Below are 137,839 nucleotides of genomic sequence, written 5' to 3'. Positions count from 1 at the left end.
ATGTAAGTTTTGCTTTGAGGGGTACAATAACCACGCCTCCCATAATTGTCCGTCATATTGTAAAATTTGTGAATCCACGCAGTGTTATGAGAAAAATAACCCTGTATTCTGCAGCGAATGTAACAAGGAGTGTCGCTCTCCCACCTGTTACAGCCTGCATAAACAGCCGAAGTATCGTCCTTCCGCCGGTAAGTTCGTTAATGTGTGTGATAACAGAAAAAAATGCTCTCGATGTAAACGTGAGTATTACATAGCGTTTTCTAAAAACAGCGCTCCGCACGTGTGTAAGCAGAAGAGGTGTCATATATGCGGCGAGGCTCTCCAGGAGCCGAGCGAGGGTCACCTCTGCTATATGACCCCGCTCAAAGCTGAAGAGACGCATTCAGAGAAATATGTTTTTTATGATTTTGAAACGTATGTCGATAATAACGGGGAACACGTACCGTTTTACGTCAGCGCTGTAACAAAGACGGGTGATTTTTGGAGCGCATGGGGGACAGACTGCGTAGCCCGCTTCTTTAAACATTTTAGAACGAGAAAATTCAAAGAATACGTGTTCATCGCTCACAACTCAAAAGGTTTTGACGGCTATTTGCTTCTAAAGTATTTAGTCCAGCAGGGCGTAACCCCCGCTGTGATTATGACCGGGAGTAAACTATTACTCATGACAGACGCCGCCTTTAAACAGAAATATATAGATTCGTTATCTTTCCTTACAATGCGCTTATCTCAGATGCCTAAAGCCCTGGGGATCCGGCTGAAAGACGAAATCATCCGCAAAGGTTACTTTCCGCACCTGTTCAGTTCAGAAAAAAATCTGAACTATGTCGGTCCGTACCCTGACTCAGCGGCTTACGGGGTCGCAAATATGTCAGAGGGAGAAAGAGAGGAATTTAACGCGTGGTACGTGCGGAAAAAAAACGCAATTTTCGATTTTAAAGCCGAGGCCGTTATGTATTGTGATAACGACACAAAAATCTTGGCTGCAGCCTGCTCCAAATTTATGTCTGAATTCATCGCTGAAACACTCGTGGATCCTTTTACCTGCGTTACAATCGCCTCGGCGTGTATGAAAGTCTTCCAAACTAACTTTCTTGCTCCAAAAACGCTGGCGATCCCCTCCGCCGACAATTATAGAACGAGGCATAAAAAATATTCGGACGTGGCCGTGCAATGGTTAGAATGGGTTGCTGAGACGCAAAACATTATCATCGATCATGCTCTAAACAGGGGCGAGAAAAAAATAGGAGGTTATTATGTTGATGGGTATGCTCAGATTGACGGCCGGATAAAAGTGTGGGAGTTTCTCGGATGTTTTTACCACGGGTGTGCAAGGTGTTTTACACAGCATGAAATAAACCCTCTCACAAACACCTCATTTGGAGAGCTCCACGCAGCGTGTCAGAAAAAAATAGCCTTTCTGCGGGCTATGCCGGGCGTCACCCTCAACGTAATTTGGGAGCATCAATGGCTTGAAATGAGGCTGAGGGATGAGAGCGTTCGGTGTTTCCTCGCCCGCAGGGGGTTACCGCCGCCCCTCGAACCTCGCGACGCTTTATACGGCGGTCGGACTTGCGCGGCCCGTCTGAGGTACACGGCTGAGCAAGATGAGACGGTCTATTACGTCGACGTGACCTCGCTGTATCCTTACGTTAACGTAAATTTCACATATCCCACGGGGCATCCGGAAATTATAGAGAGAAATTTCAGAGACCCCAGGACTTATTTCGGGCTCATCAAAGCCATCGTGTACCCGCCCCAGGGGCTAAAATTCCCCGTCCTCCCACACAGAACTCCTCACGGTAAACTGGTGTTTACTCTGTGTCGCACCTGCGCTGATGAAAATAATCAAGCTGCAGCGTGCACACACAGTCAGCAGCAGAGAGCTCTGTCTGGGACTTGGACGACCCCGGAATTCCACAAAGCTCTGGATACAGGCTATGCTGTAGCTAAGATTTTTGAAGTCTGGCATTTTGAGGAAAAAAGTGATAAAATCTTTGAGGGGTACATAAACACCTTCTTAAAACACAAGCAGGAAGCCTCTGGTTTCCCTCCCGAATTTGATAAAGACTCCGAGAGCAGAGAAAAATACATCACGGACTACTGGCTGAATCAGAAGATTCGTTTAGACCCAGAAAAAATCAGTCACAATCCGGCAAAACGTCAGATGGCTAAGATCTGCCTCAACTCCTTCTGGGGGAAATTCGCCCAGAGGGCAAATCTGACGCAGACCGCGCTCGTTAAAAATGCTGACGATCTGTTCAGGTATCTGTTTTCTGAAGAGTACGAGGTCACATATCTAACATTCCTCAGCAGTCAGGCGGCTATGGTTCAATGGAGGTACGGCCCGCGGCACGTCAGCCGACCGGGTAAAACCGTCAATATTTTCATCGCGGCGTTTACAACGGCGTACGCGCGTTTGACCTTGTACGGTTTTATGGAGGCTGTGGCAAATCCTGACAGGATTCTGTATTATGATACCGATAGCCTGATTTACGTTTGTAGGCGGGGTGAAACCCCGCTGCCTACCGGTAATTATCTGGGGCAGCTCACCGACGAGTTGAACGGCGACGTCATCACAGAGTTTGCAGCGGCGGGACCTAAAAGTTACGCATATAAAACCGCACGAGGTAAAACGGTCATGCGTGTGAAGGGGATCACTCAAACCCACGAAAGCTGTCAGAAAATAAACTTTGACAGCGTCAAAGATCTGGTCGAGGGTTATATAAAAGATCCCGCCCTCGCTGCATCTATCATAACGCCGCAGCAGGGAATTAAACGTCATAAAAGCAGTTTCAGTTTGACAAACGTGTCATTTCAAAAATCCTTCAGGGTGGTGTATGACAAGCGGCGTCTTTTAAAGGACGGGGAAACCGAACCGTTCGGATTTTGAAACATGTCTCACTCTGGAAATACGGTGGAGATTGACCCCAGACTTCAGCTCCCATTCTCCTGTCTCATCGTTGGACCGAGTGGTTCGGGAAAGACTGTGTTTGTGAAAACATTGCTGGAAAATTGTAGCCACGCTATGAGACATGTGCCTGACAACATTGTATGGCTGTATACGTCTGAACAACCTCTGTATTCTGAACTGAAGAATAAAAATATTAAATTTGTAAGAGGACTCCCTGACTCATTTCTGGACGACAGCCTTTTCCCTGAAGGTCAGAGCCATCTGGTTATTTTGGACGATCTCATCTTTCAAGCAACGGATCATCCTGAAGTTGTAAGAATTTTCACCCAGTACAGACATCACCGGAATATGAGCGTCATCATGATCACACAGAACGTGTTTCATAAAGGGAAATACAGTCGAACCATCAGTTTGAATTGTAATTATATGGTGCTGTTTAAAAATCCCAGAGACAAGTTACAGATGAACATTCTGGCTCAGCAAATGTTTCCCGGCAGAAAACAATTTTTTTTGGAGGCACTTGATGATGCTACGAGCGTACCTTACGGGTATTTATTACTGGATTGCACGCAGGAGTGTCCAGATCAGTTCAGACTGAGATCGGGATTACTCCCGCACGAGTGGCCCACAGTTTATTTACAGAAAGATAAACGGATATGAGCTCTCTTTTAAAAAGGAACGCCCCCGCTCTTAAAGCGCTAATCAGAGCCGGGGCGAGGGAGCGTCACCACAGCCTGAAGACCTGCAGGGCGGAGCTTCTGAAAACTTTATCCGAGATCGCTTTGAATATATTAAAGGGGAATATCGCCTTGAGCGACTCTCAATTCCGGGCCTTGAAAAAACGAAAAAGAGTTTTACGTCTTCTGGCCGACAGAAAAACCAGTTATAAAAAGAAGCGGGGAGCGCTGATTCAGACGGGCGGCTTTCTCCTGCCTCTGCTCGCCGCGGCCCTGCCCGTTATAACGAGTCTAATAGTACCCAGAGGATAATGGCGTTCAAAGCGGCGCAAAAGATGTTTTTACTCACTCCACAGCAGATGCTTCAACTCAGTCATTCCGTTCCGCCGAGCGGAAATAACATCAGACAAACGGCGGAAAATGATTTAGACTCGCGAATGCGAGGTATACTGGAAGAACGTACTCACTCTCCTTATGAAAAAATTAAAAAGTATGAGGCTCTGCTGCAGCGCTATTTAACCCTGATCAAGCAGGGGGAACTCGAATCACGCGTTTCACCCCCGCAAGAGACTCGCGTCGCTAAGCAACCTGAGGAGGAGGGGGTGGAGGAGGAGGAGGAGGAGGATGAGACTGTCACAGAGGTCCTGAAGAATATCCCCTCCAGAGAGCGTAGAAACGCTGAATATATTATGAGGAAATTATCGAAGGGTGATACGCGCTGGAGTCCGTCGGGGGAATTTATTTACAAGGGGAAAGTCGTGAGGGGGTCTCACGCCATAGATCTTATGAAACATCTCGGATCCTCGTTCAAGAAATCGAGCCCTCCTACAGGCTGTGGTGACGCTCCCTCGCCCCGGCTCTGATTAGCGCTTTAAGAGCGGGGGCGTTCCTTTTTAAAAGAGAGCTCATATCCGTTTATCTTTCTGTAAATAAACTGTGGGCCACTCGTGCGGGAGTAATCCCGATCTCAGTCTGAACTGATCTGGACACTCCTGCGTGCAATCCAGTAATAAATACCCGTAAGGTACGCTCGTAGCATCATCAAGTGCCTCCAAAAAAAATTGTTTTCTGCCGGGAAACATTTGCTGAGCCAGAATGTTCATCTGTAACTTGTCTCTGGGATTTTTAAACAGCACCATATAATTACAATTCAAACTGATGGTTCGACTGTATTTCCCTTTATGAAACACGTTCTGTGTGATCATGATGACGCTCATATTCCGGTGATGTCTGTACTGGGTGAAAATTCTTACAACTTCAGGATGATCCGTTGCTTGAAAGATGAGATCGTCCAAAATAACCAGATGGCTCTGACCTTCAGGGAAAAGGCTGTCGTCCAGAAATGAGTCAGGGAGTCCTCTTACAAATTTAATATTTTTATTCTTCAGTTCAGAATACAGAGGTTGTTCAGACGTATACAGCCATACAATGTTGTCAGGCACATGTCTCATAGCGTGGCTACAATTTTCCAGCAATGTTTTCACAAACACAGTCTTTCCCGAACCACTCGGTCCAACGATGAGACAGGAGAATGGGAGCTGAAGTCTGGGGTCAATCTCCACCGTATTTCCAGAGTGAGACATGTTTCAAAATCCGAACGGTTCGGTTTCCCCGTCCTTTAAAAGACGCCGCTTGTCATACACCACCCTGAAGGATTTTTGAAATGACACGTTTGTCAAACTGAAACTGCTTTTATGACGTTTAATTCCCTGCTGCGGCGTTATGATAGATGCAGCGAGGGCGGGATCTTTTATATAACCCTCGACCAGATCTTTGACGCTGTCAAAGTTTATTTTCTGACAGCTTTCGTGGGTTTGAGTGATCCCCTTCACACGCATGACCGTTTTACCTCGTGCGGTTTTATATGCGTAACTTTTAGGTCCCGCCGCTGCAAACTCTGTGATGACGTCGCCGTTCAACTCGTCGGTGAGCTGCCCCAGATAATTACCGGTAGGCAGCGGGGTTTCACCCCGCCTACAAACGTAAATCAGGCTATCGGTATCATAATACAGAATCCTGTCAGGATTTGCCACAGCCTCCATAAAACCGTACAAGGTCAAACGCGCGTACGCCGTTGTAAACGCCGCGATGAAAATATTGACGGTTTTACCCGGTCGGCTGACGTGCCGCGGGCCGTACCTCCATTGAACCATAGCCGCCTGACTGCTGAGGAATGTTAGATATGTGACCTCGTACTCTTCAGAAAACAGATACCTGAACAGATCGTCAGCATTTTTAACGAGCGCGGTCTGCGTCAGATTTGCCCTCTGGGCGAATTTCCCCCAGAAGGAGTTGAGGCAGATCTTAGCCATCTGACGTTTTGCCGGATTGTGACTGATTTTTTCTGGGTCTAAACGAATCTTCTGATTCAGCCAGTAGTCCGTGATGTATTTTTCTCTGCTCTCGGAGTCTTTATCAAATTCGGGAGGGAAACCAGAGGCTTCCTGCTTGTGTTTTAAGAAGGTGTTTATGTACCCCTCAAAGATTTTATCACTTTTTTCCTCAAAATGCCAGACTTCAAAAATCTTAGCTACAGCATAGCCTGTATCCAGAGCTTTGTGGAATTCCGGGGTCGTCCAAGTCCCAGACAGAGCTCTCTGCTGCTGACTGTGTGTGCACGCTGCAGCTTGATTATTTTCATCAGCGCAGGTGCGACACAGAGTAAACACCAGTTTACCGTGAGGAGTTCTGTGTGGGAGGACGGGGAATTTTAGCCCCTGGGGCGGGTACACGATGGCTTTGATGAGCCCGAAATAAGTCCTGGGGTCTCTGAAATTTCTCTCTATAATTTCCGGATGCCCCGTGGGATATGTGAAATTTACGTTAACGTAAGGATACAGCGAGGTCACGTCGACGTAATAGACCGTCTCATCTTGCTCAGCCGTGTACCTCAGACGGGCCGCGCAAGTCCGACCGCCGTATAAAGCGTCGCGAGGTTCGAGGGGCGGCGGTAACCCCCTGCGGGCGAGGAAACACCGAACGCTCTCATCCCTCAGCCTCATTTCAAGCCATTGATGCTCCCAAATTACGTTGAGGGTGACGCCCGGCATAGCCCGCAGAAAGGCTATTTTTTTCTGACACGCTGCGTGGAGCTCTCCAAATGAGGTGTTTGTGAGAGGGTTTATTTCATGCTGTGTAAAACACCTTGCACACCCGTGGTAAAAACATCCGAGAAACTCCCACACTTTTATCCGGCCGTCAATCTGAGCATACCCATCAACATAATAACCTCCTATTTTTTTCTCGCCCCTGTTTAGAGCATGATCGATGATAATGTTTTGCGTCTCAGCAACCCATTCTAACCATTGCACGGCCACGTCCGAATATTTTTTATGCCTCGTTCTATAATTGTCGGCGGAGGGGATCGCCAGCGTTTTTGGAGCAAGAAAGTTAGTTTGGAAGACTTTCATACACGCCGAGGCGATTGTAACGCAGGTAAAAGGATCCACGAGTGTTTCAGCGATGAATTCAGACATAAATTTGGAGCAGGCTGCAGCCAAGATTTTTGTGTCGTTATCACAATACATAACGGCCTCGGCTTTAAAATCGAAAATTGCGTTTTTTTTCCGCACGTACCACGCGTTAAATTCCTCTCTTTCTCCCTCTGACATATTTGCGACCCCGTAAGCCGCTGAGTCAGGGTACGGACCGACATAGTTCAGATTTTTTTCTGAACTGAACAGGTGCGGAAAGTAACCTTTGCGGATGATTTCGTCTTTCAGCCGGATCCCCAGGGCTTTAGGCATCTGAGATAAGCGCATTGTAAGGAAAGATAACGAATCTATATATTTCTGTTTAAAGGCGGCGTCTGTCATGAGTAATAGTTTACTCCCGGTCATAATCACAGCGGGGGTTACGCCCTGCTGGACTAAATACTTTAGAAGCAAATAGCCGTCAAAACCTTTTGAGTTGTGAGCGATGAACACGTATTCTTTGAATTTTCTCGTTCTAAAATGTTTAAAGAAGCGGGCTACGCAGTCTGTCCCCCATGCGCTCCAAAAATCACCCGTCTTTGTTACAGCGCTGACGTAAAACGGTACGTGTTCCCCGTTATTATCGACATACGTTTCAAAATCATAAAAAACATATTTCTCTGAATGCGTCTCTTCAGCTTTGAGCGGGGTCATATAGCAGAGGTGACCCTCGCTCGGCTCCTGGAGAGCCTCGCCGCATATATGACACCTCTTCTGCTTACACACGTGCGGAGCGCTGTTTTTAGAAAACGCTATGTAATACTCACGTTTACATCGAGAGCATTTTTTTCTGTTATCACACACATTAACGAACTTACCGGCGGAAGGACGATACTTCGGCTGTTTATGCAGGCTGTAACAGGTGGGAGAGCGACACTCCTTGTTACATTCGCTGCAGAATACAGGGTTATTTTTCTCATAACACTGCGTGGATTCACAAATTTTACAATATGACGGACAATTATGGGAGGCGTGGTTATTGTACCCCTCAAAGCAAAACTTACATACATATTTCACTCCCAAAAATCTCTTTAAATCGATGATTCCGTAAAAATGATTATTAAACAGAAAAACGAAAAGAGTTTTCTGCTGCGCCGGTATTCCTGTCTGGAATTTTGTCAGCTTTCTCTCCCCTTCGGCTCTGAAAAACACCACAATTTTACAACCCAGAGCGTTTTCAAATTTTCCCACCTGCTCTAAAGATACCGGCGTAGCAGCCGTTAATCCGACGCTATTTTGTAACGCCAGTCCGCGCTGCTCCGCCTCGTGCGTACTCAGATGAGGATTCAATAACTGAACGAGGTTTATCGCGAAACATAAACTGTTGTCAGGATTATACACGATATTAAGGCATTTGGATTTTTTCCTCAGAACCTCGTGATGGAGGAGGTCATCTATTCTGCGCTTCCCCGCGCCGTTCTGGTTGCGGATGACTTGAACCACTAATTCCAGAGACTCGTCGGCTAAAACGTTGGAATTTGATTGTATCAATCGTTCTAACAGATTTTGGAAGCCCGTCACATCGCCAGCGTCGTTATATGAGCTGATCAAAGCGGCCTCGTTGTAGACTGAGTCCCCACGAATCTCCATTTGGATAAAGTCCCCGGCCCTGGCGTGTGTTAAAGCCTTTTCGACCGAGTTATGAAGAGCCCCAACGACGTTACGGTAAAATTCCGCGTAGTCGGGAATTTCGTCGGCGCGCTGGAAATTGAGAGGCAGCCTGATTTCGATATTGTTAAAAGCAGGTCTCCTGATGACGTTAGCAGCCCCACCGCCCGTCATGGGAGAGTGTCGGCTGGGTCCCGGTCGTGCATCATCTCCGTCTTCCATCAAAACAGAGATCGCCGCGTTTATCGGGGTTAAACGAGCTCTGTTTAAAATCTCTTCTCCGCGCGCATTGCGCGGGGAGGGACTTCTTAAAGGTGAAAAAGCGCGAGCGTCGTTAGGCGTTTGATTTAATTCATCCACCGCGGATTGGACGTGAGGATTAACTTCACACGCGAGGAGGTTTACGGCGTTATTTAACGGAGTCAGACGTACCTGGTTCAACGCCGCGGGACCGGACTCGTCTGGAGGTGAGGTGTGCGGGGGGTCAGGGGGCTCTTCAGTATCAGACTGGACCGTCGAATTTATAGCGTTAATCGCAGAAATGATGTAGGGGTTAATTTCTTCCGATTCTCGTTCAGCCGCTAAATTGTTAAGAGCCTCATTTAACGGTGTTAAACGAACACGGCTTAAAAGTCTCTCTCCGGACTCGATGTTATTTTGAGGCGGCGAATTTAACGCCTCGGGTAATGGACCATCTGCTCCAGGAGCGCTCCCCGCTGAGTCGATTATTGAAGCGTTTAAATCCAATACACGTCCGAAGTTATTTTCCCGATGTGAATTCTCTCCTTCCATCTTTTAAAATCTGTAGCAGGAAGAATCTACCTCAAGAAATTCAGTTAATATACCTCTTCAAAATGAATTCTCCCGTTCCATCGGAATAAGAGAAAAAATAAAAAAATAAAAACAGACTACACATTTTCAAGAAAGTTGCGTGATGAGGTTAATCCCAGCTCAGAATATCTTCGAGCCTTGCGTCTCTGTGGAAAATAGACGGTCTCCCTCCACCGCGTGCTGAAAAAAGAGAAAATCGTTAGTTATTAAATATTTAAAATAAATAAATACATAAACTCCGACTCCTTACCGTGTACATCCGCGGATCGTTTTACGGGTCTCTCCCACTGACCCGCTTCTCCATGGGCTGTGACAGAAAAAATCGGGTTATTCCAGAGTTTTAATCGTGATTTAATCTCGATCGCTGTACTTACATCTGCGTGGTGAAGTCGGGGCTTCCAGCCTTCGAACTTCTTCAGGGGGCTCTGACTTGATTTCTAGAATTAACATAAATAAATGAATACAAAGCATCACCCTCGCAAGCGGATATTCTGTACTATTTCAAATATATTACCGAGGACGGGTCCGAACGCGCTCTGGACCGTCTGCGTGGTTTTGTCTAAAAAAAAATAAAAAAAACAGTTTCAGACGGCGTGCATCATTTAAAAACACTCATTTCTATCAAAACAGATTACTTAAATCACTTACCCTGAAAGCTGATGCGGTTTTCGCACTCTGCTCGAAGACAAGAAAACTTAATTAAACAACATGGTTTTCCAGGATTTTTTCCGCAAATTTATTCTATTTTATACCCATAGCTGGGGGTCCAGGCATCTTCACTCTTCACCGGTTGTAGTGGAAATGCTCGCTGACTCGTTCCCAGGGACGTAAGTGATAAGGAGCATTGTTTATTGTTCGGGCTCGGGGCAGCATCTCCGCTCAGCGGGTGTCCCGCGCCCCATGATCGATCGGCTAATATCTTAAAAGAAAACATCATCTGGCGTGAGTGATAAGGAGCATTGTTTATTGTTCTTCGGGTTCATCACCTCGGGGCAGCATCTCCGCTCAGCGGGTGTCCCGCCACACACACACACACACACACACACACACACACACACGCACACACACACACACACACACACACACACACACGCACACACACACGCACTCACACAGACACAGCTCTGCAACAGGTTTTACAGCCGTGGGGTCATGTTTCCGCGAGCAGCTCTATGCGTGGGTATTTGACCGTCTTGCTGCAAAGACTTACAGCCGAGAGACGGCTATTTGTACCCCCTTCTTTAATTTACGAATTAAAAAACAGAAAAGGAAACGTAATAATTTAAGAATTAAAAATATTAAAGGGGCATTAAATAATAGACACTGATTTATGTTTAATTATTTCAGAATTAGTTAATTCTTTAATACATTAAAAAGATCTAGGTATTTTTAATCGTTCTTTAATTCATGAAATAAAGTGACATTAAAATATTAGACCCTGGGTGGGAGGGGAGGTATGGCTTGGAGGCGGTGCTTGGCCGGGGTTAGGGGAGGAGCTTGGGGGTGGGGCTAGGGGAGGAGCCAGGGGCGGAACTAGGGGAGGAGCCGGGGGCGGGGGCTTAGGGGCGGGACATACTGACGTCATCGACTCTGATTGGATGTGACGTCATAAGGGGCGGGGGCTAGGAGGTGGGACTAGGGGCGGGGCTTAGGGGCGGGGCATAATGATGTCATCGATTATGATTGGCTGTTACGTCATAAGGGGCGGGGCTTGGAGGCGGGACTAGGGGAGGGGCTTAGGGGCGGGACATAGTGACGTCATTAATTCTGATTGGCTATGACGTCATAGAGGGGGCGGGGCTTAGTGACGTGGCCGATTTTGATTGGCAGCTGTCACTTTTTTGACGAAAGGTGGGTCAGTTTTCTCTCTGACAGTTTGTGAGACGACCCCCAAACTCTGAATTCAAGCCACAGTTCACAGTGAAGACAGTGAAGCATGGTGGTGCAAGCATCATACTATGGGCATGTTTCTCCTACTATGGTGTTGGGCCTATTTATCACATACCAGGTATCATGGATCAGTTTGGATATGTCATAATACTTGAGGAGGTCATGTTGCCTTATGCTGAAGAGGGCATGCCCTTCAAATGGTTGTTTCAACAAGACGATGACCCCAAGCACACTACAGTAGTAAACAAGCAAAATCTTGGTTCCAAACCAAGACTACTATTATTCTGAACACTACTGTAGGTAGCATTGCCAGAATGTTTGGATGAAATATGCACTTTGACAAGTTATATAATATTACCAAAATCTTCTGGGAAAGCTTGAATGAAACACTGTTTGGAAGACCTGTTTCATAATGACTATGCTTGCTTTGTCTATGATGAAACACAAATGCTTTAATAGGTCACGTCTATAGTCAAGGGAAATTTGACAGATCATTTAACAAGAATACGTGAAAAAGTGAAATTTGTATATTTATATTCATTCATTACACACAGACTGATATATTTCAAGTGTTTATTTCTTTTAATTTTGATTATTATAACTGACAGCTAATGAAAATTCTAAATTCAGTATCTCAGAAAATTAGAATATTACTTAAGACCAATACAAAAAAAATGCTTTTTAAAAATGTTGGCCAACTGAAAAGTATGAGCATGTACAGCACTCAATATGTCATTGAGGCTCCTTTTGCCTGAATTACTGCAGTAATACCGCGTGGAATGGAGTCGATCAGTTTGTGGCACTGCTCAGGTGTTTTCAGAGCCCAGGTTGCTCTGATAGAGGCCTTCATCTCTTCTGCATTGTTGGGTCTGGCGTGCCGCATCTTCCTCTTCACAACACCCCATAGATTTTCTGTGGGGTTAAGGTCAGGCAAGTTTGCTGGCCAATTAAGAACAGGGATATCATGGTGCTTACACAAGGTACTGGAAGCTTTGGCACTGTGTGCAGGTGCCAAGTCCTGTTGGAAAATGAAATCTGCATCTCCATAAAGTTGGTCAGCAGCAGGAAGCATGAAGTGCTCTACAACGTCCTGGTAGACGGCTGCTTGGACCTCAGAAAACACAGTGGACCAACACCAGTAGATGACATGGCACCCCAAACTATCAATGACTGTAGAAACTTTACACTGGACCTCAAGTAACATGGATTCTGTGCCTCTCCTCTCTTCCTCCAGACTCTGGGACCTTGATTTCCAAAGGAAATGCAAAATGTACTTTCATCAGAGAACATAACTTTGGACCACTCAGCAGCAGTCCAGTCCTTTTTGTCTTTAGCCCAGGCAAGACGTCAAGTCAGGAGTCTTCTCCATGAATGTTTAGCCTACAGAACTAGACTGAGAGATCAGTTAAAGGCCTTTGCATGTGTTTTGTGTTAATTAGCTGATTAGAGTGTGACACCCGATGTCTTCAATATTGAACCTTTTCACAATATTCTAATTTTCTGAGATGCTGAATTTGGGGTTTTCATTAGTTGGCAGTTATAATAATCAAAATTAAACACTTGAAATATATTAGTGTGTGTGGAATGAATCTATACATTATACAAGTTTCACTTTTTGAATGGAATTACTGAAATAAATCAACTTTTTCATGATATTCTAATTATATGACCAGCACCTGTATGTATGAGGAATTTATTGGCTGCATGGTAGTGAATTATTTATTATTATTATATTATGTATTATTTATCAAGCAATGATTCTAGTCCTTGGATAGCTGATAAATTGAACCAGTTCAATATGCCTGTTTGAAAGAAAAATATGAACGTTAAATTTGGGTTCTGAGACTGTGCCAGGGACCTTATCTTTGTATAATGTTCTGGGGAGGTTTTTAAGACTAGTGCAGTAGAAATGTTTAAATTATTATTATAATCATTTCTTTGTGATTTTAAAGTTATAGCATATGTAGGAAGATGTCACTGAATAATAAGTTAAATTTATTATTTGATTATTTTAGATGATAATATAATTCTATTTTATATATACAGAAATAAGCAGTGGTGGTGACCAAGTGGTTAGTGTGCTTGGCCTTAGTGCGGAAGGTTCCCAGTTCAAACCCCACCCCTGCCACATTTCTCCTTGTAATATGGAGTTGCGTCAGGAAGAGCATCTGGTGTAAAATCTGGGCCAAATTAGCATGCAGACCCACCTTGGCTCAGCTGTGGTGAAGAGAATGGAGCAGCTGAAGGGACTACTTCACTTTTATATAGTCCAAGCACAAACCTCATTGTCAAAAGCTCTGGGAACCAAAAAACTTCTGGTCCTGGTCAATCCGAACTTCTTCTATTTATGGATGATGGAGGCCACTGTGCTCATTGAGACCTTCAAAGTGGCAAATTTGTGACATGCACTGTCAACTGTGGGACCTTATATGTAGACAGGTGTGTGCCTTTCCAAATCATGTTCAATCAACTGAATTTACCCCCAAAACCTTTTCGCATTGTCATTATGGGGTACTGTGTATAGAATTTTGATGAAAAAATTGATTTCATTCATTTTGGAATAAGGCTGTAGTATAATGATATATAGTATATCTTGGGGTAATTTTTGATCATACATTGTCTTTTGACCTCCACATTAGAGACATTATGAGGACTGCTTTCTTCCATTTGTGAAATATAGCAAGGATTCGTACCATCTTGTCTATGGCTGACTTTGATACATGGAAAAAAACTTAAAGACATTTGTCCAAGTGCTGAATTCTTTTCACTTGTGTCCAAACTAGATCCACAGGAGACAGACAGACAGACAGACGACCTCTGAGAGTGAGGATGAGACAAATCTGCCAGAACCAATAACTGCATTGTGCTTCTGACTTTTCGACATATGCTTCTTGTTCTCTTCTTCAATGAACTTCCCAGTGCCTGTTCCCCGTCGTAGCCCATCCTCAGGTGAGGAACATAGTCTGGGTCGGTTGGATCATCACTTGATACCACTATGAAAAACTGGCTTTGTTTGCTGAGTTGATCGACGATAAATCCAAAAAACTGTTATAACCTGAACAAATAATAATATTACCTAGAGATTTTTAACTTCGCATTCACATATTTGATTCTTTTTCACTTTTAAATAGGTTCTTAAAAAATGAATTGTGCCATCATTTTGCATTTGTTTACAGATGAATATGTGTGCATGGATCAGGTTGCTTGAAGTTTAAACACCGTTTTTACACTGTTCAGTTCCACGTACCTCAGTAAATGTGTGCTGCACTCAAATGCTGGTGTAAAACTGGGATATCTGGGCTTTTGATGAGTTCATGTGTAATTTTGAAGTTGGACAGAAACTGAATTAATTAATGTCTAAACAGACAGATGAGCTCATCATCCCCTTGAACAGACCACATACATTTTACAACAATGGATGCAAATATATGGTGTAAATATATTACTGCTCGGTGGAAAGTGAGGAACTTTATTGAATTAGCGTGCCAAACTAAAATAGAAATTATTCCTTTGACATTTTAGTGGAGCAGATAAGTATGACTTTTGGCCAGAATTGTTCACATGGTTATGCAAGCATCAGATTTGGCGTGAATGTTGTACATAAATTAGTGTTTGGGAAAAAAGTGCTGGCCACTTGAAAATCCAATATGACGGCCAGGTAGGGGTCAAAATTTAAAAATGCTCCATTTATATTAAAAGCTATACCATATTATGTGTCTGATCACAAAGATTCCAAAAAGGTATAGTTTGGGCTATCTATGACTGAATGTTATAGAGTTATGGGGTAAAAACAGCAAGAATGGTAAGAAAGGTCAATTTCAGTTTGTACAGGGGTCAAAAGTTAAAGTTCCTCCAATTTTTGTAAAATGTGATGCAAATTATTGGTTGAGTTAGTAGGATTTTAAAAAGGAATAGTTTGCACCATGTGTCATGCTTAGTTGTCACGCTACAGGGTAACATGCGTCACATGTCATAGAATCCAATGTACGTCAACATTGTTTGACATTTACTCTGCAAACCAAGCATTCAACACAATCAAAACTATTCCATTTATTAATCTTATTATTTCAACCAATAATTTGCACCACTTTTTACCAAAATTGGTGCAACTTTGACTTTTGACTCCCGTGCAAACTGAAACTGACCTTTCTTACCATTCTTGCTGTTTATACCCCATAACTCCATAACATTCAGTCATAGATAGCCCAAACTATACCTTTTTGGAATCTTTGTGATCAGACACATGATGTGGTATAGTTTTCAATATGATTGGAGCATTTTTAAATTTTGACCCCGGTGTAATTCTTCATTGACCCGTACCTGGCTGTCATATTGGATTTTCAACTGGTCAGCACTTTTTTCTCAAACACTGATTTATGAAGAACATTCATGCCAAATCTGATGCTTGCATAACCATGTGAAAGATTGTTTCAGTTATCTGCTGCACTATTTCTGGTGATTTAAATGTACTGGCAACATACCAGACAGGAAGTAGATCCCAGAAACACAGGAGTGAGCCGCCATTTGTAATCCATGAATTATGAATTTCAATAAACACGCCCTTACATGCTAAATGTCTGTCATTAGACATTTTAGTAATCTGTCTTTCAGGGAGGAACAATTAGCTCTTTTATTAAGGTGCATATTTCTCTCAACATTTAGCTAAATATTTAGCTTGATGTTTGTACATGTGTAAATACTTAGCAGGAACTAATTTGCATAAGTATAATTTATGACAAAAATTTGATAATGTACTGTTTGTCCTTTTTTCTCCCTAATTTTTGGTCTTCATCTGTGGGTCAAAAGAAAATCTAAATGAAATGTTACTAGCATTCCCATGCCAATCAAATCAAATGTGATTCTTTTTCTCCATCAAATAAACCAGTTAATGATGAGCCTCATTTTAAATTTCATTCTTCTTCTTCTTCTTCTTCTTCTTCTTCTTCTTCTTCTTCTTCTTCTTCTTCTTCTTCTTCTTCTTCTTCTTCTTCTTCTTCTTCTTCTTCTTCTTATTATTATTATTATTATTATTATTATTATTATTATTATCATTATTATTATTTTGTCAATGTACATGACAACAAAAAGAGAGTTTCCAGCTGCTGGAAAATTATTGTAAAAATTGGATAACACATACTCTTGCAGGTCACATTCAAGTCAGATAGAAATGTGAACGGAGCACCTGTCTTCTCTGGTGAGATTCCACCTTGTCTGTCTACTTTCAAACACTCTTTATTTCAGAAACTAGCTGCCTGCCTCGTTCACTGGAGTTCTGGTTCTGCTAGAGAAGAGACCCTGTGGAGCCCAGGGAGGCCCAGGGAGGAGCACGCCTGTCCCTGGTTACGCAGGAGACAATTGCCGAACTTCTGTCACTGCTTCAGCTCTGTGCGCATCAGCACGCAGGGGCACCTGCCTGCAACTGCAGGGCATCAATTTGCCAGTTCCTCACACAGTGATATTATAACTGCTTTGCGACTCAGAATGACTTTTTTTAAGTGCTTGTTGTGCCGCCCCATATGTGTAATGAAAAAATGCGGCCCGGGCGACTGCCTGGCTCGCCCATACCAAAAACTGCATCTGGCCGACAGCACCCATTTCAACAAGCACAAAACGGCAATATTTGCATATAATGATGCTGGAAAAAAAGGTGAAAAAGTCATCATAGACTACTAGAACAAATTTCTTAACACACTTTCATTGTAAAGATAACTATAAAAGTGTGAAATTTCCCATTTTTTCTGTTTTTCATACAATATGATCAAAGGACATAAGTGCCCGTAGTCTAAGAATCACCCATATATTACATATAGCAATAATGTCTCTTAAAAATTCATTTTGAAGATGCATTTTCAACATTAGTAACGTTGTCTCACTGTGAACGTGATCAACTCCTACTGGAGCTCGGAATAACGGAATTTTCGAGTGTTTTGAATGCACCATACGATTAAAGCCATTGAGCGATGTTCGGCACACGTCTCGAAGCTTCGATTCAAGTGTCACAAGACGGGCGAACATGGCGGATGTTTTGAGTGTGCTTCGGACCTACAACATCCATAAAAAGGAGATCATCGCTAAAGGCGATGAAGTTATATTTGGAGAATTCTCTTGGCCTAAAAATGTCAGGACCAACTACATAATTTGGGGGTAAGTCAGTGCTGATTCCATGTTTAAATGTCTTCGGCCCATCAGCTTACTGTCAGGCTTGTTGCCTGCTAGATGTTAACTTTTTATGTTTTTTTTAGGTTACTTCTGGTTCAGTTAGTTTTCGGTTGAGTCCGTGATATACTTGTATATGAATTTTTTGATAGTCTTGACCGTTCTTTCCTTTTCTTGTTACTTTTTTCCTTTTGTTTTATGTCCTCTTTAAATAAGAATAAAACATTAGCGCGCTGTTTGGCACATGTTTCGATCCAAGTGTTACAAGAGGGGCGAAGATGGCGGATGTGTTGAGTGTGCTTCGTACCTACAACATCCATAAAAAAGAGATTATCGCTAAAGGCGATGAAGTTATATTTGGAGAATTCTCTTGGCCTAAAAATGTCAGGACCAACTATATAATTTGGGGGTAAGTCGGTGCTGACTCGACGTTTCAATGATTTCGGCCTGTAAGCTCAGTCAGGCTTTTTTTTTTTTTTTTTTTTAGCTGCTAGATGCTACAATGCTAACTCCTTATGATCGCTAACCTTTTAGGTTACTTCTGGTTTAGTTAGTTTTAGATTTAGTTCGTGTTACGGTAGCAGTTGCTGGTTCGGTATTTAATCTATGTATGAAGAGTCTATTAAATGTCACCTTGACTATAAATGTTACTGTGCATTGTGGTTAATAACGTCACCACTGCAGAAGGTCCCGTGTTTTGTTCCAACAATGCCCTGTTGTTTCTTTGTGGACTGACTTTACAAGGGTTCCCTGCCTATAGTGTGCAATAACTATTTAAATTAAATTGGGCAGGTGCATAAATTTGGGCACCCTTGTCATTTTATTGATTTGAATAAATTTAACACTAATTATTGGAACACAAAATTGGTTTGGTAAGCTCATTGACCCTTGACCTCCTTACAGAGGTGAATCCAATCATGAGAAAGGGTATTTAAGGTGGCCATTTGCAAATGCTTCCCCTCTTTGCATCTCTTCCAATGAGTGGCAATATGGGAGCCTCTAAACAACTCTCAAATGACCTGAAAACAGATTGTTCAACATCATGGTTTAGGGGAAGGATAAAAAAGCTATGAGATTTCAGCTGTCAGTTTCCACTGTGAGGAACATAGCGAGGAAATGGAAGACTGCAGGCACAGTACTAGTTAAGGCCCGAAGTGGCAGGCCAAGAAAAATCTCAGATAAGCTGAAGTGAGGGATGGTGAGAACAGTCATAATCAACCCACAGACCTGCTCCAAAGACCTACAACATGATCTTGCCGCAGATAGTGTCTCTGTGCATTGTTCAACTATAGAGCGCATTTTGCACAAGGAGGAGTCACTTGAGGTATGCTAAAGCACATTTGGACAAGCCAGCTTCATTTTGGAATCAGGTGCTGTGGACTGGTGAAACTCAAATTGAGTTATTTGGACATAACAAGGGGCAGTAAGCATGGCTGAAAAAGAACACAGCATTCCAAGAAAAACACTTGCTAACTACAGTCAAATTTGGAGGTGGTTCCATCATGCTGTGTGGCCAGTGCAGGTACTGGGAATCTTGTTAAAGTTGAGAGTCACATGGATTCCAGTCAATATCAACAGATTCTTGAGAATAATGTTCAACTATCTGTGACAAAGTTGAAGTTGTGCCAGAGCTGGATCTTTCAACAAGACAATGACCCTAAACCCTGGTCAAAATCTACTAAGGCATTCATGCAGAGGAACAAGTACAATGTTCTGGAATGGCCATCTCAGTCCCCAGACCTGACTATTATTGAAAATCTGCGGTGTGATTTTAAGCAGGCTGTCCATGCTTGGAAACCTTCAAACCTGACTGAACTGGAGATGTTTTGTAAAGAATAGCCCAAAACACCTTCAACCAGAATCCAGACTCTCATTGGAAGCTATAGGAAGTGTTTAGAGGCTGTTATTTCTGCAAAAGGAGGATCTACTAAATATTGATAGGTTTTTTTTTTGGGGGGGGGGGGGGGGGGGTTGCCCAAATTTATGCACCTGCCTAACTTTGTTTAAAGAATCATTCCACACTTTCTGTAAATGCTATAAACTTCATTTCACTTCTCAGATATCACTGTTTATTTACTATATGATGTATTTAACTGAAATTGCTGATCCAAACAACCAATGATTTATAAAGGAAAATCATGGAAATCATCAGGGGTGCCCAAACTTTTGCATACATGTGTGTGTGTGTGTGTGTGTGTGTGTGTGTGTGTGTGTGTGTGTGTGTGTGTGTGTGTCAAAGTAGAGTCTGCGATTTGGTAGAATTGGAGATTCTACCAGTAGAGATGGTGATCGCAGTCTCTACTGGTAGAGTTTCTAATGTGAGAATCTACTGACAGAGTCCCAGTAGAGACTCCCATTGGAAACTCTACTAGTAGAGACTCCGTAGTAGAGTTTCAGTTGATTACAAGTTCTTACTTTCTAACTGTGATCACTTCAGCATGGTGTGGCTCTAATGTGAAGTTGATATGACAGATATCTTTCTAATTTCCACGGTAAGGTATTGCTGTCATTCTTTGTCTAGATATCATCTTGTCATGATAATGAATGGCTTGGTAGAATCTGAGTCTCTACTGGTAGAGTCTCCGATTCTGCCCGTAGAGTCTCTGATTGGAGACTCTAGTAGTACAATTTCCAATCGTAGATTCTGCTTGTAGACTCTCCAATTCTACCAGATCATAGAATTTTGACATATATATTTACCTTTTGTCGTCAGTGTGTTAGTCTGGGACCATGCAGATGAAGCATCTTGTCTAAGGACCCTGACAGGTTGTGTGATAGAAGTCGAATCCAGGCCTACATATTAGGGCTGCCACAACTAGTCGACTAGTCACAACTAGGGCTGCAGCTATCGATTATTTTAGTAATCAAGTATTCTAGCGATTAATCGAGTAATCGGATAAAAAAAGTATTTATGCATTTTTAAACAACATCAATAGTCCAGGGTTCTCCCTAAGCATCAACCTTTTATAAAGGTTGATGGACTGGGTCCCTGCGTGATTTTTTTTTTTTTTTTTTATATCCCTCTTTCTCTGCAATTCAGCAGATGCATTTCAGCTGGAGATTGAACATGCAGCCTCGCAGTCAGTTTTATTATTATTATTATATTTAAGTTACCGTGTTTGTGAAGTGTTGTGTGTTGCCCAAAAAAGCTTAAATGTAAAAGTCAAACACTCAGTGTGAGTCTGAGGGTAACACAGAAGAAAGAGTGGACTTCAGTTGTTTGTCAGTGTAGCCGGGGACAGAGCTGTGACTCGCCCGGTCCGAGAGCCCCTCACACTGGGCAGAGAGAGACAGCAGCCGGCCGCCGGGTCAGTAGTCCCTTTTTAAAAATAGAGACAAACACACTAAGATGATCAGCATGGACCATCTTTCTCTTAAAAGCCTTTATTTTACTCTGTGTGTCACCTTGGAAAGCGGTAGCTATCGTTGTTAGTTTGATTAGCTGTTATGCTCCAGTCTTCTTCTGTTTTTTTTTCCCTGCGGATGTTGTAGCGCCACACAGGCCTGGCATATGTACTACAACGTTAAACAAAGCTTCGAGGCACAGAATTTGCCTCGAACATTTTTTGTAATCGAATTATTCGAGTTACTCGATCAATCGTTTCAGCCCTAGTCACGACTACGTCGGCTATTGAAACCGTTGACAACTAATTTAGTAGTCGACGAGTCGTGTATTTTATTTAAGTCTTTGTTTTTCTCTCAGTTCATAGTTTTAGGCAGCGAGCCGTCCTGCCGTCATTTGGATGTTCAAATTTGGATAAGACGGTCGATTAAAACAGTGGCCATCTTGTTCAAAGCCGTCTAAATTGCGCAGTTTACCGAAGGAGCTGCGTGCGTGCGTGCGTGCGTGCGTGCGTGCGTGCGTGCGTGCGGAGTCAAGTCATTGCAGACTGCGAGGGAGGGAAATTCCTGAATGGAGGCACGGGACGTTACATTCTGCTGAGAACCATCAGTGCACGTGAGACAGCGAGCGCGGAGCAGAGAGAGGATTTTAACCAGAATGAACATGTTAAAAAAATAAAAAATACACAACAAACCCAAACCGTGGAGCTGCGTTTACTTCTTTCTGCACTTTCTCTACTCATGCGGTTCTGATGGCACCATCCTGTTCACACCATGTGTGCATAGTGTACTGAATTTATGAGATCATGAGATGAAATAAACAGTTAAATATCCTTAAAAATGAGAATAAATAAATGAACAGAGCAAAAATTACACAATACACAGGTTAAAAAAAACCCTGCTGTGGAGAAGCTGTGCAGAGACACAGATCACAAAAAGCAGGTGAGAACTCTCAACTTTAACAGCTGTTATTTTAAAAGGTATTTATTTATTCAGTCTTAAGCTTAATGTGTGTTCAAGCACAAAATGTGACTGAGGAGAAAAAAATGACTTTTAAAAATGACTTCACACTAAAATGACCTGAAGTCAGAATAAAAATACAAGCTGCTGATTTTTATTTTTCAAAGTTATTATAAGCTCCAGCTATGTTTTATTCATTTCATAGTGAGTTACCTCTTATTTTATTCTTATTTATACAAAAAATATGGGGAGTCAAATCAGCCTGCATTGTTCTGTTCAGTTTATATCAAAGTTTACCTGCACATGTCTGTGTATTTTTTTCCTTCTTTCTAAGAGTTTGGTGTTTGTATTTGCTCCACAAAGTTTTAAAACACAATAAAATGTTCACACTTTTCTTTAAAGCAGCTCTGTAATTTTAGAAATGCAACAGAAACAACCACAAATCAGAAAAAGTTGGGACTATATGTAAAATGAAGATAAAATAAAAATGTTGCACTATTCCCAGTTTCTCCACTCACAGAAGTCAAAAGTTCTTCCAGAGTTGTGTGTTGATGGCTTCCCTCACTTGTCTCCTTCCAGAATGGACATTTAGTTTTTGAGAACTGCCAACCTGACACAGATTTACTATAAAGTACCACACTGTTTGTATTTCTGAATGATTGATGTAAATGAAGTCTAAGAAATAGTCATTGATTTGGAGGTGTTCATGTTTTCATCCCCTGACGTTTCTCTGAAAATGCTGCAGGCCTTAAATTTAGGAAATTACATATGATCCGACTAGTCGACCAATCGTAAAAATAATCGTTGACTATCAAAATAGTCGTTTGTGGCAGCCCTACTACATATTAGTAATACAGCTCTTACCACACATAAACATGAGTAGTATTTTATACAGTTTATTATGGGAAAATAACCCAACACATCACAAATCTTGGCTATAAATGTAAATACTTATGCCTTTAAAAAAAAAATGAGTGCATTTGTCATATCTTGAATGTCCTACTGAAATTGACACTCATTAGCATGCTTCAGGGGTGATGCACAATAAGGGGGGAGTTAGGGGATTGCTTCTGGCAAAGACTGAAGTGTTTCTCAAATTTAATTTCAACTGTTAGTATCTTTGAAGTAATTCACCTGATTTCAAACCCTTAACTACTTTAGCCATCTTAATGAACATGTAAAGCCTTCCTGATATGAGCACGACTTTGATTCACGCACTAGTACGACCTGTGTCGTGCTGGAGAGTAAACTCGTCTTTAGCTGGTGCAGACAGGACGTGAGAGGGGCGCTGGTGCATGCTGTTGTGCACAGAGAATTTTGAAATGCTCAAAAAATCTCTCACGCATAAATGTGGTGCGATCTAATCGCCAACACGACGTGCATCTTGTCAAGTGGAGTAAAGAAGTGAACAGTGCGAGTGGTGATGTCAGAGGATCGCATCAGAGCGCAGCTCGTCTGAACGATTATAACAAGAAGTTAAATCTGTTACAAACATACTTTAACGGCTCCACACAAGAAGGAAAGAACACACAACTGTTTTACCAAGCCATGACAATGTAAACATGACAAATAATTACCTTTTTAGACAGCTCCAAATGCTTTCTGCAGCTTGTTAGGCATGAACGGCTGAAGCTGGAGTGCTACTCTGTGGTTCAGGAAGTGATTAGAGCTGTTTTCAATGGCCAGTTTGCAGAGAAAATGATTAATCCGGCATGAAATAATTATTTTATATACACAGCGTCCAGCGCAGAGCCCATGGCAGCCGGTAGAACAAAAACCGGCGTCCAGCTGGGAACACAGCGGGTGGGATCATCACAATGACGGGCATGCAAGTGCGTGAATCAGACATGCTTGTGTCAGGGGGCCTTAACTTGCAGCCAATGTGTGTGCTTTCCAAGACTGAGTCTGTTCGCTTCTTTGTGTTTCTACCTACAGAACTGGCAAAGAAGGACAACCCAAAGAGTACTATACTTTGGATTCTATCTTGTTCTTGCTCAACAATGTGCACCTTTCTCATCCATCCTATGTGCGAAGAGCTGCTGTAAGTGCTCTGGAATTAAAATTTCACTGTATTACCAAGGGTGCAAATAATGCTGTTGGTGCTTTTGTATGCGATTGTAATGTAGTCTGCATTAAATTAATCTTATGTTTTGTTTATAGTCATTAAACTTACTAGATTGAATATTAGTGTGTGTATCTATATATCTACAACACCATTTCCAATGAAGTTGGCACGTTGTGTAAAAAGTAAATAAAAACAGTACAATGACTTGCAAATCCTCTTCAACCTATATTCAATTGCATACACCACAAAGACAAGATATTTAATGTTTAAACTGAAACTTTATTGTTTTTGTGCAAATATTTGCATTTTGAAATGGATGCCTGCAACATGTTTCAAAAAAGCTAGGACAGTGGTAACAAAAGACTGGGAAAGTTGATGAATGCTCAAAGAACACCTGTTTGGAACATTCCACAGGTGAACAGGTTAATTGGAAACAGGTGAGTGTCATGATTGGGTATAAAAGGAGCATCCCCAAAAGTCTCAGCCATTCACAAGCAAAGATGGGGTGAGGGTCACCACTTTGTCAACACCTGTGTGAAAAAATAGTCCAACAGTTTAAGACCAATGTTTTTCAACATTCAACTGCAAGGAATTTAGGGATTCCATCATCTACAGTCCATAATATAATCAGAAGATTCAGAGAATCTGAAGAACTTTCTACACGTAAGCAGCAAAGCCGAAAACCAACATTGAATGCCCGTGACCTTCGAAACCCTCAGGCGGCACTGCATTAAAAACCGACATCATTGTGTAAAGGATCTTACCATGTGGGCTCAGGAACACTTCAGAAAACCATTATCAGTTAACACAGTTTGTCGCTACATGTACAAGTGCAAGTTAAAACTCTACTATTCAAAGCAAAAGCCATACATCAACAACATCCAGAAACGCCGCCTCCTTCTCTGGGCCCAAGCTCATTTGAAATGGACAGACGCAAAGTGGAAAAGTGTGCTGTGGTCTGATGAGTCTGTATTTCAATTTTTTTTTTTTTTTTTTTTTTTTTTTTTTTTTTTTTTAACTGTGGGTCTTGTGTCCTCTGGACAAAAGAGGAAAAAGACCATCCAGATTGTTACCTGCGCAAAATTCAAAAGCCATCATCTGTGATGGTATGGGGGTGTGTTAGTGCCCATGGCATGGGCAACTTGCACATCTGTGATGGCACCATCAATGCTGAAAGGTACATCCAAGTTTTGGAGCAACACATGCTGCCATCCAAGCAACGTCTTTTTCAAGGACGTCCCTGCTTATTTCAGCAAGACAATGCCAAGCCACATTCTGCACGTGTTAACAACAGTGTGGCTTCATAGTAAAAGAGTGCCTGCCTGCCTGCAGTCCAAACCTGTCGCCCATTGAAAATGTGTGGTGCATTATGAAGCACAAAATACAACAATGGAGACCCAGCCTGTTGTACAACTGAAGTCGTACATCAAACAAGAATGGGAAAGAATTCCACCTACAAATCTTCAACAATTAGTGTCCTCGGTTCACAAATGCTTATTGAGTGTTGTTAGAAGGAAAGGTGATGTAACACAGTGGTAAACATACAACTGTCCCAGCTTTTTTGAAACATGTTGGAGGCATCTATTTCAAAATGAGAAAATATTTGCACAAAAACAATAAAGTTTATCAGTTTGAACATTAAATATCTTGTCTTTGTGGTGTATTCAATTGAATATAGGTTGACAAGGTTTTGCAGATCATTATATTCTGTTTTTACTCACATTTTACACAACATCCCAACTTCATTGGAATTGGGGTTATAGGACAGATGGGTGGATGCCCCCCACCCCCTTTTCAGGTGGAATGAATTTTTGGTTTGTGTATGTTGTTTACAGACTGAGAACATCCCGGTTGTCAGGAGACCTGATCGAAAGGGCCTGCTGTTATATCTCAATGGTGAAAGTGGTAAGTAATATAGTAGTGGCAGCTTTATGTTGTTTTACTGTGTCTACAGGGTGATGGGGAATTAGTTTCCTCATTCCTGGTAAAGTTAAAAATATGTACCTTCTTTGTGCTTGTTGATACTTGAAGTTTGTCGCTTGTCAGCATTGACTTCATTTGTTTGTTGTAATATTATGTGGGTGGGGAAGACTTACAAATCAAGTTACTACTTTTGTCTGTTTTACAGCTACATCGACAAGTATCGATAGAAGTGCACCCATAGAAATTGGTTTGCAAAGGCCAACACAAGGTGAGTTTTACACAGTAACTGTTCACTGACAATGGGATTGGCAGCTATGTCTTAATATTATTTTATATTGTTAGTGTGGATCATTGATGTTGCCAAGAATGACAGCGAAGTAGCTTATAAAGTGTCGCTTCAGCTTTTAATTGGAAAGGCACTTAATATATATATTTTTCATTTTTCCTCCTCAGTTAAAAGGGCAGCTGATGAGGTATCTTCTGAAGCCAAAAAACCAAGAATTGAGGTAATCTTTTGCACAAAACCTATTTAAGGGACAGAAAACTGACAAATGTATAGCTTGAAAGTATACAAGTAAATTTTCTGTCAAAGCCCCCCTCCCCCCCTTATTGTAGATGACCAATTCATCCTTTAGGCCATAATTTGACTTAAAAAAAAATATCGTCTTTGTCACAAGGTGGTAAAATTCTGGCAGGCAGCAGTGGTCTGCAAAACACTGGCTTGTGCCTTTTTAAAAAACTAGTTGCTTTCATACCTGAAACAAACTACACAAAATCTAATATTTCACCCACATCCTCTGTTACAACATAACTCTACTCCTTTTTGTGAACTAATGATTTCCCTGGATTTAATGCTGTGGTGATTTGAATATTCCTCCATTGACCAAATGACTTAAATATTTGTGGCACCAAAATGATTAATTTTCTGCTCCATTTTAGGTAAAAACATGAGTAAAATATATATATTTTTAAATTTTGCCTTTTATGTACTTTAAAACTATGTTGTGAGTAAATCTATACATCAGTATCATCATAGCATATTCAATTGTCAGATGATTGTATGTAAAAATGTAATATGTAATGTAAAAATGTATTTATTAACACATTCTTTGGTCTATATAAACATTCATTAAGCTCACATTATCCAAATACAGCTAACTCCGTGTTGTTTGGAATTTACATGTATGAGAACTCCTGAATTGGTTTGCTTTTTTTTTTTTTTTTTTTTTTTTTTTTTTATCTAAAGGATGAGGAGCGAGTTCGTCTGGACAAGGAGCGCTTGGCTGCTCGTCTTGAAAGCCACAAAGAAGGCATTGTACAGACTGACCAGATCAGGTATGATGGATGCTTTCAGTGTCTTTGTATGTAAAATAAATTATCCCACCACTTACTGAATTGGGATTTAATTCATATCGGTTTCAATACGGGCTGATCAATATTAAACAATTTTTTCACCGTTTATTGATGCATAGAAATTCCTTTTAGCAATGTGCTAATGAAATGACCCCCAAAAATTCTTCTTCAGATCACTCTCTGAGGCCATGTCTGTTGAGAAAATTGCAGCCATTAAAGCAAAGATTATGGCCAAGAAACGTTCCACCATCAAAACAGACCTGGATGATGACATAACCCTGAAGCAGAGAAGCTTTGTAGACGCAGAGGTTGATGTGACCAGAGATATTGTCAGCAGAGAGAGGGTCTGGAGAACTCGGACAACCATACTCCAAAGCACTGGAAAGGTTATACATTTCACAAACTGTCAAACTGTTGCATGATTTGCTTTGGACATTATTTTTTATTTTTAAATTTTATTGTAAAGGGGTGTTGGGCGGGGGAGGAATCGATTATGTCAGAATTGCAGTTCTTATCCTTAAAGATTGAGAGCTGTCAAAAAATTCTATATATATATTCAATTCAATTTCAATTCAATTTTATTTATATAGCGCCAAATCACAACAAACAGTTGCCCCAAGGCGCTTTATATTGTAAGGCAAGGCCATACAATAATTACATAAAAACCCCAAAGGTCAAAACGACCCCCTGTGAGCAAGCACTTGGCGACAGTGGGAAGGAAAAACTCCCTTTTAACAGGAAGAAACCTCCAGCAGAACCAGGCTCAGGGAGGGGCAGTCTTCTGCTGGGACTGGTTGGGGCTGAGGGAGAGAACCAGGAAAAAGACATGCTGTGGATGGGAGCAGAGATCAATCACTAATGATTAAATGCAGAGTGGTGCATACAGAGCAAAAAGAGAAAGAAACACTCAGTGCATCATGGGAACTCCCCAGCAGTCTAAGTCTATAGCAGCATAACTAAGGGATGGTTCAGGGTCACCTGATCCAGCCCTAACTATAAGCTTTAGCAAAAAGGAAAGTTTTAAGCCTAATCTTAAAAGTAGAGAGGGTGTCTGTCTCCCTGATCCGAATTGGGAGCTGGTTCCACAGGAGAGGAGCCTGAAAACTGAAGGCTCTGCCTCCCATTCTACTCTTACAAAACCTAGGAACTACAAGTAAGCCTGCAGTCTGAGAGCGAAGCGCTCTATTGGGGTGATATGGTACTATGAGGTCCCTAAGATAAGAAGGGATCTGATTATTCAAAACCTTATAAGTAAGAAGAAGAATTTTAAATTCTATTCTAGAATTAACAGGAAGCCAATGAAGAGAGGCCAATATGGGTGAGATATGCTCTCTCCTTCTAGTCCCCGTCAGTACTCTAGCTGCAGCATTTTGAATTAACTGAAGGCTTTTCAGGGAACTTTTAGGACAACCTGATAATAATGAATTACAATAGTCCAGTCTAGAGGAAATAAATGCATGAATTAGTTTTTCAGCATCACTCTGAGACAAGACCTTTCTAATTTTAGAGATATTGCGTAAATGCAAAAAAGCAGTCTTACATATTTGTTTAATATGCGCTTTGAATGACATATCCTGATCAAAAATGACTCCAAGATTTCTCACAGTATTACTAGAGGTCAGGGTAATGCCATCCAGAGTATGGATCTGGTTAGACACCATGTTTCTAAGATTTGTGGGGCCAAGTACAATAACTTCAGTTTTATCTGAGTTTAAAAGCAGGAAATTAGAGGTCATCCATGTCCTTATGTCTGTAAGACAATCCTGCAGTTTAGCTAATTGGTGTGTGTCCTCTGGCTTCATGGATAGATAAAGCTGGGTATCATCTGCGTAACAATGAAAATTTAAGCAATGCCGTCTAATAATACTGCCTAAGGGAAGCATGTATAAAGTGAATAAAATTGGTCCTAGCACAGAACCTTGTGGAACTCCATAATTAACCTTAGTCTGTGAAGAAGATTCCCCATTTACATGAACAAATTGTAATCTATTAGATAAATATGATTCAAACCACCGCAGCGCAGTGCCTTTAATACCTATGGCATGCTCTAATCTCTGTAATAAAATTTTATGGTCAACAGTATCAAAAGCAGCACTGAGGTCTAACAGAATAAGCACAGAGATGAGTCCACTGTCTGAGGCCATAAGAAGATCATTTGTAACCTTCACTAATGCTGTTTCTGTACTATGATGAATTCTAAAACCTGACAAACTCTTCAAATAGACCATTCCTCTGCAGATGATCAGTTAGCTGTTTTACAACTACCCTTTCAAGAATTTTTGAGAGAAAAGGAAGGTTGGAGATTGGCCTATAATTAGCTAAGATAGCTGGGTCAAGTGATGGCTTTTTAAGTAATGGTTTAATTACTGCCACTTAAAAGCCTGTGGTACATAGCCAACTAATAAAGATAGATTGATCATATTTAAGATCGAAGCATTAAATATTGGTAGGACTTCCTTGAGCAGCCTGGTAGGAATGGGGTCCAATAGACATGTTGATGGTTTGGATGAAGTAACTAATGAAAATAACTCAGACAGAACAATCTGAGAGAAAGAGTCTAACCAAATACCGGCATCACTGAAAGCAGCCAAAGATAACGATACGTCTTTGGGATGGTTATGAGTAATTTTTTCTCTAATAGTTAAAATTTTATTAGCAAAGAAAGTCATGAATTCATTACTAGTTAAAGGAATACTCGGCTCAATAGAGCTCTGACTCTTTGTCAGCCTGGCTACAGTGCTGAAAAGAAACCTGGGGTTGTTCTTATTTTCTTCAATTAGTGATGAGTAGTAAGATGTCCTAGCTTTACGGAGGGCTTTTTTATAGAGCAACAGACTCTTTTTCCAGGCTAAGTGAAGATCTTCTAAATTAGTGAGACGCCATTTCCTCTCCAACGTACGGGTTATCTGCTTTAAGCTGCGAGTTTGTGAGTTATATCACGGAGTCAGGCACTTCTGATTTAAAGCTCTCTTTTTCAGAGGAGCTACAGCATCCAAAGTTGTCTTCAATGAGGATGTAAAACTATTGACGAGATACTCTATCTCACTTACAGAGTTTAGGTAGCTACTCTGCACTGTGTTGGTATATGGCATTAGGGAACATAAAGAAGGAAACATATCCTTAAACCTAGTTACAGTGCTTTCTGAAAGACTTCTAGTGTAATGAAACTTATTCCCCACTGCTGGGTAGTCCATCAGAGTAAATGTAAATGTTATTAAGAAATGATCAGACAGAAGGGAGTTTTCAGGGAATACTGTTAAGTCTTCAATTTCCATACCATAAGTCAGAACAAGATCTAAGATATGATTAAAGTGGTGGGTGGACTCATTTACATTTTGAGCAAAGCCAATTGAGTCTAATAATAGATTAAATGCAGTGTTGAGGCTGTCATTCTCAGCATCTGTGTGGATGTTAAAATCGCCCACTATAATTATCTTATCTGAGCTAAGCACTAAGTCAGGCAAAAGTTCTGAAAATTCACAGAGAAACTCACAGTAACGACCAGGAGGACGATAGATAACAACAAATAAAACTGGTTTTTGGGACTTCCAATTTGGATGGACAAGACTAAGAGTCAAGCTTTCAAATGAATTAAAGCTCTGTCTGTGTTTTTGATTAATTAAGCTGGAATGGAAGATTGCTGCTAATCCTCCGCCTCGGCCAGTGCTACGAACATTCTGGCAGTTAGTGTGACTCGGGGGTGTTGACTGATTTAAACTAACGTATTCATCCTGCTGTAACCAGGTTTCTGTAAGGCAGAATAAATCAATATGTTGATCAATTATTATATCATTTACTAACAGGGACTTAGAAGAGAGAGACCTAATGTTTAATAGACCACATTTAACTGTTTTAGTCTGTGGTGCAGTTGAAGGTGCTATATTATTTTTTCTTTTTGAACTTTTATGCTTAAATAGATTTTTGCTGGTTATTGGTTGTCTGGGAGCAGGCACCGTCTCTACGGGGATGGTGTAATGAGGGGATGGCAGGGGGAGAGAAGCTGCAGAGAGGTGTGTAAGACTACAACTCTGCTTCCTGGTCCCAACCCTGGATAGTCACAGTTTGGAGGATTTAAGAAAATTGGCCAGATTTCTAGAAATGAGAGCTGCTCCATCCAAAGTGGGATGGATGCCGTCTCTCCTAAGAAGACCAGGTTTTCCCCAGAAGCTTTGCCAATTATCTGTGAAACCCACCTCATTTTTTGGACACCACTCAGACAGCCAGCAATTCAAGGAGAACATGCGGCTAAACATGTCACTCCCGGTCCGATTGGGGAGGGGCCCAGAGAAAACTACAGAGTCCGACATTGTTTTTGCAAAGTTACACACCGATTCAATGTTAATTTTAGTGACCTCCGATTGGCGTAACCGGGTGTCATTACTGCCGATGTGAATTACAATCTTACCAAATTTACGCTTAGCCTTAGCCAGCAGTTTCAAATTTCCTTCAGTGTCGCCTGCTCTGGCCCCCGGAAGACAATTGGCTATGGTTGCTGGTGTCGCTAACTTCACATTTCTCAAAACAGAGTCGCCAATAACCAGAGTTTGTTCCTCGGCGGGTGTGTCGCCGAGTGGGGAAAAACGGTTAGAAATGTGAACGGGTTGGCGGTGTACATGGGGCTTCTGTTTAGGGCTACGCTTCCTTCTCACAGTCACCCAGTCGGGCTGCTCGGGATCTGCCAGAGGGAAACTAACGGCGGCTAAGCTACCTTGGTCCGCACCGACTACAAGGGCCTGGCTAGCTGTAGAATTTTCCACGGTGCGGAGCCGAGTCTCCAATTCGCCCAGCCTGGCCTCCAAAGCTACGAATAAGCTGCACTTATTACAAGTACCATTACTACTAAAGGAGGCCGAGGAATAACTAAACATTTCACACCGAGCAGAAAAGTGCGGAAGAGACAGGAGAAGCCGCCATGCTAAACCGGCTAAGAGCTAGTAGCTGCGCTAAGCTAGCGGATTCCTAAAACCACGCAAAGTGAATAACGTGTAAACAATTTAGAGGTGATTCAGCAGAGGGAGTGCTTTAGTTAAGGCACGTGAAGATAACACTGTGAAACAAATCGTTATCTAGGTAACTAGATCAATCTAACTGCGCAGATTAAACAGCTAACAGTTACAGCAAAACACCGCTGTGCTCTGGAACAGGAAGTGATACAATACCGCAGTGAGAGCCAACCACCAGTAGAGGCTCTCATATATATATATATATATATATATATATATATATGAGAGATCCACATTTTATGCCATAATCTTATACCAAAATGGAATAACTCACAACACCCCGTGAAAAGTTTGTTTTTTGTTTGTTTTTTGCAAATTTGTAAAAAATAATAATAACCATGTACATAAGTATTCACATCCTTTGCTCAATACTTTGTTGATGCACCTTTGGCAGCAGTTTCAGCCTCAAGTCTTCTTGAATATGATGCCACAAGTTTGGTGCAATTTTGCTCATTTCTCTTTGTAGCACCTCTCAAGCTCCATCAGGTTGGATGGGGAGCATCAGTGCACAGACATTTTCAGATCTTTCCAGAGGTGTTCAATTAGATTCAGGTCTGGGTTCTGGCTGGATCACTCAAGGACATTCACAGAGTTGTCCTGAAGCCACTTCTTTGATAATCTTGGCTGTGTGCTTAGGGTCATTGTCCTGTTTTCATCCAGGATGTCTCTGTATATTGCTGCATCCATCTGATTGGTGGGTTGCTACAGAGATAGTTGTCCTTCTGGAAGGTTCTCCTTTCTCCACAAAGAAATGCTGGAGCTGTGACAGAGTGACCATTGGGTTCGTGGTCACCTCCTTGACTAAGGCCCTTCTCCCCTGATTGCTCAGTTTAGATGAGCGGCCAGTTCTAGGAAGAGTCCTGGTGGATCTGAACTTCTTCCATTTACAGATGATGGAGGCCTCTGTGCTCATTGGGACCTTCAAAGCAGCAGAAATGTTTCTGTACCTTCCCCTGATTAGTGCCTCAAGACAATCCTGTCTCAGGTCTACAGACAATTCATTTGACTTCATGCTTGATATACCTGAGCCCAGTTTTGAGCTTCATGGCAAAGGCTGTGAATACTTACGTACATGTGATTTATTTATTTTTAATAAATTAGCAAAAATCTTAAAAAAAAAAAAAACGCACACACACAATCCCAAAACTTTAGTTCACATTGTCATTATGGGGTATGTGTAGAATGTTGAAGGGGGGGAAAATGAATTTAATCTTTTTTTGAAATAAGGCTATAAAATGTGGGAAAAAAAAAGTGAAGCACTGTGAATACTTTCTGGATGCAGTGGGTGTGGGCAGAGTTGCTGTCATGCTTCCCCTGCTTCCATACAGCAGTTTACTTTAGCAAGTTAGCCCCACTCATTGGCATGGAGCAGCAACAAATTCAACCCGCTCAGGCAGTGTAAAAGCAAGTGTTTGGGTGAACGTTGGATTCTGTGATATACTGAGTAAGAGAACAAGCTTCATATGACAAATTCTCCCTACTGCATGAAGTCACATCCAGTTCACCGTACGGGGTGTATTATTATTACTTGTATTATTTTGAAAAGATTTACAGTCAGTCGTCCTTCCAGTTGCGCTCTAACTGGGACACCCAGTGTTTAAAAATGCACCCAGTAGATGTAAACAAGACTGAATAAATGAAGTAAAATGCTGAAACTCACCCAGAATCAGGCAGTACTTCTCCTCCTTCAGTTTGTGATAGGTCAGAATTATAACTTAAGTACTGTTCATAATTCTTCTCAGAATTTTGAATTTTAGTCGTGTGTGTGTGTGTGTGAAAACGCTGAAATTCACCACAAATCAGACATGTTCCTAAATTGCATGGTTAGTGCTCAGAAAATATGCACATCATCATAAAGATTTTGGAAGAGTCATAAATTTTGTGTGCTTCTTCATCTGAAGATGCTATCCTTCAGAAACCATTGAAGTATTTACCATAAAATATCTTCTGAAGAAGTCAGTCCATTGTGACCCCAAAGCCAAGAGTCTTTCTTCCCAATTTTCCAATCTAAGATCTCCCTTTTCCTGAAAGTCCTTTGTAATGTTTTGTTGTTGTTTGTTTTGTCTGGAAATTGTTAAAATAATTGTTGTTACCTTTTGCAGAATTTCTCCAAGAACATCTTTGCTATTCTGCAGTCAGTGAAAGCCAGAGAAGAAGGACGAGCACCTGAGCAAAGACCAGCACAGAACACTGCTCAAGTGGTAAGAACATTCTTCTGTGTATGTGCTTAGACATTCTTCACTTTTGTATTTTTATTTTTTGAAGACTTAAACTAATTTGTGTATTATTCCTAAGTTAGAAAATGGTACCTGAACCATATTTTATCATCAAAAAAATGTCAACTGGAAGTGCAGCATTCCAATAGTCCCACAGGTTTTGATTTAAAACTGTTCCTCTGTACAAAAAATACTATGAATATAAAATTGTGTAGGTTTTATACACAAATAGAATAAACAACATCTAAAATATGCTGATATGGGTTCTGTTTTGAGCATTTGTCATTGAAAGAGCACCATGTGAAGCTTTCCTTAATTGCAGGAGTTTGGGTGCTTTCTTTATTTTTCCTTTTGTCCCTGACTGCAGGGACAGTGTTCGAGTCAGCGCAAGTGACAAACATGACAAAACTGAGAACAGCATTCTGAGAATGGGACCATCGTAACTTCAGCAAAACTCTTTATCAAACAAAATGTTATTTTGTGGTTGTTTCACAGCGTTTCAGCTGTAAAGCATATGGACACACACACACACACACACACACACACACAGCTACAAAAGAGTCTTCCTTCTGTCTTTCTGTGACTGACTGTGCAAGTCAAGTGCATGTGTCGTAGAACCTGATCTATATAGATTTTTTGTTGTTGTCGGGAAATAGATTAGTGGGGAGTTAAAAAAAAAAAAAAAAAAACTATGATGAAGAAGATGGATTTTAAATAAAATGTCTGACTGTAGCAACTTCCCTTTAAATTTTCATGCATTAAACAAAAAAATGTTTGCAGTAAAACACACACCTAAAAGCATTACAACCTTTTAGAAAAACTGCCACATCATCATAAAATACAAAGACATTGTAGCAGCTTATGACAAAATTAGAGTGGAAAAATTATTATTGATCTGTGCATATCATGCAGGAAAGGCAAATGGGTTGTATTTGCAATTAAACATCAAAATTGATTGAGTGGGGACTCCTACGTATATATATTATACTCAAAGCAAACACAGTCCACAATTTCCTTGAGGGAGTCTTCCCAGTGGTTTAATAAAGTTCTCTCTAATCTAAACATTTTAATTAAATAAATTTACAAACTATTTACAAATTCATTAATACATTACTGGCTCTCCACTATACTGGTGTCAGGTTCAGGATGTACACTGCCTCTTGCCCAATGACCGCTAGATTGGCTCCATTGTAGCTTTTCTAAAAAGTTGCAGTGTAAGTTGTAGTTTTTGTTTTTGCTGTGAAAATGATTGCGAATTACATCACACCATGATCACATCACCTTCTCTCTATTTAGCTGTTTTTCACCAGTAAGCAAAAGATCCAACTTTCTTGCGACCCTGTTGACTGTTTGTGACAAAACCTTGTTCCGTGACCATCCCTTAATAGCATAATTATTTTAAGAGTACTGCATCCCTCTGAAAGGCATTTTGCAATTTGACTCTTCATTGTCTAGGAATTTAATTATTGCCCATTTTGCCTGACGTTAAGGCACTGCCTCATAATTATGTACGTGTTTATTTATTCATTTTTGTAATTGAGTCTAAGTTTCGAAATCCTTGGGTGGGACAATTTTAAGGTTTTGCGTGTCATATCTTTACACCTTCTTTTTTTTATCACATGTTATTTTCAGGACCCTTCTCTGAGGACCAAGCAGCCTGTTCCAGCTGCCTACAACAGATATGATCAGGAGAGGTTCAAAGGAAAAGAGGGTGAGATTATTTGCAACACAAAGTTGTTGTGACTATAAAGAAATATGTGAGCTTTAGAAATCCTATTATTGGTCAGTTTGTTCATCACAAGACTGTCCGTTATAGGACAGAGCAGTCTCATTTGAACCCTGCGGGATTTGACCACTTATGGGGTTTATTTTCGGCTGCAATCACCAAAGCAGTTGCGAAAAGTGCTTTTTTTTTTTTTTTTTTTTTTCTTTTCGGTTCCCAGTGGAGAAGGGAAGATGAGACCGCAACACGTCCACTTTCCATCGCATTATCACCTTTTCTTTGCATTTTCACTTTGTTTGCTTGTAATTTGCCGGAAGTAGAGAAATTGCGTCATATTTGAACCCTTTAGCACCCACACTCAAACGAGACTGTGCTGCCCAATTGCCTCAAATGAATGAGCACGGTGAGCGCGGCCCACATATTTGCTTGTGCGGGGACTCTGTGACTCTAACGGTGATTCATTGTTTGCAGCAGTATTTTGCCAAGACTGCGCGTGTGTGTGTGTGGAGGCATGATGCCGATCAGGTTGTTGTTTTAGACATTGATTCTGTCATGTTTCACGTGACTCCATCAGCTTTGCATACCCCTATTGTTCCAGTTTATGCTTGTTGGCCTTTCTTGTAGTCAAACAGCTTGTTGTTCCCATGATGAAGAAGATACAGTGCCCAGAGTTATTAAAAAAAATTAAAAAAAAGGCGGGAGCTGCATTTATACAACATTTTTCCATGTGAATTGTAAGCTCAAAACACTTTACAGTGATGCGTCACATTTACCCATTTTCTCTCACTCATACACACTGATGATAGGGTGCTGCCATGTAAGGCACCCACAACACAAAGCCACTGAGTAAAGCAAAACTGCACATTTCAGAGTGGCCTTTTATTGTGGCCAGCCTAAGGCACACCTGTGAGATAAGATGGATTATCTTGGCAAAGGAGAAGTGCTCACTAACACAGATTTGTGAACAATATTTGAGCAAAATGGGTCTGGTCTTTTGTGTATATAGAAAAGGTTTTAGCTCTTTGAGTTCAGCTCATGAAAAATAGGAGCAAAAACAAAAGCATTGTTTATATTTTTGTTCAGTATATGTGCAGTATCCAATCAGATAGTGCCTGAATAACTTTATCAAGTAAAGGTATGGTGGGATAATCCTAGAGAATGTACAACTTCAGGTTTATTTTTGAACACCCACCCTCAATTTTTATTTTTTTTTATTAAAGTGATTAAACACTCACCCTAAATTAAATTAATTTTGTGACCTCATAACATTGTAAACAGCAAAAAGTACTTTTTTCAAGCCTATCCCGGCAGCTAGAGAAGCCTAACAGTGATGTCACACCTGGGCAGTACTTTGATGTGATCATTAGCCATGAATCAGATTGGGCAACACCATGAAAAGTCAGGCCACCAAAAACCCCTCCAAGACCAGAAATTTGTGTGTATGTAAGTGTCTGTAATTTCTGAAAATAATACCCCCCCCCCTTTTTTTTTTTATTATTATTTAGAAACTGAGGGTTTCAAGATCGATACCATGGGTACCTATCACGGCATGACACTGAAGTCTGTGACAGTAAGTTCAAAACTTTCTGATGTTTTCTTGTGAGAGAATTTTTTGGGGGACTCTCAAGTGTTGCTATATTTGTTTCTCCATTTAAAAATTCTAAAATTACATAATAATTGCAGAAACTAAAGTTATTTATTAAACTGATATTTATTTTTACTGATCAGGAACTGCCTTTTCTTGGGCCCCATCCACACTGTGACGAGTTCAGGCATATCCACAAAAGTTTTGTATCCTACCGATGTCTTGCCTGCACGAAACCGATGTTTTCAAAGGCTGAAAATTCTAGTTTTTGAAAATGGGCCCCCGAGTGGACAAATCTGAAAACACCACCTTTGTGGTTTTGTGTGTGTATAAGCAATACACAACTTTTATGAAACTGTCATAGCCAAACCTGTCAGCTGGCTGCAAGATGTCACGTAACAAGAAAGAACGAATGTTTTCCATGAACTTTCTACCAGTGTGCTAGCATCTATTTCTCATAATGGACAGCATGTTGTTGTGGTTGCGAGTCATGTCACAACCACAAGCACATCCTCTCATTGCGTTATCAACCCACAACCACAATGCATCATGAATTGCCTTCTCTTTATTTAGCTGTTTTTAACTGATTAGCAAAGCATGCATAACTGGCACAACATTCCTGTTCTGAATTGGTATGACTGTTTAAAAAAAATAAAAATAAAATAATATATATATATATATATATAAACCAAACGTAAAGTTCAAAGGGGTATATACTTATTATCCCCCCTTCCACTTGTAGACATGTTTTGTTTTAACCTTTCAAAGTTAAATGTTCGTATGACTAGTCTTGCTAGAACATTATAGTTTTCTAGTGTCTGGCTATATGGAAAAGAAACCGAACAATGTCATCCAATTGATTTTGTACACATTTGGGGTCACACTTTGTCTGCAACACAAATGCACAGATATCCACATCTTTGGACAATATTCTAACTTACTGAGATCCAAACAGTTGCCACAACACATTGAGTGCTAACCTGTCCTTGAAATCTGTGTTTTTCAGGAAGGTGCTTCTGCTCGGAAGGCCCAGACACCAGCTCTACAACCAGTCCCTCGTCCAGGTTTGTAACATGTGCACAATTTTACCAAGTGTTGTCTCATACTATCATTGTGGGACCAGATTTCGTTTACTTTATATACATACTAGCGCTTTGTCCGTGGGGATCCACAGGCTCTAGATTGGGTAGTGTTCATAAAATAGGTAGCTGACATTTTTCAAAAGTGGTAATAAATTGTGCAGACTTTCTATAATGAGTTGGAATAGTGTGTGATTCCAGAATGTTTTTAGAACCTAAGACCTGAACAGTTTTTTTTTTTTTTTTTGAAGAACTCGACCCTTTTAATTACGTAATATTTTTAAATGTTAATTTACTGTCTTAATGTATTTGTAAATTTAGGTTCTTGTTATCATATACACACTATTATTGTTACTACTACTACTATCAGTACTATATTATTAATAGTAGTATAATTATTTTTACTTCTATGTTGTCATTTGATTTTTTTTTTTTTTTTTTTTATGGACTAGTCCAGAATTTAAATATCAATGTCCATTGTTCAGTGTTGTTAGCTAATGTATGTAGCTTCCCTAAAAATATTAGTCCTCTCAACGTTCGGCTTTGGCACTGTTCATCCTTGTCGCAAATTACTGATGTATACCAAACGGCAAATGTCAGCTCTCCACAGTTTGTCCATGATCAAAATTGCATGCACACACAGCTGTTTGTCTTTTCAGCATTCTGCTGCAAGCAGATGCTTTAAATTTGACAGACAGTTGCGAAAGACATAAAAAAAAAACACATTTCACACATGGTATCAACATAACACTTAACTAAACTGACTAAACCAGTTGAACTACAAAAACACAATAAATCAATAACACTAACAACACTGTTCAGCTAACATGAACCAAAATAACATTTAAAACCCCAAACATCCATTGTTTATTGGTTTGACAAAATTGCTAATTTCCCTACAAATATTTGTCCTATCAACTTTCGGTTTTTGCAGTATTTATCTTTGACCCAAAATACATAAGCATGCCAAACAGGAAATGTCAGCTCTCCCTGATTTTTGCGTGATCAAAGCCATACACACACATGCCAACAGAGGCTAGTTGGCTATTACAATATAGATGATTTACCGCCCCCTGCTGGTATAGTGTGTGAGTCCATAATGTAGTTAGCAACATCCATTGTTCAATGTTGTTAGGTAATACCTGTAGTTTCTCCAAAAATATTTGTCCTATCATTCCATTTTGGCAGGGTTTATCCTTTACTCAAAATACATAAACATACCAAACGGCAAATGTCAGCTTCCACAGTTTCTCTGTGATCTAAGTTGCACATGTCTGTATATAATAATTGCATTTTTCTTTTCAGTATCACAAGCAAGGCCACCACCAAACCAGAAGAAAGGTAGATTTCCTTCATCCACTAAGAACATATGTGTGCAGCAGTGTTGGTCCTTTGTTGTTTATAAAGTACTTTCAAGACAAAAACCAAGTTAAACATGCTATCCAATGTAAATGAAGATAAATTATTTACTTACATTTGAACAATTGTGAATACAAACCACATCATATACATCGTATGTAACAACTTCAGTTTAATTAAAATCATACACTGATTATAAATGCAGATTATGAACTGCTATTACTTAGCACTGCCCCCAACACACACACACACACACACACACACATATATCCAAGATGCCTAATCTGTTTACATGTTTGTTTGTTCTTGATTTATTTACTTTTTTACTCAACAGGTTCCCGGACACCCATCATCATCATCCCAGCTGCCACCACCTCACTCATCACAATGCTTAATGCTAAAGATCTTCTGCAGGATCTCAAGTAAGTGTTTTTGTATTGTACTTGCTTCTTTCTTCTGTTAATTTGCTCATGTTTTATGGAGCCAACCATTGGAGACACAGAATTTCCAGAACTCTCTCTCTTCTGTGTTAAACTTGAAAGAATGCCGTTCAAGTCAGTTTCCTTCATACTCTGATTACGTTTATACTGAGGATGTAGCACGCACACACAAGGTGTTGTTTGGACATAATTCAGCAACTCAGACCACTAGCAGTGGCCCGCTCCAGGTTAAACCTCTTTGCACGTAAATGTCAGTCACTCAAGGTTACACTGTGCTCCCCACCTGACATGTTAATGAGCCAAGGCACACATCTATTTCCCCCCTGCCAGACGATGGTCTATTGATTTATTTATAAGATGTCTCCGTAATGTGTATACGGACTCTGATCACTCACTGTATTGTGCCAAGCACAGGCAACCTGCCAATCAATCTGCCATCCGCATTTGTTTCACTGTCAAGACACCTCCGCACACACACACACACACACACATATATATATGTGTATATGTATATATGTGTGTATATGTGTATGTATATACACTCAACAAAAATATAAACGCAACACTTTTGGTTTTGCTCCCATTTTGTATGAGATGAACTCAAAGATCTAAAACTTTTTCCACATACACAATATTATTGTGGGCAGTCTAAGGCACACCTGTGCACTAATAATGGTGTCTAATCAGCATCTTGATATGGCACACCTGTGAGGTGGGATGGATTATCTCAGCAAAGAAGTGCTCACTATCACAGATTTAGACTGGTTTGTGAACAATATTTGAGGGAAATGGTGATATTGTGTATCTGGAAAAAGTTTTAGATCTTTGAGTTCATCTCATACGAAATGGGAGCAAAACCAAAGGTGTTGCATTTATATTTTTGTTGAGTGTATGTATGTGTACATTATATATATGTATGTGTGTGTGTGTGTGTATATGTGTGTTTAGTAGCCAAGTTGCCTTTGTGTGCATGTATATGGCTTAGATCTTGCAGAAACTGGGGAGAGTTGACATTTGCCGTTTGGTATGCTTATGTATTTTGGTCAAGGATGAACGCTGAAAAAAACAGAACGTTCATAGGACTAATATTTTTGGAGAAATTAGCAATTTTAGATAACTGGTAAACAATGGATGTTGTGCTGCAATGCACCATGGGAGTTTTGGGGTTTTAAATATTATATTTCATGTTAGTTTAACAGTGCTGTTAGTGTTACGAATTATTCTGTTTTTGTAGTTCAGTTGATTTAGTCAGTTAAGTCTCATGTTGCCGTTACCATGAGTGAGTTAAGTTTCATGTTGCTGGTACCATAACTGAGAAGTGTTTTGCGTTTGTCTTTTGTCTGTCTAAAAAAAATGGAAGCACCTGCTTGTGGCAGAATGCAGAAAAGACAAAAAGCTCTCCCTGTGTGCTTGCAACGTAGATCACAGAGAAGCTGGGGAGAGCTGACATTTGCCATTTGGAAACACTACCCAATCTAGAGCCCGTGGCTCCCCATGGGCAACGTGCTAGTATGTGTCTGTATGTATATGTGTGTATAAATATTTTTTATATAATTAATTTTTTCCCCCTCAGGAAAAAGTGACTTTTTTGATTTGTGATCTTGTCAACTTGTAGGTTTTCAGCTATGTCTGATTCAATTTTTCATGTTCCAACACCAATACAACACTCTTTAGTGGCATAAATTGTCATTTGACCATGGTGACAGCAGGTATTAAAACTAATTTGTTTTGGGGGGTGGGAGGCTTTGTGGCATGTCGTCTGTTTATTGCGATATCTCAAAAACTAACTTTTTTTTTTTTTTTTTAGTAAGGTTGTAATGTGGGTCATTCACATTGACCTCGTCTAAAAATCATATTCATAGATTTGTTCGTTTGGAAATGGTTGCCGTTTTATGCCAAAAACAGCCAGTTTGGGTATTTGGACCCTGTTTTCTCCAAAATTGTTCGATAACTTTTCTTTTAATTTAACAAGGGCACAATATTGGTTATTGACATGGTTCCCTTCCCAAAAATATTTGTGTGGAGATGGCGGCCATTTTTAGGCCGAAAATGGCCATTTTTCCTTGGGCTTTAATTGAGGAACCTGCAACGCCTGTGACACTCTAGTTTAATAGGCCTGCATGCAGTAGTTTCAAGAAGTGAGCACTTGCAAAACATGTGCTGGATCTCATCTGAACGACAGTGAAAATGATGCTGCAGCTTTGCTTATTGAGGTCTGTCTATGACCACCAAGTCGTTTTTTTTTCTTCTCCGAATTTAGTGATAGAAAGTTAAACAACTTCCAAATGTTCACAGCAATGAGACAAGCCTCCTCATATGTGTGTTTATCATCCTTAATGGGCTAATTAAATGAGAAAAGTTGAACATTTTATTTTAACATTCCAGGTTTGTCACATCTGATGACAAAAAGAAACAAGGCATCCCACGTGACAATGAGGTTCTGCTTCATCGACGCAAAGATCAGGTCCAGCCTGGGGGCACAACGCTTGCTGTTACTGTGCCTTACCGTGTCATTGACCAGCCACTCAAACTGGCCCCACAGGATTGGTGAGCATTTTTTTGATATGGCGTTTGATTACCGCACCAACGGGAAACTTTTAACTGGTTGCGTCAGTAATGTGGTAACAAATGCTCACTTAATATAATTGTAAGATAAATGTATGAAATGGAACTTGGTGGATAATTTCAGAATTTTATTTCTAAGGCAGTTTAGACTAATTTTAGAACTTGTTAAAATTCTAAAATTACAGCACCAACAATTGATCAGTCTAATAGAGCAAAATGTCAGGTTTAATTTATTTTTTTTCTCTCACCATGGGTGAACTGCTGTTCTGTTTTTCGTTGCGATCGGTTCTGCATTAACACAACCAGAGGATGTGTGCAGACTTTGATTTAAAATTAAAGTGTAAATATTTTATTAAAACTCACCACAGGTGTGCTGTTCTTGTTTGTTGCATCTCAACTGCACTGTGAGTCAAGAATAACAGTTTGAAAGTGCTCAGGGCTGCTGCACAAACGGGCAGAAGAACTGCTCACCACATCCAGCTCTAATATACTGAAAATAGGAAGATGGGAATACTGGTATGTAAGGCTGGGCGATATGACTTAAAATTCATATCACGATATAAATTGAATCCCTTCACAGTAACAGTATATATCACGATATAAACGTAAGTGTACACATTATAATGGAAGTGTTTCTGAATCGGTCACATAGTCCCTTTGCAAAACTAAATTGATTCAAATAAACAAATAAACATAAACAGATATAATTAATTTTGAGTGCCCGATTCTCTAACTTGTTAGACATGTATTTTTATGTATTGGAATAATCTCACTTCGCCATTCCTGCTTCTGTTCACCAGAAGGCAGTGTTAATTTGTCTACTTTTGGTGGTGTTTTCTCCAGAAAGACACTGCCACATGGTTTGATGTTCCTGATTGGCTCATATCATGGGTTCCACCACTGATAAGCAAGTGGGTTTTTTTTTTTTTTTTTTTTTTCTCCCTCTGCTCTCCTGCCCCAAGATGGAACTCAGCTCAGTTGAGGATATGTGAGACTGTTTACTGCGGCTTTCTGCAAATACGCGAACCAAATATGACCATAAAAATTCACAAAAAAACCCATTGCGGAAATCAGGTTATAGTAGGCCTATTAACATAATTTAAAAACTTGTATAAAGCTTGAAGCATATACTTTTAAAACACATTGAAACAGAGACTGAGATGGTGAATTTAATGGGACAATTGCTTAATTTGGTCATGTGACTTTTACATGAGCAAATTGTCAGTGACTCCAGAGGGTTAAAATAACTGATAATTTTACACTCTTACAAGGAGAAGTTTTATTCTGCTGAGGTGAAGCTGGAGCCTGTGACCAAAACACTGACTGCAGCCTTTTCCAGTCGTTCAGTCATTGAGGAAGATATTGTGATGTCATCAACAAGCATTACCGTGATTGGTTAGTGGAGTCTGAAGCTCTATGGTTGGACAGATTTATACCCTGAACCAAGTATATCGTTTATATCACCCACCCCTACCGTTATGCGTACTAAATATCTTATACAGGTGTGTCGATAATAACATAACCCAACCCCCAAACCATTATATTTATAGTTTTTGGTAATTTTTATGTTTTCCTGTTAATCCATCTGTGATGTTCACACAGTTTCCCATAAACTTTGATTTCAGGGACCGTGTGGTGGCCGTGTTTGTGCAGGGACCTGCTTGGCAGTTTAAGGGCTGGCCCTGGCTGTTGCCTGATGGATCACCTGTAGACATTTTCGCCAAAAGTAAGTGATACTGTCGATAATTAAGTTTGTGGCAGTGGTTCTACAGTTCCCTCCAGTGGTGCCAGAGAACACCCTGTCAACGAGTGTGTATTATGAAGTTCAGACAAGAGCATTCTGGGTGTCTTTTGAGTTGTCTCAGGCCCAGTCCACATTACCTTGTTTTCGTTCCAAGCGCCGGTGTCCCAGACCAATCGGTTCCCCCATAAAAATCAGTCCGCCTGCCTTCACTGCACATGCGTCATTTCGGAGCTCAGCAGCTCATCTGAGACAGTCTTCACCCAAAGCAGTCAATTGGATTAATGTGATTATTAACCATCACATGACAAGCTAAAACCTCTTAAATCATTCTAAAGTCAGTTTTAAGCAGAAACGAGGCTGCTTTAAGCAGAAATGAGGCGATACTCGCTGACGTTTTGAAATGACCGATGCGCAGTGAACCCATCAGCTAGTAGCTCGTGTAGCTGTGGCGCTCTGATCGCTTCCTCTATCTTTTATGATGAAATGATGCTGAATTTATGTGGAAATGATTGTTGTACAAAAGCTTCAGATATCTGTCGCTGAGATAGAAATAGATCATGACTGGAGTGCAGTTTTAAGCAGAAACGACGTGATAATCAGTGAACCGCAGTTAATGACGCATGTGGACTGATTTTTAGGGGGACTGTTCGCCCGGCAACACTGGCTTTAAACCAGATGTCTCAAAATGGTTCCAGAAAGGGCCGAGAGGATGCAGGTTTTCTGTGCAGCCGTCCGCTTCAGCAGGTGATTTCATTGATGAACTGGTTCCACCTGCTCAAAGTGATGTTAATCAGTGAAATCACCTGCTGAAGCGGACGGCTGCACAGAAAACCTGCATCCTCTCGGCCCTTTCTGGAACCATTTTGAGACCTCTGCTTTAAACAAATACGGCACAAGGCCATATCTGAACCTGTCTCCATCCACATTTCTCAGAGCTCTCAAGTCTCACATGCTTTAAAGCAGTCCTGTCACGTCTCTCACATTTGATGTGAGACTCAACATGTTGTCATGCTAATGCATGACATTCTCCAGCATTTCACCGCTTATGACCTGCAAGACAAGATTTGGCAGAAAATAAGTCCCTGCGCGTATCTCAACTTGAGAGCCCTGATTTCTTCTTCAGCATTTGGAGCACTCAGAGCTGTTAAAGTAGTGTTCAGTAGTGCCAGCAGACTTTATTGTTTAATTGTGCTGGTTTGGATAACTTAGGATTCATTTGTTCAAGTATATTGTATTTAGACTTATAAACATTCTTAATAATAATAATAAATTTTATTTATAACGCACTGTACATTTACAAGAAAATCTCAGTGCTACAGCATAAAAATGAACAGAAACAAATTAAAATTACACCTTAAAAGCTTTTCTAAATAAAAGTTTTAAGCTGCTTTTTTGAAAGACGCCACAGACTGTGATGCTCTCAGGTGTTGGGGCAGGGCATTCCAGAGTCGTGGGGCAGCTGCCTGAAAAGATCTGTCCCCCATGGTGTGGAGCTTGGTCCGAGGTTGGCAGAGGCAATTTGAGTCAGTGGACCGGAGGCATCGGGTGGTGGTTTGTGGAGTGAGAAGCTCTGTCAGGAAGTCCAAGGCGCGGCCATGGAGGCACTGGGAGGTCAGCAGACAGATCTTGTAATCAATCCTCTGCTGGACCAGGAGCCAATGGAGGGACTGAAGTATGGGGGTGATGTGGTCATATTTGCGTCTCCCGATGAGGAGGGGGCAAATTATATGGCTGCAACGCTACACTCGCTCTGATTGGCTGATTTTTTTTTTTTTTTTTTTTTTTTTTTTTTTTTTTTTTTTTTTTTTACGTTTTATTGAAATTTTAACATATTAAAGACAGAACCACACAAAACACACACAAACAACACCGAAAAGCAAATCAGAACTAAAAACACTGAGCAGTCTGAGTTACGCATGGATAAGTCGGGGGGGGGGGGGGAATGTAGTCAATTAACCTACATACAGACCTATTCAATTAGAAAAGCCTAAGGTTCTCCACTTCAACATACCTGTGCCCCTCTGCAAGATATCCCTAAGATCACCGGGCAAGTATTCCAATAGAGGGCGCCATAAGTCCAGATATTTATCGTTACCCCTTAACTTTGCACTTTCCATCGGTAATGCTCTAAAAATTTCATTATACCATTGAGTTACTGTTGGTGGCTTCTCCTTAATCCAGTTAAACAAAATACATTTTCATGCTAAGAATAAAAGCTTTCTCAATAATTTTGATTCATTTTTGTTCGTCAATTTAATGGGAGATGGCAGCTCTAATAGAAACTGGCCCGGATCCTTACAAATTCTCATCTTCAGTATAGCACTGATTTCCTTAGTTACACAAGACCAATATTTAACTGTTTTTGGACAACTCCATAAACAATGCAAATATGTCCCATTAGCTAATCAGTATTTTTCTTCAAAATGTTCCTAATACTTGGTGAGATGTAAATACCTAGATATGTGAATCCAGAGTCAGACAAAGTAAATGGGAAATCATCAATTATACTACAATTTCCTAATGGCATGGCATTTGTTTTGTCAAAATTAACCTTATAACCTGACAAGGAACCAAATGTTTTTATAACAGATAAAACAGCAGGAATTGAGTTCTCAGGTTTAGACATAAACAGCAAAACATCATCTGCATATAGTGAAATTCTATGTTCGAGCCCTCCCATTTTATATCCAGAAATACAGTTCGAGTTCGAATAGCTTCTGCCAGTGGCTCAATTGCCAAAGCAGAAATTTGTGTGGACATTGGATCGCCTTGACGTGTCGATCTTCCAAGCCTAAACTCCGCCAATCTCATACCGTTCGCCATTACACTTGCTTAAGTGTGTGTGTGTGTGTGTATGTATATATATGTGTGTATGTGTATATATGTGTGTGTGTGTGTGTGTATGTGTATATATATGTGTGTGTGTGTGTATGAGGTCTGTGAGAAAAGAAACGGACCTTTTTATTTTTTTCAAAAACTATATGGATTTGAATCACGTACGATTACGTCAGCCAAGCTTGAACCCTCGTGCGCATGCGTGAGTTTTTTCACGCCTGTCGGTTGCGTCATTCGCCTGTGGGCAGGCTTTGAGTGAGCACTGGTCCACCCCTCCCGTCGGAATTCCTTTGTCTGACTACTTGCTGAGAGACTGGCGCTTTGCTTTATCAAAATTTTTTTCAGAAACTGAGGCAGATCCAAGTGGACACCATTTGAGAAATTCAGACGGTTTTCGGTGAAAATTTTAAAGGCTGATGAGAGATTATGGAGTGTTACTGTCGCTTTAAGGACTGCCCACGGAGCCGGACGGCGCGCCGCACCCAGAGCCGCCGTCGTCAGCCTGTTTCAAGCTGAAAACTTCCAAATTTAAGCTTCTGTTGACCCAGGACGTCGTGAGAGAACAGAGAAGTTTCAGAAGAGGTCGGGATCAGCAGTTTATCCGGACATTCCACTGTTAGAGATTTTGTAATGAAAGACGTGCGGATGGATTCGCGTGTCGGGACGTAGCCGCTCATCGCGCGGCGCCACATGAAAACGCCTCCATGTTGATAACCATTCGTAAGATTTAGGCGGCTTTCGATGGCTTTCAGTCGAGTGAGTATCCGAGAAATTGTTTAACAGCTGGGCATGTTCAAACTTGTCCTGTAAGGCTTCCAACGGAGGTGTTTTGCTGTGGCGCCGCGCGATGAGCGGCTGGGTGCCGACGTGCGAATCAGTCCGCACGTCTTTCATTACAAAATCTCCTTTAACAGTGGAATGTCCGGATAAACTGCTGATCCCGACCTCTTCTGAAACTTCTCTGTTCTCTCACGACGTCCTGGGTCAACAGAGGCTTAAATTTGGAAGTTTTCAGCTCGAAACAGGCTGACGACGGCGGCTCTGGGCGCGGCGCGCCATCTGGCTCCGTGGGCAGTCCTTAAAGCGACAGTAACACTCCATAATCTCTCATCAGCCCTTAAAATTTTCACCGAAAACTGTCTGAATTTCTCGAATGGTGTCCACTCGGATCTGCCTCACAGTTTCTGAAAAAATTTTGATAAAGCAAAGCACCAGTCTCTCAGCAAGTTGTCAGACAAAGGAATTCCGAGGGGAGGGGTGGACCAGTGCTCACTCAAAGCCTGCCCACAGGCAAATGACGCAACCGACAGGCATGAAAAAACTCACGTATGCGCACGAGGGTTCAAGCTTGTCTGATGTAATCGCACGTGATTCAAATCCATATAGTTTTAGAAAAAAATAAAAAGGTCCGTTTCTTTTCTCACAGACCTCGTGTGTGTGTGTATACCATACTTCTCCATAACCGCAAACAAATATGTCCATTCCACACGGTCAAATGCTTTTTCAGCATAAAGTGATATGACAAAGCCCTATGATTTAGTAAAATTGCAGTGTTAAGTAATATTCAACAGCTTCAGCATGTTATTAAAGTCTGTTCTTAATGAAACCTGTTTGATCTTGTCTAACTAAAGTTAGTAAATAATTTTCTAATCTTTTTGCTAATATTTTTGAAAAAATCTTGCTGTCTACATTTATCAAACTAATTGGGTGATAAAAGCTCCACTGGTCCGCTGGTTTCCCTTTCTTTAATATTAAGGAAATGTTGGCTGAATATAATGTTGTTGGGAGAGTGCCCGTTTCTGCCTAATGTCGGTACATATTTAAAAGTGGTCTAACTAATTGATCTTGAAAAATTTTGTAAAACTCCGGACCATATCCATCAGGCCCACCCACCTTTCCACTTTGAAGAGATTTAATTGCAGTTAGCACCTCTTCTTTCATTATTGCCGCACCCAGGGTGGTCTCATCTTCCTCTGACAAGGATGATAAGTCCAATTTTTCCAGGAAATTAAAAACATCCTCTGATAATAAATTTTATGATGATAATTTTCGATTATACGAGGTATCTTGTAAAACTAACCGGCAGTTTTATAAAAAAAAAAAAAACAAAAAAAAACTATATGGATTTGAATGACATGCGATTACACCAATCATGCTTGAACCCTCGTGCGCATGCGTGAGTTTTTTCACGCGTGTCGGTGACGTCATTTCCCTGTGGGCAGGCCTTGAGTGAGATGTGGTCCCGCCCTCTCGGCTGAATTCCTTTGTTTCACACGCTGCTCGAGACAGCGCCCGTTGCTTTATCAAACTTTTATCTGGACCTGTGAGGAATATCCGAGTGGACACTATTCGAGAAATTCAGCTGGTTTTCGGTGAAAAGTTTAACGGCTGATGAGAGATTATGGGGTGTTTCTGTCGCTGTAAGGACTTCCCACGGAGCGGGATGTCATGCAGCGCTTCCAGGCGCCGTCGTCGGCCTGTTTCGACCTAAAAACATCCTAATTTAAGGCTCTGTTGACCCAGGATGTTGTGAGAGAACAGAGAAGATTCAGAAGAGGCCGGCATGAGGACTTTATGCGGACATTCCACTGTTTAAGGACATTTTTTAATGAAAGACGTGTGCGCAAATTCGCCGAGTCGTTTCCGTGACGACTCGGTGAATCTGTGTGCGCCGCGACAGGAAAAACACCTCCGTGTTGAAAACCATTTGTAAAATTCAGGCGGCTTTTGATGGCTTTCAACAAGTAACTGAAAAATTGTTTAACAGCTTGGGCATGTTCCAACTTGCCCATTAAGGTTTACAACGGAGGTGTTTTTCCTGTCGCGACCCCCCGCGGTCGGGTCCGGCCCGACATGCGACTCTGCCCGCACGTTCTTTCATTACAAAATGTCCGTTAACAATGGAATGTCCGAATAAACTCCTCATGCCAACTTCTTCTGAAAGTTCTCTGTTCTCTGACGACTTACTGGGCCAACAGAGCCTGAAATGTGGAAGTTTTCAACTTGAAAGGGCGAGACGCTGCCGCCTCAAAGCGCAGATCGCCATCAGGTGCCGTGGGCCGTCCTTAAAGCGACACTACCAGACCAAGATCTCTCATCAGCTGTTAAAATTTTTACCGAAAACCAGCTGAATTTATCGACTGGTGTCCACTCAGTTGTGCCTTACAGTTTTGAAAAAATTTTGATCAAACAAAGCAGCAGTCTTTGAGCCATTCCTAAACAATGAAAAAAGCGACGAGAGGGTGGGCCACTCCTCACTCAAAGACTGCCCACAGGCGAATGACGTAACCGACAGGCGTGAAAAAACTCTCGCATGCCCACGAGGGTTCAAGCATGTCTGATGTAATCACACGTGATTCAAATCCATATGGTTTTTGAAAAAAAGAAGTCGGATACTTTTCTAATAGACCTCGTATTTACCAGCTCTCTGCTTTCGTAATGGTTTTGGCCCTCGTCATGTTTTAGTGAGGATATAGCGTGAGTATCTTGTCGACCAGCTGCTAGCCATGCCAGCAGTCGCCCTGGTTTGTCTCCCATTTCAAACAGTTGCTAGCTGTGCCAGCAGTCGGCCTGGTTTGTCTCCCATTCCAAACAGTCTATGTCCAGCATGGAAAAGGCTAGCCTCCGCTTTCTTGGTTAGCAATTGATTTAGAGCTGATTGGGTGGTTTCCACCTTTCGATGCAAAGCTGGTGTATAGCCACTCTTAAGTTGCATTTCCAAATTATGTAACCCACATTCCAGCTCTAATTGTTGTTTACTTGCCTCCCTTTTCCTAGCTGTACTATACGATATTATAGACCCCCTTAAAAAGGCTTTTAGTGCCTCCCAAAGAATAGATGGATTTGTATTTTCATTATCATTAGTTAACATATAAAGCTCAGTTTGATCTTTGATAAAAGTGACAAAGGGCTGTTTAAAAGTGATGGATTAAATCGCCAATTGGGTGCAAATTGTTGTGGCATCACCTGCATATGTACATCTGCATGGTCAGACAGTACCCGTGTGCCAGTGCAACATGTTTGTACCCTATCCAGCACAGATCTAGAAGCAAAAAAGTAATCAATTTGTGAAAAACGATGCGGATTTGAATAAAATGTGTAATCTTTCTCAAGCGGATGGATAACTCTCCATATATCAAACAATTGTAGATCAGAATATAATTTCTTAGTTGCCTCTCTCAGAAGCTAAGTTTTTAGCTGCAGGTTGTTGGTCCATCTCAGGATCCATAGTACAACTAAAATCACCTGCCAGAATACTAAATTTGGTCATGTTAGAAGAGACTTCAGCAAAAAGTGTAGAGTAAAAGTCTTTTAAATAAACATTCGGAGCATAATACAACCAATAAGAATACTTTCCCCATACAAATAGCCTCTAATAAGAACATATCTACAGTAGTGTTCAGAATAATAGTAGTCCTATGTGACTAAAAACATTAATCCAGGTTTTGAGTAAATTTCTTATTGTTACATGGGAAACAAGGTACCAGTAGATTCTCACAAATCCAACAAGACCAAGCATTCATGATATGCACACTCTTAAGGCTATGAAATTGGGCTATTAGTAAAAAAACATAGAAAAGGGGGTGTTCACAATAATAGTAGTGTGGCATTCAGTCAGTGAGTTTGTCAATTTTGTGGAACAAACAGCTGTGAATCAGGTGTCCCCTATTTAAGGATGAAGCCAGCACCTGTTGAACATGCTTTTCTCTTTGAAAGACAGGAAAATGGGACGTTCAAGACATTGTTCAGAAGAACAGCATAGTTTGATTAAAAAGTTGATTGGAGAGGGGAAAACGCAGGGTTATACACAGGTGCAAAAATTTATAGACTGTTCATTTACAATGATCTCCAATGCTTTAAAATGGACAAAAAAAAACAGAGACGTGGAAGAAAATGGAAAACAACCATCAAAATGGATAGAAGAATAACCAGAATGGCAAAGGCTCACCCATTGATCAGCTCCAGGATGATCAAAGACAGTCTGAAGTTACCTGTAATTGCTGCAACAGTTAGACGCCTGTGTGAAGCTAATTTATTTGCAAGAATCCCCCGCAATGTCCCTCTCTTAAATAAGACGTGCAGAAGCAGTGGCGGTCCTAGAGTGATTTACTCCCCGGGCGGCTCCCCCATGCACACTAACGTGGCCACCACCTCTTCCCCACCACCCATGAAAACACTAACTTCGTCCAGAACACCCACAATCCCACAAATTAACTCACAACAGCTGTTTTCAAGAACAAATTTCCAGTTTTAATGACTACTGCAATAATAAACATAAAGATAAACAATAATTACTTCAATAAAGTTTTTGAACATAAAAAACAAATGACTCGGTGACTTCACATTACAACTATGTACAGTACAGGTATTTAAGAAAGCACAACTGCACTACAGCACCACCCGATGGTCAAAATATTGCACGTTATTTAGTTTTACCAACACAGTGCACTTTGCATTATCATAGAGTACCATTCACCATAATGAACAAGACCTAAACCTCCATTAAAGTCACACCATATAAATAACAAAAGAAGTTAAACAATCTGTATATTACAGAATACCATGAAGTGACAAAAAATGTACAAAAAACCCTATACATTAAAGTGGCAAAAATGGTAAAGCGCAATCATGTATCATAAATAAATGAACTAACGACAGAGGTAAATTCTATACCCATTACTGTACACATAAGAAGAAATAACAAACACTATTGTGTATCATAAGTAACAGGAAGCAACAAGTGAAGAAGTTAACACTCTTTAAAGGCAAAAATGGCAAACGACAATTTGTCATAAATAAGAAGTGCAAAAGAAGTAAGAGGAAAACAGTCTATATACAAAAGTTTGCAGGAGGGCATCATAATTGTTTGCCACAGTGCTCACTAGCCGTGATGTGAAATTCCATCGAGTAGGAGCATTTCTGGGCAACCTTGAGCAGCCTGCAGACTCAAAAGACATCCTCTTTGTGGATTTTAAGAAAAATGTGGCAAACCCAGAGAGTGATGCAAAAAATATTCTGCACTCAGATAAGCATTTAGCCCCCTGAGACAGAACCAGATTCAGTCTGCGTGCATAGCAATGCACAAACATTGCACTAGGGCTATTGCTTTAACTTTGGCCTGCAAACTGTTGAGAGCTGAAGCCATGAGAGCAGCCATGGCTTCTTCGTAAGGAAGACTATCAAATGGCTTCGCCAAAATCTGTTCCACAACATTCAGATTGTCTGCCATTATGTGCAGCTTACTACCTAGCTAGCTCACTAGCTGGAACTGGCGCGAGGCTAGTGTGAAGTGTGTCCGCCTGTGAGTGCTTTGTGACGATGGAGGGGCTCAGCAGCACCCGCTGCTCGGTAGGGACAGAAACTGCGATAGAAGTCAGAAAGAGTGATAGAAATCAGTCTCCAAACACAAGCAGCTACAAAAAAACCCACCAGAAATAGAAGCTCGATTTGTCGCTAGTCGTTTTTAACAAAGAAAATACCGCTAAGTGGATTAGGAAAGTCTCCGGTTCAACTCGGAACACAATCAAAATTAAATGTTCCCACAGATGTTTACACCAAAAGATCGCTGATTCGCTCATTTCTCTGTCAATCAAAAAGGGATTCAGCCTCAGACAGATCATCCAATCATCATGCAGAAGTTGACTGTCCGGGCCAGCCCACTGCCCCATAGACCCCCAAAGACGCTGAGCATCCGATGGGCGGGACAAAGCCCAGCATTTATCCAATGACTCGTCTCGTTTCGCTGCAATCTTTGCTTCGCTATTGAACTCTGTGGACGCTCAGCGTCCACACTGTTTAAAGCACTGTGAAACTGCGGGAATACATAAATCGATACATACCTTTTTCCTTTGCTCGTTTCTCCTCTTCTTCTTTCTTTTTCTTTCGAAATTGGGCACCTGATGGCTTTGATCGTTTCCTATCCGTGATTCTGTCTTACTTAGTTTCGACCACCTCCTCGTCCAAACATTGAATGATTCCCCCCTGCAGCGTTGCTCACCCAACGCGAGAGGTGAGACTGTCGCTGAACCATTTCAACTTGACCAATTGACCACCACGACCACCATAATCTTGGGAATTCCTTCGGTTCATCATACACAACACAGAATCAAACCTAATGGGAATGTAGAGAATTTCGAAACCTTTATTTGAAATATTATACAATAATAGAGCAGAGCGTGTTGACAGATGATGATGTGATCTGAGGACAGTGGATTGTACAGGCGCCAGATGCGCGCCTCCCACCATGGGACGGGGGGAAGGGGGAAGATGGGGGCGCCGCTCTGCCGTAATGTAACCATGGACCCACCCCACCCCCACCCCGTTTTTTTTTTTTTTTTTTTTCCTGCACGGTCGTGCCGCCCGGTCGGCCCGCCTCCAGGACCGCCCCTGTGCAGAAGAGGTTACAATTTGCCAAAGAACACATCAACTGGCCTAAAGAGAAATGGAGGAATATTTTGTGGACTGATGAGAGTAAAATTGTTCTTTTTGGGGTCCAAGGGCTGCAGACAGTTTGTGAGACGACCCCCAAACTCTGAATTCAAGCCACAGTTCAAAGTGAAGACAGTGAAGCATGGTGGTGCAAGCATCATGATATGGGCATGTTTCTCCTACTATGGTGTTGGACCTATATATCGCATACCAGGTATCATGGATCAGTTTGGATATGTCAGAATACTTGAAGAGGTCATGTTGCCTTATGCTGAAGAGGACATGCCCTTGAAATGGGTGTTTCAACAAGACAATGCCCCCAAGCACACTAGTAACTGAGCAAAATCTTGGTTCCAAACCAACAAAATTAATGCCTCGCAGATGTGAAGAAATCATGAAACACTGTGGTTATACAACTAAATACTAGTTTAGTGATTCACAGGATTGCTAAAAAACAGTTTGAACATAAGTTTTGAGTTTGTAGCGTCAACAGCAGATGCTACTATTATTGTGAACACCCCCTTTTCTACTTTTTTTTTTTACTAATAGCCGAATTTCATAGCCTTAAGAGTGTGCATATCATGAATGCTTGGTCTTGTTGGATTTGTGAGAATCTACTGACTCTACTGGTACCTTGTTTCCCATGTAACGGTAAGAAATATACTCAAAACCTGGATTAATCTTTTTAGTCACATACGCTACTATTAATCTGAACACTACTGTACCCTGATCGTCTGTGATACATTTTTCTAAAGTAAATGGAGTATTTTTATTAATTAATATTGCCACACCTCTTTTACTAGATGAAAACAATGAATAGTACACTTGTCCAACCCACTCAAGCTTTTTCTGCTCATCATCAATAAGGTGAGTTTCTTGTAAAAGGGCTATGTTCCCCTTCTCCTTCTTAATCCACATTAGTATTCTTTACGTTTAACTGTGTTATTTATTCCTTTGACATTGTCGCGGCTCGTCTTTAGTCTTCTCAGGATGTCGCCTTTTAGGTAACACAAACTAATTGCAAGTGATATGCTAGAAAATGACACAACACTTTAGAATAATTCAGCCTTAAGCAAGATAAAATGCACAGAGTTTTTAAGTTTATTTAAGCCTTTGACACAAAGCTTAGACAAACTGAGTCCTCTAGAGAGACTGAATATGACAACCGCGCTCGTCTATTTATTGGAGACCCGCGGGCATCGCTCCTCCTTCGACTTTTTTTATTTATTTCATTCCCAAGACATGGTTTTCTATTGGAAGTGTCCTCTAGTGAACCCTAAGCAGGTGTTAGGCCATTATTTCAATGTGACAAACGCTCCCATTAAAACATGAAGGATTTACAACTGATTTTTTTAAAAGACCTTCAGCCACAGGTGCAGCTGGGCTGAGGCCCCCTCCGCACGTGGCCTCAGCCACACGTGCAGCTGGCCTGAGGCCCCTGCACGCGGCCTGCGGGAAAGCACCTAAAAGGCCTTGGAAAGCCCCTGACAGACTAAATGACTAATAGAGCCCTTTTTTGGGGTTGAACACCTGCTAGTTCAACCAGAGGACATACAGTTCGGATCAGGACACTTGATAGTTCATCACAGTTCAAATATGGACCTAAAAATTCTTCTACAGTCCCTCCTCTGGGACTCGAAAGAGTCCCATTACATCAACTATACTCTTGGGTTGTTTACTGACAAGACATCCTCATTTGTGCATTGCAATAAAAAAGAAAAACACAGCACTCGACTTACTGATAACTCTGGTGCGGATATGAATATCAGTGATACTTCACACGGTAAATATATTGCAGTGCAGGTGAACCTACATACTAAGGCACAAGGTGAGCAATTAGCTGGATTATATCAACACAAGGTGACATTCAAACATTGAGTTTTGGTGTAATTCAAGGCACTTAAAATGGCCACATAAAACAAGTTACATCAACCTCTTAATCATGGCAAAGTAAAGGCTTCACATTGACATCAGTGCAACCAATCATCTTCTGGCATCTATTGACTCACTCAACCAGAGGCTCCAACCCATTATACTTGGTTCTACATATTATTTTGTTAAAGCGTCACACATTTATTATTTAAATGCATCAAATAACCCCTACGTTACCACTATTTAGTCAACCAATCAAGTAACTATTCTAAGGTTAGCGCAGCTATGTCTAGTTAAATGATAAACACAATAAATGGTTTCCCTTCATGTCCGTCCTTAAGTCATTTGCCTTAGTCAATCGTATAATGGTTTTCATTATAGGCCATTTCTCAACATTCTCCACTTTGTTTTTCTTATTTTTCAGCTTGTTTTCTAATGCCCGTTTTGGCCAGACACCAAATTTAGGCAATGCATGTCTCTTGAGGCATGCTATAATTTAAGAAAAAAGGGGTCCCTATGGTGCATCTTTACTACTAAATCTACAAACACGCCGTGTAAGGGTCCCCTTTTTATAACTTTGCAATGTGATATCTATGTGTATGCATTTAGCTTTATCTGTGTTACGCAGATGATGGTAAGGACAGACATTTACCCAACCTTCGTTACTAACATATATCCTTCTTTGTTTTATTTACACTCAGATTTCTGAAACCAGTCCGCAATTCAAACTCAAGAACCAAGATCATAGTCCGTGTTCAGTGCCATTACGTCAGTCCGCGCTCCTCAGCATTTACTCAGCATCTGAAGTTTTGGGAGAAGTTGGGGAACATGGGGAGGTTGGCCTTTCAGGGGTAGTGGGGGGAGGATCAGGAATTCTGGCTTTCAGACAGTCGTGCAGTTCTCTGATGGATCTTTCCAGCTCCTTGTGCTGCTTGGCCAGGTTGTACAGGGCCCCCAGAGAATTCTTGCCCACATTCAGGGTGGTGGTGGCCAGCCCTAGCTGTTCCCTTTCCATATGCTCCATCATGCAGGCTAGCATGTCCATACTAGACTGAAGACCACACAGTTGAGTATGGAGGCCCTCCTGAGCACAAGAGATGTTGGCATTGTCACGGTGTATCCTGAACAGGTATGCAGCTGTCTGACTTAGTTGTGGCATGATTTCCTCAAATAGCTCATGGGGAATGTGATTTGTGAGGGGCAGGAGCTGCTCCAAGGTTTTTGGAACAGACTCTTGTGGAAGATGAAGCTCTCGAACCAAGATTGCCATGTCCTGTGGGGTGACCATGACCAGATTAAGGTTGTGCAGTCCAGGGGACAGGAAGTACAAGGGGGAAGGCATTTCGTGTGTGGGGGGAGTATTGTTGATGTCGCACAGGCAAGTGGGTGGGACACTCTGGGCATTTAGCAGCCTGTACAAAGCTCCCCTCTGTCCTGGTGGGTGAGTTCGGCTAAGGTCTACCCCTGCTGATCCTCCTCCAGAGGTACTGGGCTGATCAGAATATCTCTCCTGCCTTGGGGGTGGAAAGCTGGGGACAGGTCCTAGCAGTGAATTGGGTCTAGGATGCACTCGGGCGGTTGCTGCATATGGCCGACCTTGGCTGCCTCCCCTGGAGGGTATCGTTGCCACTGGCACATGTGACTGTCTCCATGGCATCTGCGGAAGGGGTGTGTTCCTGAGTCCAAAGGGTCCTTCAGGTGATGGTGGAGTCCTCGGGCCGACTCTTGCTGCAGGCAGATTCTGTGAAGCCGTCATCGCCAGGTGCTGGAACGATGAAGATCCTTCTGTTGCCAACTGGTTTAGCTGCTGGATGGATGGCGGCTGTGGCGACCAATCATGTCTCGACCATCCCTCCTGTATATCCTCTTCTCCAAACAGTTCTGAGAGTCCAATCAGACTTGATAGAGGCAGATCAGGCATAGGTCCCTGATCAGGGGAGTCTGGTCTCTCAGCCATACTCCTGTGTCCTAGTAATATACATATACGTTCATTATTACAGCTCCATGTCATTCTTTCAGGTATTGTCTATCCTATCCCTCATTTTTGTGGGTGCATGTGTGTGAATGTAAATGTGCGTGCATGTCTTCTTCCTCGTCTACAATATCACCAAGCACGGTCCATCCCAGTCCTCCCTATCTGGGGTGTACGCCACAATATTAGGGAGCTGGGGGCTGTCGGGGAGGATAATTGGTATTTCATCCATTTCCATGTATTCTGGTTCTCTGTCTGTTTCGTTTGTGCTTTCTTCCAGGGCTCGGATGGCTAACAGTGGGAGCTGTCCTACTGTGGATGAAATCAATTTATTGACCAGAAATTTTATCAAGGGAATACCACAACATATTACCAGCAAGACCGCCACCCCTGTTAGTGCCAAGATTACACCTATCTGGTATAACCAGTCTTTCCATGATATCCACCCTCTCCTTAGAGTCCCAAACAGTGAAAACAGTGGGCCAATATTCATTCCATTCCCTACAATGTATCCAGAATCGTCAGTTTCATTTCTCCCTCCTATGGAGTTACTTAACAGTTCCTGTTGCATCTCTTCAAGTGTGATTAAGAGCTCTGTCAAATTTCCGTCTTCCCCTGTACGCATGGGAATAGCTGTGCAACATTCGGTGGCTTTGATCATAATACAAACTCCTTGTTCATCAGCCATCATCATCTCGATAGCTAATCTATTTTGCATTGTCATTAGCGAGGTGGCGTGCAGTTGTTCGGTTAAGGCTCCTACTGCTGCCAATGTCCAGGTCAGGTATCTTTGCTGATTATACCACAAGTAATTAATCCACTGCACCTCCTGGAACCTAGAACGGATTTTTGGAGTAACCCCAAACAGAGCCAATGCCCATCCCCATTTATCCGCATCTTCATCTGCTTTAACTCTGCTACTGTCTATGGCTTCTAACTGTCGGGGTATCCCTTCTGGTATCCCGTTTCTTACTGTGATGTTGTAGTCTGTTTTAAACGTCATTATTCCTCTTTTCTTATGAAGTTTCTGTGGCATGGGTTGTATTGAATTTGGCATTTCAATTACTGTTATTGCTCCTGTGAGCATCACAGGAGCACAAAGGCCTTTCCAATTCGGGGACAGCGATGACAGGAGTTTCCTTTTTTGTCCGCATATCCAAAAGATGTCAGCTAAGGGTACCGTTCCCTTAGCTAAATTTGGAGTAGATACCCATGAAGCATGGGTGAGATTCAGTCCAATTACAGATCCCCCTGTGGCCGGTACTATTTGTTCACACTGTATGCCTGCTGCTGGCAGGGTGTGACAGACGGTAATGTTCCATGCTGTTTTGGCCGGTTTGTATTCTTGCTGCTTTTGCATACACTGTATGTGGTGTTTTGGCTGGGTCGTCCCTACCTGCCAATCGCTTATGTATTGTGCTACTAAGCCTTTAGCTATACAGAATGGGTGTATCATCCCTTTCTCTATTTTAATCATAGGTGGAACGGTTCCTTCTGTACTTAGGGGCACTGGACAAAGTTTACTGTCGGCAGCATATTTTTCATCACCTACTGCCATTTTCATAACACATTGTGTATAGCATTTTGCTTGGTCTGAGTTATGTTGGGGGCTCCTATAACAGTTGTTGATATCAGGTAGGGGTTTAGCCTGCGGTATCACACCTTTCCGGTGACAGGCTATGCAAGGCTTTTCACTGATCTGCCTAGCCGAAAATTTCAACCATTGGTAAAATAAATTGGTCTTCAACCCTTGTGTGCGGGCTAGGTCTGTACTGGGATCCCATCTCCCTAAGTGACTGCTTGTTTCTAGGCTTCTAATTGTCCTCTTTTTCCTTGGTTTGATTTTTACCCATTTTGTGGCTTCATGTACTGTAACAGTTACGTCTTGCTTGGTTTCCCTGCATCCTCTTTTATCACAAATTACCTCTATGTTGAGTGTTCCCTCCTCTTCACATTTGATGGTAATGGCTTCGCCTAATATGTAATCCCCCAGCTTTCCCTGTATTCCTATGTTCTTGTAGGCTTTTGATTTAATGTATACCAAATTATATGTTTTTCCTGTGTTTAGAATGCCTGCTATTGCGGCCATGGCCACGGCACAGTCCGTTGTATGTTTTGGATGTCTATTTTCTCCCATACTGACCACCAGTAGTATTGTCAATCCCTTGAATAATTCCTTAATCATTGCTCTGATGACTGTTGAGATGTGCTACTAGATGTGCTACTAAGTGAGCCGTCACTAGATTAGCTGTCACTAGGGATGTGTGGTGTATCTGTGCTTTGTCTGGGTTGTACTTCCTGCGGTTCTTCTGTCGGTAAATCTACTGAGTTGCTGTCCGAGTCTGATGTCTCCTGTGGCCTGTCTATCTGTCGGTCTGTATTTCTGTCTGTCTGTTGGCCTGCGTCTCCAGTTGTCTCTGAGTCTGCATCTGAGTCTGTCGCTGCTCTATCTGGCAGGGATCCACTACTCTCTGAAGCTGTGCGTCGTCTTTGTTCAATCAGTCTCTGTGAGCGCCTTGGCCAGTGTTCGCCTTGCTGCAGGGAGGCGTGGCCTTCCCTCTGTGCTTCTTCTGGCTGCAGGGAGGCGTGGCCGTCCCTCGGTGCTGCTGTAGGGTCTCTGGCTTCTCTTGCTTCCCCCCTTGGCCCGGCGGCCCTGCCAAGACGAGCTTGCCGAGGCCGCAGGGGCGCTGGGCCACCAACCCTACAGCAGTGGTTTAAATGAAACCAAGTGTCCTTACCGTCTACTTTGACTGCTGTACGTGAGGCAAGAACAACTTTGAAAGGACCTTCTCGGCGGGGCCTGTCCCACTTCTTTTTGAACACCTTGACGTAAACCAGATCACCAGGCTGGATGCTCTGATTTTCAAGTGGAATCTCTGCTTCTCTGTCTTCTGTAGCACCTTTGACCTGCAAAAAGATAGTTTTGTGTATTTGGGTTAACTGTCTCAGATAATTATGCCATTCGTCTTGTAGCTGCTCCAGCGATGGTCCTTCGTAGGGTCCTCTCAGGTATGGAATAGGCATCGGCCGACCTGTAAGAGCTTCAAATGGTGTCAAATGGGTTAGTCGGTTAGTTTGTGAGCGCATTGACAATAAAGCAAGCGGCAACGCATCCAGCCAGGTTAGTTTGCCATTGCTGTCTGCTATGATTTTTGCTAGTTTGTTCTTTAAAATGCCATTAGCCCGTTCCACTGCCCCATTTGATTGAGGGTGATAAACACACCCAAACTTCTGTTTGATACCCAATTGTTTGAATGTTTCTTGTGTAACCTTGGCTACAAAAGCCCTACCGTTGTCAGATGAGATAGTATCTGGAATGCCAAATCTTGGAAAGACATCTCGGCACAAGAATTTGGCTACCGTTTTATGGTCTTGATTTGCAGAGGCTACTGCCTCAATCCATCGGCTGAATCTGCATATCACTACCAAAACATATCTCATTCGTTTAACTCGATTTTCAGCTCCCATGTCTATGAAATCCATCATAAGATGTCTGAATGGCCCATCAGGGACCGGAACGTGGGCTAAAGGGGCTGTGAATGATTTCCGGACATTGTACTGTGCACATACCTCACACTCATTCAACAAACGGTCCACTGTTGCTGCCATATATGGTGACCACCAGACAGCTTTTAGTTTGTTCATAATTTGGACTCGCGAACAATGATCGGGTCCGTGGGCCCAAATGATTGCATGTCGTAATAAATTGGTGGGTAACACAAAATGTCCATGACTACTGCGCCACAGCTTGTCCGCTGGCCCCTGACTGCGTGTCTCAATAGCGCCTCGTTTAACCCACATTCGTTTTTCTTCTCCACTGGCCCTACTTTGAGCCACTATCAGTGCGTCAAGTGAAACCAGTGGGGCACAATCTTGGATGGTTAGCAGGGGAAACATATTTTCTCCTTGTGCTCCTTTGCGCGCTGCGTCATCTGCTAGATTGTTACCTTGAGCTATGATGTTATTATTCTTTTGATGACCTGCACATTTAATGATGGCTACCTCAGACGGTAATTGGAGAGCTTGTAACAGTTGGGAAATCGCTTCTCCATGAGTGACAGGGGTGCCATCTGCTCTCAGGAATCCCCTTTGTTTCCAAATGTTTGCATGTACATGACATACGCCATAAGCGTAGGCTGAGTCTGTGTAGATATTAACACGTTGATCTTTAGCTATCTGGCAAGCCATAGTTAAGGCTTTGATTTCTGCCAGTTGGGCTGAACAAGGCTGATCAATTCCTTGGGACTCCAGTAATTCAAAGGTCTCGCCATCCGTGTTTAGTTTAACAATCCCCATACCCGCATGCAATCCCGCGGCATCCCGAAAGCATGAGCCATCCACGAACAGGGTTAGATCTGCATCTATGGCGTGATTATACAAATGTTCTCTGGCTCTCAAAAATTTCTCTGTCTCTGCCACACAGTTATGTGGAGTACCATCTAACGGTGTGGTCAATTTGGTGGCGGGATTCACCGTGTGACAACGTTGTATTGTTATTTCTGGAGCGGACAACACAACTTCATATCCAGTGCGTCTAGCTTGTGTTAAGACAAAACGTTGACTGGTTAGCAGGGCATGTAACTGATGCGACGTGTACAACGTTACTGCATGTCCCATGATTATGGATGATGCTTTTTGAAATGCAAAGGCAGCTGCTGCTAGACCCTGATAGCATGGTGGCAATCCTGTTTCAGTGTTGTCAAGCTTTGTACTATAATAGGCCAATGGTTGTTTTCCTTCATTTGTTTCCTGCATTAGTACAGCACAAGCATATCCAGCTTTTTCAGTAACATACAAATGGAAAGGTTTCCCATAATCTGGGTTACCTAACGCGGGAGCAGATTGCATGTCTGTTTTTAGGGCCTCAAAAGCTCCCGTTGCCTGATCTGTCCAGACGAGGAGAGCTGCATTGCTTGTTTGCCCCACTGCTCTAATTATGGCACGCAAAGGTGCAGTTTTTATAGCATAATCACAAATCCACGGCCGACTGTACCCTGCCATCCCAAGGAATGAAAGCATCTGTCCCACTGTTTGGGGTTTGGGAGCCTTGATTATAGCCTCCACTTGGCTTGGGGCTATACATCGCGTGGTCCCACACAACTGTCTTCCCAAGTATTCTACTTGTTGTTTGCAGATCTGCAATTTGTCCTTACTTACTTTATGACCTCCATCTGCCAATGCATGCAATACAATTAATGAATCTTTTTCACACTGTTCTTGAGTCTCTGATGCAATAAGGAGATCATCCATATATTGCACCAATGTACTGGGTATGTCAAGGTGTTGTAAATCTTCAGCCAGGACTTTGTTAAAGATGGCTGGGGACAGGTTCAGTCCCTGAGGTAGCCGTGTATACGTTAGCTGTTGTCCCAGAAATGTGAATGCAAACAAATGTTGTGAGTCTGGGTGCACAGGCACACTGAAATAGGCTGAACACAGATCAATTACTGTGTACCATTTTGCTCCAGCAGGGATGCTTGATAGTATAGTATGCGGATCAGGTACTATAGGTGCATCCATTTCTATTATTGCATTGATAGGACGCAGATCATGTACCAGCCGATACTGTTTGGTATTGTTTTTAGGGATAGGATAGATAGGAGTATTGCATGGGCTTGCAGTTTTTATTAGAACTCCAGCTGCCATTAGTCCCTTAATTACTGGTTTTATGCCTTCAATAGCCTGAGGTTTTAATGGATACTGCCTTTGGTGAGGCAGTTTTGCTCCCGGTTTTACTTTTATTTTTATTGGTAAGGCTGTTTTTACTAGTCCTACATCCGTTTTGCTTTTGGACCACACCACTGGTGGTATTTGCTCTAACAATTTCTCTTGTTGGGCCGATAACACCATTTGTCCCTCTGGTCTAGGATTGAGCTCCACTTTTTGAGCTATAGCCTCATCATTTACTTTTAAATTAATTCGTATAAACTGCTGGTCTTTTGACAGATGTACTTGTGGACTTTCCATGTTTTGCCATTCTTCAACTTCTGAGGCTGTCTTTACCATTGGACCTAGGTCATGGGATTCGTACTTTTCTGAGACTAAAAGGGTCACATGAGGCATGGCATTCGGCACTTGATACCATTGTTGTTCAGCTGAAGTTAGCTTGACAGAAGCTGCGGCCCCTTGGGGGCCTAAATAAATTTCTGTGGTGGTTATGTGAAACAGCCGTTGATTCATCAATGCATCCCAGCAGCATGCATAGTCAGTTTGTTCTTGTTTGGCATCGAACATCAGGGTGACATGTAAAGGTAAACTAGGTGTATATACTGCTTCATAGTGTTGTTCGGCCCAGGGCTTCCATTTTTCCCATTGCAGTTGAAGATTTGAATTTTCTGGTTGTAACTTCAGCCAGTATACCATGGGTTGCACAGGTCGGACCTTGTTTTCCATGTCCATAAGCACCATAATGTTGGCGAGTGCTTCGTCGGGAAAGTGTATTTGCAGTCCTTGATGGGTACACACTATCTGGGTTTGTAGCTTACATAAAATGTCTCTTCCCAGCAAATTCACAGGTGTATTTTGTGAGTATAACAGGGGTGCTTCAATTGTTTTTCCTGCAATCGTTACAGGAAGTGGGCGTGTAAACGGTATTATTTGAGTCTTCCCAGAGAAGCCGATGGTCTTAATTACAGACCCAGAGAGGGGGAGATGAGCGCCCATTTTCCCTATGCAAGAGTATGTTGCCCCTGTATCCACCATGAAAGGGAAATCTCTGTTTTGTATATTAACAGTGACGGTTGGCTCTTCCTTAGGTATCATCGAAATAGCCAATGCCACCGTTTCCCCCTCTGTCTTCTCTAGGCCTCCCTATTGCCAATAGGCAGAGGGTCCAACCCAAGGTCGGGCCGGACAATTTCTCATTCGATGTCCAGGTTGTCCACAGCTCCAACACTCATTAGAGGGTTGATCCCCTATTGGGGGTGTTGGTCCCATAGGCGGTCCCGCTTGACTGTTCCTGGGAGCTGAGTTTTGGAATCTGCTTCCAAATGAAGGTTGGCGAGATCCTCTTCGCCACCCTCCTCTTTGACCTTGAAAGTTCCGTGACTCTCCTCTCCACCCATGACTGTAGGTGGGTCCATTTCCGGGTGTGCCAGTGCTATGGTAGTGATAGTGATGCTCCACTGGTGCCGAGACTTCTCCTGCAGCAGTGCTCCCTGCTGCTCCTTGGGGGCTCTGTGTGGCTGTTACCACAGGTGCCTGTATGGTGGCAGCAGTGTTTGTCGTAGGGGCTAGGCTTGCCGACTCAGAAGGAACAGGGGTCATCATTGGTGCCTGGGTCTTTGTTTTTTCTTTCTTGACTTTGGTTAGCTCTCCCAACTGCATCTGCACCAATTTTTTCGTCAGGGATTTTGCTGCATCTTCTTCTTTTTGTTTTTCTTTCTTGTAGATTTCAAGATGGTGACAAATATGCTCAGAGTATAAAGCCCAATTCATTTTTGATAGTCCCACGACTCCATCTAGGGCTTTCTGAACCTCATCTGGTAGAGCCTTTTTTACAGTTATTTTAAACAGGATTTCAGTTGCTGGAGAATGGTTCCATGCATTTCCTGTTTCCTCCGCCCATCTTTTCTGGAGTCGGTGCAGGAACTTCTTTGGGCACTCTTCAGGTGTCCACTCCTCATCATCCAATTTAGAGGGATCCAAGACCTCAGGGTACTTTCTTCTCAGTCCTTCCCACATGGAGTTTCTATAGCGATTAAAGGGGACTTCATCATGTTGATTAGTGCCCATCATTTGTGTTAGTCCAACCTTTCCTGCTAATTCTTCAGTGTCATGTTTTCCCATGACATGCATTAGCAAGGCTTTTATGTCACCTAAAGACAAGGTTACCCCTGCAGTGCCTTCTTCTAAGGCAGTTATCCATCTCCCAGCTCCTTGGGTGATGTCTGGCAGTCTGTTGGCCAGCCCCACCATGTCTGTCCAGCTCCATGGGGTATACACATGATGACCATTTCTAACCACCAATGGGCATATGAGGTCTTCGTCCTCCTCTTCTTCTGTGCGGGCTCCATACTGTCTTCCAGATCGAGTGCGACTGACTGGTTCCAGGTAGTCCATCCAGTCGGTTATATTCTGTTCTAAAGCCGCTATGTCTTTGGCTACACATTGTTGTCTTTGCCTGAGTCGGGCCTCTTTTGCACTCTCAATGATGATCTCACCAGAAATTTTTCGGGTGGGTGGCTGTATAATGTGATTCCCTTGATTGGGCGTCGACTGTTGTAATATTCTTCTTTCCTCGGTGTCCCTATGTCTTTGTATTCTTTCCTTTGCTAGCCGAAGTTGCTCAGCTAGTTCTTCATTATCTCTTCTGGCCAGATCCAGTGTGTCACAGAAGCTCTTGTGCCACTCTTCGGAGCCTCTATAGCCTGTGAAGGTCCAGTCGGCTGACTTATGGTGGGAGGGGACGGTTTTCAGTGGACCTCGATGTGCAGGCGGAGCCTTCAGGTCTCTCTCTTTATCCTCGTCTGCCTCCGTGTCACTGTTATTTGTGGCCCCCCCTGCTGGTCGTGGTGTGCGACCACTTACTTTCGGACTTGGAGACCTTGTATGATCCATTTGACAGACTGAGGACCTGTCTCCTTGTGGCTCTCGAGCTTTTAGTGTCAGTGTGAATTTGCCCTCCACATCCATGCCTTGGTCTTCTTCACGAGTTCCTAATACAAATTGTCCAGCTGTCTTTCCCATATCATGACGTTTATATGGGGGTGGCTCTGCTTCCCAGCTCGGTGCACTGGCTTTAGTCTCTTTGGATCTTTCCTCTGTCTTTTTTTCTCTTTTCTGCTGTAGCCTCTGTGCTTCCTGCTTGAACAAGGCCAAAACTTCTTTTTCTTCAGTGCGTTTTTTGTTGTTATTTACGTTCTTCTGCTGATCTTTAATTTCTTTTTTCTGTATTTCTACCGCAACTGCTGCACACATCACCGGATCAAATGATCCCTCCAAAGGCCATTGCCTGCCCCCATGTGACCTTTTGTGCCACTTTCTCATACATTGGTTGGCCTTAGTGCGTTTTCCTGGATATTTTCTTAGTACTAAGTCTAGCGGGGTACTTTCCCGACCTTGACCTTGAGAGTTACCCATGTAACCCTGACAAACGCTATGTGAGGTGTTTCTATGGTGTTCTGGTAGTCCCTCAGGGGCTGTCCTGATCCAGACCAATAACTTGCTGGCTGTAACACCTGTTTTGTATTTTAAACCCTTAAAAGGATTAAATTTCCAACTGCTATGCCCGTCTTCTTTTTCTTTAACTAAATATGAAAATTTACCTGTTTCCCACCGAACCTTCCTTGGGACCACAGTCAGAGTCAACCTAGGAAGCAGTTCTTCACCTGGATCGGTTGGTAGTGTTACTAAATGATTTAATGGTATGCTAAGTTCTTTATTAGGGTCAGCACAAAGCAGCTCCAGCCACGGGGTTAAACCCTGATGCCACAGACGTCTTATCAGCAGCTCCCAATTAATTAGAGGGAATTGTTCTTTCTTTTGCTTCAGATTGATTACCTTAGTAATCTGCCATAATTTCTGATTGATCTCTTGTTCGTCCTGCCAATGTTCTGCTCCTCCCCTGTCAAAATAGGTCCTTTCCAGCCAAAAATGTGTCCTGATTCCCTGGGTTTCGATGTCTCCGTCAGTCAAGTAATGTTCTGGGAGTATTATTTCATCATCACTTAAGTCTCCCATCAATGACTGTCCCAAGCATTGATCAGTCTGTCAGCTTTTTCACTATAATCTAAGCTTTATCTCTTTTGATTTATAACCAATTTTATTTATTTAATCCTCTTACAACCCTAACACTTCCTAATGTCTTTGCTCCCGACTTTCTATTTTCCTTCTAATTTTTTTAACTTTCTGCTTCTAGTCTTTTTCTGCTATATTTGTTTATTAGTTTTCTCTCTTTGAAATAATATCTACCTTCTCTGTATTTACATAGCACTCTTCTCCTGTCTTTTTCTTCACTGTCTCTGTTTCACACTTTCCTCTCTGCCTGTCATGCACCTCCCAAGTCCTCCTGTTGGGTCTAAATACCTCCCCCTCGTACTCTTTCACATTAATCTTGTATGTCAGCCAGCTTGCAAGCCCTCACAGCTTTGCTTGCACCTCCCCGCTTACTCTCCACTCTCCCACACACAATTTTCAACAGCTTTATACACAAAAATTATTAAAAACAACTTTCTATATATCTCTATCTAGACTTCTGCCACTTTTCACTCCGCGGCTTTAAACAACCTTTTTATTCACTTAACACCAATGTGTTCTGTTTAAGCATGTATCTCTTCTTCACGTTAGACAGCTTCTCCGGCGCTGTCAGCAACTTCATATATTACTTTTTTCAAGCCCTCTTTGAGCGTACAATATTTCATTTACTTCTACGCCTTACCGCGCCTCGCGTGCGTATCCTGTGCTTACTATATTATTTTCACAAGCTCCTTTCTGAGCATACAATATTTCATTTATTTCTACGCCTTACCGCGCCTCGCGTGCGTATCCTGTGCCTTTCTGCACTTTCTTCTACCTTTTTTTTTCCACTTACTGAGCTCCTCGTGAGCTTAATGTGCCTTTGCACTGAAAATACTCTTTTTCTTGTCTTATAAAAAACTCATATTACTGTGTACTTAATTACTTATTCTTCTCCCACGCCCCACAAGCGTGTATCTGGTGCCTTACTGCACTATTTTCTGCTTCATTAATTCTCATGTATTCTGCACTAACTCTTCATTTATTTTTTTATTTTTTTTTATAGTTTTTCTCTTTTCTTAAAAAATGACGTCCTTTATTGAGCTCTTTTACTTACTGTCAGCGGTGCCACTTTGCACTTTCCTCTTTAAATCTCTTTATCATGTACGGTATTTCTACTGCGCCCCCTCAGGCGCTTATCTTGTGCTTTCTCTGCACGTATTCTCTTGTTAAACTCTTTTTTCTCACTTATTTCACTTCAGTCTCTGTTAAACTCTTTAAATAACCTTGTATTACCTTGTATCTATTTGTCAGTATACTCCCCTAAATTAACCCCTACAGCGCATGCTATCAGCCGGCACGTTAGTAACGAATTTCAACACCAATTATTCCCCAAGCATCCAGGTTAGTTCTCCACGCACTCCTTCCGCACCAGAGTTCATGAACATTCCTGACCTTTCACTCACACAGACATTCTTTTTCCCGGGAACACACACACCTTCTGAGCATTTTATCTACAAGGCCTGATAATTTTCAATCTTATCTTTTTTAGTCTCTTATCAATTTTCTTAGTCCAGGTTCTTTTGGGTAAGAGGCAATTAAAAAATATCACCTGTCAACTTGGGCGGAAATCCCGACTCACTCCTCCAGATCGTGCAGAAATTATAAAAGGTTTCTGCTTACCTTTTAGTCATGATCACTGTTATTTACGGTCTGGAGGGATGAGCTGGACTGCCCCAGGCTGCCGGAATGCCCCTGGACCCTCCTGAAGCTGGCTCGCCAAGTTCTGTCGCGGCTCGTCTTTAGTCTTCTCAGGATGTCGTCTTTTAGATAACACAAACTAATTGCAAGTGATATGCTAGAAAATGACACAACACTTTAGAATAATTCAGCCTTAAGCAAGATAAAATGCACAGAGTTTTTAAGTTTATTTAAGCCTTCGACACAAAGCTTAGACAAACTGAGTCCTCTAGAGAGACTGAATATGACAACCGCGCTCGTCTATTTATTGGAGACCCGCGGGCATCGCTCCTCCTTCGACTTTTGTTATTTATTTCATTCCCAAGACATGGTTTTCTATTGGAAGCGTCCTCTAGTGAACCCTAAGCAGGTGTTAGGCCATTATTTCAATGTGACAAACGCTCCCATTAAAACATGAAGGATTTACAACTGATTTTTTTAAAAGACCTTCAGCCACAGGTGCAGCTGGCCTGAGGCCCCCTCCGCACGTGGCCTCAGCCACACGTGCAGCTGGCCTGAGGCCCCTGCACGCGGCCTGCGGGAAAGCACCTAAAAGGCCTTGGAAAGCCCCTGACAGACTAAATGACTAATAGAGCCCTTTTTTGGGTTGAACACCTGCTAGTTCAACCAGAGGACATACAGTTCGGATCAGGACACTTGATAGTTCATCACAGTTCAAATATGGACCTAAAAATTCTTCTACAACATTCAAAGAAATATACTTAATTGTACTCATAATATACTCAGTTGTATATTTGGTTATGTCACAGATCCTTTTGTACAGTAGAAGAGGTAAAGGCACCCAATAAACTGGAGAAAATTGCATAACTACCAGCTCTCAGATTTGCTCAGACACACACAAAAAAAGAAACCGCTTGGGTAATAAATAGCATAACTTCAGCATACCCAACTAACTGAGGTAGAACCGTCCTCAAGGAAAATAATTCAGGCCCCCCAGGTCTGGGAGAAAACAGCAACTGTTGTGAACGCGCATCAAAGAGCAAACTCCCATTTTCCGGTCCCATGACAGCTCCAGCACCCTCCCGACAAAACTTTCATTCAAAAGTAAGTTACCTTACGAGATCATACAAAGACAAAAAAAATGGCATATCAATCACCGATGAGTCATTACTCAGTATCGATTGGAGGAGGGAAGAAGAGGGTAAAAAAAAAAAAAAATCCTGTCGACGACCTGTTCGTGCTGTTCAGTTACTCACATGGCTCATCCAATGCCTCAACGGCACTTACGAGGTCTGTTAGAAAACTACCCGACCTTTTTATTTTTTGCAAAAACCATATGGATTTGAATCACGTGTGATTGCATCAGCCAAGCTTGAACCTTCGTGCGTCGGTTGAGTCATTCGCCTGTGAGCAGGCTTTGTGTGAGCAGTGGTCCATCCCTCTCGTCGGATTTTTATTGCGAATAAAATATCTGAACTATTTGGAGCTTTGCTGCATCAAATTTTTCCAGAAACTGAGAGGCCTCCAGGTGGACACCATTCGGAAAATTCAGATGGCTTTCAGGGACGATTTTATGGGGATTACACAGATTAAGGAGTGCTCCAGCCGGTTTAAAGACCGCCCACAGCGGCTGAAACCCCGCTGAAACAACCAGATCATTTCCAAAGTGAAGGCTTTGTTGATCCGGGACGTCGTCTGACTTCCACAGAAATGGCAGAAGACGTGGACATCAGCACTTTTTTGGCACATTCCACTGTTACAGGAGTTTTTGTCATGGAAAGAGAAGCGGAGGGATGCTCCACGGAGCTGCTCATGGCGCGGGACAAAAGCACCTCCGTGTTGGACTCACAGGACGGCTTTCAGATGGCTTTCGGTGGCTTTTCATTCGTGTGACTATCCGAGAAATTGTGGATGAGCTGGACATGCCAGAACATGTCCTGTGAGGCTTCATCACGGCGTTGCTTTGCGCCATGCGGCTCCATCCCGACGCGCGAATTTCTCCGCTCCTCTATCCATGACAAAAACTCCTGTAACACTGGAATGTGCCGTTCATTTCCAAACTGAACGCTGTGTTGATCCGGGACGTCGTCTGACTACCACAGAAATTGCAGAAGACGTGGACATCAGCACTTTTTTGGCACATTGAGACAGACGTGCGGAGGAATTCGCGCGTCGGAAAGGAGCCGCATGGCGCAAAGCAACGCCATGATGAAGCCTCACAGGACATGTTCTGGCATGTCCAGCTCATCCACAATTTCTCGGATAGTCACACGACTGAAAAGCCACCGAAAGACATCTGAAAGCCGTCCTGTGAGTCCAACACGGAGGTGCTTTTGTCCCGCGCCATGAGCGGCTCCGTGGCGCATCCCTCCACTTCTCTTTCCATGACAAAAACTCATGTAACAGTGGAATGTGCCGAAAAAGTGCTGATGTCCACGTCTTCTGCCATTTCTGTGGAAGTCAGACGACGTCCCGGATCAACAAAGCCTTCACTTTGGAAATGATCTGGTTGTTTCAGCGGGGTTTCAGCCTGTCGATCGGCGCTCGGAGTGCGCCGTGCTCTCAGCTGCTGTGGGTGGTCTTTAAACCGGCTGGAGCACTCCTTAATCTGTGTATTCCCCATAAAATCGTCCCTGAAAGCCATCTGAATTTTCCAAATGGTGTCCACCTGGAGGCCTCTCACAGTTTCTGGAAAAATTTGATGCAGCAAAGCTCCAAATAGTTCAGACATTTTATTCGCAATAAAAATCCGACGAGAGGGGTGGACCACTGCTCACACAAAGCCTGCTCACAGGCGAATGACGCAACCGACAGGCGTGAAAAAACTCACGCATGCGCACGAAGGTTCAAGCTTGGCTGATTGATTCAATCATCAATGGCTGTGATTCAAATCCATTTGGTTTTTGCAAAAAATAAAAAGGTCGGATAGTTTTCTAACAGACCTCATATTGCTTCTTCAGGTGAGTCAAAAGGAAAATTCTTACTGTTGTGCGAGAAATGGAGGGTAGTTTGGTAGAGCATTCTACCTTGGCCTTTGGCGATCAATTTCTGGCAGACGGGGTTGAACTTTCTTTGCTGTTGAAGCACCTTTTGTGGCAAATCTTGGTGAATAATAATAGGCGCTCCTTCAAAAGTAATTTCGCCTTCCTGCTGAGAGCCATCACCCTCATCATATACGTTGTGTAATGAGTCTTCATGATGACAGCCCTTGATACCTATGGTCTCACCTGTATCTGTTTTTCTGTATCTGTTAGCTGTTTAATCTGCGCAGTTAGATTGATCTAGTTATCTAGATTACGATTTGTTTCCCAGTGTAATCTTCACGTGCCTTAACTAAAGCACTCCTTCTGCTGAATCACCTCTAAATTATTTACACATTATTCACTTTGCGTGTTTTTAGGAATCCGCTAGCTTAGCGCAGCTACTAGCTCTTAGCCGATTTAGCATGGCGGCTTCTCCTGTCTCTCCCGCACTTTTCTGCTCTGGGTGTGAAATGTTTAGTTATTCCTCGGCCTCCTTTAGCAGTAACGGTACTTGTAATAAGTGTAGCTTATTCGTAGCTTTGGAGGCCAGGCTGGGCGAATTGGAGACTCGGCTCCGCACCGTGGAAAATTCTACAGCTAGCCAGGCCCCTGTAGTCGGTGCGGACCAAGGTAGCTTGGCCGCCGTTAGTTCCCCTCTGGCAGATCCCAAGCAGCCGGGAAAGCAGGCCGACTGGGTGACTGTGAGGAGGAAGCGTAGTTCTAAACAGAAGCCCCGTGTACAACGCCAACCCGTTCACATTTCTAACCGTTTTTCCCCACTCGACGACACACCCGCCGAGGATCAAACTCTGGTTATTGGCGACTCTGTTTTGAGAAATGTGAAGTTAGCGACACCAGCAACCATAGTCAATTGTCTTCCGGTGCCAGAGCAGGCGACATTGAAGGAAATTTGAAACTGCTGGCTAAGGCTAAGCGTAAATTTGGTAAGACTGTAATTCACGTCGGCAGTAATGACACCCGGTTACGCCAATCGGAGGTCACTAAAATTAACATTAAATCAGTGTGTAACTTTGCAAAAACAATGTCGGACTCTGTAGTTTTCTCTGGGCCCCTCCCCAATCGGACCGGGAGTGACATGTATAGCCGCATGTTCTCCTTGAATTGCTGGCTGTCTGAGAGGTGTCCAAAAAATGAGGTGGGCTTCATAGATAATTGGCAAAGCTTCTGGGGAAAACCTGGTCTTGTTAGGAGAGACGGCATCCATCCCACTTTGGATGGAGCAGCTCTCATTTCTAGAAATCTGGCCAATTTTCTTAAATCCTCCAAACCGTGACTATCCAGGGTTGGGACCAGGAAGCAGAGTTGTAGTCTTACACACCTCTCTGCAGCTTCTCTCCCTCTGCCATCCCCTCATTACCCCATCCCCGTAGAGACGGTGTCTGCTCCCAGACCACCAATAACCAGCAAAAATCTATTTAAGCATAAAAATTCAAAAAGAAAAAATAATATAGCACCTTCAACTGCACCACAGACTAAAACAGTTAAATGTGGTCTATTAAACATTAGGTCTCTCTCTTCTAAGTCCCTGTTGGTAAATGATATAATAATTGATCAACATATTGATTTATTCTGCCTTACAGAAACCTGGTTACAGCAGGATGAATATGTTAGTTTAAATGAGTCAACACCCCCGAGTCACACTAACTGTCAGAATGCTCGTAGCACGGGCCGGGGCGGAGGATTAGCAGCAATCTTCCATTCCATCTTATTAATTAATCAAAAACCCAGACAGAGCTTTAATTCATTTGAAAGCTTGACTCTTAGTCTTGTCCATCCAAATTGGAAGTCTCAAAAACCAGTTTTATTTATTATCTATCGTCCACCTGGTCGTTACTGTGAGTTTCTCTGTGAATTTTCAGACCTTTTGTCTGACTTAGTGCTTAGCTCAGATAAGATAATTATAGTGGGCGATTTTAACATCCACACAGATGCTAAGAATGACAGCCTCAACACTGCATTTAATCTATTATTAGACTCAATTGGCTTTGCTCAAAATGTAAATGAGTCCACCCACCACTTTAATCATATCTTAGATCTTGTTCTGACTTATGGTATGGAAATAGAAGACTTAACAGTATTCCCTGAAAACTCCCTTCTGTCTGATCATTTCTTAATAACATTTACTCTGATGGACTACCCAGCAGTGGGGAATAAGTTTCATTACACTAGAAGTCTTTCAGAAAGCGCTGTAACTAGGTTTAAGGATATGATTCCTTCTATATGTTCTCTAATGCCATATACCAACACAGTGCAGAGTAGCTACCTAAACTCTGTAAGTGAGATAGAGTATCTCGTCAATAGTTTTACATCCTCATTGAAGACAACTTTGGATGCTGTAGCTCCTCTGAAAAAGAGAGCTTTAAATCAGAAGTGCCTGACTCCGTGGTATAACTCACAAACTCGTAGCTTAAAGCAGATAACCCGTACGTTGGAGAGGAAATGGCGTCTCACTAATTTAGAAGATCTTCACTTAGCCTGGAAAGAGTCTGTTGCTCTATAAAAAAGCCCTCTGTAAAGCTAGGACATCTTTCTACTCATCACTAATTGAAGAAAATAAGAACAACCCCAGGTTTCTTTTCAGCACTGTAGCCAGGCTGACAAAGAGTCAGAGCTCTATTGAGCTGAGTATTCCATTAACTTTAACTAGTAATGACTTCATGACTTTCTTTGCTAACAAAATTTTAACTATTAGAGAAAAAATTACTCATAACCATCCCAAAGACGTATCGTTATCTTTGGCTGCTTTCAGTGATGCCGGTATTTGGTTAGACTCTTTCTCTCCGATTGTTCTGTCTGAGTTATTTTCATTAGTTACTTCATCCAAACTATCAACATGTTTATTAGACCCCATTCCTACCAGGCTGCTCAAGGAAGCCCTACCATTATTTAATGCTTTGATCTTAAATATGATCAATCTATCTTTATTAGTTGGCTATGTACCACAGGCTTTTAAGGTGGCAGTAATTAAACCATTACTTAAAAAGCCATCACTTGACCCAGCTATCTTAGCTAATTATAGGCCAATCTCCAACCTTCATTTTCTCTCAGAAATTCTTGAAAGGGTAGTTGTAAAACATCTAACTGTTCATCTGCAGAGGAATGGTCTATTTGAAGAGTTTCAGTCAGGTTTTAGAATTCATCATAGTACAGAAACAGCATTAGTGAAGGTTACAAATGATCTTCTTATGGCCTCGGACAGTGGACTCATCTCTGTGCTTGTTCTGTTAGACCTCAGTGCTGCTTTTGATACTGTTGACCATTAAAATTTTATTACAGAGATTAGAGCATGCCATAGGTATTAAAGGAACTGCGCTGCGGTGGTTTGAATCATATTTGTCTAATAGATTACAATTTGTTCATGTAAATGGGGAATCGTCTTCACAGACTAAAGTTAATTATGGAGTTCCACAAGGTTCTGTGCTAGGACCAATTTTATTCACTTTATACATGCTTCCCTTGGGCAGTATTATTAGACAGCATTGCTTAAATTTTCATTGTTATGCAGATGATACCCAGCTTTATCTATCCATGAAGCCAGAGGACACACACCAATTAGCTAAACTGCAGGATTGTCTTACAGACATAAAGACATGGATGACCTCTAATTTCCTGCTTTTAAACTCAGATAAAACTGAAGTTATTGTACTTGGCCCCACAAATCTTAGAAACATGGTGTCTAACCAGATCCTTACTCTGGATGGCATTACCCTGACCTCTAGTAATACTGTGAGAAATCATGGAGTCATTTTTGATCAGGATATGTCATTCAAAGCGCATATTAAACAAATATGTAGGACTGCTTTTTTGCGTTTACGCAATATCTCTAAAATTAGAAAGGTCTTGTCTCAGAGTGATGCTGAAAAACTAATTCATGCATTTATTTCCTCTAGGCTGGACTATTGTAATTCATTATTATCAGGTTGTCCTAAAAGTTCCCTAAAAAGCCTTCAGTTAATTCAAAATGCTGCAGCTAGAGTACTAACGGGGACTAGAAGGAGAGAGCATATCTCACCCTTATTGGCCTCTCTTCATTGGCTTCCTGTTAATTCTAGAATAGAATTTAAAATTCTTCTTCTTACTTATAAGGTTTTGAATAATCAGGTCCCATCTTATCTTAGGGACCTCGTAGTACCATATCACCCCAATAGAGCGCTTCGCTCTGACTGCAGGCTTACTTGTAGTTCCTAGGGTTTGTAAGAGTAGAATGGGAGGCAGAGCCTTCAGCTTTCAGGCTCCTCTCCTGTGGAACCAGCTCCCAATTCAGATCAGGGAGACAGACACCCTCTCTACTTTTAAGATTAGGCTTAAAACTTTCCTTTTTGCTAAAGCTTATAGTTAGGGCTGGATCAGGTGACCCTGAACCATCCCTTAGTTATGCTGCTATAGACGTAGACTGCTGGGGGGTTCCCATGATGCACTGTTTCTTTCTGTTTTTGCTCTGTATGCACAACCTGGTCCAGGCTCCTGTGGCAGCGGTCCAACCAGATCCTGCCTTTCTTGGTTTCCATGTTGAGCAGTCTCGGCAGCCAGGTTTCAAAATAAAGGGCTGCATCCTTTCTCTCGATGTCTTCTTTTACCCCGAAGATTCTGATCTGATCCCTCCGCATCCGTGATTCTTGCTCATCCATACATTTTGTAAACTCAGCCAGCTTATTCTCTGCCTCCATTATTCTTATCTCCATACTTGTGATTGTGCCCTCTGCATCAGAAATACAGTTTTCAGCCTCCTCCAGTCATCTTGTGTGGCCATCCAATGAAGTTTGGATTGTATCCAGTTTGTTAGTGATAATTGCCACTTTTTCTTCCACGACAGTGGCAACTGTCTGATATCCGCCGTTAAAGCCGAGATATGAATGAATGATTTATTCAGCACGCACGAACAAAATCTGTAATTGTGATCGTCACTGAGTTTTTGAAATGCCCACTGGAAAACGTTTCCTTTTTTTACGACATTGTGCAAGTTTTATAAGTCCGCGGACACTGATCTGTGTGTTGGATAAAAATCTGTGCCCTCGGATCCACGCAACTTTGTGGAGGAAAAATGCCACTCAAAGCGTAGCTGTTGCAACAGTTGTCGTAAAGTGGGCCTGGTTGGTTGCTGCGGCGATGCTGTGTGGCTCCTGCAAGACGCTGAAGCTAAATGTAGCATGTGGACATCACAAACTTTTAGATCTCTCAAATTTTTAAAAGAAGAATTTTAAATCAGAGTAAAGATGGTGAGAAAGACTGTTGGAAAAAGTTTGATAAAGACAAGAATCCGTGGAATTGTCACTGGCTTCGTGAACACACCTGAAAGATAAATGGGAAAAGCAAACTGTGCCATCAGGAAACATGGTAACCCGGAAACGTACTGTTCAAACAGGATTTTAGATGAGATTGTGACTTTTTTCATTAATCTAGACTGTCTTTCATTGGGAAAAAGACAGTGTGGCTTTGAGTGGATTTACAGGAATTTACAGAATATGTGACTTTTTTACTATAACGTATGTTGTTGATATTTTACCATGATTTTCAAAATATTCTACAAGTTTTAGCTGTGGTTTTTGAAACGCCTTAACATTCTTTTCAGTCTTCATGAATTTCATGTAGCTTAATTGTTCTGAGATGATGCATAATTTGGCTTACAATTAAAAGGAAAATCATTCCAGGTCCTACAACCCCAATTCCAATTAAGTTGGGACATTGTGTAAAATGTAAATAAAAACAGAATGCAATGATTTGCAAATCCTCTTCAACCTATACTAAACTACTAAACTTTTTGTGGAAATATTTGCTCATTTTGAAATGGATGCCTGCAACAGGTTTCAAAAAAGCTGGGACAATGGTATGTTTACCACTGTTACGTCACCTTTCCTTCTAACAACACTCAATAAGTGTTTGGGAACTGAGGACACTAATTGTTGAAGCTTTGTAGGTGGAATCCTTTCCCATTCTTGCTTGATGTACGACTTGAATTGTTCAACAGTCCGGGGTCTCTGTTGTCGTATTTTGCACTTCATAATGCGCCAAACATTTTCAATGGGCAACATGTCTGGACTGCAGGCAGGCCAGTCTAGTACCCGCACTCTTTTACTACGAAGCCACGCTGTTGTAACGTGCAGAATGTGGCTTGGCATTGTCTTGCTGAAATAAGCAGGGACGTCCCTGAAAAAGACGTTGCTTGGATGGCAGCATGTGTTTCTCCAAAACCTGGATGTACCTTTCAGCATTGATGGTGCCATCACAGATGTGTAAATTGCCCATGCCATGGGCACTAGCACACCCCCATACCATCACAGATGCTGGCTTTTGAACTTTGTGCTAGTAACGATCTGGATGGTCTTTATCGTCTTTTGTCCGGAGGACACGACGTCCATAATTTCCAAAAACAATTTGAAATGTGGACTCATCAGACCACAGCACACTTTTCAGCTTTGCGTCTGTCCATTTCAAATGAGTTTGGGCTCAGAGGTGGTGGCGGCTTTTCTGGATGATGATGATGATGATGTATGGCTTTTGCTTTGCATGGTGGAGTTTTAACTTGCACTTGTAGTTTAAGTTATGAACTGTGTTAACTGATAATGGTTTTCTGAAGTGTTCTTGAGCCCATGTGGTAAGATCCTTTGCACAATGATGTCGGTTTTTAATGCAGTGAGGGATCGAAGGTCACAGGCATTCAATGTTTGTTTTCGGCCTTGCCACTTACATGTAGAAAGTTCTCCAGATTCTCTGAATCTTCTGATTACTGTAGATGATGGATTCCCTAAATTCCTTGCAATTGAATGTTGAGAAACATTGTTCTTAAACCATTGGACAATTTTTTTTCTTTTCACGCAGTTGTTCACAAAGTGATGATCCTCACCCCATCTTTGCTTGTGAACGGCTGAGCCTTTTGGGGATGCTCCTTTTATACCCAATCATGACACTCACCTGTTTCCAATTAACCTGTTCACCTGTGGAATGTTCCAAACAGGTGTTCTTTGAGCATTCATCAACTTTCCCAGTCGTTTGTTGCCACTGTCCTAACTTTTTGAAATGTGTTCAGGCATCCACTTCAAAATGAGAAAATAATTGCACAAAAACAAACGATCAGTTTAAACATTAAATATCTTGTCTTTGTGGTGTATTCAATTGAATATAGGTTGAAGAGGATTTGCAAATCGTTTTCTGTTTTTATTTACATTTTACACAACGTCCCAACTTCATTGGAATTGGGGCCCTACTTCCATGTCATATTCTGTTATTTCAACATTATCATTGACAGTGTTTCTGTGTAGGCTGTCAGTTGTCCAGGTGGTTTCCATAGTAGAGAAGCTTGAATCTTCGACTGGACTGGGTTGCTTGACGCGAGGACGTTTCGCTTCAAATCGCAGAAGCTTCCTCAGCTAAAATTCTTGCTCTGGTAGTCTGACATTCTGTCATTTGATGTCACATCGTTGTTCACCTGCATCCCCACTGCTGAGGCTGTCTCAGCTGTGAGGCAGAAACTGCTGGAGGATGTGTCTCTACTTGAAAGGCCCAAACTCACACCAGACCACATCTGCCAACTCTTGGAGATCTGTCTTAACACCACGTATTTCCTGTTTAGGGGGAATTACTACAGGCAGATTCATGGTTGTGCGATGGGGTCTCCGGTATCCCCCATTGTGGCCAGTCTGTACATGGAACGAGTGGAGAAGACACAGCCTTGACGTCTTTCACGGGCATCCCTCCCAGTCACTGGTTCAGATATGTCGATGACACATGGGTTAAAATCAAGCAACAGGAGGTTGAGGACTTTACAGAACACATCAACTCGGTGGACTCCAATATCAAGTTCACATGTGAGGATGCCAGAAACAACCATTTAGCCTTCTTGGACTGTGATGTTACGATTGGAGAGAACAGGCAGCTCCAGACAGGGGTTTACAGAAAACCAACTCACACTGACCAATATCTGCTCTTTGGCTCAAACCACCCCCTTGAACACAAGCTTGGGGTGATCAGGACTCTTCAACACAGAGCCCTACAGGTGCCCACAACTGCAGAGGGAAGGCCTAAAGAACAACTGGTCCGGAAAGCCCTCACAGTATGTGGGTACCCACGATGGTCCCTGGACAAAGTGCAGAAGTCCCAGATAGACAGGAGACAAGAAGAAGAGTGTCTCTCCCTTATTTAGCAGGAGTAGGGGAAAAAGTACAGAGGATCTTCAGACAGCACAAAATCCTAGTTTACTTTAAACCGGTTAACACCTTGAGACAGAAATTAGTTCACCCTAAGGACAGGATCCCTAGTTACAAACAGTGCAATGTAGTGTACTCTATCAGATGTCAGGAAAACTGTAACGAACACTACATAGGTGAGACTACGCAACCTTTACACAAAAGGCTATACCAGCACCGCAGAGAGGGCGCCAGTGGACCTCAGTCTGCAGTTCATCTCCACCTTAGACACTAACCACATGTCTGAGGACAAGGAAGTTAAAATCTTAGCCAGAGAGAAGAAATGGTTTGAGAAAGGGGTCAAGGAGGCATTCTATGTGAAACGGTTGAAACCCAGCCTTAACCGGGGGGGCGGGTCTCAGACACGCTTTGTCCCCTGTTTACAATGGGGTACTCAGGTCAAAGCAGTGTCAGTCTTTTGTTCATGGTAATGAGTCATTCACGTCATCAGGAGGGTCGTCAACAGCAGTCTGCCTCTCCTTAGTAGGGGTCTTGTTAGGTTTAAAACTCCAGCTTTTGTGGCTTCTGTTTATTCTTCTCCACAAGAGTCAAGACAGAAGTCAGACTACCAGAGCAAAAATTTTAGCTGAGGAAGCTTCTGCGATTTGAAGTGAAACGTCCTCGCGTCAAGCAACCCAGTGCAGTCGAAGATTCAAGCTTCTCTACTATTATCATTGACAGTTTAAATAAAAGGTTGAATCAGGGATCATTTAAATATGCACTTCTTTTGAGATTTTTTTTTTTTTCTTTCTTCCAGGAGATGCTGAAAATGTGTCATTAGATACAAAATTAATTTGGTTTCTGGAGCTCCACAGGCCCTAGACCCCAGCTTCTGGGGGGGCTGCGCCACCCAGACCGCCTTCAAATTTTCCTCGGGTTTCACAATTTTCATTTCATAGCCCAGCATTTATTATTGTGCTAAAAAAATTGAGTATAAAAAAACATGCATAATAGAAATACAACAATAAATAAGCAAGATCGCTACATGCATGTAATTATTTTAATTAATATTTTTCTTGGTTTTTTTTTTTTGTTTTTTTTGTTTTTTTTTTTCAATTTGTGGGCAACCAAGCAGAATCTCTTTCTTTTTTCCCCCAGGCTGTGTTTTTCCAAGTCTCCCCTGCTTATTAAGTTTCAGGAAATGGCTTCCATTGGTATTTGAAAAAGGCAAACTGCAGGAGCTTCTCCACCCTGGTGCAGGGGTTTGTTTTGGTGGAGGTCTTCCACCCAGCCACCTCCACTCGCACCCTAGTGCCACCATGCTCTTAATTTCTGGGGAGAGCCCACTTATAAATAACAGTCGTGATTTTTCAGTATATAAGTCACAGGGCCTACCAAAGTAGTAAAAAAATAAAATAAAATGCGAGGTATACTCTGGAAAATACGGTACCATGAGTGATTATAGACTCTGTGGGATGACGTTCTCCTTTGCAGCTTCAAAGCCTCAAAGATCATTTTTGTGACAAATGGCCAAGATGCTGCTTAACAGCTGCTCTTTAAAAGATAAAAAAGATGTAGAATGTTTGACAGCTGAAAGATGCGTTGCAGGTCTTTAATGTAATAAACCTGTGTTCTTTTGGAGTTCTTTGTGATGGGTTGAAAATGAAACTTTCTTTGCCCTCTGACCCATGTAATTGCTCACAGTCTGTCATGACTGGTCCCTTTTGCTTAAAGATCTATCAGACACACAGTAAGTAACATCTGAAGAATTGTACTCATGAATACATGCGTTTCCTCCAGTCCGAGCCTTTCATTTGAAATATGATGAGGTGAAGACAGACCCCAATGTGCAGAAGTGGGATGTGACTGTCCTGGAGCTGAGCCGCCACAGGCGCCATCTGGACCGGCCCGTTTTCCTGCGCTTTTGGGAAACTCTTGACAGGTATTTATTTGTTTCTGCACATTGATTTGTCTTTGATGCACTTAATGTTTTATTGGTTGCAGTAAATGGAACCAGGCTTCTTATTTATTTATTTTTTTGTCTGTGACACAGATCTAATGTATTTCTTCTGTTCAGCTGCCCCATTTTTAAATGGACCTAAATTGCGCATTGTTTAACAAAAATCATAGTTGTAAAAATCGTGCAGTTGATTTGCTTTAATGGCTCATTTTGGGGTGAAAGGTTGTAATACAGTACAACTCGCTGAAACTGTCATTGTATAAACCGGATACTTGCACTCACCACAGAAAAGCAAAAGTCCCAATGCTTTTGTTTGGTTTCCATGTAATAAACACCATATATACTGGATTTTGTGTAACTGGTTTTCACTCGCATCGAGCAAAACTTCCCATCACAATTATTTCCAATAAAAACCTCTTGCATGTACCAGACGGAGCAGTCTGGATGTGCCCATTCGCAACGGGTATGAAATGAAGTTCAGCACTGATACTCACTGATTCAATGAAAGTGGGGACCATATTTCCTTGATTAAAAGCAACCGTTCAAACTGTGCTCAGACACAGCACCCAAACGAGGCAGGCCATAATTCAAGGCTGGTGATTAACAAATGCTGCTTGCTGCCTGCACTGTAATATGGTGTCAAGTTTCACACATATCCCTGGGTATGGTGAACACAGACAACCACTTTAAATCGGAGCCCTCTGTGTGGCTATGAAACTTCCTGAGACCGCAAGGGCTGTGATTGGTCATGTTTCCGGTTTCACTCATTCTTCTCCCGTCATATTTTAAAAGTTTTTGCAGTCCACACATTGATTACATTTCAATCCTGGATCAAATACAGAAATATGTGGCAGAGAAGTCCACAAATATGACAAACTTTACAACACTCAGTTGGAAAAAGATTCCAAATGACCCACAGTTCATGGCAGGAAATTGCACATACTGTAACGTTGGTTTGGAGGTTGATGATTGTATAAAGAAGTGGCACTTGTTGAGGGACAAATTGATCCAGAAGAGTCCACTGTTCCTGCTGTAAATTGCGTCCAACACGACAGAGAACTTTAAAAGGGTGATACTCATGTCAACGTCATTGAATGGCCACGGAGTTGTAGAAGTATAAATCAGGCTTTGGGATTTTAAGGTACCACTCTGCAGTGGACTTGGCAAGATTGACTTGACCAAATGTAACCTAATGCACATAATGCCTGGCGCTTATTTAAGGCAGGCTTTAGTGTTGCGGGTGCAGTGAAGCATAGCATCAGAGCAAACTCTCCTTGTCAGTGTGGGAGTGTGTTTGACTCATATTTTTGTTAAATGTAACAATCACAAAGCCAACCAAAAAAGGGGAAGGGGGTGTGGCCAAGCAGCCTTATTATGCAGTTGGCAGTGACATCACAATCATCTAATTAACCTGAGATGCCTCATGAACCCTGCATTGTTTAAAAATAATAATAAAACAAAGAGTGATTAAAGTGGGGTTATATGTCAATACTAGGTCTACTGATAATGACGGCTTGTGGAAATGCTGTCTTAAATTATCACAACAGGCTCTTGCAACATGTTCTAAAAGTTATTTTAAATGGGGAAAAAAATGAAAACCTGTCTAGAATATTTTTAAAACCTACAAAAAAGACTTTTAGTGTGTATTGTGTATATTCTGGAAGTTTATTTTGCAACTAATTTTCCTGTTAGTCTTCATGACATTTTGCTACTGCTCCATGACATCTGTTTTAAAACTGAAGATTTCCAGCTATGATTGAGGTTTCCAGCTCTGGTCATCAGGGATTCCTAAACTGCACATTTTTCATCTCTCCTTGCTCAGGCAAAAGCTGGACAAAAAATGTGCAGGTCAGGGGTCCCTGAGGTCTGGCCATGGAAGAGATGACTGAGAATGTTTGAGAGCTGTTTCAAGTCGTTGTTGTTAGGTTTTAGTTTAAATTATTGAAGCATTTCAGTAGAAACTAATATCCTTCTAACCCCCCCGCCTTGTTTTTCAGATACATGGTGAAACACAAATCTCATCTGAGGTTCTGAGCCCAGGCTGACGGTCCTATCTGACAAATCCACCAGCGGCAACTGTCACCAGTGGGTGATAGAGGACAGTCTCTTCTGGCAAAATGTTAATTTCTTAAAACAAGTTATAAAATAAAAAAAAAAAACATAGTTCTATTTTTCTCATTCCTGTGTATGAATGTGCGCAGTACTTTGATAGAAAAATTTTGACTTCTTTACCTTCCACTTTGTCCTCTGTGTGCCCCTCCACCACACACACACACACAGAGAGAGAGAGTTGCAAAATGAAATGCTTGCAGAGCAACATCAGTTCAGCCGTTCAGTGCAATCATACGCATGTGAGACAAAAGGCAATAGTGGCGTTGCACGAGCTGTGCCTCGCCTGTATTACCGATGATGCCTTCACTGGAGGTTGGACTTTCAGCTTCATTGTAGGAAAGCCTTGATTATGATCTTGTTGAATTTTTAAAGCTGCAGGGATACTACCTGGATATTTGTTTAAATAAGAGTTGTGAATTTCCATTATTAAAATAAAACCAAAAAAAAAACATGCAGCTGAACTTGAATGTTTGCCTCAAGTCTGTCACTTCACTTAATAACACAATTCACATGGGGTCTGTCTGTCTGTCTTACAAAGGAGGGCTAAAAGAATAGTGTTATAGGGGCAGCCGAAATTAGTTAAGGTGGCATGTAAAACAGCATGCAGTTTTTCTTTGCATTCTGTGCTTTAAGTGTGTGTGTGTGTGTGTGTGTGTGTGTGTGTGTGTGTGTGTGTGTGTGTGTGTGTGTGTGTGTGTGTGTGTGTGTGTAAACCAGTCTGTCCTTTGGAGAGTGGCTGACTTTTTTTTTTTTTTTCCTCCTCCCTTCTCTCCTCTCTCCCTTAAACTCTAAAACTGCTTCCATCTGGCAAAAATTACCACACAAATTGAATGAATTGTGGAAACCTAAATCACCAGTGGATTTGTGATTGTGTGGCTTAACAGTTTAAAAAAAAAAAAAAAAAAAAAAAAAAAAAAAAGGAAAATGATGATAGACTAAATGTGTTCTGTTTGTGCATGCAGTGTGTTGCTGCAGTCCTTACATGTGCACAGACCTGCGTATGACATGATTTTGTGAGCAGTGGCACGTCGGGCTGTTAAAGCACAAACTGAAGATTTGTGCTCTGTCCTGCTTCATTGTCAGAACTGCATAGAAAAAACACAAGACAAAAAACATGCACATTGCATATAGTAATAAAGTGGTTAATGTTACTGTGATGGAGAAAACACGGTTGTGTAAGAAAACTTTTAATTTGTAGCAAGAATTATAAGTGTTAAATATAGGGTGATTGTCTAATCTTATTATGATCCAGTGCCACTTGCTCTGTGTGTGTTGGTCTCTTATCAATAATGTGCTTCATGAGCTTGTTTCTTTTGTCACTTTTTTTTAAATTAAGTATTTTTAAGTTTGGTGTTTTGCTTTTCCCCGCCAGTCCTGTTTTGTTTCTTGTTTGAAATCATAGTTCTCTGCCCTTTTGCTCATGTTCACTTTGCTGCTTTGTAAATAGTCTCCTTCTAATCATCAGGGTGTCTGTGAGCTTTGGTTTGGACTCTTACACCTCCTGTCAAATGTAAATTAATAAAGGAACATTGCGCTTACTGTCTTATGAGATTTTCTTTATAAATGGTGCCAGATAATTGTCCATCATACAGTTCAGATTTTATCATATTAAAATTCTCACATAAGATTAAAGGTCAAACCGAAATGATTGGATTTTTGTTGTATTTTTGGGGCGATCCTTCATCCATTTGGGTGACAAAATTCACATGTTTAATGAGATTTCATAACTTATTTTTTAATATTTAATGATTTAAGGGCCCATTTAAAAAAAAAAAACAAAACAAAAAAAAAACACCACTATCATCCCTGCCTGCATCAATTTATTATCTGCCTAATTTCATTGATGGCGGTACAGTTGATGTAAGAGCAGACATGCCAGTTTTGCTGACCTCCCTCTTACCTCCGTAAGATACTTCACCGGCCTCGGAGGATGTTCATTCAGTTGTTTCATTTTGTAGAAAAAAAAGCAGATCACAGTCATGAGACAAAACTAAAGTCATTTCAAAGGGCAACTTTCTGGCTTTAAGAAACACTATAAGAAATCAAGAAAAAATTGTGGCAGTCAGTAACGGTTACTTTTTTAGACCAAGCAGAGGGAAAAAAAATATGGACTCACTCAATTCTGAGGAATAAATTATGGAATCACCCTGTAAATTTTCATCCCCAAAACTAACACCTGCATCAAATCAGATCTGCTCATTAGTCTGCATCTAAAAAGGAGTGATCACACCTTGGAGAGCTGTTGCACCAAGTGGACTGACATGAGTCATGGCTCCAACACGAGATGTCAGTTTGAACAAAGGAGAGGATTATCAAACTCTTAAAAGAGAGTAAATCATCACGCAGTGTTGCAAAAAATGTTGGTTGTTCACAGTCAGCTGTGTCTAAACTCTGGACCAAATACAAACAACATGGGACGGTTGTTAAAGGCAAACATACTGGTAGACCAAGGAAGACATCAAAGCATCAAGACAGAAAACTTAAAGCAATATGTCTCAAAAATCGAAAGTGCACAACAAAACAAATGAGGAACGAATGGGAGGAAACTGGAATCAACATCTGTGACTGAACTGTAAGAAACCGCCTAAAGGAAATGGGATTTACATACAGAAAAGCTAAACAAAAGCCATTAACACCTAAACAGAAAAAAACAAGGTTACAATGGGCTAAGGAAAAGCAATCGTGGACTGTGGATGACTGGATGAAAGTCATATTCAGTGATGAATCTCGAATCTGCATTGGGCAAGGTGATGATGCTGGCACTTTTGTTTGGTGCCGTTCCAATGAGATTTATAAATATGACTGCCTGAAGAGAACATGTAAATTTCCACAGTCATTGATGATATGGGGCTGCATCTCAGGTAAAGGCACTGGGGAGATGGCTGTCATTACATCATCAATAAATGCACAAGTTTACGTTGATATATTGGACACTTATCCCATCAATTGAAAGGATGTTTGGGGATATCATTTTTCAAGATGATAATGCATCTTGCCATAGAGCAAAAACTGAAACCATTCCTCGCAAAAAGACACATAGGGTCAATGTCATGGCCTGCAAATAGTCCGGATCTTAATCCAATTGAAAATCTTTGGTGGAAGTTGAAGAAAATGGTCCATGACAAGGCTCCAACCTGCAAAGCTGATCTGGCAACAGCAATCAGAGAAAGTTGGAGCCAGATTGATGAAGAGTACTGTTTGTCACTCATTAATAAGTCCATGCCTCAGAGACTGCAAGCTGTTATAAAATGTGGTGCAACAAAATACTAGTGATGTGTTGGAGCGTTCTTTTGTTTATCATGATTCCATCATTTTTCCTCAGAATTGAGTGATTCCATATTTTTTTTTCCTCTGCTTGGTCTAAAAAAGTAACCGTTACTGACTGCCACAATTTTTTTCCTGATTTCTTATAGTGTTTCTTAAAGCCAGGAAGCTGCCATTTGAAATGACTTTAGTTTTGTGTCATGTCTGTGATCTGCTTTTTTTCTACAAAATTAAACAACTGAATGAACATCCTCCGAGGCCGGTGATTCCATAATTTTTGACAGGGGTTGTAAGAAAGAGGGGGGGGGGGGGAAATCCACCCACCCTCATCCCTTTTTTTTTTTTTGATGCAAAGGATGATCAACTTTATATATGTATGGGGCCTAATAATTAAAGGGATGCTTTAAGGTTGGTCTCACAATAACAGTTGAAGTTTATTGAAGTGTTAACTTGAGTGATAACTAGAACTCTACCCTTTTGTGTAATTGTCTTTGTGATATTGATTTCACAATTATTTGGAGTTCATCCTGGAAATCTGCCCATTTACATCGATGACCTATGGAAGTAAATCTGTGCCATCAGAGTTTGAAAATGAATTTTTAAGGTTGAATTTTTTTAGCATCAAAATATTCAGCCTCAAAAAAATTCAACCTAAAAAAAAAAAATTCAACCTCAAAAATTCAACCTAAAAAAAATTCAACCTCAAAAATTCAACCTAAAAAAAATTCAACCTCAAAGAATAGAAATGCAGGGAGAAGCAATCGATCCGTGACTCAATCATCCAAAGTTCAGCCAATCACGTTTTGCACCATTGGTCATGTGACACTGACACCAAATCGGAGGAAGAAGAAAAAGAGGAGGAGGAGGCATGATGGATACTGGAGGAAGACAAAATGGGCGCGATGGAGCTTTGGTGAGTGTTTACTTTTTCTGCTATTTGTGAAATTCACCAATAGACATCCGCTCATGAACCAGATTAATGCAGTGGCATGTGTGCAAATTGTATTAGCAAGTAGCTAGCAATGTGTGAGAAATGATTTGATCCACCAACATGAATAGCCTTTTTTGCTTAATGATTCCCTTATCAGTGCTTCAGTTCACGTTACGTCGGAGCGGCTGTTGTTTTTGAGGGTGTTTATCGCGGAAATGGTCGCTGCGTCAAGATGATTGAAGCTTGAAGTAGTGCTGTGACCCACTGCTTCGGTGGGTCTCTGGTTCATTGCTAATCAGAAGCGGCAGATCTGCAAATTCTTTGTTAACCTCCCTCAAAGTCATTTAAAGATTTTTTTTTTGTGGATCACTTTTGTGTGGATTAAAGTCACTAACCGAGACGTTTGTCTTGTTGCGGGCAAGAAACAAGAATCGTCCTTCTGCATACACTCCGCAGCTGTCTGCCGAGTAAAGATTGAATGACAGATTTCACTTGGAATGAATAACTTCAAAGCAAATCGCCGTTTTAAATCAAATGACACCTGTGTCCAAACGCTGTAGTACAAATCACAAACTACAACTGACCAAAGCCAGGTTTTTTTTGTCCCCTCCACCAAAAATAAATGTCGTCTTTTCTTTTTGAATTACATCCTGATGTGCACGCAGCTGGCTGCAAGAGCTCCGAGGCAATGAAGTCACATTTGTGTCATTAAAACCTGAAAGGAAATGCTTTTGACAAAAACTACAGATTTTGTTTATTTCTATTTTTGTCTAGATCTAGGATCCATCATGTCGAGATTTTATTTAATTTATTTTTTTATGTCCAGAGATCTTGGATCCAGGGACCAATTTCATATTTATTTATTTACTTTAAGACTCAATAAAATGTTGTTGACATAGAAAACCTGTAAAGCCTATTTTTAGTACACAGAAAATTCATAAGAGGTATTGATAGGGGAATTGATAAAGAATTGGATCGATAAGCGGATTCGATAAAGGCATCGATATCAATAAGATTTTATCAATAGCCACCATTGGTGCAGCGAGTATGATGACTGAAAGCACATTAAACCGTGACAGTCTTAAAGGCCTTTTACACTGCATGTGTTCAGGGTGTTAAACACCAGAGGCCTGAATAAAAAAGCACTTTAAAAGGGACGTGGTCTGCTACGTCACGGTCTTAACTTATTAAAACTGATAACTTTTATTAATTACAGAAATTGATTTAAAAAAATTCACATGATTATATTTTAATAAATTAGTGAATTTATTTGGCACACACAGATCCAAAACATACAAAGAAAGAGAGAAAATAATCCATTACAGCTGTTTCCATATAAGAGCTATAATAAAAAAATAACGTGGAGCAGCATTAAAATGCATAAAAACTGATAACTTTTATTAAACAAAGGAATTGCCGCTTGTCGTCATTAAACATTAAACCACGATAGTGTTACCGTGGTGACAGCAAAGTGTGTCTGCCATAAGTTTTTCATGACACCTGCTGACCAACTGCTTATATGAAACAAACCAGTCTAAACCCATCAGTACTCGATGAACCTGGCCTGCTCTCTGGGCTTTACTGTTTATGGCCCACCCTGATTACCAGATGCTGTATTAATCAGCTTCCCTTAGACTAAAATCTGTCCCATTTGTCCATAATCCATGTTATAAGATGATGTCTTGTCTGTTGTTGTGTCTCATCTTTTTCAGTTCTTCACATTCATTTTTCTTCAGTAATTGTCTTCATACAGCCTAATACAACCCCTGGCAATAATTATGGAATCACCGGCCTCGGAGGATGTTCATTCAGTTGTTTAATTTTGTAGAAAAAAAGCAGATCACAGACATGACACAAAACTAAAGTCATTTCAAATGGCAACTTTCTGGCTTTAAGAAACACTATAAGAAATCAGGAAAAAAAATTGTGGCAGTCAGTAATGGTTACTTTTTTAGACCAAGCAGAGGGGAAAAAAAAATATGGAATCACTCAATTCTGAGGAATAAATTATGGAATCACCCTGTAAATTTTCATCCCCAAAACTAACACCTGCATCAAATCAGATCTGCTCGTTAGTCTGCATCTAAAAAGGAGTGATCACACCTTGGAGAGCTGTTGCACCAAGTGGACTGACATGAATCATGGCTCCAACACGAGAGATGTCAATTGAAACAAAGGAGAGGATTATCAAACTCTTAAAAGAGGGTAAATCATCACGCAATGTTGCAAAAGATGTTGGTTGTTCACAGTCAGCTGTGTCTAAACTCTGGACCAAATACAAACAACATGGGAAGGTTGTTAAAGGCAAACATACTGGTAGACCAAGGAAGACATCAAAGCGTCAAGACAGAAAACTTAAAGCAGTATGTCTCAAAAATTGAAAATGCACAACAAAACAAATGAGGAACGAATGGGAGGAAACTGGAGTCAACGTCTGTGACCGAACTGTAAGAAACCACCTAAAGGAAATGGGATTTACATACAGAAAAGCTAAACGAAAGCCATCATTAACACCTAAACAGAAAAAAACAAGGATACAATGGGCTAAGGAAAAGCAATCGTGGACTGTGGATGACTGGATGAAAGTCATATTCAGTGATGAATCTCGAATCTGCATTGGGCAAGGTGATGATGCTGGAACTTTTGTTTGGTGCCGTTCCAATGAGATTTATAAATATGACTGCCTGAAGAGAACATGTAAATTTCCACAGTCATTGATGATACGGGGCTGCATGTCAGGTAAAGGCACTGGGGAGATGGCTGTCATTACATCATCAATAAATGCACAAGTTTATGTTGATATTTTGGACACTTTTCTTATCCCATCAATTGAAAGGATGTTTGGGGATGATGAAATCATTTTTCAAGATGATAATGCATCTTGCCATAGAGCAAAAACTGTGAAAACATTCCTTGCAAAAAGACACATAGGGTCAATGTCATGGCCTGCAAATAGTCCGGATATCAATCCAATTGAAAATCTTTGGTGGAAGTTGAAGAAAATGGTCCATGACAAGGCTCCAACCTGCAAAGCTGATCTGGCAACAGCAATCAGAGAAAGTTGGAGCCAGATTGATGAAGAGTACTGTTTGTCACTCATTAAGTCCATGCCTCAGAGACTGCAAGACTGCAAGCTGTTATAAAAGCCAGAGGTGGTGCAACAAAATACTAGTGATGTGTTGGAGCGTTCTTTTGTTTTTCATGATTCCATAATTTTTTCCTCAGAATTGAGTGATTCCATATTTTTTCCCTCTACTTGTGTTATGTGTTATCCTTTGAACCGTGCTCTGCTTATTTTATGCTGGGTCCTGTCAAACGCTGGGTCGGTGGTCCGACCGCGTCCGACACATAACAGCTTGGTCTAAAAAAGTAACCGTTACTGACTGCCACAATTTTTTTTTCTTGATTTCTTATAGTGTTTCTTAAAGCCAGAAAGTTGCCATTTGAAATGACTTTAGTTTTGTGTCATGTCTGTGATCTGCTTTTTTCTACAAAATTAAACAACTGAATGAACATCCTCCGAGGCCGGTGATTCCATAATTTTTGCAGCTGTGAGCCGTTCATTTGCGAGCCAGTCTTAAATACAAATTTAACCACTGTGGAAGTAGGTCAGCAAAACAAAAGTAATAGAAGATAACTAACATAATGCAGTAAAAAAACAAGGCTCGCTATACCCATTGACACCCTGGTTTTTTTGGGGGTTTTTTTGAGGCAACCTATCCAGTGCCTGGCAAGTTTTGTCACTTATTCCTGGATGCACAGAGGAAAGAATGGAGCCTGCGTGCTTGTCATGGACATGGGAGTGAGGGAAGACACAAAAACAAAAAATGTTGGCTGTCACTTTTAATGATTTATTCTCTGATAAGCAAATCATGTTTGTGTGAAGAATTGGGACAGGTTTTCTGCCACAAATACTTTTGCCTTTTTGCAAATTTACAATCACATTTCATTTTGCAAAAAATTTTTGAATGAGTTTATTTTGGCACACAAAACTCCTTGTCACAAAGTGTCTCCCCCCCCAAATTAGCACATGTGGCCGAATGGGTGCAGGCAGAAGCAAAAGCTTATATACACCTACCCCTTTTACTATTACATTTTATTTTATATAATATATATATTTCAATCTGAATATCAGTGGGAAGAGGTTCTGTTGTTGCAGTCACGCGCTCGGTGGTGACTGTGGTGATCTGGGATCTGCAGAGCCTGGAGCAGTGCAGGCAAAGACTTTGGTGTTGCTCGTTGTGAAGCAGCCTGCTTTTCTCCTTTGGTGTTTGGTGTCAGCTGACAGCTTCCTTTCTGCTTCAAACTGACTTATACTTATATATCAACAGATACAAAAGAACAAAACACAAGACTTTTGGAATTAATCAATGTATTGAAATTTCTCTTCACAACAAGCTAAATAATAGTGCACAATCCAAAAGTACCAAATTAGTAAACTTAATTGTCCATACTGTAAAGTGAAGTTATATTATTTTTATAAAGTCTTTTAAAGCAGACTATATTTAATATTTTTGGGACAGTTATATTCCAAATGATTACATTTTTTTACAGAAAGTTTTTTTTTTTTTTTTTTACAGTAGTTTGAGTCTCTAGTTTTTGAAATGATAATGTTCCTCTCAAATTATGTCCATTTTAAACAGATGTTTTGACATTTTGTTTACCAAGTGGTTAAAGTGAATTTAGAATGAATGTTTTGTGTCTCCATCAGAGTACGTGGAGATCACCTCCACGTACTCTGATGGAGCTGAAAATGTGGATGTTGCACGCTTCATGTTTACAATCCGTGGCACTGGAAGGAGCAGCTTTATATCTGGGAAGAGTGTTCAAAATCAAAGGTTTGTTCAGTAGATGCTGCTAACTGAAATTTGCCACCTCACTGATACCATGTCACAGCTGTATGTTAGTATACAACTCAGAACGAGTAATATTCTGGACTATTCATCACATTTGCATAGGCTTTAATTACATCCAGTATGTAAGACCAGATGTAAATTGTAAACACAGTGGGTTATGTATCAATACATAACACTCAAATTTATTTATTTTTTTTCAAGATGGCTGACGGGACGGTCGCACGCACTCCTGGAGCTCCTGGCTTTGTCAAAGTTCGGTTAAAACCAGAGATCTACCGAACGACGGACAGGAAAGTAATAGTTGAGGATGAATTCCTGCACTTTCTCTACATGAAATTAAAGACACTGAGCCAGGACGAGATAATCCTGCTGGCATCTAACACATTTGATTCTGAGTGGATTGAAATGTCAAAGAAGGCGCTGTTTGACCTGTGCGACACTTCACAGCACAATGTGTCCCACAGAGGAACAAATAAAGATGTGAACAACATCAAGGCATGCCTCAAAGTGATGAATGAGTGTGGAGACAATATCCCAAGATTTGTATCCCACTACTTGGATGAACTGCCTCCAGTGACTTTCACAAGCATTGATGTGTGCGGTTTACTCCGAAAAATGGAGCACCTCCACGCTGAAGTGTCTACTATGCGACATTCACTGAACCTGCAGGCCAAGGTCAGCGAGAGCCTGCAGGCTGTCACGATGGATGTGAGCAATTGAGTGTGCGCCCTGGAACTGCGCATGGGCCATGGCGGCGCAGGGCTGCGCACGGCGGGGAAGCAGTCAGGTGCTGTGGAGGCTAACTGCGCTAACTCCTTTGAGGGAGAAACCAGGGCTGTGGAATCGGCTTGCAGCCTTACTCGAGCTGAGGAGCCACCCTTTTCTCATGGGGAAAGACCTTCTCAGGAGGAATTCAGCGGAGGAACGACGCCATTACCACCCAGCTCTCCAAAATGGAGTAAGGTTGTTAAAGCCGGGCAGCGACGGCAGAAGGAGCCGGTGTTTGCTAAGCCTGCGCACCGCATTGGGCTCTCTACATCTTGACAAAGGAAAGTCAAGACTGTGGTGGGCACTGGAGCAACTGGGAATATCAAAATGATAAAGACAAAATTGGTGAGTGTCTTTGCTTCAAAATTCTCTCCAGATCTGGAGGCAGAAACATTGCGCACATATCTCAAAAACAAACTCGGGTATGACGTTTCATGTGACAAAATTGCTACTGTTAATGACCGATACACCTCCTTTAAAGTGACTGCAGAATGCAATGCAGTAGACGTCATGTATGATCCCGAGCTTTGGCCTGATGGAACTTTTGTAAGACGTTATTATGAGCCGCGTAAAGCAGCCGCGGTCATTGGAGCTAATGCTGCTGCTACCACCACACTTGGAGCCATGAGCGTGCCTGTTGGTGCGAACTCTTGAAACAGCTATCATGGCTATAAACGTTTTATCTTATAACTGTCGTGGTCTGCGCTTGAGTCAGAGTGCGGAGGATAAAGCGCGTCGTACTGTAGTGGACCAGTTGTTGGATCATTGTGACATTTTGTGTTTACGAGAGACGTTTCTTGCCAAGCAGGACCTTAAAGGTCTAAATTCACTTAATGATAGATTCCTTGGGGCGGGAGAGTCGACAACTGACCTAAGTTTAGGCATAAAAAAGGGAAGAATAGCAGGAGGTGTGGCTATTCTTTGGAATAAGAGACTGGACTCTGTGGTCAGCGTCACCAGGCTTGGGGTGGACTGGTGTATTGCATTACGATTGTCACATCATAACAAAGAAATTCTGATATTAAATGTTTATTCCCCATATGAATGCAAACAAAATGAAGATTACTTGGATAAGCTTGCTTTCATAAGTGCTTTAATAGAGAATGAAAGTGCCTCTAGTGCAGGGATAGGCAACCTGTTCCAGAAAGAGCCATGAGGGTGCAGGTTTTCTTTGCAGCCACTGACTCCACCAGGTGATTTTACTGATTAATATCACTTTGAGCAGATGGAATCAGTTAATCAGTGAAATCACCTGGTGGAGTCAGTGGCTGCAAAGAAAACCTGCACCCTCATGGCTCTTTCTGGAACAGGTTGCCTACCCCTGCTCTAGTGTGTATGTTATTGGTGATTTAAATGCAAATATCTTAGACAAAAACTCTTATCTTTGCTGATCATTTGACAAATTTTTGTGCAGATAATCAACTAACCTTATCAATAAAGTCATTTTGCCAGACCAGAGTTACACATATATAAGTGAAGCATGGCATACTACATCGTGGCTAGACCACTGCATCACTACAGATGATGCCCATGCTGCTCTGGCTGGCATGAAGATTTTATATGAAATGGCCACAGCCGACCATATTCCTGTATAGCTTGCCTGCTATCGTGCAAACAGTGATCAACTATTAAGCAATATTCTTCTGCCAAAGGGTGCAGTGATGTGTACAGACTGCAACTGCACTAGTGAGAAGCACAAGACTGACATTTCTTCTATGTATTCTCATATCGCTGATGCGCTGATTGAAGCAAGTAAACCTTTTTACAAATGCAAAAGGAAAGGTAAAACAAGTCCTGGGTGGAACACTTATGTGTCTAAATTCCATTCTGAAGCTCATGATGCCACTAAGACCTGGGCTGCAGCTGGGAAACCAAGACAGGGGCCTCTATTTGAGCAGAAAAAACAAGCTAATGCTAGATACAAATATGCCGTAAGATTTATAAGTAAAAACGAGCAAACAATCAAGGCTGACGCCCTGGCTGAAAAATTATTAAGTAATGATAGTAAGGCATTCTGGAAAAATGTGAAATGTGTAAACAACTATAAACCTCCTCTTCCTCACACAGTAGATGGAGTTTCTTGGGCTGACATGATCGTTGAGCTGTGGAAAGAGCATTATTTTAAACTTTTTAATTGTGTCTCAAGTGAACCCTGTACTGTTGGTTGTGTGGACTATGTTGAATCATTCAAATCTCACGAAATACTTCAAGCAATCAAGCTTTTGCCAGAAAACAAATCAACAGGCAAGGATCTTATTTCTGCTGAGCATTTGAAATATTCCAGTATGAGGCTGGCACCTCTACTTGCCATATGCTTATCTGCTATCGTTGTTCATGGGTTCATTCCAGACTCTATGATGACAGTGCTATTAGTCCCTGTGATTAAAGATAAGGCAAGGAAGGTGGGGAGCACTGACAACTATAGACCCATTGCCCTGGCAAATATCCTGTCAAAAGTATTTGAAAGAATCATTTTAAGTAGAATGGGAAAACTACATTGTCTCCATAGACAATCAATTTGGCTTTAAAGCTGACCATGGAACAGACGTGTATTTATATCTTAAAAGAACTTCTTATGCAATATAAAAAGAGGAACTCTACTGTTTTTATGTGCTTTCTAGATGCCTCTAAGGCCTTTGACCGTGTGAATCATAGAAAATTATTCTACAAAATGTGTCAAGCCAATGTGCCAAAATATATTGTGCGATGCCTATCATACTGGTATGCTCACCAGACTCCAGACTCTACAGATCAAATGGGATAATTGTGTATCTGTGCCCTTTCAAATCAGTAATGGAGTGAGACAAGGGAGCTTGCTGTCCCCAATTTTATTTAATTTTTATATGAATGACCTTTCTAAACAGTTAAACCATTGCAGAACTGGGTGTATGGCTGGTAATTATGTGGTCAATCACTTAATGTATGCAGATGATCTAGTGATTTTCAGCCCTAGTTCAGCTGGTCTGCAGCAGTTGCTGAATGTGTGCTCTGTTTTTGGAGCACACATTGTTTTTGGAGAACTTCATGATGTAAAATTCAATGCTATCAAGAGTCTCATAATGATATGTAGGACAAAGGAAGACAGAGCTATGCTTTTTCCAGATTTCAAATTGTCTGGCAAAGTCCTGAATACTGTGACAAATGTTAAATACCTTGGGCATATCCTGACTGACAGTCTGTCAGATGATGACATGAATCGTCAGTGCCGTATGTTGTATGCACAGGCTAATGTTCTGTCACAAAAGTTTGGATCCTGTTCTCTTGGTGTGAAAGTCACTTTGTTCAGAGCATACTGCACCTTGCTGTACACGGCTCATCTGTGGCTGAACTACTAACAGTCCAGCTTTCAGAGGCTGAGTGGCCTACAATGATGCCTTCAGACTCTTGTTAAAAAAGCCCAGATGGACTAGAGCCAGTGAACTGTTTGTGTCTCATAGAGTAAATACTTTACAGGCTTGTTTAAGAAATGTCATGTACAGATTTTTGTGCTGATTAAATAAGTCAGAAAATGAAATAATTTTGTCAGTAACAAATATTGGTTACAGTGCCATCCGGTTCACTTCCCAAATGTGGAGGCACTGGTATAGTTGTCTTTTAAGTGGCTAAGGACCTGTGTCTGTGTTTGTATGTTTATTATTGTTTGTTTTTTTTAAACTGGACTATGAGTCTGAAATAAAGCAATCAATCAATACAAAATGAAGAAAACCAGAGGCACGGTTTTAACTTTTAAAATAAGTTGGATATTTAAAATTTGTTGTGCACTCATGTTGATTTAAAAAAAAAAAAACTTAAATGAAAATTTTCTAGGATTGAGCGGCTGTGGAGAGACCTGTGGGCAGCTGTAACGTGCATCTATTATGATGTCCTCCACTACCTTGAAGAAGAGGGCTACCTCAGCATTGCCAATGATACACACACTTTCTGCTGCCACTTTGTGTTTTTCCCACACTTGCAAGTTGACCTGGACACGTTTCACAGTGGTTGGGACAACCACCGCTGCGAACAGAGAGCCACATGACCCCAAACCAACTGTGGGAGTTGGGTCGCACACATCACCCAGTTCCAGCACCAGAGAACACAGAGGTACATCAAATGTGATTTGAATGAATCATTTGGTTCACATTTGAGGTAATGAATTAGAAGCTAAGAGCACAAAGTGTGCCTGCTGTTACTGCATGCAATTAAATATGTTCTCTGTTTTAGGGTATGGACATTCCTGACATTGACTGGCAAAATAGTGGACTTCCTTGTGATGACCTGTTCAGCGTTGTGGTTCCACACAGAGCCTGCCCACTCACCGAAAGACAACTGACAGCTTTAAAAAGATGCATTCAACCCGAAAGCTGCATCTCACTCCTTTGGTATCGATATTTACATTGCCACTGTTCAGTTTTGTGAGCGGTTTGTGGATCTCTGAGAATCAGAAAGACTTCAGATTTGAATTTGCATGTTTCTTTTTTTGCAGGCATTCATTCCATTCAGTATAATCAGTACACAGAGTACATTTTAAACACACTTTTTTTTTTTGAGTGCAGAGATTTTGTTTTGTTTTAAAGGAACAGATTAAACTGCAAAACCAGCCTGTACATTAAGAACCTTCAACTGTCTAACACTGAAAATAAAACAAGTGTAAACCCATCTTTTGATAACTTGAATAGTTTAACATGTCAACATTTTACTGAACTACTGAGTGTAAACACAGACCCAGATGTCACACAAGACCAAATCCTGTGTGGCAAGTGCCAATACAGGACAGGATGTCATTTTTAAAGGACGTGTAATGCCCTGGGATTTAAATGGTCTCAAAGCAGGTGGAAGCTGTGGGATAGCAGCCATTGATGACTTCCACTGAGAGACTCTGAGGGAGAATCTCCCATCCAGTCCAGAATTTGACGAGGCTGGTCAGTTCAGCAGGTGTTGCTATGGAGTAGATTCAAATGGATAAAAGTTAGTCATCAGGCTAAATAGCCAACAATGGCATTATCAACTGATTAGAAGATCAGTTAAACCAAATAAACCTACCATTAGCTATGAATTGATGTAGATAGCTTGACATCCCTTACCAAAAAGTAGTATATGCAAGTATGTTTCAAGTATACTTCTAGTTTACTTTTTATATACTTATCAGTACAATTTTTTTGGTAAGGGATGCGGCATCTGGTTTCCACGGAACAGTGGTCATCATCGCTGTCTTCCTCACGAGGCCATGTTATACGCTGAAGAAGCACCTGAATTAAAAAAAAAACAGCATGAGAAAGTTTTTCTTTTTTACACAGACAGTAATAGATGCTGTCCATGTATGAACCATAATATTTACTACAGATACAACACTTCAAGATGTTTCATCTGTTATGTGTGAGTGCGAGCATTGTTTTTGAGGATGCACAAGCAAATTTTGTTGTGCTGTTTTACTGTGCAATGACAATGAATGTGATTCTGAAGAACAGAAAAATAGACCTCAGCGCTGATAGTTCCTGCTGTGTCTTGAGGAAAGAGCAAGGCCACTGTGTAAGGTCTTTGGGTCAGTAGAGTCCACATTGGGGTTTCCGTAAGACCCCATCTCAGTTGTTTGATTTGCCTCATGACGCACCCTATTACCTGTAAATTGTAAAAAGGCAGAGAAGAGAACCCATAACATTTTATCTAAAAGCAAGTTTGAAAAGTGAAACAGGTAAAGAATAATTCAATTTAAATATATTTATTATGCTGCATTCCCCTGGTGAGTGAGTAAAAAAAAAAAAAAAAAATCTAAATCAGACTTGTCCTGCAAACTTCCCACTATATTTTATGTTTCTAGAAAAATAAATTATCATGTGGAAAGTGATGCAATTTACTGGAAACTTTTGTTGTTAATGTGGGCACAAATTGGGAGAAAGTGAAGCATTTTAATTTTGTCACATTATTTTAAAAACTTAGCAATGTGCATTTGTCACCCAAACATAACTCCTCAAACATGAATTGGGTCTTATGTTTGGACAGATATTTCTCAGTCTTTCACTCACAGCGTGGATCAATAGCTTCTCAAAAAGCCACCTCCTGTTGTTTTCAGTGAAGGAAGGGAGGACCCAAGCATAAGCCAGGTCCTGGACACTTTGACCTTTTCTGACAGTATGGATGCCCCTTCAAGCTTCAAAACAATAAGCCGTAAAAACACTCAGCAAGGACACAGTGCGCCCATGTTACTGAAAGAACAAACCCTTTTCAAACATACAAGTCTGATGGTGTCTCTGATGTCCAGGTCTGGACAGTCCTCCAGTGTGACAGTCGCAGTTTCCAGACTTCCACCCAGCAGGACATGTACAACGGCAGGGCTGAGTCCCTGCAGGCATGGTCCTCCGTGAAGGATAGAGTGGCCTATCATTCTCCCCGCCACCATGAATAGATCACTTTCAACGACAAAGTGAGAGGCTGAGGGGACTAAATGGCCAGGCTCTCCATCAGAAAGTCACGTAAGGTTTGAATTTGCTGTTAAGATATTGAAAAAAAAAAAAAGAATAAAAAGTAATAAGCCTCCTTCCATAGAAGGAAGACATGCAGGTTAATGTTGCTCTTATTTTATAACAGGTATGAATGCAAGTGAATGGAAAATGAATTTTAGTTTATGATGGACTGGAAACCTGAAATATAATCAATACAGGCATTATACATTAAGGAGAAACCTTTGAACATGAAGGCCCAGCAAACCTATTAAATACTGTAAGCCTATATAGCCAGAATTAGAAAATGATTATACACCTTAAAATAATCATTACATTTGGTCACATGATATTATGTACATACCAAAACTGATGCAAAACCCTGACCTCAGCTTCTCTATGCATGTTGGGAGAAAAAAGCGAATCACACCCTGTCCAATAGCAAGATCTCCTGAAACAATGCAAAGTTGTAAGGACAAATAATAAGACAGTAAATGCTTAATTTAGTTTTGGATAACTCTTAACTTGTAAATGGCATTGCCTTCAAGTTTGCAATTCAGGGGTCGTCCCCATTCCACATTAGGTCGCTTGTAGAAGGAGATAAGTGCCATGTCCTGCTCAGCAGGGCTTTTTCTGATGTCCATGCTGAGAAGTAAGGGACTCTCATTTCATGAGCACGTAGAAAACTGCCTGCACACTCATATATGGCCTTGGTGGGGTCACTGGCAGTTAACCAGCCTAATATACAAAAGAACAAAGAAACAAGATTAGCCTTGACCGTCAAGATAGGGAAAACATATTTATTATTCAAATATTAAAGAATAATTAACCAAATGCGTGGTCTGTACTGGGAAATATCAGACTGACGTGTTGTTGGTATGGACCAAGCGTTAGCAAGGTCCATACCAACAACATGTCGGGCTGATATATATATATATATAAAATACAAATAATGGATGGTAAGGAGTCCAACTTAGAGAAATATTGGATGAAGAAAAGTTATACTGGACTCGGCTACGCCTCGTCCAATATAACTTTTCTTCATCCAATCCGAGAAAATTAGATCAATTTATTTTGTTGTGAACAGCATATGAATGCTTCTAAAACGTCAGTAGCGTGCTTGTCTACCTTCTTAGTGTTTTTGGCATCCTTGGAGTTCAATATTTCCACCAGTTCCTCCTCTGTGAACTCAGCAAACCTCGCTGGCAGATGATTTTCTGCTGTTGTTGACATGTTTGTTGCCATTTTTTCAACCAGTGTCTGTCAGCAAGTTCCTGACCTCCGCTACGTCATTAGTGATGTCATCTCATGAATAACTGTATGCCGTGCTCTGATTGGCTATCTGTTGGCAGTAAAGTCATTTCAAATGGCAACTTTCTGGCTTTAAGAAACACTATAAGAAATCAGGAAAAAAAATTGTGGCAGTCAGTAACAGTTACTTTTTTAGACCAAGCAGAGGGAAAAAAATATGGAATCACTCAATTCTGAGGAAAAAATTATGGAATCATGAAAAACAAAAGAACGCTCCAACACATCACAAGTATTTTGTTGCACCACCTCTAGCTTTTATAACAGCTTGCAGTCTCTGAGGCATGGACTTAATGAGTGACAAACAGTACTCTTCATCAATCTGGCTCCAACTTTCTCTGATTGCTGTTGCCATATCAGCTTTGCAGGTTGGAGCCTTGTCATGGACCATTTTCTTCAACTTCCACCAAAGATTTTCAATTGGATTAAGAGCCGGACTATTTGCAGGCCATGACATTGACCCTATGTGTCTTTTTGCAAGGAATGTTTTCACAGTTTTTGCTCTATGGCAAGATGCATTATCATCTTCAAAAATGATTTCATCCCCAAACATCCTTTCAATTGATGGGATAAGAAAAGTGTCCAAAATATCAACGTGAACTTGTGCATTTATTGATGATGTAATGACAGCCATCTCCCCAGTGCCTTTACCTGACATGCAGCCCCATATCATCAATGACTGTGGAAATTTACATGTTCTCTTCAGGCAGTCATCTTTATAAATCTCATTGGAACGGCACCAAACAAAAGTTCCAGCATCATCACCTTGCCCAATGCAGATTCGAGATTCATCACTGAATATGACTTTCATCCAGTCATCCACAGTCCACGATTGCTTTTCCTTAGCCCATTGTAACCTTGTTTTTTCTGTTTAGGTGTTAATGATGGCTTTCGTTTAGCTTTTCTGTATGCAAATCCCATTTCCTTTAGGCGGTTTCTTACAGTTCGGTCACAGATGTTGACTCCGGTTTCCTCCCATTCGTTCCTCATTTGTTGTGCATTTTCGATTTTTGAGATTTTTCGATTTTATTATTATTATTATTATTACTTTAAGTTTTCTGTCTTGATGCTCTGATGTCTTCCTTGGTCTACCAGTATGTTTGCCTTTAACAACCTTGCCATGTTGTTTGTATTTGGTCCAGAGTTTAGACACAGCTGACTGTGAACAACCAACATCTTTTGCAATATTGTGTGATGATTTACCCTCTTTTAAGAGTTTGATAATCCTCTCCTTTGTTTCAATTGACATCTCTCGTGTTGGAGCCATGATTCATGTCAGTCCACTTGGTGCAACAGCTCTCCAAGGTGTGATCACTCCTTTTTAGATGCAGACTAATGAGCAGATCTGATTTGATGCAGGTGTTAGTTTTGGAGATGAAAATTTACAGGGTGATTCCATAATTTGTTCCTCAGAATTGAGTGAGTCCATATTTTTTCCCTCTGCTTGGTCTAAAAAAGTAACCATTACTGACTGCCACAATTTTTTTTTCTTGATTTCTTATAGTGTTTCTTAAAGCCAGAAAGTTGCCATTTGAAATGACTTTAGTTTTGTGTCATGTCAGTGATCTGCTTTTTTTTCTACAAAATTAAACAACAGAATGAACATCCTCCGAGGCCGGTGATTCCATAATTATTGCCAGGGGTTGTATTGTTCACTGTTATTACATAATACCTGTAATTTCTCCCAAAATATTAGTCTTATGAATGTTCCGTTTTGGTCACATTCATCCTTGACCCAAAATATATAAACATACAAAACTACAAATGTCAGCTCTCCACAGTTTCTCTGTGATCAAAGCACTCATGCATATGCATACACATACAGAGAGGCACATACACACTTGGCTTTTAACACACACACAAAATTCCTACCTTTTCTCTCTTCAGTCTCACTGGTGTTCACATTGTCCAGAGTGCTGTCACTGATAACATCTATGACTAGGGATGGGTATTGATAAGATTTTATCAACATCGATGCCATTATCGATTCTGTTTATCGATCCGATTCCTTATCGATTCCCTTATCGATACCTCATGAATTTTGTACTAAAAGTAGGCTTTACAGGTTTTCTGTGTATTTCCTTGAGTCTTAAAGTAAATAAATATGAAATTAGTCACTGTATCATTGATCTCTAGACATAAATAAAAATAAACAAAACGGTGTTTCGCTTTGAAGTTATTAATTCAGACTGAATTCTATCGTTCTAACTTGACTCAGAGAGCCGCGCAGCGTTTGGAGCTGTGTGAACAGAACGGAGGATGATTCTCATTTCTTTCTCGCAACGAGACAGGAGTCCCAGTTAGTAACTTTAATCTGCACAAAAGTGAATCACAACTCATATTCAGGGATGAAAGTGGTGAAAAACAAAAAAAGCTGAAACCCCAAATTACTCCCCAACACCACCAGCATGAAAATGTTTCAATTCTAGAAGCTCTGAAATGCAATCTAGGACTATTCCAGATGATAAACTGGAGTATCCATTTAGGAGAGAAAAAAAAATACAACTTTCCTTATTCAAATTCATTCCAGTAGTATTCTGCTCTTACTAGGATGCAGCAGTTTTCTAGTTTGGCAAAAAGTGCTGGAGGAAATCACTGAAGAAATTAACACATTGAAAATATGGTTTGACCAAAACAAACTGTCATTAAACTTAAATAAGACAGTGATGAAATGGAGGTGTAAGAGTCACTAGGTGTTCACAGGAAACATTTATTTCTGTATGTATTTATTTCTGTTCATTGTTAGTTGCTATTATATATTTTCTGTTGTGTTTCTATTCAGGTTATTTTTGTCTCTTTCTCTAAAATTGTATATAATAATCATTAGATTATTAATATATAAGCAAAAATAAATTTAAGGAATATTACAATTTGAAAACAAATGCACCCGAACGTGATGACGGCTGCAATTGCTAAATGCTAACTTTTAACATTGAAAATGCCATAGACATGCTAACGCGTTAGCATCGGTCCCGTTTTTAAGTTATAAAATACACCTGTCAACTGTTTCAGAAGACCATAACAGGTCGGTTTAACATAGAAAAGGTAAATAATACTCACAGACGTATGCTCTTTAGGGTTTTAGCGGGGGAAAATTAAGCGAAAGAAAGAAATAAACGAAGCAATCGATCGAAGCATTGCTTCAATCTGCGAACCACTGCTTCGATTGGTTCAAGGTTCAAAGCAAAGCCGCGCTGCAGAAAAGTTAAGGACCCGCTGCAGGGTCTGTAATCAATGTAGAGAAATGATCATTTTCCTGACAAACACCCCCCAAAACAACGGCCACTCTGAAGGACCGATAACAGAATCGTTAAGCACAAAGCTTATTGATGTCGGTGGATCGAATCATTTCTTAACGATACCCGAAAGGAACCGGTTCTCGATACCCATCCCTATCTATGACATTACATGTCTTGATGTGTTCTGTCAGGAGAGTCAGGGGAATCGCTACTTCACACTTCTGACATGTTGCTTTTGGCATGTTACTGAATGCTTCATCAGTTAGTGGTAGAGGATTTGTACTGAGTTCTTCTTGAATAGGGGCTATGAATAGATTTTCCCCCCAACGAGTTACAGACTTCAATATTATTCCTGTATAGCCACTCTCATCTGGAGCCACAAGAGACAGCTGCTGGCACCCTGCCACCTGCACAAGAGCAGAGCAAAATTAGACAGTTAAAGCTCAAGAAGTCCCTTTAAGCAAAAACAGGTTAAGTCTTTTTTTTTTTTTTTACTTGAAATTTACTGATCCGATTATTAGTTTGCAACGGCTAATTTTCGGGTAGGTGTGACCTAGTAAAAATAAAACAAATTTAAACACTGATAGACATAATAATAAATGTACAGAGATGACTCAGAGCAATTCTTCGAAAGTTGTATTAAGCTACCATAAATTAATGCTGTGAACTGAATAATGTGATGTTTGCTGCTGCATATGTGTATTTCATTTGTGACAGAGCAACACTAATACACTTGTGTTGACTTACCTGAAGATTTGTACAGTAGCCATCCACCAGTAACTGTCCCCTGTTTTGGGAATAAAACTTTGAGGGCATCACATAACTGAACAGAAAATGGATACATGTGCAGTATTCTCCAAAAAGAATGACAGAATTCTTCATTCAAATCGGGCAACACAGCCTGAATAAAACAAACATACAACACCAGTAATTACTACAATATACAATAATTAAGTGAATTTTAATTACCTCTTCATGCGTTGTGTTCTCATCTAGACGAGCAGTCCTACGGCCCAGTCCTGCCTCCAGATGGACCATTTGCTCCTGCTCTTTTGGGGTTTTGTCACATTGTTTTGGCAACAAATAGAAAGCGAGATCAGATGGTTTGGGCCTCTTAGCAGGAACAGGGTTTGCTGAAGGAAAGTGCCTCTTTCCTCTGCCACTGAAAAAAATACCTGGAAAGGACCTATATAAAATAAAGACAAAAATAAAAAAGTGATTTACAAGGTCATCTGTTTTACTCAAGGCCAAAATATGGCCACTGGGTACATTGCAAAGGCCTTGCATCCATCTGTCTGTGTTCAGCGTAAGTCCAGTCCTGTCACTCCAAGAGTCTTCAAATTCACATGGAACATTCTTGAGACAAAGACCCTGGACAAGTTCAAAGATGGCTAAGCTTGACCTATTTTAAGATGTCAAAAGGTCACATTCTTTCCCTTAGTTTTACGCTCATACGGCTGAGGGTATTTTAGCATTGCCTTACTTTTGTAATTACATATGAAGAGGACCCATTCTGATTTTTTTCACTTCATTAACAAATTTAACATTACCCTTGAAACAGGCCTTTGAATACTCGTATACACACATTTACTGAACAGACACAAAACATTAGATGATTTCTTCTCAGGCTTACTAATGTAGACTTAAATGGGCAATATTCTTAGGAAACTTACTGATTGCTAAAGTAAAGGACTGTATTTTTCCGATAGAAAACAGCATCAAAATCTGTATATGTAATAAGGCTTCCTTCAAAATAATGAACTTCGTTTCACCTGGTCATTTCCATCTGGAGTGATGGTCTGCTTTCTGTCTGCCTCTGCTGTCTGCAAGATGTTTTTCAAGAATATATCATCAACACATCTACAAGGTACAGGTAAAATAAGCTATATGTAGACTAATCAAAGTTTAATACTAAACCTTATGTCTTGATTTGCACCTTGTCTGTCAGATGAGTTGAGTAGCTGTACCAAGTGGCGAGCTGACCTCACAATGTCATCAACACGACTGCCCTGCCATCACAGAAAAAATAAGGATATTACAAACCAACAGCAAGAAGATTTAAACAGCTACTTGTTACTGGGTCTTATTTAGGGAGACCATATTTTGCTTTCTAAAAAAAAGAGGACATTCAAAAAAAAATGCCTCCTTTGTATTTTTTTTTTTTTTTGCTGGTAGCAGTTGATTAACAAGTGCCACAACTAAAGGGCCTTTCAGACTGAGCGCGTCAGGCAATCATTTTGCCACATCAGCTTGCGTTGGATGCAAACTCTGAAAACTCACACCTCCAGCTACACTTCCAAATAAAACAAAAGTTCTTTAAAGAGAAATTATTTTATTATTTGAAAAAGCTGTTTGCTTATATATTTTAACATTAACTGAAAGAATCATTAAACATGTCCATGAAATCAGCGTTCAGTCAAAAAGACAGGTAGAAACGGTGTCTTTTTTTCCTGGTTGAAATGTAGATATGAATGAATGAATCTAAGAAAGACCCTTCGGCTGCTCCCTTGTTTGCACTTGGGGTCACCACAGCAAATCCAAACAACTTCACATTGCACAGAGAAATGTGGCAGGGGTGGGGATCGAACTGGGAACCTTCCACACTGAGGCAAAGCACACTAACCACTTGTCCACCAAGCCTGCTGTATGAATGGATGAATGTACTAGACTTAAAATGTACACATTCATTTTCATGCTATTTTGTCCAAAAATAAATGTACAAGGTTCCTTATAATGTTAATCAAGAAGTCATCTTATCTGAAGCAAGTTAGTTATAATTTACAGATGAACAAAGGTTTCTCAAAAAAAAAAATTCTAACTCAAAACTATTTTAATTACAAGTTTTATAATGTATGAAATGATTGTTTTTAACTTCAGAATGTACAGTAATCAGAAATTCATAAGTTAAAAAAAACTGTCAGGATTTTCTTCAGAAAACTGTATATAAATTAGCAGTTCTGGGACACATTTCTGCACTGAAGTCTTCTTTGGCTTGATGCCTCATTTCTATTGGACAGCGCGAAGGTACGTCAGTGCAAAGTGGTGAAAGTTGGATTGGGTTGAATTTTGACTGTTGCTACTTGATTACAAGAAATGCGACACTTCTCATTGAAAAGAGTGTTTTTTAGAGCAATCCGCATCTCGTTTAACACCCTGAACGCGTGCAGTGTAAAAGGCCTTTAACACTGTCACGGTTTAATGTGCTTTCAGTCTTCATAGTCGCTGCTTTGGGTTTGCGTATGCTCACCAAGGGTGGGTATTGATAAGATCTTATTGATATCGATTCTGCTTATCGATCCAATTCTTTATCAATTCCCTTATCAATACCTCTTGAGGTAACTCTTGAGGTAACCTCTTGAGAAACGACCATTTTCACGATAAACACCCTCAAAAACAACAGCCACTCTGGCATAATGTGAACTGAAGGACTGATAAGGGAATCATTAAGCAAAAAAGGCTATTCATGTCAGTGGATCAAACCATTTGTCATACATTGTTAGCACTACTTGGAGAAGCCACAAAGCAATGGGTCGAAGCACTGCTTCAAGCTTCAACCACTTTGAAGCAGCGGCTCTGAAATCAACGTAGAGAAACAACCATTTTTTGCAATAAACACCCTCAAAAACAGCCGCTCCTGTGTAATGTGAACAAAAGGACTGATAAGGGAATCGTTAAGCAAAAAAGGCTATTCATGTTGGTGGATCAAATCATTTCTCACACATTGCTAGCTACTTGCTAATGCAATTTGCACACATGCCACTGCATTAATCCGGTTCATGAGCGGATGTGTCTATTGGTGAATTTCACAAATAGCAGAAAAAGTAAACACTCACCAAAGCTCCATCACGCCCATTTTGTCTTCCTCCAGTATCCATCATGCCTCCTCCTCCTCCTCCTTCTTCTTCCTCCGATTTGGTGTCAGTGTCACATGACCAATAGAGCAAAACGTGATTGGCTGAACTTTGGATGATTGAGTCAAGGATCGATTGCTTCTCCCTGTGTTTCTATTCTTTGAGGTTGAATTTTTTTTTTAGGTCGAATTTTTGAGGTTGAATTTTTTTTTTTTTTAGGTTGAAATTTTTGAGGTTGAATTTTTTTTTTTTTTTTTTAGGTTGAAATTTTCGAGGCTGAATATTTTGATGCTAAACAAATTCAACCTTACAGAATTCAACTTCAAACTCTGATTTTGATGCTAAAAAAAATTCAGCCTTAAAAATTTTGATACTAAAATAATTCAACCTTAAAAATTCATTTTCAAACTCTGATGGCATAGATTTACTTCCATAATGACCCTCCCCTCCAAAGTTTTATTAAATTGGTCTTTTGAGTAAAGCTAATCGGTGTTCACCACAGCCGAGATGGCACAGGTGGTGCTTAAACTCAAAACTGGGTTGTCAGTAGCTGATAGTGTACAACTTCCGACCTCTCTGACATGCCATCTAAATGAAGCCCCGCCCATTAGTATCACAGTGATGTAGTGCTATCTGGTTGGTAGCTCAAATACAGAAAGGTTTTCAACTTTTATACATAACTACATAACTAAAATACATGATTTATAATAATAAATGATTTATAAATAAAATAAAATAAAAATACGAGGTCTATTAGAAAAGTATCCGACCTTATTATTTTATTCAAAAACCATATGGATTTGAATCACGTGTGATTGCGTCAGACAAGCTTGAACCCTCGTGCGCATGCCTGTCGGTTGCGTCATTCGCCTGTGAGCAGGCTTTGAGTGAGGAGTGGTCCACCCCCTCGGCAGATTTTCATTGTCAGGAAATGGCGGAATGATTTGGGCTTTTTTTCCATCAGAATTTTTTCAGAAACTGTTAGAGACTGGCAGCTGGAAACCATTAGAAAACGCGCGGAATTCCTCCGCACGTCTGTCTCAATGTGCCGAAGAAGTGCTGATGTCCACGTCTTTTCACAATTCCTGTGCTAGTCAGACGAAGTCCCGGATAAAACACAGCGTCCAGTTTGGAAATGAATGGCACATTCCACTGTTACAGGAGTTTTTGTCATGGAAAGAGGAGCGGAGGCTTCGCACGTCGTGGCGGTGCCGCATGGCGCACAGCAACGCCGTGATGAAGCCTCACGGGACATGTTCTGGCATGTCCAGGCACATCCACAATTTCTCGGATAATCACTCGATGGAAAAACCACAGACAGCTGTCTGAACGCCATCTCAAAGCCGTCCTGTGAGACCAAAACGGAGGTGGTTTTGTCTCGCTCCAGTAGCGAATCCATCATGACGCGCGAAGCCTCCGCTCGGCTTTCCATGACAAAATCTCTTGTGAAAAGTGAAATCTGCCGGAAAATGGTTGATGTCCAGCTCTTGTGATAACCAGAGAAAGTGCACACGAGGGTCACGGATCCACAGAGCCATCCGTTTAGAAATGATCCGGTGGTTTGTGGCTCTCGATGGCGGCACGGAGCGCGGCACGCCGAGTGTCCTTAAAGCCGTCCTTAAAGCTGTAGTAACAGTCCTTATTCTCTGTGAAGCCTGTAAAATTTTCACCGAAAGCCAGATAAATTTTTTGAATGGTTTCCAGCTGCCAGTCTGAAAAAATTCTGATGGAAAAAAAGCCCAAATCATTCCGCCATTTCCTGACAATGAAGATCCGCCGAGGGGGTGGACCACTCCTCACTCAAAGCCTGCTCACAGGCGAATGACGCAACCGACAGGCGTGGAAAAACTCACGCATGTGCACGAAGGTTCAAGCTTGTCTGACGCAATCACACGTGATTCAAATCCATATGGTTTTTGAAAAAAATAATAAGGTCGGATACTTTTCTAATAGACCTCGTAAATGATTTATCTACTGTTTAGCTACTATGCTTAATCTTAACTAAATTATGAATTTTAACTAAATTTGGCTCTTCCAAGGGTTATGAAATGCAATCCGTCTTGCAATTTTGAATGTAGGAAAGGGAAAACTTTAGAAGCAGATGTGCTCTAATATTTGATCTGTCCTCTGACCAGAACACTCCCTCTGATGATACTGAGGAAGAAACCTCATGCAGACCAGATTCGAAGGGGTGACCCTCTGCTTTGGCCATTCTAACAGCTACAAGGGTTTTCCTAAGTTTTAGAAAGTTTGGAAAAAACAAAACTGCTACAATAATTTCAGGCATGGGATTCTGCTGTCAGTCCAGCATCCCGCTGTCCACAGATGCCACTCTCACGTATGTCCCTCAGACAGAGAGAAAAAGAGCAGACTCAGTCGACCGGAAAAACCACACCTAAGGTATAATTCATCAACATTAAATCAACAGAAGAGCAGAAAAAATACTAAGGTGATCGCCAACCACTAGCCCTAAGCTTCATTAACAGACCCAGAATTTAGATAAAGTTGAGGCAGAGACCTGTTCCATAACTAATAAAATGAATTTAAAAGGACAGGCAGCACAGTTCCATGCTATGCCAGTATGCTAGCTATTTGAAAGGGAGAATAAATGCATCTTAAGTCTAGACTTGAATGTCTCTACAGAATGCTCATATTTATGAGACGTGCTCTACCAGGACAGTGAAAGGCAAATCCCCACTACCTAACCTGAAAGGAACATATTTCAATCTGGATTTCATATTGCTACACACCTGCCCAACAAATTTCGACCTCAACTGCAGGTCACAGATACCTTTAAGCAGCAAGAACCTTTGCCTAATTATTTGGTCAACTGCAACATCTTTCCAGCAGCACTGATTAGAACCAAGTGATGCATATCTTGTTGCTTCAAACCTGTTAGTTCTTGACGTTCTGGTGTTTGAAACTCATCAGAGGTATAAAAATGTTAAGATGTACCACTCATTTACACAAGCATCAGAATGTGGAAGAAAGCTGATTCGGGTTACATTGCATGATTGTTGCTGCCAGATCAATTAATCAACATTTATTTATAAAGCGCTTTAGAGGTGCCAGACAGTGTCCATATGCTTTACAGTGAAATAAATAATTCACATAAATGTAACACACATACAATTAATTTAAAACAGCACATAAAACAACACAAATACAAGACCAAGCATTCATGATACATGCACACTCTTAAGGCTATGAAATTGAGCTATTAGTTAAAAAAAAAAAAAATAGAAAAGGGGGTGTTCACAATAATAGTAGTGTGGCATTCAGTCAGTGAGTTCGTCAGTTTTGTGGAACAAACAGGTGTGAATCAGGTGTCCCCTATTTAAGGACGAAGTCAGCACCTGTTGAACATGCTTTTCTCTTTGAAACCCTGAAGAAAATGGGACGTTCAAGACATTGTTCAGAAGAACAGCGTAGTTTGATTAAAAAGTTGATTGGAGAGGGGAAAACTTATACGCAGGTGCAAAAAATTATAGGTTGTTCATCTACAATGATCTCCAATGCTTTAAAATGGACACAAAAAAAAAAACACACGCGTGGAAGAAAATGGAAAACAACCATCAAAATGGATAGAGGAATAACCAGAATGGCAAAGGCTCACCCATTGATCAGCTCCAGGATGATCAAAGACTGGAGTTACCTGTAAGTGCTGTGACAGTTAGAAGACGCCTGTGTGAAGCTAATTTATTTGCAAGAATCCCCCACAAAGTCCCTCTGTTAAATAAAAGACATGTGCAGAAGAGGTTACAATTTGCCAAAGAACACATCAACTGGCCTAAAGAGAAATGGTGTTATGTGTCGGACGCAGCCCGGAGAACCGACCAGCGTTTGAAGGACCCAGTATAAAATAAGCAGAGCACGGTACAAAGGATAACAGAGTTTAATGAACATAACAGTGCTGTGAAAAAATATAAAAGTGCGCGGTCTGGCATGGTGGTTTTGCGGTGCGCTCCCAGCAGCGCCAACGGTCCGGAGCCAGAACCAACCCGGACCCAAGGACCCCGCCGATACCCCCCAGGTGGCCGCGACAAACCGAGTCTGTGAAAGAAGGAATCATTATGTGAGTCCACACTCAACACACAGAACGCTCAAAGGTGCACAAACAGCAAACACTTCCTGGCTTAATTACTAATCAGCTTCCCACCCTGCAGGCATGGAACACCCAGTTCACAAAACTCCACTGCAGAGGAAGCTGATTACACGACCAACATACAGCTCAATATAATAAGGTGTGAGGGACACCACATTTACTGACTGTATGAATGTTAGTCACAAAATCTAACGTACCTCAGGAAGTGTGCTGAGGAGCGTGAGACCTCACCCCCTCCTCTTTCACAGACCATGCATCAAACCTGGACGTTCTCTGCATCCACTGATGATGAGATGGCTCCCGAGACGACGATCTCACCCATCTGGTCACAAGATCGAGTCTCTGGCAAATACACACTGTGTACTCCAGTCTTAAATGCCACCATGTTCCAATCCATGTAGATGCACCACAGCTGTGAGTCCTGACGAGCCGCAGGTGATCAGCCTCAGGTGATCAGGGTGAGGTCCTGATAAACTCAGCTACACAGCCACTCAGTCCCAAATGCGCACCACCTGGAAGGAAAAACAAAAGACAGGACAGAAAACAGAAACAAAAGGCAGCCAGGCCCCCCCAGCCACACAACAAATGGAGGAATATTTTGTGGACTGATGAGAGTAAAATTGTTCTTTTTGGGTCCAACGGCCACAGACAGTTTGTGAGACGACCCCCAAACTCTGAATTCAGGCCACAGTTCACAGTGAAGACAGTGAAGCATGGTGGTGCAAGCATCATGATATGGGCATGTTTCTCCTACTATGGTGTTGGGCCTATATATCGCATACCAGGTATCACAGATCAGTTTGGATTATTATTATTATAATATACTATTATTGTGAACAACCCATTTTCTACGTTTTTTTTTTTTTTTTTTACTAATAGCCCAATTTCATAGCCTTAAGAGTGTGCATATCATGAATGCTTGCTCTTGTTGGATTTGTGAGAATCTCCTGAATCTACTGGTACCTTGTTTCCCATGTAACAATAAGAAATATACTCAAAACCTGGATTAATCTTTTTAGTCACATAGCACTACTATTATTCTGAACACTACTGTATTTCAAGTTGTAGAGATTTGCTTTCAGTTAGAGTTTAAGGAAGATCATTTTAGGTTTTTTTGTTGTTGTTTGTTTTGTTTTTGTTTTTTGTATTTGAAATGGCATAACCAAATTAAAATGTGTGAAATATCAAGTGTTCCAATACTTTTGAGGGCAATTGAGAAAACGTGCATTTTTGAGTGAAATGCATAGTCCTGGTGTCACTCAGAGATCAAAATTAAGAGGTTATTTTAAAAGTACTTCACAGAGCAAAATTACGATGTTATTAAAAAAAAGTCCTTCAAGAGAAGAAAATTAAGAGGTTATTTAAAAAGAAGTCCTTCCAGCCCTTATTGGACTTATTAAATTAAGCATATTGTTTGAGTTTGTGTTTCTTCAAATAACTGAACTAATTGTCTTTACTTATCAATAAAAGACTCAACTTCTAGATGTGTTGTGCTGTTGAACATAACCGCTGTGAAGAAATGCCGCTTTTAACAACCTGGACCTAATTTCTAGCATAAAATATGGTCGTTTACTCTGATATAACTTTGGTGGATGTGTTCAGGTTCAAATCTGGCTTGAAGATTTTTCTTCTTCTATTAAGGTGGATTAGAATGTTTTGTGGTACACAGTGCCAACTACTGTACAGGAGGGACCTAGCACTCAATATGTTTCACTGATTTCAAAATGTAGCTAGCTCTTTTCAACCAGACGTGCTGTGCTGTGACATGGTAATCTGGGTTGGCACCTGGGGTATCCAACCAGATTTCAGGGGGTCGAGTGCCACCTTGGCCTCCCCTCTAGCTCCACCCATGCCAGGAAGTGTTCAACATTTGTCATTTCCTGTTACACTGTGGACTCAAAATTTGACACTTCCTATTTCAGTCTCTACTTGCCACTGAATTCCCGTGAGATCCCACGAGATCTCGTCTATTGTCAATTCAAGAAGTGTCTATCCAGGATGTGTTCAACATTTGACATTTCCTTTTTTTAATTTAATGAGATAAACAAAAAGTTACACAGAAACCTTACATAGGATTAAATACATCAAGCAAAAACAAAATACGAAAGAACAGGTTAACAAAAAATGCATCAAAACTAGGGGGAATTATTTAAAAATTAAAAAAACTTTTAAAGGAAAACACATTTAACATTTCCTGTTTCACCGTAGACTCAAAATTAGGCACTTCCTGATTCAGTCTCAACTTGTCACTGAATTCCCAAGAGATCCAATGAGATCTCCTCTATGTCAATTCAGGAAGTGTTCAACATTTGACATTTCCTGTTTCACTGTGGGCTCAAAATTTGGCACTTCCTATTTCATTGTGAAATTCACACTGAATTCCAGCGGGATTCCAGGAGATCTCGTCTATTGTCAATCCAGGATGTGTCGATCAAGGAAGTGTTCAACATTTGACATTTCCCATTTCACTGTGAACTCAAAATTTGGCACTTCCTATTTGTGACACAGTGTACCATGAGCGAGCTTCGCGCCGCTGTGCGGAGCTTCGCTCATATTATTACTTCTGTTTTGCCATTGGATTTTTAAATGAACCACAATGGAATGTTTTCAATTTTTTGTGTCATTCATGTATTTTTAACGTATTTACAAATATATATGCACTTACACTCATGCTTTTAATATAAAGATATTTTACTACCCTCTGCTCCAAAGGCATGTGAGTCCAAAATGTAATTAGCAATATAACTAATATTCACAGCTTCTCCAAACTATTAGTCCTATCGGTGTTCTGTTTTGGCACCATTCATCCATTTTGCACCTTCATCTGTCACAAGTCACTTTATAGTTATATTTGTTACAACACTTTATATGGGCAATAAACAACTTAATATCTGTTTTTATTATTGCCATTCTCTTATACTTGAGTATTTTAATGTGTGTGCAGGTGTTGATGCGTGTGTGGGAAGTGTAGATTTATGTAAATGTGATACCCATGGGTGAGTGTAAAGAGGAATTGTATATTTATGTAAATATGTATTCATGGGAGAGCTTGGAAAGAGTCATAGAGAGTGTATATATGAGTGTGAATGTGAATGTTTGAAGTTCTTTTAAAGGAGGGACACTAGTTTTGTTGTTTGTGGGACATGTAATAACAATAAAGCATCTACGTCCCATCAAGAAAGTTTTCACAGCACTTCACTTTTTCCACATTTAGTTATGTTGCAGCCTTATTCCAAAATGAATGAAATTATTTTTTTCCTCAAAATTCTACACATAATACCCCATAATGACAATGAAAAAAAGTTTGACATTTTTGCAAATTTATTAAAAATACAAAACTAAGAAATCGAAAAAGGCACCTGAAGGACTCTCAGACCATGAGAAGAAAAATTCTTTGGTCTGATTCTTTGGTGTGAATGCCAGGCATCATCCCTACAGTGAAGCGTATTGGGTGCAGCATCATGCTGTGGGGATGTTTTTGGAAAAGCACAAGGTCTGCATTTAAGGAGACTAAGGACCGCAGTTGGTTGCGGCGCCTGCAACTGTCTAGACTGAGGGAAAGATGAATGCAGCAATGTACAGAGACATCCTGGACGAAAACCTGCTCCAGAGCGGCTGTAGAAAATTCCTCTGTGATTCCAGGAGTGATTAGAGATGGTTTCCTCTGCCAATTTCTGAGAGCAAATAATTAATCCGCTATGAAATAATTATTTTATACAATGCAGCATCCAGCAGGACAAAGTGGGTCACTTTGGTACAGCAAAGTGCGTGGCAGTGTGGGGGGTAAATGTGTACAAGTGTAAAGGTGACTTAAGTTTGATCCGCATCTGATCTGTACTGATTTCCTTTTGCCAAAACATCAAATCTAGGCTTGCATCTCAAATGCAAATTTGGGGTGAACTTTCAGGACTTTTTAAGAAATCCTCCTCTATACCACTTCAGTTTCAATTTATGTTCATTTATATCGCGCCAAATCACAACAAAGTTGCCTCAAGGCGCTTCACACAAGTAAGGACTAACCTTACTTCATCATGAAGCTGCATAACTGGGGATACAAAATGCAAAACATGAACTATGCACAGTTTCGCCAAACGCAGCCAGAGACGCCTGTAACTTCTTCTGGGTTGTCCGGGTGTCTTGGTGGCTTTCCTCACTCTTCTCCTTTTTGCTCAGTTATTCAGTTTTTGAGAACTGTCTGCTCCATACAGATTTACCATAGAGTGCCATACTGTTTAATAACTGGTGTAAATTAAGTTCAAGACATATTCAGTGGCTTGGAAATGTTCATGTATCCATCCCCTGACTTGTCTGAAGAAAACTGGAAATAACACTGATTATTTACAGGTCCCAAAGCGTTCCATTACTTATGCAACCATCGTCTTTGCTTTGTTATAACGGCTGAGTCATGTGACATGGATTATTCGTACCATTTGCCGTTGTGTTTCATTTACTGTGCAATAGTTCTTTTTTAGCGTGTAATTTTAGCTAAACGTAGCAGAGTTTGTTTTGGTGAAGGACGATGATTTGATGGAGCTAATAGATGCCGCAAATTCTTCTCTCACACACACACACACAAACACACAAAAAACCCAGATCCACTACTCTGTAATCCACTATGCCGTCTGGAGGCATGAAGAGCTGTTAGGATGAAGAGGATGAAGTTTGAAAAGCTGGACAAATTTCTGATGTGATTTTTTTTTTTCCGCTGGACAGAGGAACTACACAAAGTCTTTTTTTTTTTTTTTTTTTTTTTGAAGTACACAAAGTCAGCGCATGCATCACGGACTACAGCATCGCAATTTTGGACTCCAGTTTAAAGTTCGTGTTGGACTGTAAAGCACCAGTGGAACACCAAAATGTAAGTCCCTTTTCTGTTGTTTATAAATTAATAAAATATCAAATGACAAGGAACTATTTTCGCCGTTATATAAAAAAATAATAAATGTTTTTCGTTCTTTCCATGGAACAAATATTTCATCTTTCACCTCATGAAATATTTGTTCCATTTAACTTTAAACGTTCATTATTTGCATAATATTTTTATTAATCCATTTATATCAAGTTGTGGAGATTTTTTTGAGTTTGAGGAAGATCATATTAGAATTTTTCATTTTTTTTTATTATTTTTATTTTTTTGTATTTGAATTGGCATAAACAAATTAAAATGTGTGAAATAAGTGTTCAAATCTAGTCTATTTAACATGCTGTGCTGCTTCTTTAAGAGTTGCAGCTGCATATTTGGTAATAAACTGATCCTCATGTTGACATTTCACAACAAAAAGCTTTTGTTAATTCAATCAATTAGATTTCACTGTTGTCTTATCTTCCTCCACTCCTACAGCACAGAGCTGCCGTTGTGATCTAATCAGCTTCCAACACAGCCTGTTGTGTCACATGCAGTCTCTCACACACCTACCACGGTTATCATATAGCGTATTCCCAAGACGGACATTGTGACAGCTGGAATGTTGAATGTAAAACCAAGAAAGTGGAGAAGATTGAGGTGTTCAAACTTAGTACTGGTCTTTAAAAAAACAATAAAACAGTTATCACTCATGCTCATATGATGCCTATCTTGGCATCTGGACTCTGATCATCCCTGTTCATCTAAACAGCATTGCATATGATGCACAGTGTGAGGTGCTGAATGTATGCTGTGTTGGTAAACTCACAGATTGTATGTATATTCTGAGATCCAGAGTTCAAAAAGTGCTGCTCTAGATGTTGCCATGTTGGCAGTGTTTACTCCACATACATCCTGGTTAACCCATAAATAGGTAAAGAAGTGAAGCGTGTGTCAGACATCGCATGATCTGCACAGAAGGACTGAATGCCAAACATGCCCTCATCGTGGAGTTACTGAGCTAAGAGCTAACAGGTTAACCTTGGTTTGGGTGTTTTATTAATTCATGCTGTTAGGGACCGGGTGGCGTTGGGTGGATAGGGTGTGGGAATTAAACATTATGACCTGCTTATTTTCTCAGTAGTTATGGAGTAACTGGACCTAACATCATCAAGTTATGAATAGCTGCTAACAGTGCTAACAGTGCCAGCATAAGATATTAAATAGCACAAACATTTTTCTTGATGGAATTACTGGTGTGCAAACTTCTTAGATGATCTGCTAGGACAATTAACTGCACAACAAGCCATATTATTACACATATTTGTAATAAAATGCTCAAAGTATAAACGTCCTTCATAAATCCTCGCAGCCACTGCTAGCAGAGATCTGACCATACGGCTCAGCAGCACATATACCTCACACTCGGTGACCACTCCCTTAAATTAATCAGAGGGGGGATCTTTATATACAGACAAAAAAGTTTTTTGTCCCAAGCTACAAACATGTTTCTCCTCTAAATTTGGACATTTTAACATGAGATTCTATGGGAATCTGCTGACTATTGCTGTCAGGATTTGCCCCAGTCCTGACCTGTGTCATATTTTGTCCCGTCTGCACCCTTTCCCACCTCTTCGATCCTCAGTCTTTGATTTTCTGTTTGTTATACTGTATTATAGCCACTGGTTTTGTTTTCTGCTCATCATTTATTTTCTGTTTATCATATCTTAGTTATGTGTCTCTGTTAATCGTACTTTAGTTAGGTGTCCAGCTCCATTTTAGTTTCTGTCCAGCCGCTGGTTTCCATTGTGTAATCATTAGTTGTATTTTTATCACTTTTGCCACATGTGAGTTCTGTTGTAGTTTTGTACTAGCATTTATTTTCTTGTTGGTCTCTTTTTAGTTTTTACACTTGTTTCCTGGTTTAATTCCTTAGATCACTGTGGTTTTAGGTTCATCTTTTAGTTGGGTCCTGTTCACTTTGCTTTTGTCTTACTGCATGCTCTTGTCTGGTGTTCAGGTTTTGATATGGGTGTGTCTTGTCCCTTCTGTTTGCCACACCCCCTTCCAGATTGTTCTCTTGCAACTGTGTCTTGTTCTCCTAATCACGTCCTGTCCTATTTAAAGCTGTGTTTACACATAATGACGACAAGTCACAAATGCCATGAAGTATACATTCTTGGCCGCTGATCACTAATGTGATGATTTGAGGCAGAGGCATCAGGTGTCCTCAGGAACTGCTGCAACCTGTTACCACGCATTACAATTAATGGCACGTGTAGCTGGAGAATTATCAGGAACCATTACGCATGGTCAAGAATAATGTTCTGCGTTGCTATCGCGCGTAAGAGTGCATTAAGTTTTGTCACGTTGTGAATGAGGGGAATTGTCTCCACACACACCCCCATATTCATTCATCAGCTGCTGAACAATTCAGATTGCTACAGTTTGCTCCTCAAAATCCACAGCAGAAGAACTTTGTGACTGCATGCTTAGTTGGGCTCTGTGCCGTTCAGTGGCGCAGAGAGGAGGAGGAGACAGAGAGAGCCAGATGTGTGGCTCCACATGGCTCTCGTCTTGTGCGTTTTCCCAAACATCAAGCACATGCAGCAGGTGCAACACCTGCAGGAGCACACTGAGGAGCATTGGAACAAAACTTTTAGCCGACTTGGCGTCACTGTCCTTCTTCAGCATACTGCAGGAATGAAACTGAATGCGGTGCAGCAGGGTTTAATTGTGCGCACATCAGAGACATCAGAAAGGTGTCACACTCTATTACGGGTCACCACTAATCAAGACGGATCAACATGCTCAGTTGCGACCTTCACAACATGAGGAGGTGGTGTTTGACATTCATGGATGATTTTTTGACAGCCAAAAAAATGCTCCACAAAAATCAAGAATATCACGCACCAACACGCACTATTAAGAAACCTATTCAGATGCAGTAAGTCACATTAAGAATGTCAGGAATGAGCCAAGAATGACGCAAATATGACATTCGTAACGCGTCTTGCCTATATGTAAACTCAGCATTAGTCCTTTGAGTTCACCACCTCTCCGCCAGCACTTCGCACATTTTGTCGTTGTCCCAGCCTTTTTTCACAGCCTTATTTTGTCCTTGTTCGACTGCCTGCCAGTGTTTGACCCTGCTTGTTTTTGACATCGCCTCTGTCTTTGCCTCTGAACTCACACACACATTTATACAGGACGCGGGACACAGGGGTCAATCCTGCTGAATGCGGGACAGTTGGAAGCTCCACATTTGACATTTGACCTTCTATTTAATGCCCATCTGTAAGTTTTTAATGAAACTGAGCAATGAAAAACATACAGCAGGTCACATTTTCATTAAAGAATCTTTAGTACCACAGTGAAAGACTCAACACCAATTTTTTAAACTACATTGTCTCTTCAGTGATTAGTTTATCATGTTCCATTTCTTTTGCACAAAACAGTTTGAATCTCCAAAACATTAGCTGTTATTTTGATTTAAAAGCAGCCAAATTACAAATTTCAAGTTGCATCAAACAATAATCCATATAAACTGTATTTGTATAAAATGGGGACTCTTTAAAGAGATTTTTCTCTCATCACTCTGTTGAAGTGAGGCTTGCCCACTTTCTCCTTTAATGAGTTGATGCAGGCATTGTGTTTGTTGTTTTGGAGGTGATGCCAATATTTGAGTATCTCGTTGGGATGAAACCCATGTGATGTAATCAGGTGGCTGTACTTGCAGCTGGAGTAAAACACTCGCCAGTGGTTGAAAAGGAACTCATTGGGCGGTGGCACGGGCTCAATCTGAAGCTTGTCCAGACATATTCCCACATACACATCCTCCAAATGCACAGGGGCCACTCTTAGAGATGCTTTGTAGATTTTCCCTGCCAAGTCTCCCGAAAACACATAACCTGTCCCGGAGCAGAAGGTGGGATATTTCTCACTTGGATATAGTTTAGGCGACATGTACCATTTACTGTTTTTGTTTCTGTTGGGTGCGTAACCTCTCATGATGTTGCCAGTGAAGTAGTTTTTCTTAGGCTTTAGTTCCGGTCGGAGCAGCTTATAAATGAGGTACTCTGTGTTCACAAACATGTCGCTATCTGTCTTCATGACGTAGCTGGAGGATGGACAGTACATTGCCACCCAGTTCATTCCCATCAATGTTTTCATGGTCAGGTTTTTATACGAATCTAAGAAGTCCTGCTGGATGATATCATGATACTTCCTACTCTCTGCTTCCAGCATCCTTTGCTGTAAATTTCCCAGCTCTCCTTCATTTTTCCCGAGTAGAAAGAGTCTGATGAGTCCTGGAGCTGGAGCAATGCTCTCATTTCCCCACGTCTGCCGTATGGCATTCCTTGCTTCTACTTGGCGAACCTCAGTAGCTATTAGAAACACTAAAAATGGTGCTGGTCTGCTCTGTTGGCATTTGTCTGGTTCGTTAATTATATAAGTGTAAGGTCCTTGGGTGATGGTTCCATTTGAGTCTGCCTGTTCAGTTTGGTTGGGGTTGGCAACCAAAGTTGGATTGAACTTTGGGTCTCCCTGAGGAGAGGAGATGCCTTCCTTCTCGTAGGAGCTGATGTTCTTGTCAGTTGGCAGAGGAACAATCACAAACCTCCATGAAGAATGCTGAGAGCTCAGGTTCCATTTGGTTTTGGTGGTTTGTAGTCCTGCTCTTCCATACACCACAGGGTGCACTCTCCACCGTGGCAAACCTGTTAGCCTAGGCAGCCACACCTGATTGACCAGAAAGACCAGAACAGCCAAAAGTGAGATGAGATAAAGAAACTTAGCTGCATGTGCACAGCGGTGGCGTCGTCGCCACTGCATGTTTCTGGGCACAGCAAAGATGCTGTAGTATGTATTTCGAGCCTCCTGGTATATGATCAAACAAACCACACTGATGTCTGTTGAGTCAGCTGTCCTGTTGAAGAGCTCATGCCTGATTTCCTAGGACAGAAGGGAGAACATATATATTTGAGTTATAAGACAGGCATAATGTCACACAGTGCATCAATTCTCTTTACAGTGAAACTGAAGAAGTCTTGCGGTTAGGATGCTGATGTTTCTAGAGTCCTGCTTTGCCTGTGTGTGGCACATCTTGAAACTCTGCACACTACAGTGCATACAGAACATATTTACAGCACTTCACTTTTTCCACATTTTGTTATGTTACAGCCTTATTCCAAAATTTGTTGTATGGCTGGGGGGGCCTGGCTGTCTTTTTGTTACTGTCTTTTGTTTTTCCTTCCAGGTGACTTGCATTTGGGACTGAGTGGCTGTGTAGCTGAGTTTATCAGGACCTCACCCTGATCACCTGAGGCTGATCACCTGCGGCTCATCAGGACTCACAGCTGTGGTGCATCTACATGGATTGGAACATGGTGGCATTTAAGACTGGAGTACACAGTGTGTATTTGCCAGAGACTCGACCTTGTGACCAGACGGGTGAGATCGTCGTCTCGAGAGCCATCTCATCATCAGTGGATGCAGAGAACGTCCAGGTTTGATGCATGGTCTGTGAAAGAGGAGGGGGTGAGGTCTCACGCTCCTCAGCACACTTCCTGAGGTACGTTAGATTTTGTGACTAACATTTATACAGTCAGTAAATGTGGTGTCCCTCACACCTTATTATATTGAGCTGTATGTAGTCGTTTAATCAGCTTCCACTGCTGTGGAGTTTTGTGAACAGGGTGTTCTATGCCTGCAGGGTGGGAAGCTGATTAGTAATTAAGCCAGGAAGTGTTTGCTGTTTGTACACCTTTGAGCGGTCCCTCTGTGTGTAGAGTGTGGACTCACATGATGATTTCTTCTTTCACAGACTCGGTTTGTCGCGGCCACCTGGGGGGTGTCGGCGGGGTCCTTGGGTCCGAACTGGTTCTGGCTCCGGACCGTTTTTGTGCTGCTGGGAGCACACCGCAAATCCGCCACGCCAGACCGCGCACTTATTTGTTTGTATTTTTTCACATCACTGTTATGTTTATTAAACTCTGTTATCCTTTGTACCGTGCTCTGCTTATTTTATACTGGGTCCTTCAAACGCTGGTCGGTTCTCCGGGCTGCGTCCGACACATAACAGCAGTCTCTGGCCAAACATCACGGACCCAGCGGTAGCAGAGACGGTAACGCGCCGGGAAGGCGGCAGCAGACGTTCAGAAGTTATACGGATCAGTTGCGGGTGCTCTCCGCCCGGATGGTGTGCGTTGGAGAACCCATTACTGAATACTGATTTGAGCGCTCGTGCAGCCGTGTTCCTGTGTTTGTGCCTTATCCGTGGGTCGTGGTGGAGTGTGACTGGCGACGGCTTCGCGTCGCACTTCGACCGGATAAGAGGTTTGAACGGGAGCTGCAGGAGTGGGTCTGTAATGGGTGAACGCGCACGGCGGAGCTCTGTGGCACGGGTCGTGGTGCTTCCTGTGTTACAGTCGTAGCCCCGTTTCCCCGGGTAATGATAGCTACTGCGTCTGTTGTGTCAGCTCCGGTGTTATTTAGTTGAATCACATTTTTGGTTGTGTGTTGCTCACAGCTGCTCACAGGAAAACCAGCATGAATTATTTTCTGTCACCAAAGGGGGTTTTTCATTTTTAGCACTCTGGCTCCCTCTGTTGGTGACTGAGTCACATTACCGTCAAGCTCTTAAGTTGGAACAGGTGTGTTCCATTTGTTTGAGCTTGACGGTATAAATCACTTATTTGTTTTGTGTTAGTTCATTTTGTGTGGGTGTTTTTTGAGTTGGTTTTTGTGTGGGGTTTTTATTTGTACACTATTTAGTGTCTGGGGTCGTGACCCTGCAGTTCTGTCTGGAGCAGAAAAGGACCCAAACAACTGTATGTTAGTCTTAGTCTTTTTTTTTTTAGTTTCGCCTCCCCAGGGTTTGATGGGACGGTCCCCTGGGGGGGTGATGGGGTGGTAATTGGGTTGTTTTTTCTTTTTTCTTTTTTTTTGTTTGTTTTTTGTTGTGCCCTCTCTTCTCCTCTGACTCCAGCCATGTGAGCCGTAGGTTGTCGGCGTTGCTGGAGTGGTGCAGTTTGGTTATGCTGGGCGTTTCCCAGGTAACCTCTGCACCTGGGGGGGGGGGGGTGTTTTTGTTTGTTGATTCCCTGTTCCACCTCCGGCTTCAGCGCGCCTTTGAGCCGTCTGCCATTGGCGTGGCTGAGGTTTGGGGCAGTGGGATATACCCGCAGCTGGTGGCTGGTTTAGAAGTCGGAGGAGTGGCGCCGTTTTGTGCCGTCTGCCATAACCGCTGTTCCACTCCTCCCGGTTGGCTTCTGGGGTATAGTCACGGTTGGTGACACTGGACGTGCTTCCAGTTTCCACTGCGCCAAGGGGGTGGGGTTGGGGTTGTTTTGTTCGTATGTTTTTTTTTCTCCTTTTGTTTTTCCGCCCTCAGGGTTTGACTGTGGTGTCCTCTGGGGGGGAAAGGGCTGTGGGTCCATCTAGCCATAAACGGCCGGGGCTGGATCCGTTGGTCATGAGGGGAGGCGTCTCCTGGGGTTGATGGAATGGTCCTCTGGGAGGCGCTGGGAGTCCCCGTGGGTGACATTGGATCCCAGAGGGACCTCTGCTGTGGTTATTACTCCTGGAGCTGGCGGGATGTCCTCTGGGGGGTGTTGGTCCCTACATGTCGTTAGGGGAGGGGGGGGGTGTTAGTGTTTTTATTTGTTAGCTTAAGTTTAGGTTGTTTTTCTTTTCTCGCCTTCCCGGGGTTTGATGGAACGGTCCTCTGGGGAGGGGGGGGGGGGGTGTTAGCATTTTTATTTGTAAGCTTAAGTTTGGGTTGTGTTTTTCTTTTCTCCTCTTCCCGGGGTTTGATGGGACGGTCCCCTGGGGAGGGGGGGGGGTGTTTTGGTTGTTTGTGTTTGTCTTTTTTGTTTTATGACTAATCAGACTGTGAACATGGTTGGACAAAGGCTGACCGCACAGGTTCAAGAACTCCTGGCCACACCTGTGCTAATTGACTGATAGAAACAAGGGCAAAGATGCAGCCAGAGGAGAAGACATCAACCGTTCTGTTAGATGAAGATTCTGTTGGAAGATGAATGTGGATACGGTTTCCAGCCATGGTCCCTGGAGGGGGGTGTTTCTCCTGGGCCAGGTTTGTGTGGTCGCCGGGAGGCTTCCCGTGAGGGTGGGGTACTGTTGTATGGCTGGGGGGGCCTGGCTGTCTTTTTGTTCCTGTCTTTTGTTTTTCCTTCCAGGTGGCTTGCATTTGGGACTGAGTGGCTGTGTAGCTGAGTTTATCAGGACCTCACCCTGATCACCTGAGGCTGATCACCTGCGGCTCATCAGGACTCACAGCTGTGGTGCATCTACATGGATTGGAACATGGTGGCATTTAAGACTGGAGTACACAGTGTGTATTTGCCAGAGACTCGACCTTGTGACCAGACGGGTGAGATCGTCGTCTCGAGAGCCATCTCATCATCAGTGGATGCAGAGAACGTCCAGGTTTGATGCATGGTCTGTGAAAGAGGAGGGGGTGAGGTCTCACACTCGTCAGCACACTTCCTGAGGTACGTTAGATTTTGTGACTAACATTTATACAGTCAGTAAATGTGGTGTCCCTCACACCTTATTATATTGAGCTGTATGTAGTCGTTTAATCAGCTTCCACTGCTGTGGAGTTATGTGAACAGGGTGTTCTATGCCTGCAGGGTGGGAAGCTGATTAGTAATTAAGCCAGGAAGTGTTTGCTGTTTGTACACCTTTGAGCGGTCCCTCTGTGTGTAGAGTGTGGACTCACATGATGATTTCTTCTTTCACAGACTTGGTTTGTCGCGGCCACCTGGGGGGTGTCGGCGGGGTCCTTGGGTCCGAACTGGTTCTGGCTCCGGACCCGGACCGTTTTTGTGCTGCTGGGAGCACACCGCAAATCCGCCACGCCAGACCGCGCACTTATTTGTTTATATATTTTCACATCACTGTTATGTTTATTAAACTCTGTTATCCTTTGTACCGTGCTCTGCTTATTTTATACTGGGTCCTTCAAACGCTGGTCGGTTCTCCGGGCTGCGTCCGACACATAACAAAATTGAGTAAATTCATATTTTCCCCTCAAAATTGTACTGACAACACCCCATAATGACAACATGATCTATTTTTTTGTTTTTATTTTATTAAAAATAAACTAAGACATCACATGTACATAATTATGCACACCCTCTGCTCACTACTTTGTTGATGCAATTGCAGCCTCAGGTCTTCTTGAATATGATGTCACAAGCTTGGCACACCTATCTTTGGGCAGGTTTGTCCATTCCTCTTTGCAGTACTTCTCAAGCTCTATTAGGTTGGATGGGGAGCATCGGTGCACAGCCATTTTCACATTTCTCCAGAGATGTTCAATCTGATTCAGGTCTGGACTCTGACTGGGCCACTTAAGGACATTCACAGAGGTGTCTTGAAGCCACTCCTTTGGTATTCTCACCAAAGAATTCAATCTTTGTCTCATCAGACCAGAGAATTTTCTTTCTCATGGTCTGAGAGTCCTTCAGGTGCCTTTCGGCAAACTCCAGTTGGGCCACCATGTGCCTCTACAGACAGTTCCTTTGACTTCATACCTGGTTTGTGCTCTGATGTGCACTGTCAACTGTGGGACCTTATATGTAGACAGGTGTGTGTCTTTCCAAATCATGTCCAATCAACTGGACATGAATTTATCCCAGGTGGACTCCAGTTAAACTGTAGAAACATCTCAAGGATGATCAGTGGAAACAGGATGCACCTGAGCTCAATTTTGAGCTTCATGCCAATGGTTGTGAATACTTACGTACGTCTGAGTTCTTCCTAATCTAAAAAAAAAAAAAAAATTCTAAAAAAAAAAGTTTTTCACATTGTCATTAGAATTTTGAGGCAAAAAATTAATTTCATCCATTTTAGAATAAGGCTGGAACATAAACAAAATGTAGAAAAAGTGAAACGTTGTCAATATTATTCAGATACAATGTACTTTGTGTGATTGTTGGCCAATTGATGCTTAATTTTCATTGCTGTCTTGCTAGACAAGCTACTGGCCTATTAAGGTAGCAACACACACACACACATGCACGCACACTTTCCCCCTTTGACCTCAGGTTGGAAACCAGAGGTTTGGTAGAATAAAGAGTAGGACGTTGTGTGACTGCACCTTTTTTACACACTGAACTTGATTGAATTATTTCCAACCCTCTTAAAATTATCTCACAAGACAAACACCTGCAGTGAGCGTGCACGGAAGCACCGAAAACGCTGTCGTTTGCATGCATCGCATCAATGAAAAGGAAACAGGAATCCTGTTAAAGCAGCACACCCTTCTTGTTTTTAACCACATAGTCACAGTTTTTTGTATGATTCATTTTCTTCAACATATTTTGCAATATGAATCATTTTGTCCTTTTACACATTTTGTAACATTACCATAACACTGATGATGTGAGATAAAGCAGCAAATTTCTTAACAAACTCACCAGATTTTTAAATGAAGCTCGTGTTCATCGTTCCTCGATGGGATTACCGTTGTCACACATTAACTATGCTGTGTGCTGGCAGATCTTTGAAAAATCCAGGTGGAACTCCTAATTCCTTTTCCTATACATGCAGGGATAAATGGTCTTTTTACACAAATTTGCAGCAGCCCTGTTGCTCATTCTTTCTCCTGCATTTGCATGCTGTCCTTGGATGCTGTCAGCGGCGTGCTGCTGCGTTTGGCCACATCGAGTCGAGAGTCTGCGGCTGACATTTTGCTGCAGTGCTGCGTCCGTTCTCCGTGTTCTGTCATCTGTAGGAACAATGGGTGTGCTGTGGAGGTTTTCTCACATTTCTGCTTTCTTTTTGCTTCCTATCCTGTTTTGTTCAGAGTTTCTTTTCTGAGATTTTCACAATAACATTATTTCCTCTCACGGTTCCTGTTCAGAGCATGTGTTCTCCTGTTGACTTCCTTTTCAGTCCTTTTTTGGGAGGGGATAAAATCCATTGTCCTCCTGCAGCAGTCCTTTTTGCCTCAGAAAAGCTTGTGATGAATATGCGGTGAAGATGATGGAGGATGGCGAGGCAGAACAGGAGGTCACGCTCTGAATGCTGGCTCCGTTGTGAAAGCAGCTCCAGGCGCTGTAGCGGTGCGCTCATCACCATGTGGTGCCTTCTCTGCTGTCAGTGGTGTCTGCTGGTTAAAGGGGAGCAACAGAGGAGGGGATGGGGGCTGGGCTCTTGACCTATTTGCATTCATGCCTGCTCAGAAAAAGAGGAATAAGAATTATCTCAGTTTGGCTAATGTGAAGAAAAAAGGGATTAAAAGAAAAAAAATCTATTGTCAGTTTCACAAGTCCTTCACATGGAGCACTGCTGAATTCATTTCAGTCTAATCGGGAGATGAAGGCGTGAGCCTAGTGATGTAGGGATGGTCATAATTGTGACTCAAATTGGTATTTAGTCACAGTTTTTTTTCAAGGCATTCTTGTCCTAAATATTGATTTGCGCTTGGTGATAAAACAAGAGCTCCAACCCAGTCTCACAACAAACTTTAACCATAACATTAGGTGCATGAAAATGTTTGCAAACTCTTAAAGCAGCTGTATTTATTTTTCCCTGCATGTGGGCTTCTTGATTGCAACCCTCTCCACTGAAGAGTCTATAAAGTACCATATTTGTGCATCTACAGGCCCAGGGCAGAGCATCAGGCCACCCTCCTTTTTTTGAAGAAATTTGGTTAAATGCCCACCTGATTTTTTAAATTTATTTTATTAAATGGTAACCTAAAATAAATTCCGTGACCCCATCCCATTATAGAAAGCAAAAAAAAAAAATAGTTTTCATGATGCTTTTCTTGTCTCTTCCATGTCTGACTTGTGATGATGTCATCTGTTTGACCTGTGCTCTTATTGTGAAAGACTCTTGTGCAAGAAACAGGAAGTGTTCTGTGAAAGTGGCTAGCATTGTACAAGCCCCAGTCACAGTGCAGGAGTTTGTGTTTTTTATTGTCGACAAAAGTAATTTTTACATCTGCAAAATGTGTTCCTTGGTGAATGATGTTCACAAAGTTCCATGGAATGTTTTGTGAGCGTTCAAAACTTTGAGTTGAGATAAGGTAGAGACCTTTAACACTGCCTGCACCTTTTGTTTGCTGGATTGTTCTCTGTTTGTTTTATATTTGTCCTGCAGCTTGCAGCTATCTGATGGATTATTCTGGCTTTCTGATTGACCAAAGCTCCAACACCAGCCGAGAAAAGACCAGCTCTTTCTCTCTCTCTCTTCTTTCTTTTTAAAGCATTGTTTGGGCAGAAATGGGTCTGTTTGGGGTTCTAGCTTTAAAATCATGTCACTTAGGGTGAGAGAAGCCATAAATGGGAAAAGGATTAAGGCTCTTGGGGGTTCGTAATTTTATCAAACAATCATGTAGGTTGTGATGTCAATTTGGGACAGGGTAAAGGCAAAGAAAAGGTGAACATATGCAACAGAAAATACAACAGATATTAAGCAGTAGCACAAAAGTATTAAAAAGCTGGGTTACTCAATAACACCGTACCCTATAAATTCTGAATAAATTAAGAAAAAAATTATGTAAGCAGTATTAAGCAATAATTGCTTAAAAAGCAATAATAATGATACATATAGAGTACCAGGCATCAAATGTATCATATCGTATTGAGTTTTGGGAAACAATATAGAGCGCTAGTGCAAATAGATCAACGAAATACAACATCAATAAAACATTTCAAATGGAACCATTATGTTCGTGTTTTTGTATCTAAATATGATTTCCATCTTCATCACAACAACATCCAATCAGAAAATATGCATTAATACTTAGTATCTTATTATGTTTAACATTTAGTATTGGTGACACAAGAAAATTACACAGGTAAACAGTATTTCAAGTTAATTTACTGTCTGGCATGAAAAAAACATCTGTACATTTTTAATCAAGAAACACTTTCTAAAACATTTATCACTAAAAACAACAGAGCATCTTTAACAAAATTACATTTCAGTTTTAGACAAAAGTGACAAACTTCTTCATTTCATTAAATTACTGTTTCACAGTACATATCAGATATTTACTTGTGTGACAGTAATGGAAACACACATTTAAACAAAAAAATTAAAACAGTTGTGGCAGATAAAGACTTACATAAACTAATTAGGGCTGTACCTAAGTCCTGTTTTTATATCACTTAAGCTGTTGATTTCTTTCTTTTTTGTTAAATTTCTTATGACTCAGTTTCTGTAACAATAAATTTACCCAAATTAAAATGTCAAAAATTGTAATTTATACTTCAATATTCAATCATCATTACTATTAAATAATTGACAAAATATGTGTCACTCTGTTATGTGTCAGTGGACGATCTGCTGTTGCCGCGGTCATTGCACGCCCATTGGGTGGTTATGGGGAGGTCTGTGAGGTGTTTTTGTGTGGCCTGTGTGATATTTGAGCATCTTCCAGGCTTGGAGACTCTTCTTTCGGAAATCAGATGCAGCATCGACGACTGCGAGAATGGTGGTTTGTGAGAAGATGACACATTTCCATGACTGGTCAAGGACTGCTGGACAGCCCCCATCCCTGTGAAAAGGGGGTTTAAGAAACTATCTAAATAGTTTATTTGCCAAGCATCATGGTTGTCAGTTGTAGTTGATCACCTAAAATAGTCTCCACATTTTTGGTATTTTCGTTGTTTCACACTGTGTTGGAGTGTACATGTGCATAGTTCATCCCGCTGAAAATAAAAAGGAAAATATACGTGCACACAATAAGAACAGATGATGTGCCATGATTTCTGCAGTTTAAAGTGTCAACAAATCAATAGTGCAACAAAGTTTCACCATTATCATAACCCTCATTCCTGTTTTAATTGTTCTGACACCAGAACAAAGGAACACAGCCAGTGTGACTGTGCATCGCGATAAGGTGCACATAAATGTTTTGGTGCTGCCCCCTCTTGTCATGGCATTGTCATGGCTTGGTAAAACAGTTGTGTGTTCTTTCCTTCTTATGTGTAGCTGTTAAAGTGTGCTACATGGTGCACTACATGGCATCAATGTGAGGCATTGATGTGTAAAGCGTTTTGAGCATCTGATGCAGATGGAAAAGTGCTATATATGAGGTCTGTTAGAAAAGTATCCGACCTTTTTATTTTATGCAAAAAATATATGGATTTGATTCATATGTTTTTACATCAGCCAAGCTTGAACCTTCGTGCGCATGCGTGAGTTTTTTCACGCCTGTCGGTTGCGTCATTCACCTGTGGGCAGGCTTTGAGTGAGCACTGGTCCACCCCTCTTGTCGTTTTTTCATTGGGAGGAAATGGCAGAATGATTTGGGCTTTGTTCCATCAGAATTTTTTCAGAAACTGTTAGAGACAGGCAGCTGGAAACCATTCGGAAAATTCAGATGGCTTTCGGTGAAAATTTTATGGGCTTCACAGAGATTAAGGAGTGTTACTACCGCTTTAAGGACGGCCCACAATGGCGCACGGCACGCCGCGCTCCGAGCCGCGATCGACAGGCAGAATTCATTTCTAAACGGATGGCTGTATGGATCCGGGACCATCATGTGCAATTTCTCTGGTTATCACAAGAGCTGGACATCAGCCATTTTCCGGCAGATTTCACTTTTAACAAGAGATTTTGTCATGGAAAGCCGCGCGGAGGCTTCGGAAATGCAGTCCATTTAATTGAATTGAAATTGAGGCAGTGGTGTGTGAGTTTGGTGACATACGCAGTTGAAAGCTAAGCTTGGGTTAGATTTTGAAATGGTTGTTATATGGTTGTTTTTGTGAGAATTATTTTTCCATGAAAATGTATTCTGTAATTACGTTGGTTCAGTAACTGATATGCTAAGTAATTCCTTGATTTCTACTTCTGGAGAACTACTTTTTTAGTAACAGTGAGATGGCAATGGACTTTTGAATTTGGATGAGATTTGAACTTTGGAGACATCACCAAGGAGACAAAGTGGTGCAGACACTGGGACTCTGTAACTCAGGATGATAAGAGAGTATATTGGTGACCAAAACCCATAGAGAGAGTGAACTGGTTGATAGAGCGAGATTGCGTGAAGATGTTTATCTGTGCTACCTGAAGTGCAGTGAAAACATATATCTATGTCAATCAGTCCCATTTTAAACATTCTGCTTTGAGTGATGTGGCCGCTGTGTATGACTACAGAAGCTGCAAATTTGTATTAGTCATCATGGAGAATGTGTTTTTCAAATTTGTGTCTGCATTTTTCTTTACAAGCTCAAACATTTTACTGTATAAACTGAATGAATGCTTGAATGTTTATCTTTCTTGTGAATTCCTGAACTAATATTTAGTTGTACAACCACTGTTTCTGACAAATGCGTCACATCTGCATTGCATGGCGTCATCCAACTTCTGGCACCTGTGAACAGGTATTCCAGCCCAGGATGATTGGACTATATTCCACCATTCCTCTCTGTTTCTTGTTTTTTCCTCAAACAGCATTTTTGATGTCACGTCACAAGTTTTGTATTGGATTAAGTGCCGGGGTTTGGGCTGGCCACTCCATAACTTTAATCTTGTTGGTCTGGAACCAAGCCACTGTTCATTTGCTGATCTTTTTGGGGTCATTGTCTAGTTGAAAAACACATTTCAAGGTCATTTCCTCTTTTGCATGACTTCTTCAAGTATTGTAATGTATTCAAACTGATCCATGATCCCTGTTATGCAATAAATAGGCCCGACACCATAGTATGAGAAACATCCCCATATCATGATGCTTGCTTTACCATTTCTGACTGTCTCCACAGTGTACTGTGGTTTGAATTCAGTTTTTGGGGGTCATCTGACAAACTGTCTGTGGGCCCTAGACCCAAAAACAACAGTCTTGCTTTCATCAATCCACAAAATTTTGTGCCATTTCTCTTTCTCATCATGATGGCGGCTCGCATAGGCGCAGGAGCCCGGCGCTCCCATTATCGTCGTAGTTTTTGCACTTTTTTGGTGGTGCTGTACATTATTTCACACAGTTTTGGGACAATTCGGTACAGCAGAAGCGATCTCCTACAGTTAGATAATGGAGAACATCACCTGTCAGCCGAGTTTTTAATCCTTCTAGAGATTATCAGAATGCCTCCCGGGATATTCACAGCAGAAGGTCGAAGGAGGAGATGCTGTGAGCAGCGGCAGAAGAGAGGCAAGCGGGGGGGGCATGTGGGCTAGGCTAAAGGCTAGCCCATTCAAACCACCGCTTCCAACCGTCTTTCTCTCTAACGTGCGGTCTATCCGGAATAAATTGGATGAGGTTCGGCTGCAAATGACTATGCGGAGGGTTATTAAGAACTGTTGCTGCATTATTTTTTTCTGAGACCTGGCTAGACAGTTCTATTCCAGGCACAGATATTGAGTTAGCTGGTTGTACCACCTACCGAGCCGACAGGACTGCAGACTCTGGTAAAAAGTTGTCTGGGGACTATGTATTTATATCAACAACTCATGGTGCACTAATGTTACGGTATCGGATAACGTGTAGCCCAGATGCAGAACTGTTGCTGTTAAAGTGTCGGCCATTCTATCTCCCGCGTCAGTTTACTGCTGTTTACATCTGTGCTGTTTACGTTCCACCAGACGCTAATGTTAAGCTAGCACTAGCACAAGTGAGCAGTAGTATTAACAACAGTCTAGCGCCACATCCGGACTGTGTTTTTATCGCAGCTGGGGATTTTAATCAGGCAGACTTGAAATCAGTTCTTCACAAATTCCATCGAAATGTGAAGTGTGCTACTAGAGGAGACAGAATTTTGGATCAGGTGTATACCAATGTAGCAGATGCATATAGAGCCCAGGTTTTTCCCCACCTGGGTTTTTCAGACCATCTTTCTCTCCTGCTACACTCACGGTACACCCCAAAGATCAAGAGTATTGGGACTACAGTCAGAAACGTGAGAATATGGCCAGAGGACGCAATTCCTATGCTCCAAGATTGTTTCCAATGCACAGAGTGGGATGTATTCAGGGAACAGGGCACCAACAATCGTGGTGCACTGGATAAGTACACCTCCACTGTACTGGATTATATCTGCTTCTGTGTGGACCATGTTACATTCTGGAGACAACACCGTGTATTTCCTAACACACCACCTTGGATGACACGCGGAGTACAACATCGTATCCGAGAAAGGAATATGGCCTTCAACTCTGGGGACCAGGAGGCGTACAGAGTTGCCAGGGCTGAGCTGAGGAGAGGTATCGAGGCTGCCAAACGACAATACAAGAGGCACATTGAAGCCAGATTTGACACCACTACTGACACAAGGCAGATTTGGGAGGGCATCAAGGCCATCACGGACTATAAGTGGGAACCATCATTATCCTCTGCTGACTGTTCCACCTTGGCGGAGGATTTAAACCTCTTTTATGCCCGTTTTGATAGGGATAACAACAACCCTGTCCTGCCCCCTCTCCCCATTACAGATCTTGCTCCTGTTCTGAGCACACATGAGGTGAGACGTGTCTTCCAAGGCATTAATATCAGGAAAGCAGCCGGACCGGACAGAGTGCTGGGTGGGATACTTAAAGACTGTGCTGTGGAGTTGGCAGACGTTTTCACCTCTGTTTACAACATCTCGCTGTCCTGCACTCTGGTCCCATCCTGCTTCAAGGCAGCTATAGTTGTTCCCCTTCCGAAGCAATCTAATGTCGCATGTCTCAATTATTACAGACCTGTGGCACTCACATCCATTCCTGCCAAACGTCTGGAGAGACTGGTTATCATACACATTAAAGCTGCAATATCACCATTAATGGCTCCATACCAATTTTCCTACAGAGAGAACCGCTTAACTGAGGATGCCATTGCCATGGTGCTGCGCATGTTATTGGAGCACCTGGAGCATAAGAACAGCTATGCATGGCTCCTCTTTGTGGACTACAGTTCGGCCTTTAATACCATCCGGCCATTTAAACTGCGGTCCAAACTTCATCAGCTGGGTCTCAATTCCATCTTGTGCAATTGGATTGTGGACTTTTTAACTAATCGCACACAGAGTGTTAGAGTGGGGAAAAACACCTCCTCTACCCTTGTCATTAACACCGGGGTCCCTCAAGGATGTGTTTTGAGTCCCCTGCTCTATACTCTGTTTACCCATGACTGTCGTGTCACCTCCCCGTTCAACCTCATTGTCAAATTTGCCAATGACACCACAGTGCTCGGACTTATCACCAATGACAATGAGACATACTACAGGTCTGAGGTGCAACATCTGGTGTCTTGGTGACATGACAACAATTTGGCGCTAAACACCAAAAAGACTAAAGAAATAGTTGTGGATTTTTGTAAGAAAGGGCACAGTGACCATCAACCTCTCTTCATTGGCACTGATGCGGTGGAGAGGGTGAGCACTTATAAGTTTTTGGGTGTGACAGTGATGGAGGACCTGTCCTGGGCCATTCACATTGCCTCAGTTGTGGGAAAAGCCCAACAACGCCTCTATTATCTGATGAAGCTGAGGAGCGCCCGTATCCCTAGATGCCTGATGGTGAACTTTTATAATTGTGCCATCAGTAGTGTGCTGACATGTGGATTCTTAGTGTGGTTCTCCAGCTGCACTAAGGCCGAACAGCAGGCACTTCAGCGGGTGGTGAAAATAGCAGGGAGAATCACTGGAATGACTCTCCCAGAGATTAGTACTA

The 137,839-nt window shown here is 41.4% G+C and overlaps 2 protein-coding genes and 1 long non-coding RNA gene across 3 annotated transcripts; 1 reads left to right on the top strand and 2 right to left on the bottom strand.

Moving 5' to 3' along the window:
* The first annotated feature begins 17,795 nt into the window (after window positions 1-17,795).
* cdc73 (cell division cycle 73, Paf1/RNA polymerase II complex component, homolog (S. cerevisiae)) lies at window positions 17,796-86,074 on the top strand. The gene is made up of 17 exons (XM_034183086.1): window positions 17,796-17,958; window positions 23,787-23,892; window positions 25,752-25,821; window positions 26,045-26,107; window positions 26,293-26,345; window positions 27,086-27,174; window positions 27,365-27,578; window positions 34,298-34,396; window positions 36,044-36,122; window positions 37,640-37,704; window positions 38,726-38,783; window positions 40,104-40,139; window positions 40,492-40,579; window positions 42,983-43,144; window positions 44,788-44,888; window positions 83,354-83,495; window positions 85,511-86,074. The coding sequence occupies exons 1-17, from the start codon at window positions 17,828-17,830 to the stop codon at window positions 85,545-85,547; spliced, it is 1,593 nt and encodes a 530-aa protein (XP_034038977.1). The 5' UTR covers window positions 17,796-17,827; the 3' UTR covers window positions 85,548-86,074.
* Window positions 86,075-100,008: 13,934 nt separating this feature from the next.
* LOC117521744 lies at window positions 100,009-102,273 on the bottom strand. The gene is made up of 3 exons (XR_004564042.1): window positions 102,225-102,273; window positions 100,902-101,909; window positions 100,009-100,672 (listed from the first exon to the last, which is right to left on the bottom strand). It is a non-coding gene; the product is annotated as an uncharacterized LOC117521744 (long non-coding RNA).
* Window positions 102,274-122,609: 20,336 nt separating this feature from the next.
* LOC117521948 (beta-1,3-galactosyltransferase 2) lies at window positions 122,610-129,732 on the bottom strand. The gene is made up of 2 exons (XM_034183317.1): window positions 129,658-129,732; window positions 122,610-124,162 (listed from the first exon to the last, which is right to left on the bottom strand). Exon 2 carries the CDS (start codon window positions 124,040-124,042, stop codon window positions 122,780-122,782), a length of 1,263 nt encoding a protein of 420 aa, XP_034039208.1. The 5' UTR covers window positions 124,043-124,162; window positions 129,658-129,732; the 3' UTR covers window positions 122,610-122,779.
* Between the last annotated feature and the right edge of the window lie 8,107 nt (window positions 129,733-137,839).

This window comes from Thalassophryne amazonica, chromosome 12, assembly GCF_902500255.1.
Source record: "Thalassophryne amazonica chromosome 12, fThaAma1.1, whole genome shotgun sequence".
Taxonomy (NCBI): domain Eukaryota; kingdom Metazoa; phylum Chordata; class Actinopteri; order Batrachoidiformes; family Batrachoididae; genus Thalassophryne; species Thalassophryne amazonica.
Note: the sequence above shows the minus strand (reverse complement) of the source record. Positions and strands in the feature narration are given on the sequence as shown.

Excerpts from the sequence above, each read along its gene's own strand:
- cdc73 (XM_034183086.1), top strand. The coding sequence starts at position 17,828 with ATGGCGGATGTGTTGAGTGTGCTTCGTACCTACAACATCCATAAAAAA. Across the intron at positions 26,346-27,085 it reads CCAAAAAACCAAGAATTGAG|GATGAGGAGCGAGTTCGTCT; the intron begins GTAATCTTTTGC and ends TTTTATCTAAAG. Across the intron at positions 44,889-83,353 it reads TGTAGACATTTTCGCCAAAA|TCCGAGCCTTTCATTTGAAA; the intron begins GTAAGTGATACT and ends CGTTTCCTCCAG.
- LOC117521948 (XM_034183317.1), bottom strand. The coding sequence starts at position 124,042 with ATGCAGTGGCGACGACGCCACCGCTGTGCACATGCAGCTAAGTTTCTT.